Source organism: Anopheles ziemanni, chromosome 2, assembly GCF_943734765.1.
Source record: "Anopheles ziemanni chromosome 2, idAnoZiCoDA_A2_x.2, whole genome shotgun sequence".
NCBI classification, from domain to species: Eukaryota; Metazoa; Arthropoda; class Insecta; order Diptera; family Culicidae; genus Anopheles; species Anopheles ziemanni.
Genome location: NC_080705.1, coordinates 90,053,523 through 90,195,351, shown reverse-complemented (window position 1 = coordinate 90,195,351; position 141,829 = coordinate 90,053,523). Strand labels below are relative to the sequence as shown.

The window sequence follows — 141,829 nt, the reverse complement described above, 5'->3', positions numbered from 1 at the left end:
GTTGTTGAGAGAACATTTATGAATGTCTCAGGCTTCAAAGAACTTCGACCGGTTCGTATGCGAAAACACGTAATCGCACCGTGCAGAGGCGAACGCCAACATCTTCGAACTGGATTCTGCCGATAGATGCACATTTTCTTTCGGGATATTTCAAGAATTCGCAAAGAAATACAAATAAGCCAACCAAACCCACCCAGATAAATGTATCTTGCTCAATTTCACGTGGCCACCTTTTCATCCGCGCCAGGTGGGTGGTAAATGACATTGATTTACGTTCGTACGGTTGGCTTTCGGAGGTTAATTTAATGCTTTCATGTTCGCATGATTCAATGTCGTTTGTTGAAAGAAGAAATGTGCACGCCTTTCCTTTTTCCAGTCAAGTGCTGCTGGTATCTGTGGTCGTTGACAAAAACACCGTCGTTTTTTTTTCTTGTTGTATTCCTTTTCGATTCGGAGACGGTGTTATAAATCGCTACACTTTTCGCCAACCTCCGTTTCGTTACTTTGAACGGACAACCGCTTTACTTTTTTGTAATGGAAAAGGAAGTTCAAATGGTCAGAGAAATTGCACAAAAGAAAGAAGTGTGTTGAACTGGGCTGTCAAAATAAAACCGAACGCCCCACGGGGTCGAATGGAGGAAAGCTCAAAAATACACTTTCACTTCACACTATCGCGGGACAAAAAAAAAATTCGTAGCACACCTACAAGGCACACAATTGCAGTCCTTGCCCGTGAGAAACAAATTTTTCGCCAACGAAAAATGTGGAGCACAATGGCGGACAAGTTTGTTGAACCAACGACTACAGTATATCCTGTCGGTACGGTTTGTTCCTGTGGGTGGTGGACCAGGATCGGAGAGGCGACAGTAGGGCGCACGTGTCTGTGTGTGAGAGAGAGAGAGCATTTCCGCGAGTCTTTTGTACAAACTCCTACATAAATTGGCAGTCATTTTTCCACATATTTTTTCCTCGTTCGGTCGTCCTGAGCCGAGACTGCGATTGCTACAAATGTGGTTCGCTCATTCGAGCACGGTTTCGGGGGCCGGTTCTGGCCGCAAAACAGCATCCCACACCGGCAGACTGTGAGACTCAACTTAATCAAAAAAGTGCAACGACAGCAGCAACGAAAGCCCGCGGAAACTGCTGCACCGCACACAATCCATCGTCCGGGAGTGTTTTTTGGAAGCGATTGGGGAAATGCAGGGGGGAGGAAAAGGGAAGGTAAGGTGGCACTCGTCTGGTAGGGAAGTCTCGTGTCTCGTCCGTCTGGACTGTGTGGTTGATGGAAATAATGAAAAAACGTATAATGTCCTGCTAGATGGTGGCCGGTTTCTGCTGGAAACTTTGCTCGTTGTTCGCTTGCCTTCGGAGCTTCCGAGTGGATATTGTGCCCGGTTGTATGTGTGGCTTTGTGTTCCTGGGAAGCTGCAATCTACTGCTTGTGCTAAGTTAGCTTCGTTTCACTGATGGATCCAAATTTTAGTGGGCACTAAAAACTATTTTTTAACTTGTTTTTGCTTCGGCTAATGAGTACCGGTGAGTGTGAACACGAGCATTGAAAGTCGGCTAGTTGTTTTGCATAAAAAGCACATTATGTTTCATTGTAAAAACAACTAAATTTAAATTATTCTTTTCTTATACTTTCTATCCATTTCTTAATCCTATGTTTACTAAATGAATCGCCATTTGCCTTTCTTAATGATCGAACGGCTTTCTTTTAAGTTCTCGATCAAGCCATTTGCCATTTGAAATTTTCCATCCTTCCACCATTAACACGTTGACTGCCATGTCATCCAAAAGCGGGTGACAGGAGAAATCAGTTCTAAAAAGTTTTTGACTCACAAATAAATGGAAGCGCAACATGAAAATTATAGTGATAATTAATATCAATTCTTTGGGAAACTAAGTTTTTGTTTAGCCTTCAAAAATTGTTAGTTGTTAAATAAATGTTATAAACCAATTTTATTAAAAAAGATTGTACTTAAATAGTGTGCTAAAAACGCTTGACAGTCAACGGCATATGATAATGCACAACTTCATCTCCGGGTGACACTTATGATTTGTTTACGGGTGAACTCTCGCCTACAGTTTACCCCCTTTTTTGTGCAGCTTTTTCTCCAGCCTTCGTCAGGAGGCTGGCCTGCGGTTGGGGAAAAAGAATTGTACTAAAGCGGCAGAAAGGAATACAACATTGGAATCGAACAGCTGCAACTTCGTTAGCCAAAGAAAGGACTGCTTGCTGGTGGTAGCCAAAAGGACGACGAAGGTGGCAATCTTGCTCCGGGGTGACATGAAATCGGCCCTCATTACGGCCGGTTTTTTTTTTTTCAAAACGTGGCGAACCGCCGTCGCCCGCAGTTTAAGCCGAGGACGGAGCAACAACCCCTTCTGCTGTTCTCTTAACCCTTGTCGACAGGATACCCTCCGCCGATGGTGTACACAACGGTGTGTTTGATTATTGCCATCATTTATTTTGGTACGTTCTCGTTTTTCTTTCCCCTACCAACGCCGTGTTGTTTCGCGTTGGTTTATACTCCTTCCAAGAGGATATAAATGTTTACAGTGGAAGGAAAAAGTGCCAACACAACTAGCTCTCCGTGTTTGTGGTCCACTGGAGGGGAAAATCTCGTTGTTACTATCATCATCGTTCTTTTTTGCAACTGTGTCTCGCAGCGAATGTTGTACGCGTTGGCGCCGTCCCCTGCACTTGATGCAATTCCGGTGCATCCGTTTATTTCCTTCGTCGTGCTCACCACTTAAGGCTCGCAGGGTGGAAGGGAGGGAAATCCGGAACACACCCAGCACAGGATGGATCCGTTCTTGGAGTCTTTGAGTTTTCGTTCTGTACTATTCCCTTTTTTTGTTGTACGCCACCGGACGGCGCCGAGGTGTTCCCCCTAAGAGAAGCTGCTGTTAGAAGTAGACTCGGTTTGGACGGTCGGAATCTGGAGTTTCATCCTTCGGTGGGGGCCATTGCGAAAAGGTGCTGGTGCGAAAAAAAAACCGTTACCGAGATAAAGGAGCAAAAGAGAGTACACTTGAACTTGCCGGGCCATATTCGTTAGTATTTCCAGGTCCGCAAGTTGCACTGGAGCGATGTGTTAGTTGAGAACAATTCGTTCGGGTCGGCACCGGTTCTAATGGGGGAAAAAGTCATACGAAGGAAAAGCTTGGCGGATTCTCTCTGCCTGGCTGGGTTTTAACGCCTGTGGCTCCTTAAAGAGTCCGTGCTGCAAAGAGAGATGGTAACCGAGTTGCCGATGTTGATGATGATGATTGGTGAAGCGTCGATGCGGAAGGTAGCGAACATAAAGCGCCGCTTTCATTCCCCCGAAAGAGGCAGTAAAACTCATTCTACTCCAGCCACACGTTGGCTACGTTCGTGTCCTTCAGGAAAATCTGCATTGCAAAGCAGCATTTGCCAGAAGGAAGGAGCGCACACCACCTACACGCCAGCCTCGGGAGAAGATTTCGTAGCGCTTTTCGCAGAGTTCTAGGAGCCATTTGCTGGACGCTTTAGCTCAGATGTTTTATTTTTTCATTATTGTATATCCTTCCCGTGCGAGGACCACCACAAATCTGCTGCCGGTAAATCCAGAAACAAATCGGCCTCCTGTACATACGGACTCGCCGTGCGACATGCTAATGAGAAATGTATCATGCGGCTTCCTGCCAGGCGGACAGTGTTAGGCTCTAGGCTGTAGGCCCTTCGGTCGGTTAGCGTGGTTACCGGAATTTATGGCGGTTTCTCTTTCAATGTTGCTGCGCGCCGGCGAACGGAACGGACCCTGATTCTCTGGGTTGGGTGATGTGCCGTATGCTCTGGTAATTTGCTAGGTTTATGCGTCGCCGACCATGAACTTCTAATGAGCCATTCACTGATATTTTGTTGCCATGAATTTAGTTCACTGTGTGTGTGTATGTTACATCTGCTTGAAGAGAGAAAAATATGTTCCACTTTCTTGCCAACTCAATCTCGCAATCCAAAATAAGAAAAGAATCACTCTTTACTCCTATTTTCAATGTTTGTTTTAAGAACATCTTTCAATTAGCATAATCTCTAGATCAGGGATGTCAAACATGCGGCCCGCGGGCCACATGCGGCCCGCAAGACCATTGGGTGCGGCCCGCGACCCCTTTCCCCGCGTCCACACGGCATCGTAGCGTAGCGATTTTGACACTCCGTCGTAGTGGAAATGTTGGTCGAGAGGCCTTAGCCACGGCCATAAAAAATAATTGAGACTACGACGGAGTGTCAAAATCGCTACGCTACGATGCCGTGTGGACGCGGTCTTTGAAACATTACATCGAAAGTTTGGATCCTTGAGTATTGGCTTATAGCAATTACCAAAATATTTAATGTAAATTTTTTCACGAACTGCGAATTGCAAGAGAACTGAACGAATGTCAATTTAAACTATTTCAATAAGAAAGTGATATGCAACTTTGCAGCAAAGGTTTTACACAGATTTTTCTAGACAAGTGGATAAATAGTGTTTATAGAAAACAAACGTTTCTATACTACAAGACCATTCCAAACAAAATAACAAATGCGGAGCAATAAGTTAGCTATTGTAATTACAATACCTTTACTTTTCTAAAATCATTAACAAAATACACAATAGTGTTGAACTGCAAAATATATTTCAATAAACTTGATTTGAATTCGTTAAAATTTGGAAAATGATTGAGCAACAAACCCTCTCTTTTACTCAAAATTTATAAATTTTATAAGAAGTAATATAATATGAAAAAATGTGAAAATGTAAAACATGATTGACTGTTAAGATAAAACCACATTGATAAGAACATATTTTCATCACTCCAATCAATTATATGGTTTGGCCCGCGAGCCTATTTTGGGAGAAAATGCGGCCCGCGAACCTATTTTGGGAAGAAATGCGGCCCGCAAGGTGAAACGAGTTTGACATCACTGCTCTAGATTGACCAGATAAAAAGAATAAATACATTTGCAGACAACGAAGGCATTTGTTGGCTTTACGGTTGGATAGGGGGCTGGATGTTATGATTAACACCCTCGAGGTGAGAATGCAAGAAAATAACAAACTTGTGCGTGGTCGGTTGGAATCGATGGTAATCTACTTATTAAAGCCTGTTGGTAAAGTATTTTCCATAGCAGATTCATGCTACTTTGAACAGATTAACAACAACGTGTTTGAAAAGCACCTAAAAAACCCGAATTGGAACCGTTCTCGCGCATCGTAAAGGTCCGTAGTAGAAAGAGAAAGCGAACTTCTTTGCCTTTGAAAAGGAAAACTTCTCCTAAGTCGGCAGTAAAATGCGTGCTATTCGCGTGTGCGATCCCCATTTTCGCATGACCGCATGACGAATAATTTGGCAATCGAACGGGGACCAACTGACGAAACCACCCAAGGTCCGAGAGTGAGCGATTACACACGAGCCTCTGCTTTTGGTGTGGCTTGTTATCTCTGGTGCGTTCTGCGGACTATACCACATATTCCAGCCCTTTCCCCCAATGCCAAGCCCATGTGCTCCGTCATGCGTAATTCCCAGCCAGCGATGTTGTGGCGTAGTGTCGCTTTTGCTTCCGCCATTGCTTGCTTCACACATTTCGATTTGAAATGAGATTGTCATCGATCCGGCCGGGAGGGTTCGTCGTGCGCCGTTCTGCCTCATCCGGCGAAATGGAAATGAACCGCGTTTCGTTTACGACCAACTTTTCAGGCAGCGGTTTTTTTTCGAATGCCTTGCCCTGGGAATGGGTTGCTTCGGACTTTTAAAGAACCCATCCGCCAGTACAAGTATTTTACACCATCCGACTTTGATGTTCATGAACGTTTTCGAAGTACACGAATTGGGATTCAAATGGTCAGTTTTATTCTAGCTTAAAGCATTTGTAAAATATTTATTCTCTGTTGAACCTCTTTAAAAAACGTTTCATACCTGTTAAAGATCATTAGTTTAAAAAGAAATATTTATCAAGTACAGTTGACCGCAGTTTCTTAAATTTGAGGTTTCAAGACATATTCGTTTCAACATTCATCTTTTCGTGGTGTGATTAATGTTTTCTCAAATACATACTGTGTCAGTTAGGGCCCTCGTCCTCCTCATGGCGAATGGTATTTTTATGGCAATAAAGATTTTCTCATCCCAAACGAAACTGATGCCAGTTGCCGCCACGTTGCAGATCCCTTCTTCGACAACAATTCGAAACATTTTTATTACTTCCCCACACAGACACAGGCTATATTGTTTCCTCCCTCTCTTGGCCTTTGTTCGTTTTTCTAACTTCGTTTATTTCTGTTACTTTCTTTGCAGGTAAGATTGCCCGTCCAGGAAAGCAGGCGATGAAATTCCGCCGCCAACTCACAAAAGGATGGTGGCGTTTGCCGATATGCGGACGTACTTTTCATGTGCCAAAGTAGAGTGTCCCGAGGAACAAACGAGAGGTGGAAGTTGTTGTGTGTGGAATGCGATTTGGTCATCCCGAAGACGAAGCGTCGCTGCTCAAGCATGATGTATTTATGACGGTATTCCGATGTGAAACTACAGCTCCGACGAAACAATAGGCCCCCCGCGCGCGCCATGTGCCAAATCGGTGACGGATGACGAAAACGACGATGCCTGTGGCAAAATTGTTAACGAATCCCCAACGGGAGGACGGATGGGCCGGCGGAGTGATGAGGCGGAGAAGTTGGGGACCAGCTATTTGCATCAATGTGTGTCCGCGGGAGAAGGAAAAAAAGCGGTACCGGTCAACCGGAACATATGGAGACGCATATTTTGGTGGCCCGTTGCGCGAGGTGATCCTCTCCCGTTTCACTTTTCACGGGTCCCCGCACCCCGGACACTCCTTCCTTGTAGATACTGACGCGTGTCAGTTCAGGGTAGAGCAATGTAATTAACCCAACCACAAGCGCGAAAACCGCAACCAATTATGGTGTTGCGAATTTGGAGTGGAAGCGATCCTTTCTACACTTCTCTGTGAAATTTGTGTCCGCATCCGCGATCCATTGGACTTTCCTTTGTGTGGGGGAAAGACTTTGAGTTTGAGCTTCAAATATCAACGACTCGTGTTTTAATAGTTTAGATAGCCAGAAAAATGGCATTAGCGAGGTTAGGACATATGGATAAGTATTATTTTTTCCCCCACTCAGGCTACATACGTTATGTTGTACTTTTTCTAAAATTTGTCTGTCTGTTACAGCTAGTATTTATGATGATGAAATACCGTGTAGTTCAATTCCACAAAGTGTACCACTTAAACTTTAAGCAGGCTTAGTGTTGATAGCTTTTCTATTTTGAACAACCTATTACTCGTTTTATCATGCATCAAAAATTACAAGAGTTCGAATTATCGATCACCCGCAACGTATGAATAATTTCCGTTTGTATTCATTAGAAGTGTGTTTGCTTTCGATTTTGGGCTCCACTTTTAGAACCGTGTACACGCGCCATTAAACATCCCCAGCTTTATCCACATCGGTGGGTTCGCTCGGTTCCGTTCCGATACGGAGCGTATCAATCAATCAAATAATCATCGATGTATTGATAAGCTCTCAAAGTCCATGATATATGGACGTTACAGACTAATGTGTATGCATGGGGGTTTTTTTCCTGGCTACATTTTTTATTCATTACTTCCGCAGGATCCCCGCCGAAGGGGGCCGAAGATCCATAACATTTATCGATTTTTTAATTGATATCTGTTTTGATGCAGAATAGAGTATTCAGGTGCGAGGCGCGTTCCTGAAGTTGAAGTTTTTCCAAGAAAATACTATGATCCCTTTTTTGGCATTCTATTATTCATTTCTGTATTTGAGAGTAGCACAGAAACGGGATGAATTTCATCAAAGATTATTCAAACTGAATATTTTGTATAGAATTTTCTGTGCTTCTTAGTTCTTCTTCAATCGTAGCATAGCGTCCACTGGCCACTTGACTATCCTAGCCACGGTGAGCCGCGCGTAAAAACCACCGGAAAAATCTTTCTCCATCACACGCGCATGCGTCCGTCTTTTTTTCCTACCCACCCCACACGTTCGGACTGCTCCAGAGTGTATCCATTTCCGATATTTCTGTGTGTTTTATTTTTGTCTTCCTTCACCGGGAGGCGTACAATCCTTTTTACTGCGGGTTTGATTTGAAGATTATCAGTTTCCTTCATGAGTGTGTTCAGTATTGAATTCAGGCGAAAATTGTTCGATTAGCACGTCACTGAAAAACTTCGCCAAGTTAGAACTTTGGGTTTGGAATGTGCGTTAGAATGTTCATAACCTCAAAAAAAAGTATGCAAAAACCCTATCGATTGATGCCGTTTTATGTATTCTTCTAAGAGGGCTCGAGATACGAAGCCTGTTCAATGCAACGTATTTTGGTTTTTGTGTGCAGCTGGTTGGTTAGCGAGCAAGCGAGACGAGTTCAATATGGCCAATAAACTCGAACCGAAAGTGGAGTGCGTTGGAGGACTGTACATGGATGCCGTCGAGGATTAATAAATGGTTTTTAACCCACGGTAGCACCGCACGAATGGAGGAAAACCTTGACGTCGTGCAGGCCTCCAGTGCGTCGCTTATGCTGATTTCCCCCGCTCCATACTGCTTCCACGCAAAAGGACGTGGTAATGGATTAAACTGTAAATTATGAGCCTGGCTTTGGTTGGTTTAACAGGCGGTCCTTGTTGTCTTCCGTACACCACCGGTGGCGCGCATTGTTGTTGGAAGGCTGCCAAGGTGTTTTCGGTATCAGGATGAAATCTCTGTGGATTGAGCATCGGCATGGGAAGAGCTTTATTAAATGGGTAATTTAGCATCTTTCAGGAATTACGAGATTGAAATCGTTGTTCCGGAATTTTATCGAGCGAAAATTACCGCCCTCAAAGTTCAGTAAAACCTTTTGATTGTCGCTTTTATTCGTGGGCTGGAGGTCGGATTTCGGGTTCGTTGAGTGGATTTGAAACAATTTTAACATTTATACCGTATTATACATCTTCCACTTTTAGGGATTCATATTCGTGTGGTATTGAAAAGCAACATTCTTGAAATACTTAGAAAAAGGACGCTAACTCTAGACTGAAGCTGTATCTTTTAACCCCAATTCTATCGCAACCCCTTTCGGAACCCCAGTAATGATAACAGTGTGCCGGTGAATGAATGTCAACCACGATGGACAAAGTTTGTCATTAGCAATTGGCCACTTTTCAGTTGAGACATTATTTATGATGCCACGAATGGCATTCTTGGTCGAGTGACAACAGGACAGAGGAAGGTGTATGAAAGAAAGGAGTGTGGACCTAACGTAGCCGTCTGCTCGTCCAGCTGCTGGTACGCCACACACAGCAGGCTGCGGTTGTTGTCGGCCAAAATCTGGCAAACGAGTGGAGTCATCCAAAGCGATCCATCATCCGTTTCAACCCTTCCCTCTCTCTCTGGCGCAACATCAACGACCCAAATTAGCCTTCCCTTAAACCCGATGCCGTCCATCGTTCGTTCCCGGGCGACGATTTACCAACATTCAACGACTTCACGTGTGGTAACAAATTTCTCATATGAGTATGGAGCACATCATCCTTTTTTCGTGTTCTTGTTTTCGGATTGTTTTACTACCGACGCCTTTAGTTGGGGGCTTGAAATGTTTTAGAAGTTTAGCACGTCACGGAGGATAGAGTCACACATGCAACCCGTTTTTTTTTTTGGGGCGGTGGTTCGGTGAAGGAAAGTTTGTCCAATAACTGTGTGTTGCAAGTGGGCAACTACTGTTCCCAGCCCTTGTGTGCATTCTTCCTGGCCTTCCTGCCCCAGTGCATAACGACCTCGGCGACGTCCCGCTGGTACGCTCATCAAGAGGCCTTTTATCTTATCAGACGCGCAACTGCAATCAACAACATCAAACACCGATCGTTCGGTGCTGCTCTCAATAGTGGCCTGCATATGGCGACTTCCGTTGCGTCGAGCGTCCCTGCAGATACTTACAACCCCCCCTATACATTCGCCTTTGGCCATAGAGTTCCTTCTCTCTTCTCTGTGTCTCTCTGCTATCTTTGCTCGCAATATAGCATAAACAGTATGCAACAATGCGTCCAACACTAAATGATGGACAATTTGGCCAATTTCAGCTTTCCTTTTCTTCTGCTCTACCGAAAGTACTCTCGTCAATCGTGCATGGTCTGCTTACGCTTGAGAGCAACCTCGAGAGGAACGAAGATATTCCCAACAGTAGCGCTGCGTAAACATGCGGAGTATCGGTTAATTAACGTGCCAGAGACATAAAACTACCCTCCAGCCGAAAAAAAACACTAGATCCTCGAACACCGATACTGCCACCAGCCAGTGAAGGTTGTTCTAGGTGGTTATCTGGTTGTTTATGGGCTATGAAACTCTGTTTCTGTCCGAATATCATTGTTTTTAGTGGCACATTCTTTGCAAAGAATTGATTGACAGCTCCTCCACGGTGTTGCCGTATGGACAAGCAAACTGGACAAGAGGCGTAGGATTCGTTACTTCTGCCTTGTACACCTCTAATGAACGATGTTCGTAATTCAACCCATGTCCATCTTGAACTTGTCACGGTAGCAAGGAATCTCATCCATAAATTGCTATTTTTAGTGTGGTATCTTTAAAAACAGGTATCACCTGAAGATGACAAAAGAGAAAAGTGTTGCGTGTTTAGTAGACTGATGATGTATCGTGGTCATTTGTACATGCTTGTCTATGACTGGAATATTCCGTTGTTGACACCTGAAGGTAACCGGAATGGAATGCGCCGCTCTGAATATTGGGACTTGTTTTTGTTTACGACACCAAAACGTCTCAAATGTTACCATCTTTGTAGTAAATTCAATTTTAAATTATGTAAACCATTTTCTCCGAACATCGTTTAAAAAGCGACTCGTACTCTTCAAACATGGCAACATCTCGCCGGGACAAAACTTTGTTGGAGCAAAATAAACGAAATTCCCTTCTCCGTGGCTGGCACTTTTTCGCACGCCCTCTCAAGCCACTTCCGGTTTCCGGGCTGCAGCTGTGTGCGGGGGCGGCGACCTCCTCCGTCGTTTTGTGTCTTGTGTCGCGCAGTGCATTACCATATTTTTGCGGTCCAAAACTTTCCCGACCTCTTAACCACGGTGAAAAGCGAGAGTTGTTGTGAGCCTCTCGGCGAACACAGTTGTCTTTTCCGGGCGTCGCTTTTCGTTGTTTTTGGTGGATCAGTTGCTGTGTTTTTTTTAGAGTCAACAAGTTTTAGAGTAGATGGTTACTTTTGTCCAAGTAAAATTTCGAAGCAGAGTCGATGCTCGACTCTAGTTCCTGAAAGAGAGAGTCTGTTGAAGAGTGGAAACTCTTTTCGTGTAGTTCAATTGAAAGTGAAAGTATTAGGGAAAACCAAGTGAAAGAGCAACTCTTTGGCGAATTTAATTTATTATACCTTCATTATGACATCTTTTTACGTCTATGTAAGCTTTGGACGAGGTTTAGTTTATTTTCTATGCAATGCTGTATTCTCAATGCACATAGTCGTTGACATGCTGCATGTCTACTTCTGCCAGAGCCTTTTCATTCGCTAGAGGACTTACAAGAACTCGCTTCAATTATTACGCTCTGTCATAATCCACTCCCCACACGCCATAACGATAATACTCGCAGCTCCCAGTTGAATCCCTTTTTGTAAGACTATCCTTTAAATGCGCTTAATGGCAAAACCTTGTAATTCCCCCTCAAAGACGAGAGAGCGTCTTTGCCCGCACGACATGAAAAACCACAATCTTGTCGGGATGCGGTTGCATTCACCTTGAGAGAGGTATGATTATCCTTGGATGCGCTTCTTGGTTCAACCTAGCTTTTTCCGTCCCTTTCGCATCATCATGATCCGTCTATCCCATGGGGAGGTTCGCTGCTTGGTGCATATCTTTTAATTTATCCTTACAGACACACAGTTTCGCCTATAGCAGCGTCTTTTCTTTTTCCCTCTCCAATGGAGTTGACATTTTCCACCACTAACATTTGCCTCTGGTATAACGGAAAACGCTAGGCGCCGTCGTCCGGGATTGTCCCGGGGGACTCAACGAAGGACGGTCTCGGTGCAATTAGATAAATATCCTTGACATGTTCCGGAAGGGTGTCCACTTGATCCACTGCAGTTCGTGACGCGTGTGACGTTCAGCTCTGACAATCTCATCAGTTTTATAACCACGGCCTCGTCGAATCCCTGTAGTTTTATCGAGAAATCAGGGTCTTTGTCACCATTGTGCTCTTCACGGTTTCAAATCCCATCCTTCATCCTATTGAAGGTCCTCCGGTTATTGGACAGTAAAGTTGTGGTATGCTGAAACCTACTAGCCAACAACTGCAAGGTCAGCGTTTCTAACACCCAAAATCACACAAGCAACGAAACGTTGAAGCCGCTTTTGATCCTGTCACAAGCCTGTTTTGGATAGTTCACAGCACATTATAGAGTCCTGGCGCGCTGTTATATTTCGCTCGTGCTGACACAGTCTCATTACTCGTGCAAATGTATTCATAGAGAGTTCGCCTCCGGTCCCTGTTCGCTAACGCGTGCTGGAAAAAGCAGGCAACACCCATCCCGAGGGTGTAAACGGCATGTAGAGTGTGTCAACTCTGTGTCCGCAGACTGCAGTTGCAACCCCTGGGAAAGCATGGAATGCAACGAACCGACACGACGATACCCCCTAACTGCAGTAGTGTGTCCTTTCCGGGGCATATATTCCTTCCCATCTACCGTTGCTTGCCTTGCATTTGTTTTGCAAAGAATCATACCCACCATTCTGCCGACGCCGCCGTTACGGACGCGTAGGACAAATTGAAAATTCACTGACAAATGGCAACTCCGTTTATTTCCTGTACGCTTATCATCAGCATCCTTTTTCACAACCTTCTGCTCACTCAAACGAAATATAGCTATCGAACCAGAATTGCGTTCCTATATTCAATTCAAATCGGTTTTTTGTGAGGCCAAGCACACGTACCTGTTTTACATTTTGCAGGAATCAAAAACCTCTGACGAGTCGTGAACACGAAAGGTAGTCTGCAAATTTCGCGATGGCGAAATTCAGTCACGACTGGTTTTGGGCAAAAGGGAAATGGTGTGCATGTTTTCTAATGCATCGCTTTCGGGTACGCCGCGCCATTCCAGACAACCCATTCATCGAAAGCTTGGCAAACAGCCAGTCGTTGGGTAAAGTGGAAACGACGGGGGTGCTGAGCTATATTTTCGATCGTCAAGAGTCATCATTCGGTAAAAGGATTCGATTTCTAACACTTCATAAAGTGTAATCATTTAAGTACTACTTCTTTAAGTGTAACCATTTTTTCCAATCATTATCGTAGAACATTTCAAGTGCGAAAAATGCACACAAAAAGACTCTTCAGTTCAAAGCTATCTTCTGAACTTTTGATTGCGGTTAAGCTGGTAAATGGTAAACGGAATCTCTAGCACTTTCAAAGGTGGGAAAAACTGAAATGGTTTGATTTTATTAGTTGCGTATATGATAGAAGCTTTTCAAGGTTTTATTTATTAGTTGTTGAAACTGACAGGGACAAAATTTTTCACTTCTAAAATAACTTAATTTATATTCAACTAGCAGACAATTAAAAAACTATTTTGAATGTCTTTAGAGTTGTATGTTCCTGATTATCAATATTATCAATAATCCAATTAACAAATTAAAGTACAACACTAAATAATAAAGTTTATCGAACAAAACATAAATAATAATTCCTGGAAAAAATTGCCCGGCCCCAATTAAGCTAAGTAAACTAGCTTATTTCCTGGCATGTGTCCATCCGCCGATGGTCGTAAGTTTTCCCCTTTCTTCGGCTCGAGTTAAAAGGAAGAAATTTAATTAATATTATTTGTGCATCATCGTGCATTCCGTTTTCCCGCCGGGGCAACAGATAGATGCACTGTCTAGCGACGCCTCCACGACGGTGGCAACACACCCGTCGTTGTGTCTGTCTCCTTTTTCGGTTAGTAGGACAACGTACCCACGCGATAATTTTCCTGTGAGGATCTTCCCGAATCCTCCTGTGTCTGCCTGTCGTCGTTTTCTTTCTGTTCGATCGTCTAGCGGTTGGTGCGAGTTGAAGGCGAACAGTTTAAAGTGAAAGTCCCCTCGTCCTGCTGGCAACAGGACGAACGCTTCGTGGCCGGTTTTTAGCTCGCGTGAAGCGACAATAAAAATAATACTCGGTCGCGTGTTTTCATATTATTATATAGTTTATTCTTTGCCAATTGCATTATCGCTACGAAAGAGTGGTTTGGGGATGATGAAAAATTCTTTCACACTTTTCTCAAGTGTCAAGCGAGGCAGCAGAATGTTCGCTGCTGTCGCTGTTCAGTGAAACAAGCACGGTTTCTAGATAATGGAATTATAATCAGCGAACCGTGTCCTTTCGAGAAACACAAAAGTTTACTGAACATGTATGTGTGCTTGCTTGCTCTTGCTGCATTCTGTAGAAAACCCGGTGGCATCTGAAAGGAACGACCGACGAGAAGAGATCTCTCAAGCAAAGGAGGGGGGATAGGGCCCCCCCAAATGAAAAGCGTACAGCTTTTTGCGTTAAACGAAGGAGATCTCCTTCCGGTCGGTGTGGCGGCCACGCTTTGCTGCACGAACGCCAGACGGCCGCCAATACCGAATTCTCGAACCGATGGCGATGGGGTCCTTGTTGTAGTAGCCTCGTTTGGGCCGCAGTAGGCGAACGACAGTCATCATCATCGACTAAAAGCGCTAGGCGAGAGTTGATTCCCCATGGAGAGGAAAATAGAAGCACAACCTTCCGTGGTGTGGATGGCGTTTGAGGAAAGTGGAGATGAGGAGGGTGCTCGTGATACTTTGATGGGGGGTGTGGTGGAGTATGGTATGTGCAAAAGTCCGGTCGCCAGTGGAGTGCTGTCGGTTAGGCACCGGCGCCAATAAGTCGTGCTATGAATTCCGCGTGACCGTGCACGACACAAACACACAGCGCTCCGATGCTTACTACTTCCGAAGGGAAAACCGTTTCTTCCACTCGTGGAAATATTTTTAAAGTCGATTTTAATTTTAGAGTTTGAGAATTTTCTTTCTTACACGTTTGGAATGAAGAGCACAACACAATAGAAAGATTTAACACGTTGACTGCCAAGCGTTTTTAGCACACGTTTTTAGTACAATCTTTTTTAACACGTTGACTGCCATGTCACCCAAAAGTGGGTGACAGCAAAAGTCAGTTCTAAACAGTTTTTGACCCATAAATAAATGAAAATGCAACATAAAAATTATAGTAATATTTTATATCAATTCATTGGGAAGCTTAATTTTTGCTTAGCCTTCAAAAATCGTTGGTTTAATAAATGTTATAAACAAATTTTATTGAAAAATATTGTACTAAAAAAGTGTGCTAAAAACGCTTGGCAGTCAACGTGTTAACACGTGTTACACGTTGCGTACCAAGCGTTTTAGTACAATTTTTTAAATTACAATTTGTTTATAATATTTGTTAAACCGATTGTTTTCGAAGGCTAAGCAAAAACTTAGCTTCCCAAAAAAAATTATATAAAATATTACAATAATTTTTATGTTGCATTTTAATTTATCTATGGGTCAAAAACTTTTTAGAACTGATTTCGACGTGTAAATGTGCTTAGTAGTATTTTAAACTTAAGGAAGAATTTTTGTTTTTAATTTAGAACCTTAACTATCCACTATCTATTATAGTTTCACTTAAATTCCTCTAAAAGTTTCATGGATTAAAAAAGACGTAGACGTATATCGACAATCTAATTTAGGATAATGTCAAATCATATTCAAATTTCACACTATGTTTGTTTAAATTATTTATTCAATAATGTTTCTGCTTGCATTTCTGTGCAAAACGAACCTTTATGTATCATTAATCCGTGGCAAATCGTCGGTTACGAAAAATGCGCCCCTCTTTAAATAAACACCCTTTCTTTCCCGGTCGGTCCGCAAAAGGATAATGATGTTGCGCTTGTTCAAACCACCGTTCCCTCCAACTAAAGGACACCGTACTCTTCTCAATTATGTAGAAGCTTTTTGACGATTGGGCTCTCGAACGCAACCAGCGCTTCAGCCACCCACAAAACGCCGGTTGCGTTCCTATAGTTTGCAATGATTCATTCATGAAAATTCTTGCGTCATGGTGTGTGTCGTCGGAACGGTAAAAGGGGGGCCACGCTGGGGTCCTTTTTCTCCGTCGGTTGCCCTCGTGTTGTTCACTTATTTACCACGTCCAACGATGCGCGAGACCATATGCTTCGTTTGCTGTCACATTGTTACGTTTGCCGTTTGAACATTGGATAAGCAGTGAAGAGGCCGAGGGTTAACCACGAACGCCGCACACACGCGGCATGCTGCACACTTTCGGTGGTATCTTTCACCAGGCTTTTGCTCTCGAAGGGCATCAGCAAATGAAAGTCCCATTTCCCTTTGATTTCCATACGCACTCTCCAGCGCTCATCATCTGGCCTGGCCGCATTCGATGCCGACATCCATCGTCGCGTCTCCCACGATGTCGCTGTGGGTTTTTTTTTCGTTTTCTCTCGAAGAGACTATAAATAAATCTTCCGTTTTTGACAGCTGAGCCCTTTCGAGCGTCGTGTTCCCTCTGGATCGTTTGACAGCTGCACGTGTGCGTGCAAGATGCTGCTGCAACGGCTCCGTACAAAAGCAGATCAAAGTCGTTTAGAGTCGATGTGTGGGCCTCTGAGGAGGGACTTTTTGCCCCACGCCAAACCTCATCCTCGTGGTGTATGGGTGTAACTTCCGTTTACCTTATTCCGTGGGGGCCAGCGTGGTGCGTCCTGTGTGGGAGGCTCGGGAGATATTATCCCACAAATATGCGGGAGTTTCGCTTGTCCAGAAGTGGAACAGAGCTGATGAAAATGTATGGAGTATACTTCTACTTCCTAGTGTCAGTTAACTCACTACTTAGATTAAATGCGATGTAAATACATTCTACAACGTTAGCTAAATAGCTCATCGACTGTTGTCTTTAACTCATCTCATTTTGTGTCTAACTCATCTGACTTTGCCTCTAACGCATCTGGGTTTGTCTCAAACCGAAAACAGGGAATAAACAAAGTAAATATGGTTATGATACTTGTAGAACTCCAAGAACAATAAACATTATTATTTTTGTATTCTTTAAAGCTACCTTATGTATTTTTAAACAAATTCTTATGTATTTTTTAATTTATTATGTATTTTTAAACAATTTTGCGTATGCTTTTCACTCGTGCATGTATACGTATGTCAACTAAGAAGGTTGCATTGTGGTGTTTAACCCAGTGGGATAAACGCACTATCTTAGCTGTCAAGTGACATACATTGATCCAAGCAAGTACGTTTGGATTACTTTGTTTATTCCCTAGTTTTCGGCTTGAGACAAACCCAGATGCATTAGAGAAAAAGTCAGATGAGTTAGAGACAAAATGAGATGAGTTAGAGGCAACAGTCGATGAGCTATTTCAATATCACAAGCTTTAGAGACAACAGTTGATGAGCTATTTCAATATCGGGTTGAAGCTGAACATAGGTGGGAAACCCTGCATTTTGGCACACTTTGGAAACTCCGAGTTCGTGTGACTTCCACTGATGATTTGATGCTGCAATTTCAAAATTAGTACCCAAGGGCTTCATGTAAAATAAATCCTTTATAACAATCACTTCTACTGCTTTTTTGAGTATCTGTTTATTTATTGTTCTCACTGAAAAATCTCGTTGGAAAATTCACATAAATAAAGTGGCTGAAATTAATTTTCCTCAAAAGTTGTAGCCAGAATGCGGTTCGACATCGGACGCTCTCTGAAGCCCAAAATTAATGCAGTATTTAATACCGAAAAAAGCCCTTCGATGGTAACCACTCGGCGGCGGCGGGGAAACGGAGCTGAAAATCGGCCGGAAAAATCTATCGGAAACACACAAAGCGAAGCGAAGGGCGCGAAACAAAATAAACCAGTGGCGGCCCCGCCGCCGTGGTTGATGGTGGTTTGCAGCATAAAAATGGCGATGCATTATTCATCGAGAGGCGGCCGCCTTTCCTTCTTCCCGTCTGGTTGGTGCATTCGGAACGATCCCGCGTCGATGTCGCGTGCATTTTCTTTTTACTACTCCACCATTGCGCGCAGAGTGTTTCGGGGGTGAGCATTGCATTGCATCAGTTTGCCGGGGCGGTCTCTGGTGCGTTCGCTTCGTGCGCAGAATTGATTTCGAGAGTGAAGTTGCACATGGAAATAGAATATTATGGTTGTGTGGAAGGGTTCGTTCGCACAAACAGCAGTTGCGCCGGGACGCCGGTCGCGTGAATCCCCTCAAGAGTCGTCGTATGTGCTGTTCGTCCATCGTATGTTGTTATGATTATTTCTCTCCGTCTGGAGCTGGCTTTTTGTACTTTATAATATCGTTTTTATAAGCTTTTGTGATGGTTCAATCACATTGAAGGAAGGGGAAACTTGGCGTTTATTTTTAAAGTACATTTTCACGCGGTTTATGGCAAGGCCATGATTTCTTTGAAACGCCATTTTTGATTCCTATATGGCGTTGTGTCTTTGGCAGTTTGTGCATCAAGATAACTTGCACCTTATATAGAATTCTTGCTTTTTCTGTTGGGCATTGTTTATCGAACTTTTTTTTTAATCTTCGAAAAGTATTTGTCATCAAAATATGCTACGTTTATTTGTTTTTTCATCCACTTCTCCTGAGTTTATTTCAATCATAACTATTTTTCCGCTAAAATAATATTATTCCATCAACAATTAATAATATCGAAACGAAGAAAATCCTTCACAAAATTTTTTTTGCATTTCTTTCTCCATGCCTCTGGTTGTTTGTTTTTGTTGTGTTCGACTGCTTCAAGAATGGCCTAATCCCAATGATAAAATCGGTGAAGAAAATTCAATAACACGATTTTCATTCTGCTTTGTTTTTGCGCCTTTCCAATATGCCGGAGCCATTTCTCAGCTCGGGACTGCTTTTCGCTTTCCCATCCGCAGCCAGCCGCCTTTCCTACGCAGAGATCACACAGCGTACGTAATTTGATTTACTATTTTTATGCTTCGTTTCACCCAATTTGGCGAGGGGATACATATTTTACTTGGTCGCTACTGGTGTATTTTCCCAGCTTGTTTTTTTTTCTAAAGCGTTTGACTTAAAATGCCAGAATCAGCGAGGGCTTTAGAAAACCCACAAACAAATTCATCTTCCAAAGTGTTTGGGTCTTTATTTTTTTCGTGGCGTGTTTCGCCGTTGTTTTACCTTCTCAACATATTCCTATGGATGGTGATATTCCGGTGCATCCCGTTATCTGTCCGCCATTGGAGGCCTATTACAGGCCTAATTGACCGCCATAGTGTACCGAACGACACAAACACACGCCACTGGCACGAATCGGTGGAAGATGCGAGCAGCGTTTTCTTCAAGAAAAGGCAACATCATCAAAGATGAGGCCCCGAGTGTGGGGGGGGTCTCTGTTTCGCTTTCCTCTCCCGCACTGCGTGCACTTGACATCGAAAAGGAAAAACCGGTTCGATCGTTCCGATGGTGCGGTGTGGCTACCAGACTAGACTGTGCCGGATTTAAACCGGACGACTAGCTCTGGGATACGGTAAAGGTCGAGCATCGAACGAGGAGGAAGGCTGCAGTTGCTTTTCTTTGTCGATGAGAGACGATCGTTCCAACACCTTCCATGGCGAAGAAGAGGCCGAAGGCGTGTTTCCTTTAGCCGGGATTGGAAGAAATTAAATAATTTACCCGTAATTTAGTCAAATGGCGAGGACGGTGGCAAAGATGGGGCTCAAATGGTAACCGATAGTACGTACGTACGTACGAGTAAGTCAGGTTGAAAAGTGACCCACCACCGGGAAACCTGATACCGGAGGTGGGGTCTATTGCTCTGCGGAGTGTTCACAAACGACTTCTGTTCCTTTTGCAGCTGGACTTCAAACGGCCGCAACGCTTTACGGTAGCATGCGGACATCGTTGGGTTTAAGCACCTATTCCCCCTCCCTCCCTCCCGGGTGGCACGGGTCGGGTTTGACCTCAAATGTCGCACTCGGCGGGGAGTGGTGTGGAGTAAAGTGAGCGCGAGGCCGTTCGAAATCTCGGCCTGGGGCCAAAGCGGCACACGCCCAGCGGAACTACAAACGAACGAACGACCGACCGAAGGCATGCCGTCTTCCCGTTGGATCCGGTTTCAAATTCGTCCCACCGTGTATGCTCTTTCCCCCCACCCGGTGAACCCACGGATACATTTCCGTCACTTTTAGTAGACCTCCCCCTTGTCCACACCAACTCTCGTCGGACCGAAAACTCACCGAACCGTTCCTAATGAAGTTACCAAGGGGCCCCCGGTATCTTTATTTCTGGCCCTCCATACCTGCTGTAACTCGCGGTTCTTCCGGTTCTCGTGAAGGGAGTTAGTTAAATACCAGAATGAGAACGGAGAAGCAAAACAGAGACCGCCCCAAGGGTCATTGAACAAGCTGCGGCTAGAAGAAGGGCTTGGGAAAAAAGTCAAAAGTTAATGAGATTAAGGTTTAGAACGGTGGCAGTTGTTCCGCTGAAGAAAGTTCCCTTCAGGTTGGAATGTATTACATCAGATTTAATTTTTCACACAAATTTTCTTCTAATGTGTAACAACTCTGTTGTGATGAAGGAGACCCTGACAATTCCAATTTTTCCCTTCATTTTTGTGTCGTGCCGAATGTCCACATCGGATAAGCAGACAACAAATTTCCATTTTGCGGTACCCGCCGCAATCCCTGTCGCTCATATTGTTCATGTTCATGTGTTCAGACACATCTGGCGGTGACTGTTAGGTATTCGAGGTGTACACCGACACAAGCCTCGTCCTAAACGAAAGCTACCTCTTTGCTCGAACAACAAAATGTCTGTCAACATTGGCCAAAGAAAGGTTCTCCATTGTGATTCACTGAGAAGAGAAACGGGTTCCGTTCCGTCCCTTTTTCCCTAGCCCAAATTGATGTCGTTCATCCCTAGATTTTGGGTTGCTGCTGCGGGTCTCTTGGTGTGTGGTCGTTCGTTGGAGGAGAATCGTTCTGCGAAAAATCTATGTCACTGACGCTTTACGCTTGTTGTAATATGCTGTTCGGAAGGAACGTGCTAAGCGTGCTAAAGTCGAAATACCAACTCTCAACGTACTGGAAACATTTTTCCTAATTACTTGTCAGAAGAATGGAAAACAATGTTTCCTTTTGATTCAATGTTTTTCTTCGAAGTAAACCGATGAAATGCCACTGGAACTTTTTTGTTATCAAATTGCTTCTGTGTTATAAAAGTATTTAAAAGTGTTATGTAAGTATCATTTGCACAACTCCAGGGCGTTTAACACCCACTAATAGTGAACTGAAGGGAGAGCACCATTAGTAAGATGTTTCTTCTGTTCTCAGAAAATCACCCCGGTTCTTCGCTTGGCAACGAGTGCATTTCGGTCGGCAAGCTGCAGCTGCAGCCTTCAACGGGAAATGAGGCCAACGGCTTTTTAAAAACGTTGGAGAAAGGGAGCGTGAAGTGAAAATTCTTAGTCGCAAGGAATAAGAACCCAGTGCCATGGACGAGGATCCTCTTCGCTGCAGGCCGCTCAAGTGGCTTCTCGGGGGAAACTCCGGTAGAGTGGATTGAAAGTAACAGTGCGCCCAAGGATGTATCCGACCCACCCCCCGGGAGAGAGGGCATAAGGTCGGGCGGTCGACGGTTTGCTGCGTTAAAATAGGTCAATAGGACGTGACCTTTCGCCTACGCTGGTGGCACACGGGAGTCCCTCTCGTGGCTGAGAAGGCTTACCGTAATTAACATGAGTGGGATTTGGATGTAAAGCGCGCCGTTGTTATACTGGCGTGTAAAGTATTATCGCCCACAATAGTGTTTGGTTTTGTGTGTCGTTTTATAATTCACAAAGAAGCAAAATGAGTTATTTGCGGCGAAACCCTTGTGCAAAATTTCCGCTTCCTAAGAGGAGACCCCAAGCCGTTTTTTATGCATCCTTTTCCGTTACGGTTTGGAGAATGAAGTACCAAAAAAAGATTACGTTATACCTTTCTAACTGGAACTGAAACACGCTTCTCTCGTCTACGGCCGCCACCGGAGGCCGTTATAATTGAATTTTCCGGCATATTTAACGGCGAAACCAATTATCTGTGGTATAAATTTGTTTTTTGTTTCACCTTTCACCATGGAGATCGCAAAAACGTCTCAGGTACAAGTGTTCGAACTGCTTCTTTCGGAAGCATTTTCTCATTTCTTTTCCACTAACTGGGCCATTTCGCTGGAAAAAAAGCTACCCTGCAGCACCCATAACAAGATTTTACAATTTTCCGATCGAGTTATGATGGGCATTTTTCTCCGTTTATTGGCAATAGAAATTTTTCGATTGTTTGCCCGGTTGTTGCTTTATCCTCTGGCTGATCGATGATTCATCGGGAGCAAAAGGAAACAACAAGTACGATGTCAATGTCCTTTACCGCAACACATCTCTCCGTACCGGCGTGTAGTATTTTCTATTTTTATCCCAAAGAAGTATGATTCATCGCACAGAGGAGTGGTTTTCCATCTGCTTGATTGGTGTTGGAAAAGGGTTCTCCTTACAGCGAATCACAGGAAGAGTCAAAAAGAAAGTAGGGATTTTGAAACAAATTCCACTTCCCCAAAGTCAGAGAACATCATCCATTACATTTCCGCGAGTAGAGAGACTACTCACTATTTTTAGTACATAATTTTTCCATCAGAGTCGCGAGAAGTGGTTGGTGTTTGATGGAAGAAATTAACTTTTGCTGGAATTGCGGCATAAACCCGGTGGGTTCTAGAATGTAGGCAATAGAAACAGAAGTGCAACTGAAAGTAAATTATAAAATGAAGCAAAGTTATCTTGTGCCTTCTTTCGTATCCCTCTTTTCCGTGGAGGTTTGGGGGAGGAACGATCGGGGGTTATTTTATCTCTGAGAGCCTTTTAACTCGGCAGTTCTCGCAGTGTGCAGCAAGAAGTTCCCCCCGGTACCATCAATTCGAAACGCTTTGCTTTCTTCCGTCGTTCAGGGTCGGTCTGGTTTGGGGGAAGATTAATTTTACCGCATTTAGATTAATCATTTCCTATAAATTTAATGGCAGCGGCGAGCGTTGCGAACGGAGGGCGTAAGTCTGAATCCCAGAGACGACAATTTTCTTGCAGCAAAGTTACCGAGAACTTCCTGCAACGCAACGCAAGAACGACGGGTTTAAGTACGAACCATTTACACTGCAGCGGGTTAAATGAAAGCGTATGTCCTAATTATTGTTGCTCGAAGAAAGATTGATAAGTTCTTGGAGTCGCAACGACGAGATGATTAATGTTTTTACTGAAATTGAGGTGAACAAATAGATGGTAAATAGTTTTACGAAAGAACCGCAAGACTAGAAGAATTTTTCATCATTTTTCTTTTAGCTCAGAAAACGGTGGGTTCCAATGAATAATTGTTGCGGAACGGGTTTGAAGCAACCGATCTTTTCCCGCTCCTTGTGTTTCCGCGACATGCTGGAACTCCTTCCCGCCCAAGCTAAGTGTTCTGCGCTGTTAGGAAATGCAAAGAGGCATTAAATCTCAAGTAATGAGTTGTGCAATTATGGCGTCGGCATCACCCAGCGGCACTTGAGAGTAGTATGTAAGGAAAATCATCATCATCCCTGGAACAGTTCGTGCCGATGGAAAACACGGTGCTCTTTTCGTTGTGAATCATACATTGCATCTGATCTAAATACCCTCTTGCCAGTGAGGGAAAGTGTAGATATTCATCACCGCACATGATGTTCGTCTTCTCTAACACTTGAACTGCTTGAAATAAATGGATTATAGAGCGAACGTCCAACAATGTGTTATACTTAATTTTGGTAAGCCTGAAAAATTACTCTTGAACGAATTAGAAGAGTGAGGCTTACAGGGTTTTGATCCATATAATGGATTGTTTCAATAGGTAGAGAGAATATTTTAAAAGCATAGGGGATATTTTCAACCGGTTGGGAGAACTTTACAATCATATAGGGGAATGTGTCAGACAGCTAGGGGAATAGTGCAAACCCACCGGGGAGCTTTGCAACCGATTAGGGGAGCTTGTTGATATCGTTGCTTTTAAAATGTTCTCTCTACCTATTGAAACATTCCATTATATGGATCGAAACCCTGTATTGCCGTTCAACTAAAATTCTTCTTTACGTTCTTTACTAAAATTATGGTTGACTACTGTGATTTCCATATATATTAATCAAACACTACCAACAGTTAAAAGAGTATTCTCTGTTTCTGTGTGATTGCGTTTCTTATTGTTTTGTTTTCTCATTCCAGACCTGATAATTCATCCTGGCATTCTAAATGACAATTAGCATCCCGGGTCACTAGAATGAGCTGCTTCCTTTCCGTTCCGTTCAAATGCACACACACACACACGCGAGCGAACGGAACGGATGCTCAATCGCTTATTCGTTCGGTTGGCGGGTTTGTTTCCGCTTGATGTTTACGTCCAACAACCATAGCATACTTCGACCAGCTCGTTGCGTATTCCGTGCGTGTTTGGTGCATTTTTTTTTCTCGAACCACCCGTCAGCGTCGTACATCAGCGGTTAGAGTTCCCGTTCTGTGCAGAGTCTTGGTTTTTTTGCATCTCCTCTCGTTAACGGACCAAAATGAAACTAGCTACGAGAAAATCCGCTCAACCTCGGTCAGCAGTGGAGGGACATGAGGAGGGGTCTTTTGGCGAAGGGAAAGCCAGTTTCGGTATCGGCGGAATGGTACGGAAGATAAATACTAAATGGGTGGAACATACGGTGCACGGAAGAACTTTTCGCGCTGCCTTTTCGTAAAAAACGAACGAGTTTAAGACAGGAAAAGAAAGATACGGGAGAGACAGAGAGATACCGGACAAAGAGTCGAGAATGATAGGTTTTTAGTATTCCAAATCAATTCATCCAACTTCCTTTCTCGGTGGTCGACGAGCAGCACGACTGTGTTGTCAACGTAATTCCATACGTCCGTTCCACAACAACTCGTCCTGTTTGTGTCAGCCAGTTTGAATGTGTGTGCTTGTGTGAATTGTTTTTATCGGAGTCGGAAGTCGTCTCTGTGTGTTCCTTTAGCTCCTCAAGGGCGGAAACTGTTCAGGACGTCGTTTATGTTGAGGATTTCGCTTTTTACTTTTCCTTTTCATCCTTCTCCGATAGAAGAGCACGAACACAAAATGGTTAATGGTTGATGGACACATCAGTCACATTAGTGTGGAGTATGGGGGGAGCATTTTATTGCTCTCATATCCTTTGTCCCGTAAAGCACGACTGCTTCGAGTTCCTCGCATGTATCGAAGGTTTGTCTGTAACAGCAAGTTTCACCCAAGAATATTTCCAATTTGAGTAGAGTTTTCTAAATATTTAATTGACTATTTGAAATATCTTATGATTCGTTTGTGTTAATTTTCTTTAAATCCGTGATACACCTTTTGACATTTTTAGAGGTTTTAAATCTCTTAAGACGAGGTAGGAGGTTTATATGAGATGAACGTTTCGGGCTCGTGAAATGAAGAACAAAAAAAATGTGCAACCTGGCGAGACGGTACAAATCATGTGGCACGGATTTTCGCTTCTCTAAACCGGTCTGTGTCCACCCAGGTGCTTGCTTCGTGCCGCTTTTCAACGGTTTCGAGTTTTCACCGGCCCGGTGTTCGGGAACATGTGAGGAGGAGCAGAGTATGGCACAATTTACCTACATTTGGCAGCCATAAATATCTTTTAGCATGTTGTTTTCCTGCAAGCTCTGCATACTTTCTTTTTTCCCTCTTCTGCCTACTGCACGATGCAACGACCTCTGAGCCAAAAAGCAATGTGACGAAGAACGGGGGTTCCTAGCATAGTTGTTGCATTTTTGGGGCATAGGAAGATGATTGCGGTCTCGTTATTTATTTGTGCTAACTACCGGCTAGGGGATAAATAAAACATGTGGAAAGGTGTTATTTTTAGGGTGGAGTGTAGGAATTATCCATTTGTTCTCTGAGAAGAATAAGAAACAGATTGTTCTGTTGGAATGGGGACATAAAATGAGGGGCCAAGAAGCGAAAACGCTTTGAAGAAAAGCATTATTTTTCATCTGTGTAGGAGCATCATTTTTTATCAAGCCACGGAGAGTCGTTGATGTAGGTGTGGAAATTCTTATTAAACAGTTCACAATGAGAGAGCATGCTTTTGATATTGAGATTTATATTATCCTTTTCATTATAATAAAAACTCCCATAGAAACTATCATGTTAATCAAACAAATAAATAACTCTGATGCAGCTCAAAAGAACGTGGAATCGTATCACGACGACGACATAAATGCGAACGGTTTAGAGGTTTCGTTTATGGCCATATAAACGTCTGTCAACCGGACGCTTTTGCATACTTATCCATTTCCCGGGATATGCAACCCGAACTCCTCTCGCCGCCTTGTCACCTTGTCGCAATTTGGCACAAAGTATGCGGTTTATCGAATCACTTTCCCATTGTCTTTTGCGCAAGAAAACGTGCCTGATTAGAAGGAGCGGTGGTGGTTAGGAAGGAAACTTTTCGATGATGAATAGTGTCAGGCGTCAAAAACCTACCGGTTGGTGCTTGGGTACCTCTGGTTGAATCCTGAATGTCGGATGTCATTTCAATCGCATTCTGCTGACATCCCTAGGATGATGATAGGCACCTGGCAGCATTTTAGCATCTTCCCGTTCTCAACCCACCGGCGATAGGAGATTTGTGTAATTTTAATCCAATTTTCTTGCCTTTCCGTGCGCGCACGTCAGCAGTTTGCAAGCCACAGAAGACGGTGACTTCTGCCTTGGATCTAAAGTGTGGCTAGTGGAGTGTGGTCTCTTGGTTCATGCCTTTCAAAATCCACGACCGAAAACGCTCCTTCTCCGGTGCAGCGATATCTGAAACACAACAAACTTTCGTGTCGCGTGTGCAGGAAAAGCTACGAGAAGTTTTCCAACCACACACATCAGTGTCGTGTGGAGTTTTCTTAAGGACATTCATGTCGCCGCCGCGTGTGTCATTATCGGTAACAATGGGAATTTAATTAAACTTTCATATAACCATAATCGTACTTGCTCGGGGCTTTGATGTGACAGCGCTTTGTAAACACTTTGTAGCCTTCAGAATTAGACGTTTGGTATAGTCTTGTACGACTTTTATCATTACTATATACTGCACAAGCATTCATGAAACTCATAAAGAAGTTTTTGGCAGTGATTCAAAATGTCGTTGATGCATAGGTTACGGGGTGCAGAAACTAGCTTTTGATGCTCGTTCAATGCCATTAGAATGTCATCGTGTTGTTGAAAAGAAGCTCCTTAACCAAAATGCTTTTCCTCTGAAAATGGTTCGATAAAGGACATCCTAGAATCTTCAATGGAAAATTACTTCCGCACGAAGCTCATCGTCTTCATGAGAGTGTATTGTACATGTATCGTTTTCGATAAGAAGGATTTCATGTTGACTTTATAGAAAGTACACGTTCCTTTGCAAGCAAATAGTTGAAAGGTTACTTGCTCATCCTGAAGTTCTTTCTCGTGGCACTTAAAGACTTTATAGTGTTGCGTCGCTATTTATTGTCGAACTAGATGGGCAAAAACTTTATGTATGAGGACAACTCATCCGTCTTCCTTTTAGAAACGTTACCATACTGAGCCAATTATATTGAGAGAGAAAGAGCTACTCTTTGGAAAGTGGAACAAAGGTTGCCTTTCCTTAAGTAAATTAGACTCCAAGTTGATATCTTTGCAGACACGAACGATTGGTAAATATTTTACCAGATTCACCTGCCTGCCCCCCTTTCCTGCGACCCCCTTCGGATAGATACTTCTTCGTACTTTCTTTTCGAACCAACCTTCCGCAAACCAATAGGTTCATGTACATTGCAAACGGGTAGGGGACGGTGTTTACACCAGTTACTTGACGCTACGTAACGTTATGTTTCCGCCCGGTGTGGGTGAAGGGGGGTTGTTCGGACGGAAAAGCGCCAAATCGCGTTCAACTTCCACCGTCCGGAACCCGTAATGTGGAAAAAGGAAAACACAACACAAAGGTAGAAGAACTTTGGTTCCTCAAATCCACCCCGAAAGGAAACGATGGACGACCGCGCCCCATCGCATGCTTGACACTGGGTCAATAGTACACACATACCCCCATTCCACCTCTCGCAGGTCGTGTCCCCGCAGTCGCAGGTTGGTTGCAAAACGCAAAACGACACCAGGTTGGTAGTGGATGCTTTTGGTGGATGGGGGAAATGTCCGGGGTGGTTCGCCTGGGGATCAATCGGCACGACGGTTCACACGAGCCCCCTCCACCCCGTGCTTGATGTCCACACACCGAGGACGTCATTGGGGCTGCAGGAAGCGGACTGATTGTGTAAAAACAACTCGACGTAAAATCCGTCAAACGCGAATGCCGCCAGCCGGCGTCCCGTGGGAGTCGGAGTCAACTTTCGGAGAAAAACGGCCAAAGGGTGACAGCTTACCTCGTCGAACCCTTTGTGCGTGTGTGTGTGTGTGTGCTCTGGCATAAATTTGACATGCGGTGTCTTGGGCCCGGTTTCCGAAGCGAACAAATAACATGACACATCTTTTGCCACTTTCGAGACACGAGGGAAATTGTGTTACACCCCGGCCGTGGAAAAACATCCATCGCATTTATTAAGTTACCTTTTGCAGAGTGCGATCGTTTTTCCGTTCGATATTATTGTTGAAAGTTAGCTGAGATCGATGAACATATTCTAATCTTTTATTGAATATGTTACCTCAGCTAAAACATGTGCAGCAACAGATTTCCATGTTTTTCCACGTTCACAAATAGTTCGTCGTATAATACGCGCGTCACAAGTGGAGTATAATTTTCTCTTGGGGAAAAATAACATTTCCAACAGGATTACGACACGAAAGTGTTTACCCTGATGGCACTTGTGTCCGCTAGCTTTCATAAAAATATCTACACATAATCACCGGTAAAATTTGTTATGCTCCTCTGGTCTCGCCGAAGCTCGCCAGATGCACACAGCCTCATGAGCGAGGGTGAGGGTGGATGGGGTATATCGTGCCATTCACCCGGTGAAAAACTGACGATGAGAACGTCGGTGGACATATGAAGCGTGTGACGAGAGAGGTGTGAAGCATGAACCTAACGCGTATAAATTGCCCGTGCTTCAGAGTGTCGAACGTTGGCACCTTTCGTTGCACAAAATGATATGACACAGGGCGGCGTTCCACCACACCCTTTGCGTGCCCTCTAGATGGGGGTGGCACGTGCGCGGGGAAGCGGTGAACAGCGCGCGTATGATGCACGCGAACTCTGCAGAAAGACACACGCGCACACGAGTTTTTCCTCTCCAGTGTCATCACGACACGTCGTTCGATAGGAGATTTTGAATTCAAATTGCATAATGGTGTTCATTAAGCGGAGGTCGCGAAGGCTTGTGTGTGTGTTGCCCCGGTTCCCGGTTCCGGTGTGTGGCGTGGTTAAACATTGAATTATGATGCTGCAGTGTACCGCTCGGGAGTGTCAACTTGGGACGTTAATTGGAAGAGAGTGCTAAATGAGGAAAGGGAAAAAACAAACAAACCTCTTGATCAAGAGACACAGGACCGTTTAAATAATCTAAAGCTGCTTATGTCTTAATTTACCACTTAGTTTTGGTGTAGCTTACTATTAACATACTTTTGGGCAAAGCAGAGAATCTCATTTGGAAAATATTTAAATTTAAGGTAGGTTAAGTATTTTGCTATATTTCGTTTACTTTAATGGATATTTCTTTTCTTTTTCGTTTTAGGTAATACTGAAATATGGAATGCTTCCAAAAATATGAACGGTGCAACACAAGTTTAAGCTTAAAATAAAAATTCACTCACGCGATTATGTGGAACAGAGGTTAAGGGATCTGTAAGTAATACAATATTCAACCAAGATAATACCGCTTTTTAATTTTAGTGATGTATATTTGGCGATCTCCGGATTAGAACATTTGCGTAGAAAATGCAATCGAGAGTACCAGACCTTTGAAGGCAGTCTGGTGTAAAACTGGTGTAATGAACACTTTTGCATACCGTTGGAGTTAAACGAAATTTGGGTACACACGAAAAGGAAAGGAATCAGGGGTCCGGTCAAACGGGGTGCAAAGTGTAGTGGTGAGAAGCACATCTCTTACTGTGTGAGGATTTTATGTGAGCAATTACCATTACCGCTTTCCTCTTCGCATTGCGTACAGGATTGAAGCGACACCGGAAGGTATGTGGCAAACGCTACTTGCGCTACTTTTCTTTCCCCCGCTAAGATGATCTGGATGATCTCGAAACCGTGTCCCGAGCGAGCATACTTTAGGCCCGCAAACCGGTTCGATTCATCGGCGTGGTGCTGTCCGGGAAGACCGGGCAAAAAGGGTGTGTAGATTTATTTTTTATCGGAAAAGTGCCGGAGCCAGCCGGTCTGACCGAAACAACGGGAGTCCTAACTAGGTCTCGCCGACGATATCTTCATTCGCTTCTTACACGATCCCGGTGCAACGATCTTACTTTTACGCCCGGTGGTGATCCGGTGTGTTGCGCTCAAGCCCTTCCATCCCGGCTGTGCGTGCTCATTTGTTTATTGATTTGAATTTTTTTTTTGTTTTGGCGAAAGAACCTGGAGCTGTGGCTCGTATATAAGGCCGGGAATGCGGTCGGTTTTCGGAACGATAATGATTTATTGATGCTTCTCGTGTGAAGGTCGAAAGACAGAGCAATGCTCTCTCCAACGCTATCAATTAGGTTATGCTCACAGCGGACCCTGTCTGTTTCGCAACGGAACGCATATTTATTGTTTATCTCACTTCCTCCGCCTGGCCAAAATTGTTGGAAGCAGCGAATCCGGTGAGGATTTTCTAGGTTAGGTGGAGAGATCCACACCGGAAACCGGTCTTTGCTGATGACGGCGAACGGTACACCCCGCATTTCGTGCATAGGATGTGTTTGTTGATCGCGGATGGCGCACGAAAACATCGTCGTGATCCCTCACCCTCGCTCGCTGCGTCCGTCGTCGTTGCTGAGCCGGATAAACAACAAAAACAATAGCCGGACGGCGGACCATCCTGTGTGTGTGTGTGTGTGTGTGTGGCGAGAAGCCGTTCGCCGCGCGCACATATGGTCGTGATCGTGTGTTGTGTTGTGCCGATTCTTCCGCCGTTTCGTGCCGGCTGCCAGCGAAGGAAGTGGTCCGAAACCGACTCGATGTATGCCGGAGGCGGCACGGATGGTTGGAATGATGCGATGCACTCGCAATAGGAAAATGCAGAAACGTTTCCTTCGCAAAAGTACCGCAACGCTCCGTCCCGTTCATTTTTCGTAAGCCAACGGAGGTTTACTTTTTCTCGAGGCACATGCACACGACGGCTAGAGGCCGCCATACATTATCATGGGAAATTAGAACATTTTGAAAAATGCGTTCCATTTGCTGCCTTCGTGCAAGCAAAATTAAATATTACACTTTTATTGTGTTACAAACAATAAATGATGTTTTTGACATCATTATGACATCATTATTGTTTTTTAGAATGTAATGAGTTTGAGCCGCACTTGTAACTGGACAGCATTTATTAAGAAATCACTCTTTCGATTGCATCATTGTTGCCTGCACTGTGATTTAACCTTTTTCCCCGGTCTCGCCGTTGTTTGCTCTTTGCGAGCATCCAGTTTGGTTTCGCGGAAAGGAAACGAAAATGCCCAATGGAAAACAAACCGTTTAAATATCTCATTGCCGACCGTCATATCTCTATTCATCGGAAAACGCGCTGACGTACACCTCTGCTGGGCGCACACACGTACGCGCGCAGGAAAATGCCATTGGCCAGTCGCTAGGTCGTCTTTTGCTTGCCTAACGCTCCGTGATGTATCCGATTGATAGTGCGTGGGGGTTTTCGCGTGTATGTTAAGGAAACTGGTGCTGATTAATGCTAGCCTTTTATGCCGCGCGTATATCGATGCGTGTCTACTATCGAAAAATGGATACAAAGAAAGAGATGTTTATGCTTTGCACTCCACGACGGATGTGTTTGTGGATCTTTCTCTCCCTCCCTGATGTAGGTCATTGATGGAAGCATCGAAGGTAAGCTTCTCGGAATCTCATGCTTCGCTAGCACAAAACACACATTCGAGCCGGGATGGAACAGAGCTTCACCGTTGTGTTGCAGCTGTCGCGCGCGGGTCCTGCGTCCAGTCGCCCGGCAACCGTGGGAGGGCCAGATGTGGCCAGGAACACACTTTCCCAGAATTTCCTACAGCTCTAAAATTTGTTCTTATCTGTGTTCCAATCGGAGGCCTCCCGCAAGGCTTGTGTCTATCCGTTCTCGGTCGGTCAACAGGGAGGTTTGCTAATCGGAAAGGGAAGGTGACGAGAGCCGGCAGCCACACACATCCGTAGCAAATGTTGTAGGCACGACATGGTAAAAAATATATTGGAAAACACACGTCTAGAGACAGATAGGAGGACAACAGTTTCGTCTATGCAGCGAGCAAGATAGCTGGCCACGCAGCACCTTCCTCCAACGGCATGTCTGCTTCGCCGCTTCATCGGGAAAAGGTCTCCTGTCCTTCTCTCGTCTCTCCCTAATCCCCTGTGCCTAGCATGCCAACGGTGTCTCGGCAGCCAAACGCGTCGATGTTAGACCTTCAGCTGAAGCGGGAGGACTTTGGCCGCGCTTGTCCGAAATGCAAATAACTGTTATCAATCGTTATTGCTGCTGCTGCCCGATTGGGACGGGAGGTTTCCGAACCTCCTTGCTGCAAGCGCACGTGTGCACAGTCTCATACTCGATGGTGGCCATAGTCCCAAGGTTTTCTTTTTTGTGGCATGTACCCCCTGGACGGCCGTCAGACGAGGTAAGAGAGTTGGGTTCCAGCTGTGCAGATCGAATTTGTGGTCACAAGGGTAGCCACTATTGGGCGGGCGGCTAGTGGGTGGTATCCATGCCAATATGTGTGGTAACCGTTAAACCGAGAGAATTGCATTATAATTATCTATTTGTGTTTACACGGGATTTCCACTCATCCGTTTGGATATAGATTTAATGTTGGTACTCGGGATGGTAATTATCGCATTATTGCCTCCTCGATCTATCAGTAATCTGGCTATTAAAGATACCGTGTACCCTCAAGGTAAAAATAAACACAAGTTAAATTTTAATCTCTAATCAAATGCACGCACACGCTACATTATATCGTTCTTCCATCTCAAATTAGCATCCCCATCTACATAATTTGTTAAACGCTTCCCATTACCGAAACATTACCAAAAAGACACAATACAGCAGGCACCCACTTCTTGCTTGTGTTTCTTGGCTCCCAGCCGCTAATGGAAGCCGCTACCACGGCGGCAACACTGATCGATTCTGTTTCGGGCCATCATTTGCGATCGATTACTGTTTTCGGGCCACCACCGATAAGTGCCTGCGAGTGCTGCTGCGTGTATGCGGAAGCATGGCTCATTATTATCGGCCTCCCCCAATCAGACATGTTTTATCATTTATTGGCGGGCGAAAGAAGGATAACACGGTCCCACAAAGAAGCAAAAATCATAGGGAAGGCAATGAGCCGCTCGGTACAAAATGTTTGCAAGAGAGGCCGTTTGCCTACATATCGAGAAGTCGAACATGAGTTTTCCACTAGTTTTGCGGGGAGGAACATACATTATGCATTCAAAAACTTGGTCCTTTTCCCAAGAAATGTATCTCCATGTCCAATCGGTGAACGGGAATCAATCAGCAGTTCCGTTCCGTTGTGATTCGCGCCCACAATGTACGCTGGAAGATCATTAGGTCATACATGTCACCGGTTGTTCCGTTTACTTTTCTTTTGCGGGTGCGAGTTAAGTTGCCACTTGAAGTGATCGACTAGCGTTTGGTTTGGAAGCTCTACGGGACCGACGATGCCCTTGTGTCGTCTTTCGGAATCTATCACCATACTGCTTCCCCTCCACAGAGTTGCTCCTCCCGTGTCCATGAAGGGATAAATTTACCATCACAATCAGTCAGCCCAGACGGTTGTTACCACCTTCCCCAGGAGACGGCAGCGACCGGAGCGAAGGATATATGGTGTGGGGTAATGAGATTTTATCGATTCGTCACGAGTCACGGCGGGGTGAGACAAACACACACGGACGGAACACAATCCCCCGATTGACCAACTGGTAAAACATTAGCCTTTCCGCATTGTGGAGGAGGAAGTGGGCAAGTGGGTGGTATTATATGGTGAAAGAGATAGTAAAGAAGATGGGACAGACGAGTTTAGGGGGGGGTAAGCATACGGTGGCCCATGTTCCGCTGTTGTCGATGTGTGATATGGCCGGGAAAGTGTAGTACCTACCCCTAATGTCAAATGATGCGGGTCACGGAAACGATCGCCTGCTTTTTTGTTGCCTTGGTTGGTTGTTGGTTACGAAGGAGAGAGAGAGACCCCGGCGGGGACAGGGCTCTCTAATGGTGTTGATACAAACCACACACATCATACACACATTCACCCCGACGACCGACCGATGCTGATGGATCGCGGACCATCTGCCAAAGTTCACCGCAAGAAATGCCGGGCCGGGAAGAGGAAGCAAAATAACATGAAAATTTGTTCATCAGACCGGATCCGCAGACCGGTGTGAACTTTTACGTCTGACAGACACAGCTGAAGACCTCTTATGACCCCACGATATGTCCATCGGAAGAAAAAACCAGATGCACGTTGCTTGAGCTTAAATTTTTATTTTCTTAAAACAAATCCTTCAATTATGTTCTACAGAAAACTGAACATGGTAAAGAGTTGGACATGGTAAAAATCAAAATACTACAAAGAGCTTGAAAGGACGCACGTCTTAGGGTCACGGGCAAAGGTGAAGAGCAGCACTTTTGACGGCGGTTTACAGACGCAGGCCGCAGAATGTGAACACGTTTAAAGACCCCAAGAATCACCTACGGATTATGTAATTCATTAGCTTGGAATGCCGAGAGGACGTGTGCGTTTCCTTTACACCGGATTTGCTTGCCGCAAGAAAATGTGTCGTGTTTCCTTCGTCGCGGGAATCCCAACCACGGGGTCCGTCGTTGGAGCATTTTAAGCTTGTTTTATTCTGTTTTTGTTTTAACCTTTAATCTGGGGAGGTGGGGACCTCCGAAGGGTGGCCACATAATCCAAGGGAAACAATATTGCCGCCTTAAGGATGCCTTTTTGCCTTCTCTTGGCTCTTGGCCCCCTCAAGACGACAAGAAGGTCGTGGTAAGTGATTTCGGATTTTTCCGGTTTTCCATTCCTAGCGTTTTGTACTTTTTCGTCTGTCCCGCTGCCTTTCCGCTGTTGTTGTGTTGTCTTTGGCAGTTGGAAAAACGATCCATCGAACGGTCGGTCGGTTCTATGGTGAACTTTTCTTCGGTTTGCCGGAAGGACCCGCCCGGGGTCGGGTGGTGGTGGTGGGTCTCGATTGGATTAGCGTCCGCCGTGAAAAGCGCCAACACGAACGATTTGTTCCCGTGTCGTGTTTCTTCTCGGGCTCTGCTAGAGACGATTTGTTGTACGCCTCTCCGAACCGTTTCAGCGCTACGCGTGTATGGGGTTTGTAACGATATTGCCGTTCATTAACGTGATTAACATCGGATGCCCTCGGTGGAACGGCGTGTAATCTACTAAATCTCGACGCAAATTCGTTTCCCGAAAATGTCCCAGAGGCCAGTGGAGAACGATTTACGGTGTTTTGTTTCTTCTTCTTGCGCAAATCCAGAATCCACTTGAAAATCGTTCAGAGTTGGAAAGGGGCCGCTTTTGGGGATCAACTGTGATTTGGTATCGGTTTCTGGATTGTTTCCACTTTTTCAATATAATTTAAACTGTCATTGAAATGACGACGGATAGCTATTGATAAAATTAATTTTAAGCAAAACAAAAGTGGAAAGAAAGCGTTTCTTTGAAATGTTGAGAAGTGGGGTAGGAAGAAAAATCATACAAGAACTTGGGGCGCTCTTCCATTTTGTTGATAATTTAATTCGCCTCAAAGTCAACGATCTTTCCCATATTTTAATTAGCAATCGCTGCCAAGAAGAAACCCCTGAGATGCTCCAGTCTCTGGGGGGAGGGGGAGTAAAAAGTTCGCCTCATTTGGTCTATGTTCTCACCTTCTGCCTTTGCTTAAGAGTTTCGGCCTTTGACGCCCGGCGAACAGAACAGGAGCAACCCCTCGGGTTCCCCTTCATAGAGTTATATTTGCATTAATGGAATTGCTCTCAAAAGTGGCTTGTTACGCTCGGGACCGCCGCCGCCGCACCGTATGTTGTTGCATTAGGAGGTTGCTTGTTTTTCCTCCATTTTCACCTCCCAAGCGATTACCACCCGCCACCGAAAACGGCGCTTCTGCTGTTGCTGCTCTGGTGTCTTTGACCGCACGCACGCACGCACGAGAAACATCTTGCCGTTAAGATAAGAGAGGAGCTTATTTTCTTTGGGTCCACACACCCAAAGTGGCGCACCTTGTGCTTGCCCTCCTCTCTGATGAGTGGACGCGCTGTGCTTTCCAGCCATCAGGCTTTGTTGCTTGTATGCGTTTGACCTGAGGCTCCTTCCAAATTGATCTAGCCACGCAGGTGCCGGTGCTGCTTGCAGGGTCCGATTGCGCCATCTTCCTTCAGCTTTGCTTGTTGCTCGAGCCTGAGCTCCGACACACGCCTTCTCAACTTCACACGACGCCGGCATCTTGCGTGTGCGGCGTCTTGAGAAGGCGGCGTTTGTTTCACCTTTGTTTGCGACCGGCTAAACCCAATGTTTGTGGCAGGCGGAAGCCATACGGATGAATAACCCTTGAATGTAGGCATCAAGATTTCGTTGGTAAGCATCAAAACTTTCCGATGTCCCTCCGATAAAGTAAATTTTATTATGTACTATAAAAGAAAAACACATTTTGGCCGTTTTTTTTGGTTTTTTTTTTGCCGCACAGAGTTCTCATTCGCGTACAAAATGGTTCATGCACCTTTCCACCCCCGATTATGGTATCATCCAGCGTCATCAGCACATCTTCCTCTTCTCTGCACTTTGGTCTGGAGTTAACTGTTAAAACAAAGTACATCAATACCACCCCCGGCCAATGAAAGTGTAATGGTACGTGCGAATGGGTCGATTGATCGGAGATCGGGGTTGAAATGAGGTGTGCGTCATTCGTCGGATCATCATATGGTGCACTTGATAATGAAGTGCTTAGTCGGGTACAAACCATCTGTTACTTGCTTTAGGATACACCGCGTCAGCTGTTACAGTACCTATTTGTTTTGTGAATAGTAATCATTTGTTTTCACAATGAACAGTTTTAATGAAATAAAGAATTATTTTATGTAAGAAAATTAATTATGAAATAAATTAATAATAATACCAAAGATATTCGTAGGTAAATTTCCTACGATATGCAGTTCGTTTCTGCAGTACAAAACAAATATTAAAAAATTAATAGTTTGAACTAAAATCTGCAATAAATATTGTTAATTAAGTAATTTGTCTTGTCTCAAAATCGTTTTCTGGTATTACCATATTCTCATCAAATGCATCGTTGTGAAATCTTATATCAGATTAAATTGCGTGTGAATGTTTTATCGTTAACAATAAACCCCTGTCACTAACCACCTAGCAAACTGTGACATCACCATCGTACCGTCCGCCTCCGGAAAATCCTACTATCATCCACGTGGGAAGAAAGTACTTTCGTCATTAGTGGATACGTAACCTTGAACTTTATTTTCCAGGCCAGCTGTTTGTTGAGCCCAGCGTTGTGTGTGCGGGGGTGTAAAATAACCCGTTAGATCGTTATGAAAATAGGAACGTGACACAACAAAAGGTAAACGACAGTTGGTGAACGCTCCTGACACGTGGCAAGATTGGGTGTTGGTTTCGTCCTTTTGCGTGTGTAAAGCTATGTGTTTGAGGAATCGAGTTGTCAGTGAAGATTTCGATGGCCTTTGTTTGGATGGGGAAATGTATTTTAACTTTCAACGCATGGGTAACGAGTGTTAGCTACTAGAATTTTCCACCCTCCATGTACGTACAGCTAGCTATCTTGCAACAATCTGTATCGCGTGTTGTCGCCACGCCATAATGTCGGCAGGTGTTGTCCAGTCCCTTACTCGGGAAGTACCGATTAGTGGAGGGAGGAGGAGTGCTTGGAATGGGGGTTCTGAAGTGAAAAATTGTTACTTGTCACCAGTGACGGACGGCGGAAAAATTCTCCTACCCCCCCAAACGCTCGATCGATTCATGGCGACATGTAGATATTTCTTCTTCTTGAATTCCCATACCACTCAAACACACTAACCGTGTGACAATCACAGGCCATTTGTGCCGGTAACAAACGACGAAGCATTTGGGATGGAAAAAGGTGAACCTTATGATATCGATACAATTCTCACTCTGCTACCCCCGGGCCAGACTTCTATGACAAATTACCATCACGTCTGGCGAATGGACCATTAAAAGTGGCATTTAGAATATGCAAAAAAGAAAAAAAACGAATCAAATAGAAATCCAAACCCTGAACACTTAACACCCGGCGCCACTTTTTGGTACCCATACAAGGCAAAAAGGTGCCGTGCAGTCGGAGATGGCGAGTGTGTGTGGGAAGGTGATAGGATCATTTTTCTTCCGCCTGTCATAAATTTCCGTGAAGAGGAAGGTATTTTATTTTGTTTTATTTTGCGAAGATTTGTCTTCTCTTGAGAGAATTTTGTTTTAATGATCTTTAAGGAAAAAAAGATCAATGCCGAATGCGAATTAATGTACCATTTGTGTATGCCTCACACTCAATGTCTGCATCCTCGGGTGAGTGTTCTTCAGTAACATATTTTGCTTTAGACAAAATGAAACAAGAAAATATTGATTTGAAAGCTGCTTCCTTCCAGTCTCTTAGACTTCAATGACGAGAGAGAGAGAGAGAGAGAGAGATATCCTTTTCAAAAGGTGGATTTCAATTTAAAATATCTATCAGTTTCATCATTAATATTTGGATTAAACCTGTTTTCTTTCGTTCGATAAAACAAATCAATGGTCCTGCAGAGTCTGGAAAGCGGATAATCGTCTTCTATCCCGTTGAGGGCAAAAAGCTTGGAATAGATTGTAGGTATTTTTATGTTTTTTCTTTCCTTCGTCGATAATCCGCTTAAAAAATCCATCCCGGCTCCAACCATGCACATAGTTACAAAGCACACCACCTCAATATCCTGCAAATACAATCCGGCTTGGCGAGTCGAGAAATACGTATCCCGTTCGATAAACAAGCACCACGCCGCGCGGATTGATGGCCTCCCGATTCGCCATCCGTGGAGTGTAATTTCCGCCATCTGTTGCGCTGCTCGTGGAAAGCGTCCATGTCGGCCCCTTTGCAGGACGAGAAAAAGGAAAGGGCTGGTGAGTGGCGCTCTAAAGGTGATGACGTTCATGCGCGCCACACTTCCGTTCTTGAGCGACATTTATTGACACCTATAATTAGTGGAGTCGAGGTAAAATAAAACTAAAACCGCTTCTCACCCTAGGTGGAGCTGTTGAGGAGGGCGTTGCCGAAGGAGGAGGGAAGGCAAATCAAACGGGTTTCGCCCACTTCCGGGCGCACATCGTCCTGCGAAGCGGTGCTGCCAAGATTTAATGAGGAAGAGGAATGGTTTATGGGGCTTCACTCTAAAGCCAGTCGTTGGTTTTCTTCGCGCGAAATTGGATCGACAAAGCGCGCCTTTGGAATGTGAATCTGGAACGACGAGGTGGGACGACGAGGAGGAGGAGGTGTGCCATCCGTGTTTACCATGTCCTGTTTTGGCACCTGTTGCCGGGCGGAAAGGAGTTGGCACAAGTGTCGTCGGCGCCCTGGCAATGTCAACCACCGGGTCTTATGTCTTGCTAACGACTCGGAAATACGATGGATTGCACGACCCCAACATCAACAGGCCGGAATCAACCAAACAAACACACAAAGCCATCGTTTGGCGTCGTCTTTGCTGGAAGGACGGGGAAGGACATGGCTTGGCTTTCGTATTCGAACGTTCGCCAACTTCCGTTTACATAAATTGTCGATATCCGTTTTTGATATCCGCACCACCATTGAGGGGATGTCTGAAAATATTATGCTAAATATGAGCAGCGGAATCCCATGACAGGGAAGTTAATGATTTGTTTAGGATTATGTAAACCAAGCTTGAAAATGGAGACGCTAAGGAGGGTGCTCGCATTTCGTAATCAATCTTTAGTTTGAAACCATTTTCAGTGTCATCCCAGGACAGGATGACGGGAGTAACGTCTAGGAGAGCAACATTCTGCTGGACGAGAATATCTCACTCGGCGGATGATTCTAGTGCCGCTGCTTCGAGACTTCGAAAGAACGTGTGTACCGGGTTGAATGTGTCTAGTCATGACCAGTTCTTCAGCGAGCTTTGGTGATGATAATCCACTTTTAAAACCAAACCTCTTTCGCCATGAAGAAGATGGATGTGTTTTTTATTGCCAAGAAATTGCACAAATCTGAAGCCGATTTTCGTTCCCTTCGCCAAACTGTGCGGCTATGGAATGAGCCTACAATGCAGCTACGACGCCGTATTGATTGGAAAGACACTGGGCGGGCTGGTCGCGGCGGGAGTCTTGTGCGTGTGCTAATGGTGCAAAAGTTTTCTCTCATCGCCTCAGGATAATTGATTTTGGTCTGCGGTGTGAGTGAGACTAAGATGCCAACGGTGTTTCAATGGGCAGAGTGGGCCGATGGAATGTTTTTGATTGCAAATTATTTATGCCCCGAGCGAATAGTTGATCAATCAGTCATTTCAAATTCTGAATATAAATATTTGTTTTAATCATAAAAGAATATATATGGAACGTTAAAGAACATTGTCTTCTTGTCTATTTAGAAGGAGGTACCTGTGGGCACTCTTCAAATTATTACGGCGTATGATGTGGTGAGGGAGGGGACATTATTTCAACGAACGAACGTTTTCCAACTCTCAAGACGATATGCGTAAAGTATAATTTAATAATTAAGTTACTCACTCAAATGTAAAATATATTTTAACGCAGCTCGCCTCGGGTGCCATCGGCATTAACGACGTTGCCTTGTCCTCCGGTGAAAGGTGTCCTCGGTAAGGAACCGTTGTAACATTTTTTTTTATCTCCTTCCTCGCGCTTCGGTAGCAAGCTGCAGCTTATTGCTGCAGCACTTGAATTTTTCTCATTCAATTATGAAGAGTAATGGAGCATGTCATTCGTAGATTTTACCGTACGGCGGTCCCAATGGGAAAGCTCTTCCACTGTTCGCCATTGCGCCCCCCACAAGGCTTTTCGGGGAGCCAACCAGCTGTGTTTGGAGCTCCTTTAAGCTAGCGGAGTTTGCAATTTTCTTCCAGGAAGCATCCAATACTTACACGCTTGCTTGCTTGCACCACCAACCCGAGGGTTTTCTGTAATTGGAGAACGGTTTGTTAGAGTGTGGTCATTAAAATATGTTCCAAGGGCTTTTTGTAGCCAATACGAAGGATTAGTACCCTCAAATAGCCATGGGGGTGTTATTGCAATCAATCTAAAATGTTGCGCATTAGTAAAAAAGTATATTATGTAAAATTCATCCACAAATCGAATCATTGTAAATTTAAACGAAATGTAATCCAAATTGAAATAAATATCGGAGAAAACCATTTATTCCTCGATCCTCGAAATGTGTTTTTTCCGCCATATTCGTCGTATTCTTCATGTTTGTACTGGAAAGTATTTTCCTGAAAACCTTTATAATGTTACGATCTAAAGAGGAAAAACACAGATCCTTCAATTTAAATATGAGGTACAGAAGAAAACATATGGCTCGCACGTTTTGGGTAAAACCGAAGTATCACATAATTTTATGCGCATACGTTAATTTTACGTCCTAACTGTTTAACAAGGATGCAAGTTCTATGTCTTAATATTCTTATTTTTTCCGTCTTTTGTACAAATTAAATTGATCTTACCTTTAAAGTATTTTTTTTGTATTTCCGATAGACAGATAGATAGGTGTTCAATATAAGTCATTTACAACATTTTACTGTATTTTTATTATCATTTAGCTGTTATTTTACTTCTGCTTGCCCAAACGGTGCTTTAATGTTGATGTGAAAAATTCCCACAATTTACAAACACATAAATTAAATTGGATTGCTGTTTTTTTCATTTGTATGGAAAGAGGTCTTTTCGTGACGTTTGTGTTTGTTGGCATTTTTTTCATTACATTTTCGGTTTATGATCCTGAGTTTTTCCAACCGATTTAGGATTCTTTACCATTACACCATGCCCATGGCTTTAAAACCTGCTCCCCAATGGCGTCAAATAGTACCATTCCGGTGGTCGGTTCTCGCCGCCGTTCTCGGTCGGGGAGCTGCCTTTACTTCTTCTTCGAGGTTTTGAGATTGTTGTTTTAGTTTTACTGCCGTTAGCACATTGGAAGCGGCAAAAATACCGGGGAAGGAGAAAAATGCTTCGCGGCCGAAGCCGCCGACCAAGAACTACCACGCGCGGTTTTTCTTCGTGGTGATATCTGTTTTTTTTTTTTTTTGTACCGGCCTCACGTCGCCACCATCACATCACAATTTCTACACACATTTTTAGTACCGCGCCGCGCGTTCAAAGTCGACACCCTGACCGCACCGGCAACCATTATCCGCCGGGTTTTGGCCGGTTGTTCGCGGCTGCGTCTGCCAGACGTGACTTCATTTTTAAAGGGGGCGTTTTGGCAGCCCCGAGTTACCGCCCGGGGCCCGTCTTATATATTGCATTAATGGTATACTGGTTGTGCATTAGAGAATTTTAGCTCGCGCAAAATAACTCGTTGGTGGATTTTTTAACGGGCGAATAAATTATCAAATCGCCGAATTGTAAATAACCAATAAATATTGTTCATTTATCTGATCCCACATAACTATGCATGTCTATCTCGACAACTATTTCCTGATAACAATTTGATAACAACTTCCTAACACACCACATCTTGCCCTCCGTTTCCTTTTCAGATCACCTTACATCATATCGACGTCGCAGTCCCTCCCGCCGGTCCACATGTCGTAGCGCATCGGAAAAGTTCCCTAAGGAAACACTATGATTGCACCGGACTCATCGAAGCGAACACCACGACCACCGCCACCTCCTCCGGCCAAGAATCAGTGCAATTTGTCGTACGGAAATTTGCATACTTGTAGCATAAACTTTCCCTAGAACTGCGCGCTTTGCGGCAAACGACGACCGACGACCTTCCGCGCCACGGTCGGGAAAGGGCCACAAGGGTTTCGAAAAGTTTCTCTCGCGACTCTTGTCGAAAGCCTCCAAAAACATCAAGCCAGCGGAAGAAATTCTCGAACCAATAGAGAACGGGAGCGAGGAAATTCTGGTGAATGTTGTTTCACAAAGTTTCGATGTAAAGCAGCAGCAAACTCGGGTGTTGTGTTGTCCTGGGTGGTTAATGAAAAAAGTTTCCCCGAGTGCACGCTCAGAATCATCCGTGCCGTTGAGTCCGTGGAAGGACATGCTGTAGATAAATGCGTCAGAACGGCGCCTCTGTTCCGGAAACGGCGGAAAGATGTAATACCAATTAATAACGGAGTGGTACAAGCGCGCGAAAGGGAAGCGAAGAAATTCTCGTAAGATAGAAGCTACGGCGCAACGATAAGAGTCTCTTGTCCATTAGCAGCGCAGCGCTAGGGAAGTAGGAACACCCACGGGCGCACTTGCTCCATCACATCTCTTCCCGGCAGCATCCTTCGGGTCTCGGGTGGCCGGCCCTGGTAAAGATCGATTACACACCGCCCCTCTCCAAATGAGGATTCCTTCAACGATCATCATCATCATCGCTCGTTCATGTTTGTTGTCATCGTCATCCCGGGCTGTTAGTAGTGTGGGGCCATCGCAGTTGCTTTCTTCTTGTTCCTCTCGCTCCTCCACCTGCTGCCCCGTTACATCATTCGTGCGTCGCGAGACGGTTCCGGGCCTTCTCCTCCCGTGGCTGCACGCCGATAGCCGCACGTGAAAGCAAGCCACTTTCAGAGGCGTCGACAGCTGATATACTAGAACCGTTCACTCCCAGTTCTCCCGGCGGTGAGAGCGGGTGAAACGCGAAGCGATAAGGGAGTAGATCGCACTATCATATTCGCGCATCAAGTGACATCAGTAGTAAGCAACCGCATACTTCCGTGGTTTTACTAGTCGGTTGGTGCATTGGTACTACTTGATCTTTGTGCCGACGACCGCTGACGCCGCCTAACGATGGGCAACAAATGCTGCAGCAAGCGACAGGACCAGGAACTAGCGCTTACGTACCCCGGCGGCTACAAGAAGGGTGAGAACAGCTTCAACTCGAACCTGTCCGGGCCGAAGCACAACAATGGTGGCTCGATCGATTCCCGCTACACACCGGATCCGAACCGGGGCCAGCTGATAAAGCACCCGAAGGGCGGTGTGGACATCATCAGACCTCGCACGACACCACGTAAGTAGGGAAGACATGGAAGAACGGCGGGTAGTTTAAGAACTGAGCCTTAGAACTGGTGGTAGCCGATTTTTGCTCCTAATTCTCGCTATCAACCAAATCGTATTATCTCCGACGCCACCGTTAAAGTTTAAGTATTCCATGACTGTATTAGCTTGCCGGCGGGGGGGTTCGTCCCAGCGGGTAATGTGGTATCAACAACTTGCATCTACCGAACGGCCTTCTAATCGGCCGACTGCGGCCATAATGAGCTTCTAGTCTTCCTTCGCCACGGAGCCGAGAGCCGCCCAGGGATCGTAAATTGTTGCTCACGAAACCGAAACGCGTTCGTAAATAGACAGGGGGCCGTACTTCACGTTCCTTCGTGCCGCACGCGCTGCTGTCGCGCGCGCGCGCTCTGGTGATGCCTCTTTCCCGCTAGTGGCCGTTGTTTTCAAGTGGAATTTCTAGAGCGTTAACGCTACTTTATTTCACCCGCGCCCTCCTGGCAGCTCCCTACCACACATATTGCGTGACCGGAGTTACTAGCAACCAGCGGGCGGGTCCCGTGGTCTTATCTATCCGTCGGACGGTCGGCGGCCTGTGTCTGTGCCTATGCCTTCTTCCTGTCATGCCACGAAAAGAAAGCAACGCAACGCAGCTCATGCCAATGGTGGATGGCAATGCTGATGCGTTGATGATTACAAACTGTCTAAATCCCTTCCCCATCCTCCCAGGCTAAGGGTGGTTTCAGAAACCAGCTTCTCGCTCCCATCTTCTGAAGCTGTTATCTCGTGCAAAGTGCAGAGGTCAACTATAGATGCGTTACGGGTGCCGATCTGCACATTATTGTTTGCTATACAAAATTGATGATAACGACATTCTCAGGGCTTTTCCGATAAGAAATGTTTTTATAAAAATTGCTTACAGCGTTTTACATCTCATCTACCAACTCCGGCAGAACATCAAACAATGCTAGCCTACTGTTAAGTATTTGATGTTGAATCGTCAAACCTCCAGATGCCAACACAAACGGGTCAAGTAGACTATTCGTCTTTTTCTAGGATCTACCGTAATGATAGCTAGCGGTTGAATGTTTGTAGTAGACACGACCAGTCGAGGGGTACAGGATAAGGTAGGCTATGGAAAACGATTTTCCCCTACTTTTACCTGCGCCCCTCGACTGGTAGTGTCTACTACAAACACATCCATGCGACAACTATCATTGCGGTGGATCCTAGAAAGCGACGAATTGTCTACTTGATATTTTACAGTAGGCTATCGTTGTTTGATGTTCTACATAAACTGCCGGGTTTGCTAGCTGAGATGTAATGTTACTAAATAAACAGCTTAAACTTAAACGCAGGATCCTCGGTCGCTCGACATCTAAAGTCCTTTTTTCTTTTCTAGTTTTGCCTGGCCACAACACGCGTCGAATAGTGGTCGCACTGTACAACTACAATGCACGAGAGGAAACGGACGTCAGCTTCGTCAAGGGTGACCGCATGGAGGTCCTGGACGATACCGAGTCGGACTGGTGGCGTGTGGTGCATCTCAAGACCCGCCAGGAAGGGTTGATCCCGTGGAATTTCGTAGCTGAAGATCGCAGCGTCAACAGTGAAGAGTAAGCATTTGCACCTTTCCCCAATCGCCGTTTGTCGTGTTCTACTTCCACTTTATCCTTACAGCTGGTTCTTCGAGAATGTGTCACGAAAGGAAGCGGATAAACTGCTGCTGGCGAACGAAAACCCTCGTGGCACGTTCCTCGTCCGACCATCCGAACACAATCCGAATGGGTTCTCGCTTTCGGTGAAGGATTGGGAGGAGAGCCGTGGTTATCACGTGAAGCACTATAAGATAAAACCATTAGACAATGGGGGTTATTACATTGCGACAAATCAGACGTTCCCGTCGTTACCCGCGCTGGTGATGGCGTACTCAAGTAAGTGTATCCTTTTGGTTTTTTATAAACATTTTCTGGGTTTGTTAACTTATGTTATACGATTTCCTTCGACAGAGAATGCCCTCGGACTATGTCATGTTCTGTCCAGCCCGTGCCCAAAACCACAGCCCCAGGTGTGGGACCTCGGGCCAGAACTGCGTGACAAGTGGGAAATCAATCGCAACGAGATCCAATTGATCCGCAAACTCGGCCACGGAAACTTCGGTGAAGTGTACTACGGTAAATGGCGAAATAACATCGAGGTGGCGGTGAAGACGCTACGCGAAGGCACCATGTCGACGCAGGCATTCCTACAGGAGGCTGCCATCATGAAGAAGTTCCGCCACAGCCGGCTGGTTGCGCTGTATGCCGTCTGCTCGAAGGAGGAACCGATCTACATTGTGCAGGAGTACATGTCCAAGGGTTCGCTGCTCGACTTCCTGCGCACCGGCGACGGACAGTTCCTGCAGTTCGAGGACCTGATCTACATCGCGGCCCAAGTAGCGTCCGGCATGGAGTACCTCGAGCTGAAGCAGCTGATCCATCGTGATCTGGCCGCGCGGAACGTGCTGATCGGCGAAAACAACGTGGCTAAGATCTGTGATTTCGGGTTGGCGCGCGTGATAGCGGACGACGAGTACTGTCCGAAGCAAGGCTCCCGGTTCCCAGTCAAGTGGACCGCCCCGGAGGCGATCGTGTACGGTAAATTTTCGATCAAGTCGGACGTCTGGTCGTACGGCATTCTGCTGATGGAGCTGTTCACGTACGGCCAGGTGCCGTATCCGGGCATGCACAGCCGCGAGGTGATCGAGCAGATCGAACGAGGGTACCGCATGCCGAAGCCTACCAACCACCACCTGCCGGACGACATCTACAGCCTGATGCTGAAGTGTTGGGACGCAATACCGGACAAGCGACCGACGTTCGAGTTTTTGAACCACTATTTCCAGAACTTTACCATCACCTCCGAGGTGCCGTACCGAGAGGTGCAGGATTAAGCCCATTCCCGGCGCCGCCAAACTGACTCGGGATTGTACTTCACCACAGAACAAAAACCAATAACCATCAGATCATCTATCCGTCTCTCTCCCATTCCAGTCCATCGTGAAAGGACGCCTGCGAATCGTGGTTTAGGGATGGAAATGGATTAATCAAGTTTTTCTCACGAAGAAAATCTGTTACCAATGAAGACTACGGTATGGTCAATAATGTAGGCACACATTTTTCGTAAACTCTCTTCCTACGATTCGTTTTCATACTACACTTAGTTCGAAGTACTATGAACGGACAATTATGAACTCAAGGTTGTCCAACGTAAACGAAATTCTATTTTTCCAACAAATCATTCATTTTACTTTAATTTTGAAATGTGAACTAATTTATCCAAAATTATCTCTCATTGTTCTCTCCCCATGTTGCCAATCTATTTTAATACCGATGTCATGATGAAACTCTAGGGTTGGTTGAAAATAATGCATCTAGAAAAAAAAATCCAAGTCTCAGTTAGTTTTAGAACTGGCTAGAGAAAATCAAATAGATTGAACGTAAAATAATTTTTAAAACTTTTAATAAACGCAATGGATTAAAAGGAGGTTTGCTGGCGTGCTTTTACGGGCTCTGGTGAGAGAGATGAGAATTAGAAGAGTGGTACAGACTTTTCCTGAACGTTACTAGTTTTAATTATCGTAAAGCTTAAGGACATTAGCGATTAATGACACTTGGGGATTTTTTCCCCCAGGAAACTTGGCTAGCGAGTAGAGGACGACGACTTGAGGAGAGAGAGAGTGAAAACAATGAGAAGGATACGAGAAATCTACAAGGACAAAGAATCGGTACATCCTATCGATTGGGAGTCGACTTATCCTTTACTCTTCACCAGTTTCCCGATTTTTCTCAATTTCCGCCCGTCCTATCGTGTCTGGTGAAAGAGCGCATCCGTAATGTGCGACGTGGAGTAAGAAATAAATAAATAAAAAAACAAGAAAGAGATACAGCGAAGGTGAAGCGAAAAAGGAAAAAAAACCAAAGTTCAAATGTTATTCTTCTAATTCTAAACTTGTGTAATCGTAGGTTTTGAGATTTATTTTAAATGAAACAAAAAAAGCAAGTGTATAAGCGTGTAATAGTTGGAAAACGATAATCCGCGTCCGTTGCGTGCTAATAAGGACTAGTTGTGGTAGTAGAAGTGTTTGTGTAATATCTTAGATTTTTTCTCTACGTTCTCGCGTTCGCTCTATCAGTACACTCCTTTTTCTATTATTCCTATGATGTGTAATTGTGAACTTAATCCACGTGGGGATGTGAAGGAAGAGCACAATACAGCTTACGACTTAAAGAACGTAAGCGTCGAACGATGCCAGAAACTAGATAATCATCAGACCGTGTTCCGCCAGAGGTTCGACCTTTCTAAGGTCTTAGTTTTTCTGTTGTTCTACGGTTTACTAAATTGCACAAAAAAGACGTTTCCACCATAGTGATACAGGAAGGGAAGAGTAAATCGACAACAACATGCAACTGAAAAGTAATTTATTGCGAGCTTGGCAGGAGAGCATAATAAGGTAATCCTCTAAATAAGGTGGGATGTCTTCTTTCAAGCGACTTTATTTTCTTTTTTCCTAGTTATCTAACTCCTCTGTCCAGTGGAAGTGGAGTGGCGTAACATGTATCAAACGTGTCTTCAAACTGCCATAACAGTAGAGTATGCGTAATGCACAATTTCCGCCACTTCAATCAGTTAGTTTATGCGTTGAAATGCAGATCGTTTTTAGTAATCCAACTTAGAAGGAGTCCCCAAAACCATACGAAAAATGAAAACTAAAATAATATCGGATATAAACCACAACAAACACAACAAACGAAACAATATTTCTTTGCTCGGATATACAAACAAAACTCACAACCAGATACAATAATGAACATGTGCATTTCGACAGGTTTCGAGACACCATCCACAAAATAACATCATCATCAGAATCACCCTCATCGAAAAGTCCCATCCGCGGAGAGACGCATTTTCTGAGTTTCTCTTCGCGATGCGATTCTTATTCTATGATCCTCAATTTTATCGGAAAACGAAACAAAATAGGCAAAGCGCTAGGCGCAAAAGATCGACAGAAAAAGACACGAGAAAGTGCACAACAAAAATCATCGCATACACAACTACGTTTACGGAATAGGAAGAATAAACTGGTATGCGAAACGAAACCCATTAAACTATAATCTAAATTAAATTAGATATTCAAGCATAAGCATAATGAAGGGAAGCGGTGTGGCGATGATAAGAAGCGGGAATGTTTGGGAGGTTTAAAAAAAAGGCGAAAGGAAATAAACAACGCATACATCAAACCAATGCTACTTGTGGTCATGTCAACACTTACGACTCTTATTGTATTTCTATACCGGCATCAGGACGAACGAAGCGGTGTAGTTGCGATCACATCCGTTAATGCCGGGAAAGCATACCATACAAAATTCTTCGTAGTTCTATTACTGGGAGCCTGGAGGGACAGCTAGTTTGTACAAGGTAAAGCATATAAAAACTATCGATTTCAACGAACACATATTTCTCTCCCAACAACATACAAACGTCGGAGATGCGGTGATGAGGAGTCATTTTGGGACATTTTTTCGCTGGACTTGAATTGGGTCAGTCGCTGAGAAATTTTACAATGTACCTCCTACTGTACGCGTGCGTGCGTGTGTGTGTGCCCGTGTGTGTGAGCGTACGTGTGTGTGTGTGTGTATGTGTGCGTACCTCTACAATTGAAGGACAATGCTTTATGCGTGCGTGTTTTTTGACCCGTTTAGCTGAAACGTCCTTTTCCGCTCATAGAACCAGAAGAGGGGACGGGGAGGAAACCATTTATTATACCAACCAATCAAAACCAGCGCATAGGCGGAATCCGTCTAGTTGGAGCTTTTAGGGCAGGGATGCGCAGGAAAGGATACAGTTTTATATTAGCAAAAAATGGAAAAGAAATGCATGGAGCTATTAGCCAGCTAGCACAAACTTGGCCTGATACACAGGAGGGAGTACTGTTTTTTGTTAGATCCTTTTTCAATACACGCGACACACTCCTTACAACAAACAAAAACTATTCCGACCAAGGGGAAAAGAAAAAGCAAACATAAAGAAGAAAGAATAGAGAAGAACAAAACTAAAGGTATTTCATAATGAAACTTTTCCAATCAATAAACCAGCCAATCTTAGCACCTAAAGAGATGCAAACAAGTGAGGCAATCTGCAGCACTGCACATTAAACTATAGTCGAACGCAAAAAGGATAAGAATACAAAACAAATATTACCATTACTTACCACACCTTTACCTACTTTTACTCATCTGCAAACTACAAATAAACCAACAGAAAACATGTTAGAGAACAGCTGCAAGAACAAATCTTACACTAAACTGCAACTATCGGCATCGGGCGCAAAGTGGATAGTTTGGGGTGGAAAGTGGTTCCTTTTAACAGAGAGTCGATAATGAAGCAACCGCATTCAATGGGCAACTGAGATGGTTCGGGTAGGCTCGCGATGCCGCCAATTCATAAATTTAAAAAGAAACATAATTTGTAGCGTGTATAGAAATAGAACCCGCGGCCGAGGAAAGCTCCTCCGAGAAGGAGTGAGAAGTTTTTTTTACAACACAGGTATAAAACAGAAAAGCTGTGCAGCAGAGCATTTTATAAAGAACACACTAAACAAATGGTTGCCAGATGGAAATCGAAGCAAACGGTTAACGCAAGCAAAGTCGCACGCATTATTAAGCATCTATCAGTATCAAAAACACACACATGGTACACACTCTCTCTAGTCCGTTAGCTGGCGAAAGATTTCTACCATTCCGTAAAGCCGGAGAGCAGCACCCACATTCACCTACTCGTTAAAGCCAATACCATTAATTAACTTTCAAGCATTTATTGCGACGATCCTTGTTTGACGTGCATTAATCAGTGATAGAGAGACAAGCTAGAACACACCGACGTTCAGTCAAACGTTATTTGAGTGTCAGATCGAAAGCATCAGTATAGTAGCGGTAGTAGCGTCATAGTATGTACCTAACCTTTTGTGGGTCGTCGAAAGGAGTCGGAAGACATCCTTTCCTGTCGGAGATCCTTTGGACGTTCAGTTTAACACCACCACAGACACTATCCCCTTGTGGATGCGCTAGTGTGTCAAGAACAGCAAACCTTGTGTATAAAAAAAACTGCAATCCTCCCCATCCAAGTAGTCCGTACTAGGGGAAGTGCGATGCAGACAGAGTCAGAGTCCGGTGGTAGTCTAGAAATTAAAAAAAATCAATGTTTTAGTGGTTGTACGATAAAAATGCTACCCGATAAGAATGAAACAGAAACGAAGACAAAAATTAAAGCTTTCCGACACTTGATAACACAAAACTTAAAAGCCAGGTGTATGAGACTGCTACCAAGGCAACAGAGGAACGATGTGAACAACAAAGAATCAGATCGAATAAGAAACCAACGCCGACCCAAATCGAATCAAGTAGGCGCAAATTGTGATTTGGGCAACGATGAACAAGAGATGGACACATGAAGCGTCGAGGATGGGTAATAAAACTGAAATTGAAATGAAAACCGATGAAAAATATACACTAGAACTACTAGTTTTATTGCTTTGCTAAGGCATCCGAATTATTTACGTGAGCAACTTTTTCCATAATTTGTATCTGAGGAGGAGTTTGGCGAATGACCTGACCACATTCACGACACTGTCATCGTATAGATAAAACCAAAATTCGAAGTCTATAGTTAACTTGTTCTATATGATATTACATTCAGTTGATAATCCTTCATTTAAGAGCGATTGAATGCGTATGTTTGTCTACATTAGAGCACCTTTGTTGAATGTTTGGGTTAATGTAAGAGCTCCGTTACGGAGGCAGAATCACACTTGTAGTAGCGATTTTTTGGTTCCATCCTTGGTCGGCAGTCGTAAAATTCGTCGATACAATGTGGTTCCCATTCGGGCCAGATCGGCAAAGGTAAGTTTGCTACGTTTGCTGTACACGTTCAGATAGATGCCAAACACGACGATCAAACCGGACCACAGATACCTAAAAACGAGTAGAATGTTTTCGTTAGTTACTGAACTCTTTTAAAATAGTGATGTTAACTTACTGAATAGTGAAGGGTTTGCTGAAGAACACAAATGAGAGAGCAATCGTGACCGCTTTACGAGCCGTTGTGACGGTGGCTGCAAGAGGAGCGCCACAAGTTCGTACCAGCGTCAGCACGATCTGTATTCCCAGATAACCGGTCAGACTAAAAAGAAACGCATATCCGTACGTTTCCACCGGGTGTTGGGCGCAGAAAACGATTCCCTTTACAAGATGTCCTGATACCATCATGATCACGGCTAAATACACGAATCCGATGCCGTAGGAAAAGATGACGACTTCATTATTCGGTGCCCGGTATTCCCGCATTGCCTTCTCCTGCACATTGCCGATGGCAGCGTCGCACAGCAGTGCCATCGAGATCAGGAACACTCCGAATGTGTCAAAGTCGGGCTGGACCTGCGAATCGGCCAGCGTGAACAATATCAACCCGAGACACATGGCGAACGCGGCGAAGAAGTCCATCGGTCCGTGCCGTTTGCCTTGAATCAGTACGCTTCCGATCAGCACCGGGATCAGCTTGCAGCACTTGAATATGACCTGTGTGGGGTAGTTGAGGTAACCCACGCTCGAGTTGGATAGGCCCATCGTGCCGAGAGTGAGGAACGCCAGCAGAGCATAGGTCCGCATCGGGATACATCTCGGAACGGTCGTTCGCTCGACCGATCGCTCAATGTAACCGAACGCAGTGTAGTAAGCGAACTGGACGAGTGTCAGGAACCATCCGTACGGTCGAAATCCGTCGAGCGTGAAGATCAGTTCCTGCATATAGCCATACACCAGATAGAGGACGAACACTCCAGCGCAGCAGAGCAAAAACTGAGTCGTTTGGTTGTAGTGCGTTAGGTCGAAGAAAAGGATTTTTATTTGCCGCTCCGTCGTTTCATCGTTACTACGCGTATTACGGTTACGGTTCAGGTCCTTATCGCCGATGTAAATAACTTCATTTTTGCCGATGGCCATGATGTTAATTGTTTTTCACAAGCAAATTATCACAGTCTACAATCGTATACGCATTGTGGTAAGGATAACTTCGGTTAGTACTGTAAAACGTTTGTTATTTTGCACTTAAAAATACATTGTAGCGAAATGTTCACACGTTGATACGCGGTTCGATCTAAAAATCGATAGAACGATGTAAACAAACCGGTCGCCCCAAGAACAGGCCTTTAGTACACAGGAGGTGTCCTCAAGGAGGTTTGACAAACACTACGTTGACAATAGCGACGAAACGACTTTGCCATAAATTTTCCTTCTAAATACAATTAGAAAATACCGAAGAATACCGCCCATATTTACAAAGTAAAATGAAAAATAAAATGGCTGTATGTTTGCTTAACCTAGATCCATGGATCTGCTTTACGGTACTGCGTTATTAACAATTAAAATATTATGCAAATTAGTTCAATAATGAAACGTATACCTATGGACCTTGTTGTTGCATATACCGTGACTACTTGATGTGGCAGATACTCAACCAAGGCATATGCGTTGACCATCAGGTGCAGATATTGGGGGGTGTTTGTTCCGAAATGGCATAATGGCGGTAATATCGTAAGTGTGACCTGACCACTATGACAAAACGCCTACATCGAATGATAAATGATACATTATGCAATGTACTTGCAATATTACGTGAAGGTTTTGTTGTTTTCATAGAAAGTATATTGCGTTCCAACATCAAAAAGATAGCAACACATTTTCCTGAAAGGTTATCAGGCTGTGACTGAAACAAAGTTGGATTTCCATGCCTTTGCAAATTGTAGAGGTTTTTCTTGCAACGCATTTTGTGTATCATGAATTCTGCAAGTCAGTAAATTTGGTTTGTAAACTGTAATCCTCCAAATTCGTGTAGTACAGCATAAAATTATCAGCCATTTACGTAGTGTCAAAATTTGTATCCAGATTTTTCTGCATACCCGATGTCAAAATGAGGTAGATTTCTCTACCTTTTGCAGTGCTCTATCTATCTTGCGTGTGCCGCTTTTTTGTGTGACAGCGAAACATTTTCGCGCGCTCGAAAGATCGTAATGGAGCGAAGATACAAGGGGTGTTTGACCAAAAGAAGTCCTCCGATTCCTTCCCAATCATAAGTTCTAACTGAAGTTGTATCCAGAGACCACGAAAACAGCTAGCCCAAGTGTGTGACGATCGGTCCGTTTGTGAAAATCGACCTTGAAACTATCTCAGCAAGTGAAGTAAACAGTGACGGCGGCCGCGTCAGACGCGCAATTCACCGCCGCCCCTAGACTCTGTGTGTGAATGAGGTCCCTTCAAACCTCCTAGAAGTTCCCTTCTTGGAGGGTATTGTCGATGGATTCGGTTCAGTTGTGCAGCAGCATCGACAGCAGCAACAACGGAAGCAATAGAACATTACCGAGGCCTAGTTGTGCCTAGCTGCAGCGTATACACCGGTGTGCATAGATATCCCCCTCCACCCCTCGCAGGGGGCCGATATTGCTGGTGTGTCCAATTGGATTCGGTTCTTCAGCCACTTCGCATCTCCGGTGCAATAAGAACGCAGTCGGATCCCACTGTGGATGCACTTTCTGTGCGTGTAAAAAAACGATCAACAGTTTCACGAACTTGTGGTGTCCGTGTCCGACCAAAAGTGCCGTTGCAATTTCCCCGTTGCATCATCTGACGAACAAGAAAAACATTCATTGACGAATCGAAGGATAACAAATATTGGAAACATTTTGCTGTTTGCATCGAACGTGTGCTTGTTGTGTTTGGGGTGCATTTGACACAGCGGGGAAGCTGTCCCGTAATCGTGCGTGCGTATGTGTGTGTGCACGTTTTGTGCATTAAAAGCCACCTTCTACTACTAGCGGAGAAAAGAGTAAAATTTTTAAACACCAGAAACGAACGTTTGGCACTGCCTGGCGACTGATAAAAGAAGACACAGTTCGTCTTCTCTAAAAGGGCTTTATTGAAGGACACAGACTCACAGTCTGTAATCCTTTCAATTTCGACTTCTTCACACAAGCTGAAGATCACACGAAGATCGTTTAAAACCATCACTGGACGAACTACTCGTGGTCGATCGAAGTTCGTTACATCACCCAGATTTCTCGGATTGAAGAAGCCTGCTGCACAACGCCAACCGGCTTGACCAAGATGACTACCGCCGAAGAACCTGCCAGCAGCCCGCTAACTGCGCAGCGTGCAGTGCACCGGGAAATCTGTCGTACGCTCAATATCGACGACGACACGGAGATGCGCTCGTGGCGGACGTACGAGGTAACCCGCAGCCAGTACGAGCTTACGGTAAGTTTGCCGCAAGGGAAAACGGGAGGGGCTGGATTTTATCGGTTTAAATTTAATTTCCCTTTCCCATCCGGTCGGTTCAGCGCCCGCTGGAGAAGTAAATCGAATGGCAGATGATATTTAAAGATTGAAGCACGAATGAAAATTATCTGCTAAAAGCGTTTTTCAGCCGATCGAAATGCAATCGAGGGGTTTTCTTCATTTTTGCCGGTTGGTTCGACCTATCGAGTTTTTAAGTGGCTGCGATCTTTGGTTGCAACGCAGAAACCCTTTTCTTAAAATGTACATAGCACGTGTTGTTCCGTTCAGTAGCTAAATCCATTTTTCCCAAATACGCTACAATAGCCCAATGAACAGCCATGGGCACTGCACTTGATTGCGTAACTCTAGCCAGTGGTAAACTATTGTCCCTGATATATTCGTTGGTATTAGCCTCCATTACCATTTGGTAAAGTACATAACTAGTTCGGTTTGATAGTTTTTGGAAGGATATGCAAAAAAATGCATAATATAGCCAACAAGACAAAGGGGTGCGTACCATGCTTGCGTTACGTAATGCCCTGGAAGAAGATTCATGAAACCACATTAACCCACTCGCACGTTGGGCTTGTTGTTTTCCTAACGTGCGCCACAGATTTAAGCACACAACAGCAAAGCAACAGAGGGCATTTGGAAAATTTCGAGCTCACTTCGGACCCTCGTGAGTTGCTTGCCTTTGTGTGGAAAGGAAGAAACTCCTGGAAACAGCAGTTGGTTCGTTTGTGCTTTTCGGCTGCCACGTTGTCGTTGGTTGTATCCGACCGGAAGTTAAGAAAACCACGTCACCTAAGTGTTGCTCCGTTGTCCATTTATTCTAAAAAAAGATCAGCAACCTAGCAACAGTGGGGAGCATAGGAAAATTCCATGCAGACGACATGCCCCCAGCGAGGCGCCTACTTCGCCTTATATGGTCAAGAGAGTACGCCATGGTAACAACGTAAAATTGCTAGTTCTTCCCGAGTGTGAGGTCCCCGTTCTTGTGTGCGTTCCTGCTACCCATGATGCACTTATACGCATTTTTGGATTGATATCGATCGTCCATTGTGGTTGTACCATTAGAGCCTGACCTCATTAGCTTTCGTTGCATCCAAGTACACAGTGATTTGTGATGATCCACTTCAAGTTCTTCCAGTAGTGTTTCGTCGATTCGCGTGTGTCTTTTGGCTGCGTCGTTTTCGTTCGTTCAATCGAACCGGAAGTAGATGACGATAACGATAAAAATAAAGAAGATGATGAGTTTGGTTTGATAATAATTTAGTTGGTTGGAGTGCATTAAAGCAATGCAAATATCATACTGCGCATTAGAGCCAACTAGACAAGGGCTGCACTCCTCAGTCACGTAATCCTCTGGAGGAAGAATCGAGAACCTACACGTTGTGGTGAAGTTTTGCTATCGTGCGCCTTCGGTTCACCTGGCGCGACAGATTTTTGCAACAACCTAGCAACAGTGAACAGCAAACGAACATTCCCAGCAGACGGCATACCGCCGTAAGGCGCCTACTTCGCCTTTAAGAAAGTACGGCATGGCAACAACGTACCATTTTTCCCAAGTGTGAGCTGACCGTTCTTGTGTGCGTTCGTGTTACCGATGATGCACGTACACGCATTTTTGGATTAATATCGACCGTCCATTGTGGCCATATCATTCGAGCCAGTGCTCATTACCTTTCGTTGCATCCAAGTACACAATGATTGCAGTTTGGACAACGACTCTATCACACGTCATCGCATCACATTCTGATGATTGGTGCGTCGTGAAATTTCGCGACCCAACATGACCTATCTCTCCCCGCTCCCTTCAATGGTTACGCTTCCCGCACGTTACCGGTGAGATTATCTTCCGACCGTAAGCAAACGCAGTCATACGGCGATGCAGTTAATTGTGATACACTTTGGGTGTGGTGACGGTTTTCGGTTTTCGGAGTCGTAGGTTTTTTTTTCTGTCTCATAGTCCTTCCTCTACCTTTCAAGTAGAGCAAGCGCGTGAGTGTGCTTGAGTGAGTTAAATGATTTCGTCTGTCAATTTTTAAATACCAACCTTCCCTTGGGTCAGACGATGAGGCTGCGTTATTCATAATTGCTCAGGTTTTCGTGCGCGCTTTTTGGAATAAAACCACCGGGAGGAATTTGGAATTCCACGCTTCCGACAATGGCCGACCCCTTCGCTGCTGGGTTGGAGAAGCGCGCTCAACCACGACTGCTGAGACAGTCGGATGCGCTAAGCTGGGTGTGTTGGTTGGCAATTTTAAGAAAATTAGCCGGATGGAAGGTGGGGTTTTGCTTCTTCCTTGATCCCATGGCGCATCATTACCGTGAAACCGCCCCGTCCAGTGGCCCCTGAAAGTGACCGTATTGTGGAAATGGCGTATAGTTGTCTAGTGTTGTTCAAACCTTATCTGTCTATAACCTGGATGATGATTAACACGGTCCGTTCTGTTTACTGACACTTTTATCAATTGATCGCAGCTGCTTGACTAAATAGCAAATACAAAAACTTGTCCAAAACCACGTGCAATGGACGGGCACATATGATGATCTATTGTTGGAAAACTGTGTTTTTTTTTTAAATCTCCTCTCCGGATTACGGAAGGTAGGAAACTCGGTGTTGCTAAAAAGACAAGAGAACAGGCATAGCCTACTCTATTGCACCTTTTCTTCTTTTCGCCGGCATCAGGTCCCCTTTCGAAGGAAGACAGGGATTACGATTTCCTTACAGGTCGAGGTCAAGGGCGCAACGAAAAGTAGTAAGGTGTGGTGCCGTAGCCAAGCACCTTGCAGTGCATGCTGCACTTTTTTGTCCTTTTGTGCACAACGACCGTTTCCCTTCCCTTTTCTCGCTCTCACCGTTCGCTTTTACATTCTATCGGCCAAATTTTACATCGACTCGTTCGATTCCCTTCGATGGTCGTCCATTTTGACGATCCGCGTGCGCACGTAACCGTGCACTTTTAATGCAATGCAAGGGGCAGTGTAGTGCAGGGAACGGCAAACGCACATTGTCTCTGTGTCGTTTCAAGAGGCTACAAAAAAAAACGGAAGGAAAAAAACATATTCGCGCCACACTTCGCCGTATCTCGCGGCGTGCGCGTTGTTGGTCAGATCTCCTCTCTACACGCGCTAGTGTATACCACCACACCAACACGGTGAAAGTGTTAGTCATTGGGTCATTTCATCCCCAACCCTCGCCCCTCTATCCCAGACACGTTTTCAGCGCCGAGGTCGCGTATTTCTAATTGTCGCGGCGTGTTCTCTGCCTGCCGGCTCTGCCCAGTACGTTTTGCGCGCCCATTTCTTCTTCCGAAACGGTGAACGGTTGTGGACGATCGTGTGGATTTTTTTCCATTTCGTCACTACTGATTTAAAAGAGGGTTTTCTGGTAACACACACCGCAACAACAGCTGTTAATGAAGCCCCCAAGGGGTAGAAGGACGACTACGATGGCGAGAAGGAATATCCCTTACATCCGTGGAAGGGATGGTGTTACGCAAAAGATAAACGGCAATGGGAAAATGTGTTCGCACATGTGTATGTGTAGGTCTTTCACTTTTTCATTTATTTGTTGTCACGTTTTTCCTACACCACGCTTTCTTCGTGTTTCTTGCGCCTTGTCCTTCGCGCTGCGTATTGCTGCTAACAGCTGTTTCCGGAAGCATTCCCTTTAAAAATGTGTCCCGCGCCGGTGGAATAAGAAAACAGCAGGTAGTAAAAAAGGGCGAAACGGGTCATGTTGTTTTCAGGTCCAAAGGTTACTCTTTGGAACAAGAATTTAAGTTTGCGGTTTCATAAATGTTTCCACTAGGAATATATATTGTGACACTTGAATTTGATATCCTTCGTCCAATATCGGCCTATGAACACCCTCGAGCTCCGATGTCCAGTCGCGTGTCCGACTATGCGACCATGTGGAACGCTGATGAATATTTACTAAACAGTCGCTCGCGTTCTCATGTTTTACAGCATGGAGAAAAGACAAACTCTGACAGGGAGTGAGAGGAAGGGAGCGGGGAGTCGTTGTTGCACTTGACGATGCAACTACATTCGCGGCAGGCACAAGTACTTGATTCATATGAAGGCAAATAAACATAAACGTTTTGCTCCCCTGTAAGCGGATTTATGTTTTTCTCGGTGTTCCTTCGTATGCGGGTGATGATGAGAGAATTTCATTGAGCAATTGCCCACACAAATGAGCCACATCAATTTTTTTCGAGCGGAAAGAGCATCAATTTTTTCGATTTTTTATATTTCCTTTTTTTTATTCCTTTCGCACAGGGTGAACCGCCACATTGGATGTGCTGTTCTCTGTATGTGGCCTGTCTCCAAGAGTTGCCGTCCGTGGGTTGTACGGACCACTACATCCGTGGGAATGGTGTGAACATCACTAATTTGCTTCGGTCGTGCAATATAAGGTAGGTAAAGAGATTTTAGGTACAAAGTACCGCAACTAATAAATTATTCTTGTTTGTAGGATTCAAGAGTTTTTCAATAAAATGACTGACTGGTGCGCGGTGACATCGCTACCGACCCGGCTGCGTCAGTGTTTCGAGAATCTGCGCCACGAGTTCGACGTCTCGATGAGGGCGTACAACAGCTTCGGCAATGATTTTCCGCGCGTATTGAACGAGGCCAACATCACGCCGGACGAGCCGAAGCGCAACAAAAAGGCCAAACCGAGCCCCTGCTCGTACAATCGGCTGCGCGAATTCGCCTGGGTGTTGTTCCTGTGCGTGAAGGAGCAGCATCAGGAGCAGCGGCGTGATCTGACCACCGCCATGAACCTGAGCGTGTGCGTGATCGATCTGATCTATAAGAATGTGGTCGCTGAGGGCAGGATGGATCTGATCAACCCGTCCGTCCTGCATCCGGGCATTAACGGTTCGACCGACGCGGTTAACAATGGGGTGGATGGTACGGCTGCGGCCATCGCTGCCGGTCGAGAGTTGAACGTGATGGTATTGCTCTGCAACGGCTGTTCAACCACGCGCGAGAGTGTCGAGGAGACGAACCGAACCATTTTCCTACCAACGCTGAGCGGAATGATTGACAGTGGGGAATTGAAGGGCACGCGTGGTGATGAATCATCACCGGACGGTCGGTTTGTGGGACTGGTATCGGTAGCTAACTTTGAGGATAACTTCAAAGCTCTGCAGCGTCGCTACGAGAGCCGCATTCTGCGGTGCGTAATGTTGGACGAGCGGATCGCACTGAGTCTGACGCGTCAGCCCAACACGAGTGGTGGAACGCAGCGGTGGGTTAGCAACGGGGCTGGCTATCCGCTTACACCCCTGAGCGTGAAATCGCGCGGACCGGGTGGCAGTAGAACGCTGAGCGGTGCTCCCGATCCCAGTGCCATCGGTGGGTTTATGCTGCGTGGCACGCTGACGCAGCTGATGAAGAAAATCCAGGGCCATGAACCGGGCAAACCACGCGAATCGTTCCTTAATCTGATGAAAAACTGCCCCACGAGCCCACTGAAGACTGTGCAGGATCGGCTGGATCGGCTGCGGGATCGTTTCGTGCAGAAGCTGACCGCTAACGGCTGGAATTCGAGCACGTTGCAGGCGCGCTTCGACAGCATCGAAGCGCTATACTATCTACTGATGGAAAACATCATCCCGTGGGAGATTCGTAAGCGACCGTCGATCCCTTTGTCGAAGGTGATTTACGATATGTGCACCGCCTCCGAGATGTTTAACTCGGCCGTTTGTGTATGCGCGGCAGAGATTATCTTTTTCCTGCGTGAAGAGCAGAACAACTTCCCTTGGATACTGCAGGTGTTCGATATGCAGCCGTACAATTTCTTACTCATCATCGAGGTGACGGTGTCGTCGAACAGTGACATCCTTACGCCGGACATAGTAAACCATCTACGCCGGGTATGTATGGCCGTGTTTGTGTATTAGCGAAAGAGATTGGACATGGTTAGCTCATTTATTAAACCATAATTATAGAGTAGAAAATGTATCGAATCACAGTAACCTATGATTGCTAGGTGTCAATATCAACCGGCAGACTAGCTTACTGTGTTTCACTTGCTGTGTAAAATATGTTCATTAGGATAGGATTTGTTACTTCATTTATTTTCCGATTGAGCATCTTAAGAATTCATTCTGTTGTGGTCGAGTAAATAAACGTTAAATTGTTTCGTTCCAGATCGAAGAGCAGTCGGTTGATTCACTCTGCTGGAAGAGCTCGTCGATGCTGTGGGAAAGGATGGAGAAGGAAAACTTTGAAATCCCCTCGAACAAGGACGTCGAGCAGAGGGCTGAGATTTCCGGAATAACTCCGCTGAAAGGAGATTCGACCAGAAACACACCGAACGGTGCCACGAGGGGTAGGTTTCGGGGAGTGTGCAGACATTAAGTTTGGTTTGATTTGATTTGCGAGAACGATAGCTACCGCCAGGCGGAAATATTCATCACAGAAATGGGTTTTGCTCAAATAAGAAGGGAACGAGAAGGAACACACCTTCGACTTACTAGCCTTTTCCCGCTCTGTTCTCTATCTAGACGGCTTTTCAGCTGGCCCACCGACCACCCCCGCGCAGCTCAGTGCGACTGGGCGCCAGGTCCCCCATCCCGATTCGGCCAAGAAAAAACTGTTCGCCGATCCTCCGTCGACGGTGGCGGCCACGAAATACGTGGTAGCACAAATAGCAGCCGCGGTTGCATCAACGTCTTCAGGGAGACCTTCGTCGTCCACTGCTGCTGCAGCTGGATCGGTGCCGGTCTCCCAATCACCTTCCAAGGCGACTACGGAGATGACGAATGCGCCAGGTTTGTTCACGCGCGCACCTTCTTCGATCATTCCATGCATTCTGACCGGACATTCCCAACCCATCGGTTCCATTTCCACCCATTACCCCCCTACAGCTTTGAGTGGTTGAATGCTTTTCCGCTTGCATTAATAAACACATCCGCTGGTTCACCTTTCATACTGGAGTGTCTTTAAAATGCATTACTATCCCAAACTGGTACGACAGATATGCTCCTTTCTGCCATCTCCATCGCTTAGTCTCTAGTATGAGAGCCTAACTTAATCAACTAACAACCCGCAGTAGGAGCTGTCCTGTAATGGAACTAACTCAATACTCTTGTGTTCTACCGCCGTTACTAACATTCAAACATGTTGTACATTTCAGGGGCCATAGCATTAATCATACCCGCTTTCTTAAATATGTTACATTTTCAGGGGAGAATATTAACTAGAAATATATTAAATATTGTGTACACTTCTATGACGAATAAACTACAACAAATGTTTTATTCTTGTATTTTAGGTAATGTTGTGAACGGTAACAAGGATTCATCGTTGATCTCATCCTTCTGCTCGCCTCAGCGAGGAAACAATGCTCAGTCTTCGACTTCGTTAAATCTGTTCTTCCGTAAGGTTAGTTTTAAAGGGACGTTTGTTATTGCCATAGTACATGAAAAGAGAGGGAATATTGGAACAAATCAGATTACGTTGTAGTGAAACAAACATTGGTCGAAGAAGAAAGCTTTGGAGTTGCAAATGAGTCGTTTGTAACCGCCTGAATCTAACTTTCTACTCACAGATGTATCACGTGGCGTACGTCCGGTTGACCAACCTTTGCCAGAATCTCGGGCTCGAGTCGGAGATCACATCGGATCAACCGTCACTCATCTGGACGATCTTCGAGTTTACGATCACCAAGTGCGCACGGCAATTGATGCGCGATCGCCACCTCGATCAGCTGCTGATGTGTGCCATCTTCGTGACAATACGTATCAAGAAGTTGCAGAAAACATTCAAGGAGATTATGCACTGCTACCACAACCAGCCACAGGCGACCAGTGCCATCTATCGGAGTGTGTTCATCCGACGTGCCCCCGCAGAAGGGCAACCGGCGGCCAATGGGGTTACCGATGCCGTAGCGTCGACTTCGACGACAACGACAACTAATGGTCAGAATGAAAGACGCTGCCCAGTTGATGAAATGGCGGCCACCTCGGTGCAGTACGATCGCGATGAGTACGGTGATATCATCAAGTTCTACAACGAGATTTACGTGCAGATTGTTCACTCGTTCACAAGCAAGTTTTGTAATAACGACATGGTAAGCAGCCATCCTTAGATCGTTCGTTCTCGTGACTTCTTTACCGTTCCCGATGCTCTATTATAATCGAGGATTTCTTCGGTTTTTTCAGACACATGAGTCACTGTTCCTTTCGCCCACGCCGAAATCGCAGCCGCGCAACCTCCAGAAGTCCCCGCGACAGATCAGCGACAACATTAACCTGTACGTATCCACCACCGACAGAAGCACCGGCAGTGGAGTGCTGGATTCGCCCAACATTCGTACCTACACGTTCCCGGCGAGTCCCGGCCAGCCAAGTTCAATGGTATGTTTAATTGTTCCCCTGTTAGCCTCGCCATATCACAATTACCCAGACTGATGGCACCTTTTCGTGGCGTCTCTCCTTTTAGGTCGACCGTACCATGCCTTCGGCGAGCCGCAGAAAGGGAGAAACGTGCGTTCGCAGCCTCACGGAACCGTGTGCCTTCGATCAATCACCCAAGGGGAAAGTGCGGCGGCTTGATAAGATTCACCAGGAGCGACGATACCAGAAGCAGGACGATGACAATGGATCCTAAATTCGGGGGCGATTTCCTTACTGTTTTTTTTTATTTTTTTTCCCCCTTCCTCCCCATACTTTACTTCACACTCACATTCTCATCCACACAGTGACACACTGGATGATTATTAGGACGATTAAGCGAGCGATTCTTGGCGGGAAGCGAAGGGAGGGAGATGATATTCATCGTGCATTAGTTAGCTTCGTGTATAGTATCTAGTTTTCGTTTAGTATAGTATATAGGTACGTTTTACACGTACACACTCTTTATTGGCTGAAAGTTTTCCAGGAGACGGTGACGTATTGTCCTCTAGTTGGCCAAAAAGGAAGGGGTGCATATTGTGTAGTGCGTTCCTTTTTCAGCACTTGGAGTACTTTTCCTTCCGCTAATCATTCATATTGATTATTAGGAGAGAAAACTTCACACGGCGGAGCCTAGCGATTAGTTTTAAACGAATGGAACGATTCTTTCGTGCACGATTATTTTACTTAGTGTAAAAGATAATACTTAACGTAATTGAGGCAATTTCTGTTCTCGTGGTAAAGCTAGAGTTTTTAACACTTCTAGTTTTTAGGTTTGTGGTTTTTATGTTGACTTTTCAAGTAAAAAGCATTCTCCTTTTATAATTGCCCCCTATTCGATTAGCCAAACAGAAGTAGACGAGAAGTGATTTTTGTTGTTTACTAGAAATGGGATATTACGATGCTCCGTACCGAAGGCAAGTGAATGAAAATGTCCCCAAAGACGTTCCCAATCGTGACTGCCGTATTCCATCCGACAAGTTTTGGATGCCGTTCTTATCTCTTTTTTCCTATGGCGACAAGTTTTGGTGGATCTCAAAAGTTCGGTGTCTTTCATTGAACCGTTTCCGGTCGATCGAGCTATGAGTGTAGGTGTGTGTTTGGCGGATACACCGTCGACTGCATGCCCCTGTGACGATACGGAACGGTTTTATTGTGATGTTTTTCATTAAATGTGTTTTATTTTGTTTTGTTCTTTTCACACAACTCATCACGCAACCGTGTTTAATATGAACACGTCTATGTGTGCTTGTGTGTATCGACGGTAAAGTTCAGGCAATCGGTTTAACACTACCGACCTGCCCACGAACATCTTACTGTAGCAAATATTAGTACACTTTAAACAAAACAAACAACCATCTCGTTAGTGTAGTGCCTTACGTTTATTTATTATTTATAAAATAAAATCCATGTTTGCCGCCGGTGTACCGCTTTCGTGCGCGGTCCCCTTGAACATGGTCCATGCACCGTTCGGTGGAGGATGGGTTGTCCCTCGCTCGAGAAAAGGACATTTGGCTGGAAATTCCACCGGTAGATTGTAGTTAAATCGGTGAATGGAAGACCCGCGCTTGTACAAAGACAACATCGCAGTTTGGCGGATGTTGGCGTAGGAGGATGCCTTAAACTCTCTCTGCCTCTCTCTTTCTCTCTCTTTCGGGTCCTCCCATCGATTTCCCCCATTCCTAGGAGAATAGTAGTTAATAAATAAAAAAGACTGCGTTAATCTGCCCTCCGCATCTATCTATCGTTTCCATAACGGTTCTAACATGGATTCAAATTTCCACCGGAAAGGAACTCACTCTCTTTCACACATACTTTTGGTAAATTTTTCGGAATTTAAAAAAATCCTTCGATTGACTCGAAGTTAAAATTACATCATTGAACAGAAAACAAATTTAAAATAGACAATGAGATGTGAACGGTTGAAGAAATAGATTGTCACAATCAGTCACCGGGAACCAACGAGGATTATTTTTTTTACGTAGCCAAAAGTACTGGAGCTCCTGTAATAACGAGATTCCTTAGTTCTACGGCGATTCTTTTCTACCAGCCGATGCAAGCGGTGGGCTTGTCATGTCAATTGAATGGCACCGAACCGTAAAATCTTTGCCCTATTTGGAAAATTTACAGACACAAATGTAATAAACTAGGAAAGTGATCGGCTGGATCGGGTTAAACATATCGACGTTTCCTTGTGCACATGCTAAAGTTACCAGTAAAGGAATGTGTGCGCCGGGTCTTGCTCTCGGCAACAACACCCAGTTTGGTTTGGATGAGTTAGCAAAAACCCAGGCAAAAAAGAGAACCCTTTGCGGCACCCTGATCTCAATGTTGGGTTTCGTTTAGTTCGCTGTTTTGAACATGGAAGAGAGCCTTTTTTGAAATCGTATTGCAACCAGAGTTAGAACGCACAAAGGAAACAAGAGTGTTGGAAAGAGTTAACAAATTGGCCCTGTTGTCCCCGGATTAACCTTTCTGCTCTTTTAGAGTTTATTTTGTCACTCTGCCATTGTATAATATTCAGCTGATTCGAATTGTCGAGTAGACGCGGCAACATTGGAGTATGGGATAAAGTCTTCAATGTGTCGTCTACTGTACGTCATGCATCAACGCCTTGCATAAGCTCGTGCTACAGTTTTTTTTTTTGGTTCATTTCTTGCCCTACGCTCGGTGGAATGGTTACATGCACACGCAAAACTGGACGCCGGCTATAATCAAATAATAATGTTAAAAACGAAGCATAAGATTACGCTGCTTTATTCATTATTTTTAACCTTACGTTTAACACCGCAATAAAATCATCTAACCATACTCACACATGAAAACCGACCATCGACCCGCTTATCGTCGCACCATAAATTTTATCATCGGGGAAATTGTATGTTTCGTACTATGGTTTTTTTTTTATTTTAATCAAGCGCTAATTGTGATTTAAAACTTGTTTTTACGTTTACTTTTTAATCATCTAAACTAAATCATCATCCCTATTTACAACCCTCCCTCGAGGCAACGTTCTTTTCTTCCCTTTTTTTTCTATATAAAATAATATATATTATGTATACAAATAAATGGTGTATAGTGTAATACGAACGCATCTACAACGGTAGAGTTTTCTTTGCCGTGCTGAGTTGAAAGAATTTGATGTTGATGAATATGCAATCGGAAAGTTTCGTAGGACAAATATTAGGAACATTTAATTTTATTATCGTTCGAGAGTGTCAAGTATCAAGAAGCTGAACAGATGAAACAAGCATATTGATTGTAGTGTTTCTCACGGATGAATATTACTGCAGCTGCTGATTTTCGTCAACATGTTTGCTCTCAATGCAAAGAACCCCACTAAATGTACCAGGAATTATGTTGACCAAAGCGCATAGCTGTGTAAACATTACGGGGCAAGCTCTTTATGCTGACTTTTATAGAGTTTTTCCCTTTTTTTTTGCTAGCCACATTTCACTTGTGTTTTACGGACACACGTGCCAATGTGGAATCGTGGCGATTAGGCGATCCGCACACCAAAGAAGTTTATTGTGGGCAAATGTTTATAAAATAACAAACGAACACGAGAAGCCGAACGGCCATACAAACCAACCAACTAACCAAACAAACAAACAAACAAACAAACATACAAACAGTGACTCGTTTGCCTAAGGGCTTCGGTCGCCCGGGGGGTTGAAGTTTTACATTATTGTTTTATGATGATCCGGGCCCGACTTTCGGGCCGACGATCCGGTGCTGTGCGTGGCGGGAGGGAGGGAGCGAAGAGAGTGTTTGTCGTTTTGCGAGCAGCAGATTTATGGTATTAAGCGCTGTGTCCCATCGTTTTCTAATCGCCCGGTCGGAGCCATCGAGGCAGCAGGCCCGAGGACGACCCGTTCTGCATAATTAAGTGGCGACCAATCGGTGAGTCAGAGCGTTCGCCCGGCCTCTGGAAGCGGCAATTGTTGCAGCGTGCACCCGGCGAGACGTCTGCAATTGCAACGCATTTTGGTCCGGGTGGGGTGGGCAGGGGTTGAGGATGGTGCGCATATAGTAGATCTACCCCGTTTGCTGAGGGTGGGGACACTAATGGGACGCTCGGTTCAAAGGGTGGCCAGAGACGGTGATGATGAATTACAGTACATTTCCCACCCCCAAACACCCTTTTGCGAACGCTGGTTCCGGATAGGAAAAGGGAACCGCCGGAAGGAATATTGCATCATCTTATTGAAATGCATTCGCCACTGGGCTGGGAATCTAATGGGAACAAATAAAGACGTTGGTTGTTTTTTTTTCGTCTTCTCCAACCGAAGAATTCCTTAAGTACAAAATCATGTTCCGGTTGTGTTGACTTTTTGTCCCACTTTTTACCCGAACTCAACGGACCATGGGACTTCGTTTGGGTTTCCTTTCACGCATACAGAATACCGGATTTACAACGCTTGGTGCAGACATCGCGGACATTTCCGGGTTGGTGCCCATTTTCCCGACCGTCCGTACCTACACCGAGTACCACACAAGCAAACCAAAAGGACAGCATGTTTTGGGTTGGCCGGAGAAAGATAAAGGAAAAAGGAAAACAATGTTTGCAGAATGCATATATTGAAATACCAAGCGCATAGTTGAGGTTTCCCTTCTTCCGGTTCGATTGTGTTTTTCCACCGGAAGCGGACTTTACTGTTCATTATGGAAATGTTATCGATAATCAAAAAATAAAAAAAAATGCTAGCACGTGACAAGTCCAAACATACGACAGAATGTACAAATATGTCGCATTCCGGGTGGTCAAACTTGAACGAACCGGATATTATCATCTTCCTTTTATTATTAACTAGGAATTGTGTTTTAAAAAAGCACCAACTCACCCACCCTAAAAGCTTGATTCTCATGAATGTTTATGGGACGATTTGAATTGGTAAAAATAGACATAGATAAACCAACACTTGGACCCGGACATGCCTCTCGAGTAGACGGCAGATTCCCTTCGCGAGAACACACCCGTGATGTGGTACCCAATTTTTATCAATTTCCGGTTCGATAACTATGCTAACCGGAATGTGTCCCATTTCCATGTTGCTGTCGCTTTTTTTTACTCTCTTAATTTGTCTCTCGTCAGATCGGAAATTTCGACAGCCCGTGTCGGGGTGATGAAGTGACCAAAAAGGGCAAGCAATAAAGTGTGTGTCCATCAAAACACCGAACCAGACCGAGACCGGAAAGGATCAACCATGGGATTCATCACTTTTCAAATTTTCTTCTTCTTGCAAAACCCCGCAAAAGGGCCATCGACACGTGCCCAAAAGGTGTTCTATTTGATATTTACTGCACTATAAACTATTTGATTTTTCAATCCAATAAATTGTTCACTATTTATAAACAGGTTCTTTTATTTTCAAGGAAACTTCTGTGACCAAAAATAGCATACAATATGCTTTCGGAAAGACCAATAAACAGCACCATATTGCATGATGATTCGTTAAGGTGGAAGTGCACCCCGTCCTTCCTTATCCTTCCCCGGTTCCCGGCAGCATCCAAAACCCGCAAAAACGGATCCTTATCTCGCAATCTCCGCTTCCATATGGTACGGAGTGAAGCTTAACAAGTTGTTGCTGTTTGGCTTATCGATTATCTGCCACAGGGCCAGAAACTGATTCATGTACGGTTGCCATTATCTCTGCTCTCTGGCAAAATGCTCTGGGCACCCGGAGAAGTACCGCTGAGTCACAGACACCAGCACATACACACACACACGGGTTTGGAAAAGTTGCCACGTGGTAAACATTCCGTTGACTCATCATCAAAGAAAAGCCATTTGATGACACAAACCCAAAGATGAGTTAGAAGAAAGAAAGGTCCATTGAAAAGGGGGAGAATTTCATCCACCCAAGACTCGTTATCTTGTGGGGCAAAAGTAAGTCAAAGTCACTGGCAGGATAAATATGGCAAGCGTCGATCAAATTACCGCTTCTCTGCGCCATCAGCAGGATTCACAATTCATCTTCAGCCGAAAACAAAAACCGGAAGCCGGAAGGGCACAATCAACAAATGGTCATATGTCACGGCGAATGTGGAAGCGAAAAAGGCGAATAAAATGCCCGGCGTAGTCATTGTGCCACGGCCGAAGTACATGTTGCTTCGACTGGCTGGCCGAATGGTATTTGCCGGAAAATCGATAGATGGAAATTCAGCCGGCTTGTTGCTGCGTCGCTTGGTGTGATTGTTTTAGGTGCCGCCAATGTTATCCAACGCACAGACACACGCATACGGGAGAAGATACACAAATACTTGTATAAAATTGCAATAAAATCAAGGAGCAGGAGGGGATAATTCCGTTCCCACTGACCCCAGCGGAAGTGGCCCAGGTTGGAGGCCTGACGTTTATGCGATTTCTTTTCCCATCTCATCAGCACGGCGGTGCACTTCCCTATTTTTCCCCTTTGCAGTCGTGCAAAGCGGTTAGAGTTTTCCCGGCGTCTCGCACGGGTGCTCTTTTCGCAAGCCAACGATTTTTCCTTACCGACGACCACACCCAGCGTGCGGTGTGCGATTCAACAGTGTTCCCTTCCCCACATATGGCCCACGGTCCTTTTCTCCCACCCGGCCGGTTCTGCGCCAAGGTGGGAAAACGGTGGAAAATTTTCTGCGTGGACTAGGTGAAGAGACATGGACACTGAGTGATGAATAATTCATAGGCGCACGGTAATATTGTAGGGCACCCGGCACCTCACGTTGGCAGGAGGTTCGAGTTTTCATACATTAAAGCATGAAAAAAGAAATGGAATAAAATAAATGAAGATGAAATGATGGAGGAAAAACTTTTCCTTTTCTCGGCGAAGTTTTCGGTGTTATTTGAGTGTGTTTTCTTCCTGCAAACGATGGTGTATTCATTCGTCCCCAAATCACTGGCATCGAGTTAGGTTAGGCCTCCAATGAGGCGACCAGCCGTGTCCCACGAGGGCCCACCAAAGTGTCGTCATCAAATTTTCCATGCCCTTTCATCGTGGGGTGATGGTACTGGAAGGAATTGCAAGCGGACACTGGAGCCGGGAAGGGGCAGCACTAAACCACGAGGTTCGGGTGCGGTCTGTTTCGTCTTCCACCTACCAGTTTTCCCGTCTTCGTCGTTTTCTCTGTCTGCCTGCCGGAAAAAAGGATACAATCCGTGGAAAAACGGAGGGAAGAAAACAAACCGGCAAACTTTTATGGTCGCCGGTTTTCGTGCTGCCGGTGGCGTTCGGGTTTTTCTCCCTCGATTTGCGCAAACTCGCGCCCTTTCGGACGGGACGAACCCCCCGCGGAAACGTGTACCCCCTTTGACCCGCTGGATTTTCACCACTTTTTGCCCCACACGTTTGGGATGCGTTTCAGTGACGTGTCTGGACGATCGACCCCGAAGATAAGCGTCCCCACGCGGAATGCGACGTTGGAGACCGGTGGCGTGGTAGTCGGTCGAGTGGGGGAAACGGTTCGTTCTTACACTCCCGTCTATCGTCGCGCTTCTTGGCTGTCTGTCTGTCTGGCAGTGTCTGGACTGTCTGCTACTGGGTGGGGAAAAGCGTTTCATTCTCCAGTTTAGGTGTGAATTTTGCAGCACGAACGAGCACACTTCCGTATCCTTTTGTATGGCAGGGTGCGTATTGAATTCGGTAAAACTAGTTTCGTTTACCATTTATCTCTTATCGAACAATTTACTCGTTATTTAGATTCATCATCAATAACGAAACTTACAGCCTAATGAAGTCTTCAGTTATGATATCAAAGTGATGTAATAGTAGGAATTATTAAATTTTTAACGGCAGTAAACGTTTTGAAAGCGCGTACTTTGTACCGGTTGAACCGGTTGACTCTTAAACTAGTGTTGGCCGAATCGGGATTCGGAAGATTCGAAAATTCAATCCCTAAACAGATTCTAATCTTAAGGATTTGATTCGATTGGAATTGGAAAAAAATTCACTGTGTCCGGTTTTCGTTTCGAAGAACGTTTCCATACGTTAGTTGATTTTCAAGATCAACAGAATTACTTACAGCGTTGAACATCACATCCGAAATGTGTGGCATGTTTTTATTACGGAAAAAGCAACTTATCAGTTGTGATTTGGAGGGGATCCAGATTAAGATAAACGATTTCCAAATCGGTATTGATTGGTTACAATTACTTGCGATTATTCTGTGGATTGGGATTCGGATTTGGTGATTCGTTTTACCCACCACTAGAACGAAGCTGCAGCTCACCAGCAAACTTCAAAAACCTTGGTCAGAACTTGAAATTCTGACTGATTTGTTAATAATTTATCAGTGCCTCAGCCTCAATTTTAGCAACAAACCCCTCAAATGAAAGGTGTTTTAAATGCAAGCAACTTTATACGTCAAATATTCTTCCGTAATTCTTAGTTTATAAAATAAATAATTGAATGAGGCGTAGGTACAGAAACCTTGGTTGGTATTCTCTGCAGGAATAACAAATTTGTTAATTACTGTATGAATACTGCACCAATTTGTACATTTGACCCCTCAAATGAAATGTCTGCTCAAGACACACAACTTTGTGCTGAAAAAGATCTTTCCTTTTTTCTAGTTTTTGTGAAAATTAATTGTGTGTAAAAGAGACGGCACTTTACCGGTTCGGATGGAACAAGATGGAACTCGCTCTTCGTTTGAACCGGTCAAGTGACATTCGCCGAACGCGTCTCATGTTCGAGTAGAGGTCATTAGAACGGTTGTAGCGATATCTGAAGCGCTGAAACCGATGGTTTTCCGTTGCAGCAATCATTTCACTTTGAATTTCCGTAGCGTTCAGTTGTGCGTCCCTCCAGTCTCTGGTTAGTCTAGCGTGCGTACGACACTTTCGGCAAAATCATCTCAATCCATTCCGGGCACCGTAGAGAAAGGTGAAACATCCTTCGGATCCCAATAATAACTACCAACCTTCGGCCGTATCGCAGTGAGTTTCATTGTTTCTACGAAACCACGAGTAAAACGACGAGGTGAAGCCCTTTTTGCAGCATCCTACGACGGGGTAGCGAAAGTGTGGGCAAATTGCATCCGTTCAGTGTGCATCTTCAGCAGGCGGTGCAGTGTTCTCCGAGGTGTAGCGGAATTTCAGTACGATTCAATACAGGCAGTGCATTTGTGAATTGTGTTCGTGAATATTGTTGCCCGCAGTGTAGCGAAATAGTGTGGCATTTTGTGTACTGAATATTTTAGCAAATCAACAAAAAAAAAAAGCAATCGCCCAGCGGCCCAGTGATCATCCACAGCAAAATCCAGCCGCATCGTCTGTCTGTGCATCTGTATTGCTACGACCGGTGTCCATCTTAGTTTGATTGGCCATCTTGCAGGATAACGCATTTGGAAGAGGTAGGTAAAGACCATTTTTTCGGACGAACGCTCTACTTCGGTTGGCCCTCTGTTTCGCTTCCTTTTCCAGCTTGCCGGTCCAAACAGAAGAAATGTTTTCTGCAAATGTTGATTTCTAATAATGCCTAGGGCACTCAACCGTATTTCAAGTGTGTGCGGCAAAATGTCCCTCGGTTGGTATGCAATATGGACCCGAAATGCCGTGCTTCATCTCACTCAGAGGCAATGAGGGTATGATGCACGATAAAACGCAGTATCGATCGATCTTTCATCGAATTTCATCAAACGATCGAGCATATACGAAACTGGTGATTTAAACAATAAGAGACCTTCCCGGCATGATACGACAAAGAGCCTGGTCGTCCGGTGTCGCATAAAATGCTGCTGCCATTTAGCTGACGCTCGATCTCGCCGTCACAACTTTACTCATTTATCTCGGGCTTCGGACAATTAATGGACGCAGACTCCCGCTTCATTCCTTTGCACGCGTATTCTGCTCCTTCCATTTGCTTTGCGCCCACATTCTCAGGATACCACGGGAGGAGAGTACATCTTGAGGCCCGGACGAGACCGTTCTTTAACGTAAAGTCAGTGCGTTTTCATATCAATTCGGCTTTACTCTTCTCCGTCGTTCCGGGTGTGTGCCATGATGATGATGATGATGATGGTGATGGCGTCGGCTCAAATCGTATTCGACCGATCGTCCATCCAACGCAACTTTAACCCTTTCGCCTGTCAACCCCGCGCGAAGGAAGCCTGCGGGGCGGCGGCCTCTACGAAAGTTGCTGGCCACACATGGGTTGCTGGCATAGCATGTATTCCTCGCGGCCACCTTCCCTGTCCCTAGCCGTTCGTAACGGACGACGCGAACGAACAGGCGGATAGATGGAGAACTCGAAAAAGGGATCGAGAAGGAATGGTTTCTTGCGTTCTTTTTCGCTGTTCCGCGGGGTTCCTGTTGGGAAAGAAAGACAAAACTAAAAATCCATCCTTTGGACAGAGAAAGAGGGAGACGGTGGTAACCCTTCGATGGGCAGGAAATGTTATGTTTATGGCGTGTTGTTTTTTAATTGTTAGAAAATTTCCTAAACATCACCATCTAATGCCACCTACTGCAGTGGTATTGGTTTTTCCTCCCGGAAAGCGGGAATCGAATGCATTCAATTTCCCCTTTGTCCTTGTTGGCACCATTTTAACCCTTTAACTCTGGCGGCTTCGAACCCTTCGAAATCACCCACAAACGCAGTGCACGCGCTCAAAGCGTGTGTGTGTGTGTGTGTTGATTGCGTACACGCACGCCATCCTGAAGGGCGCACGGTTAACGGAAGGCTTTGGAAAAAGCAATTGGAAAACAGGCTACAAGCTCTCCTTTTCCAGCGAGAGAGTTTACCGTTGGTGAGTCATAATCGCTTGCGCCCATCCACGCACCCAGTGCTTTCCCTCCCCGTGGCCCACAACATTTGTCTTCAGTCATCTCTTACGGATTGTTTTCCCGACTTTTCCAGAAGATTCCTCTTTAAAAAGAGATTGCGGTGAGATTTCTTGTAGTGCACAATAATCACTAATTTCTATGTCGAAAAATATGCCTAATTTACATAAACCTATTTTTAATTTGTTCTCAAACTGCTTCAAAAAGCCTATCACCAAACACAAAAAAAAATGTGTATAGTTGAGGAAAAAACGTTTGCGATCTCATCTGCAAGTTTGTCGTTTTATCAGTAAAACGTAAGAGCGCTGGCATATTGCTGGGGTGTTTTTTAAAGTTTGTTTGTTTTTTGTACTCCCTCGATTTCGTTCCACCCGCTTGCCACAGTAAACAGGGCACAATAATCATCAGAACTGTGTTCGCAAACATTCACAAGAAAAAAAAAATCAACAATTTCGTTTCCAACCTTCTTTGTGTTTCAGTTCTGTCTGTCTGTGTGTGCAAAGTGCAGAATGCACCTGTGCTGGTCGATTTGCTCCCAATTTGCATCCATCCCCCGCCCCTCCCTTGACTTGACAGTGGTGCATTCTTATCAAACCACGAAGGAGAATTGTGCATCTTTGGTGCCGGCGGATTTTCTTCAGCAATTGCCTTCACTGACACACACCGTCAGGTGCCATTAGTTGTTGTTTGATTTAAGAAAACTGGTAAATGGGAACGGATGGATCATGCGCGCTGTTCAGCCCGGGTGGAGTTGGGTTGGTTGGATGATTTTTTTGGTGCATTATTTGCCTCTGCATTTGCACAAACAATGCGGTGAGGGCAAACGGTCGCGCTTATCGAAGGCAAACTGTGCCATTTTCGGTGTTGTTTTTCGAGCGATACAGTCAGCGGAAGTGAAAACAAGCGTTTCTGCGTAACATTATTTAACGTTTTATTCATAGACTTTTTCAATTTGAATAAAAGTAATAGTGAACAACAACACCAATTTGTATCAAGCGGAAGCTACTTTGATCGATGTTTATTAATTTCGCCTACTTCGATCGGTTGGTGTTTATTGAATTATCTTTCCGGAATACACAACTTAGTGTATTATACCCAGACGCTGGCTACCTTCTTCTTCTTCTTCTTCTTGACATTTGTTAGAACACAATTTTTCCCGTCTCTGGAATCCGGAAAACAAACAATTCTATTTCAAACCATTCAACTGCCGATGGTGATTTATTTGCAAAAACAAGTTGCGCGCGCTTGATCGTCTAATCAGAATGCGAGACCGCGGCTTCGGGCGGAAGACACACGGCACGGCGGAACTGCGTTTGTTGCCGCCGTTCGTGCCGGAAACCGTCAATCGAACAATCCGATCCGCGGGCCGCAAACGCGTTTTGACAGCCGGCCGCCGTACGATTGTGTGCACGCTGTCCAACTGCGTGCAATTAGGCCACCCGATGGCATTTGTTTGATTAGGCCACACAAATTGTTGTGACGATTAGGTTCAACAGTAGGTGAGATTCTCAACCGGAAGAAATTCCGGGCGTCCCTCCGTACGCAAAACGTTCTCGCTCATCACTTTCTTTCGCTCGAAAGAAACCCAACTTGGTGAAACCCAACACTTCCCCTAACCCCATCCGTCGTTGGTGTTCCAGCCTTTCCTCGGTGTGTTCCGCCGACACTTTCCCCACCGCGGAATAGATAACTTCCGGGCATTAGTTTTAATGTCTATACCGCTTTGTCCCGCGGTAGAATCCCTGTTGGGTTCTGCATGTGTGTGTATGTGCCCTGTTGGCTCCAATGGGTCCCCCCGGAACCCTCAAGCCGGTGGATCCCGTTCGCGTTTCGCCGATTCGCTTCTTTTATTATTTATTTCGCCATTTGTCTTACCTCCTCCCTCTGTTGGCGATGGTGCGATGTTATTCTTCACCCTTTCGTTTGCTCGTTTCGTTTCTTTATTTATTTAAAACTCTTATGTTCTATGCTTATGCTCTCTTCGCCTCCTCACCGCGAAGCAAACCGGGCGGTTTAAATGTGCGCACGGCAGTGGAAAGTTCCGTGCCCCGCGGTATATTTTTACTTGAGTACCGGATGCGAGAATGTGTTCGCCCCGTGTAGCTGCAGATGGTGGCGTCTTTGCACTGGCGACTACTACTCGTCCGGAATTTCGAATAAATGTGTTCGATGGCGCCCCCACAAAGCGTTGGGCTTTGTGTTCTCCTTGAATATTCCTTGGAGGATAAACTTTGAGCTCCAAGAAGCAAAATGAAGCTTCTCACTTGGCGGAGCATCTAGCTCTTAATTGGTCGATTTTTCCGACCACGATCATTCGAGCCCATGTTCGCATGACAATCACACTCGACACTTCCGCTCCGTCCTCTTTTTGTGCAGAAAAGGAGCTGGCACACGGAAAACATTCTATCAGATTTCTTTCCATGGTGTGTTAACTTCTGGATACCTTACGAGTTGCAAGTTTAAATCTCCCTTTGTTTGTCGGGTTTGTTGTAGACTCAACAGCTGGATTGAACCAAAAACCTGTAAGTCCTCAAATAATATTGACCTTCAGATTGAAATACTCAATACGAAAAAATAAAACTTATTAGATCCAAGATGGATATCACTGATTATTCCTTTTATGAATAAATTGTATTTTCGCCTGCTGCGATTTACTCTTAGTACACCATATGTTACACCTTGAGCTGCTCCGGAAGTGTATCTTCCAATACTCTCCATACAATATGTTAGGCTTGACTTGAAATGGCGTGCCCAACATCGAAGTGTGTTCCACGTTTCTAATTTTGGATCATGTACTGAGGGTTTTCCTGGAACCACAGGCACCATGTAATAAAACCCCCATGCAGAATCCTTACTGCACTACTGGATGCAAAATGCAGAAATTTGCTCATGCGTTTTCTTGTCATCCTGGTAGCATTTGTGTCCGCATAAATCATACGTGTGCGCTTGTGTTTGTGACGTGGTTGTCGTCGTTGTTGCAAGTGTATGATGATTGCTGATGTTTGTTTGGTAGTAAGTTGCAGGATGTTCCTCTCAACAGTTGGTGGAAGCCGGAGTGCGCATTTGTGTGGGAGTTTATTTCTATCCTGTCTCGTAGAGGATTATAGGGAGACCTTTTACTCGGTGGAGACAGAATCGAGGAAGTATATTTGTGCGGACGAAAGCTTCTTCCCGTACTTCGAGAGTAGAGGGATGGTTTCATATGGCAATTTAACCGAAATAACGTTGCCATATTGAAGGAAAATTATGTGCCGTGCTTTACACAGGGAATGTAAAGAAGGGAATCCTGACACACAGCGCTATACCATGGATACATAGTGCCTCGATGGTCAATTCCGGATCAATTACGCCCACGCCAATCACGGGAGTTGTTGTGTTCCCCCCGTCAATGTAGTTGTAGGCCAATGGCGCCAATCGAGCATCGGGAAATCGGGAATATCCTCCGATGGAGAGGACTTTGCTTCCATCTTCATGGCTTCACCCTGCCATATGGTCTGTCAGTAGCTAATGCAGTGGAGTGAAGTGAAGTGGAATGGGGTAGGACACACATCCTCATCCCGGTGCGAATTGCGATGCCGGTCCGCACTGCGGCTGCGCTGCGAATCGAGTCCGGCCCCGGGAAGCTGGATGCTGCTGGAGGTGGGTCTTTTTTTATCGCCCACACGGCCGTCCAACCCGTCTGTCCTGGCCTCGGAACACGCACTGGCCCCCCTATTTTCCGCGAACGATGACAGGCAACGGGAGGGCAAGGCAGTTCGCAACCACGTCCCACGCAAAACACGTTTCCATTACCGCAAGGACCACGTTCCACGCTGGTTCCTCTGCTGCGTGCGAACCTTGCATTTGCCCTTGAACGCCATGGCGGCGAGAGATTGATTGGGCAAAACGGACGAAACATGGTTTTGATAATTATTATCCACCGAGTGCTGGCCGGAAGCGCGGGGTGCGTGCCAGCATTAGCAAAATGGTAGCCATTATAATTTACATCGTTACGGTTACATGTGGCTGTGATTTTCCTTTGTTGCTTATAGCCCACTACAGGACAAGAAACCCAATCTCCTTGATCCAACTGGCATTCCCCAACTTTGGAAAATAAGCTAGCCTAATTTAAATTACAACTACATCGTATCTATTTTCATTCGGAAAATAGTATTTGCAGTAAATTATTAGTAAATTATGGGTTTGAAACAATTGTTTTTATGATATTCAGAACCTTAATTATCTTCCGAGTGTCATGTAATAAATTGACGCTTGGCAATCGCTGCTCGGAAAACTAATTGACGCGCAAATGAAAAGGGAACGCAATATTTAAAGGCATCGGTCAAACGTGTAACCCCCCTACAATCGGTGTGCATTGATGGCCTTTGGAAGATGTTTCTTCTGGTGTTCTGTGTCTTCAGTGTCCGTGGGACATCATCCTCTTCGAGCACTTCTTTGGATGTCAAAGAACTGGGTCACTTGTGTCATTAAAGTAGAAAAAAAAGCGGTTGATACATTCCCGCCCATTCGGGTTTCGTTTTCCTTCTTGTCGTTGTTTGGTGGTGTGGCAGAATCTCTTAAGACACAGAGAGAGGAGCACACGATATCCCCTTCGTGGAAAGGGGGGGAGTCAATGTATTGTCCACTTCTTTCGCACCCTTAAGTCGTCTGGGACGTGAATGTTGTCGGTTAGAAGGCTGGAGAAAGCATACAGGGCACGCTGTTGGAGGGGTTTCGGATGATTGAAATTAATATATCGTCCAGACGCACCAAACGGACGCATCTTGTATGATGATTTTGCTCGATTTTTGTTGTTTGGTGGAGTAATCCCGAAACAAGCGAAGCGTCTGTGTCCGTCCCGGGCAGCCGTTTTGAGCGCTTTTCTTTTTCCAGCCACAATTGCTGTGACCCTTTCTCCCTCTCCTGCTTCCGTCTAGGACTGCCGGGCTCTTTTCTCATTTTAATGACTGCCATAAATTGTATTATATTGCTTTTTATCATAAGTTGGCACACGGACTCTGGACCGGCGGGCGAATTGCTGGACATTGCTCGAAACCAAGCTCCCGCCATAGCAGAAGAGTGAAAGTAGTGCAGAAGAAGTGTTCAGTTCGCTCAAGTGCGTCGAGAATCGTCGCTTCTGTGGGCGAGACAGCTTCAAAATGGTTTATTGCGGCTGTAACCGGATTATGGTGACATATTCACACGTTGTGGAGGAATGCAACAGTTGCCTTCGAAAGAGTCTGTGCACTCCTTTCTGTGCAGATTGAACACTTCTTCTTTGTTTGCCTATTGCAGAGCCACCCAGAGTCCGCAGCGAGAGTGGGTGTCTGATAGATATTAAAAATAAACTTTAATTTTAAAACTTTACTTTGCTGTAAGATCGATGCTTACATTACTTCAATCGTTTGTAGAACTTGAACTCTTACATATCGGGTTTGATGGCCTAAAAATAAGATGAAGTTGCTTAAAGAAACATCGTCGAAATGATAGTGAATGGGCGCGAAAAAACAACCCATCCAAACGTGAATGGTGAAGGCGCGAAGGTACTTGTTGCATCCGTTTCACACTCCTCGAGAACTCCTTTCCCAGTGCATTCTGCGTAGCAAAGAAAACAAAAAACCATCGGAGAATGAAATTGAGCAAACAGCAACAGTGCACAGTGTTTGATGATGCGGTACAAATGATGCGTTTCCTGTTCACTTCCAGCAATGTGTGTTGGTACATCTTTTTTCGCACAGTCTTTCGTTACAGTGTACTTCTTTCATTTTTATTTTTTCATTCTTGAGGGGGTAATACTTTGTTGTTGTTTCTATTATTTTTTAGATGGCTAAAAGTCAAATAGTAGAATTGATTTTAGAAAGTTCATCGTTCTGATATTTTTTTGAAGTTACGCACATGCGTATGATAAAATATTAATGGTTTTTTTGGTGCGTAGTTGCACTTATTTTTTAGGCGACTTCAAATAATTAAATGTTTGTGGATAAATGTGTGTTGGAAAGATTTTGAACAGAATTGATCCGAAAAGCTGAGCTGCCCTGCACTTATCATAATCGTCTGCGTTTATTCCGTTAGCCGAAAGTCTTCCTTGCTCGCAAATGTACTTTAAATCAGTTATCGCTATTAGCTCTGCAAAGTGCAAGGTTGGTTCCGGCGAGAAAAGAGAAGGTGGAAAAGGGTACGGCACACGATTTTCCTACCTTCCGTTCCACAGCCTGCGATAATAGAGATCATCGAGCTGGGCACATGTCGAAGGATTAAGGAGTGAATATCCAGGGGAGAGGCGGGCGTGAGGTAATTGATGGTAAATCCCCCCACCTTCCAAGTGCCCCTTCCGTTCTTTCTTCGACCGCTCAGCAAGCAACAACCGGCAGTAGATCGATTAAAAAGATCCCCCCCCCCCCCCCCCGAACAAAAATAAAGAAATTTTGCAATAAAAGTCAGCAATTACCATCGCTTTTCGCTGTAAAACACATTTGTGTGCACATTGCAGCGCCGTGCCGCTGCCTACTACACCCTCATCTTGTCCCAGCTGCACATTTGTTTCCGTTGCATCCGCGCTACGAAGATCGCGATCACGAACCCCGAGGTTTCCCGCTGGAAGCCACGTTCCGAACCCGGTCGAGTAGAGAAATCCATTTCATGTTGTTTGTCCTTTGTTCAATCGCTTTCGCGCTCCGTTGTCTTTGTGTCGTTGCCGGGATTGGCGGTAAATGAGTGGACAGATTTAGTCGCTACAGAAGAAACACAACAGTGATGCCAAGTGCAGCTGTGGAGGAAATCTTCTAAGGAAGCAACTGACTCTTGCCAAAATCGTATGAGTACTTTTTTCATTTGCTCTTATGCTTTTTAGCGAGTGGTGTCAACTTGCTGATCTCAAATTTCGGTATCATATGGATGTAGAGCAGGGATGTCAAACATGCGGCCCGCGGGCCACATGCGGCCCGCAAGAACATTGGGTGCGGCCCGCGACCCCTTTGAAACAATACATCGAAAGTTTGGATCCTTGAGTATTGGCTTTCCTTTCAATAGCAAAATATTTAATGTAAATCGTTTCACGAACTGCGAATTGCAAGTGAACTGAACGATTGTCAATTTAAACAATTTCAATAAGAAAGTGATATGCAACTTTGATCCACATCACGCCGACATATAGCGGTTGACAACAGCAAAGGTTTTACGCAGATTTTTCTAGACAAGTGGAGAAATAGTGTTTATAGAAAACAAACGTAATGAACTACAAGACCATTCCAAACAAAATAACATATGTGGAGCAATAAGTTAGCTATTGTAATTATATACCTTTACTTTTCTAAAATCTTTGCCGAAATACACAATAGTGTTGAACTGCAACATATATTTCAATAAACTTGATTTGAATCCATTAAAATTTGGAAAACGATTGAGCGACAAACCCTCTCTTTTACTCAAAATTAGTAGATTTTATAAGAAGTAATTTAATTTGAAAAAATGTGAAAATGTAAAACATGATTGTCTGTTAAGATAAAACCACATTGATAAGAACATATTTTTATCAATCCAATCAATTATATGGTTTGGCCCGCGAACCTATTTTGGGAGGAAATGCGGCCCGCGAATCTATTTTGGGAGGAAATGCGGCCCGCGAGGAGAAACGAGTTTGACATCACTGATGTAGAGGATCGTTCAACTTAGTCTTTTATTACATGCTCGATTTGAAGGATTTTTCTACCCAACACCCGTACCTTATTGGCACTGATGCTTTATGGGAGTTAAGCGTTTGTTTGCAATCCAAGCGAGCGGGACATAAAATGCAAATAAATTATACAACTGTCAGAACAGGGAATGATACACCGAGCCCTCAAGTATGGTGCGGGAAAACGACGGGAGACGGTCTGGTAAACCGGGGGGAGTGGGGAGGTATAAATAAATTGGTCCTTAATGAATCATTCGTTTTCACCAAATGACGTTTAATGGATCGCTTGTTCAGAATGATTTAAGGACGTATAATGGTAGCATTCTTTGCGTCGGTGTCGTATCGATGCCAAATAGAAGAACTTGTTTGATTACTTGTACGATTGGTCTTTATTTAAATAGAAGTTTATTACCACAAGCGGCCTTTGCGTGGGTTTAAAAGTACTGCATTTTGCAGAAGCATCTTTACCGAAATCCCTAACAAAAAGTGAAGAAAAGAGCATGCAACAACAAAAGAAATCTCTCTACTATTTTTCGTACTGTTTACTGCCTTTCGCTCTGCTTTGCTTTTAGCTCTCACGCAGTGGAAACGATGTTGCGATTTGATAATTGCACGTTTGAGTTTTTCTTTCTTATAATGTGCAGATCTGTATGATCTCGCGCGCGCACCGAAACTGGAGAGCGAAAGAAGGAAGCAAAAGCGCAACCCGATGTGCCGTCGTGAAAATCCCACTAAATTTTAAAAGCGGAATCGGCGGCCAATATTGATATGTGAAAGTTTTTCCTTCTACCATCGCTCCGAGGCTCGCTCTCTTTTTTCTCTCTGTTTGTCTTATCGTTTCCGCGAGCTGACCTTTTCTTCGTAATCGGTCTTTAGCATCTTTTTCTGCGGTTTTTTACTTCTTTTTCAGTTGCCCTCCGATACTTTTTCCGTTAGCACTTTCCTTCGCTTCACTTCACTTTGACTATTCGCTTCCACCGACGAATGCTGTATTTTTGCACCATTTTTGCAATGTTTGCGTTCGGCTGGGACGTGGAATGGAAAGAAAAAGAAAATCGCTCCAAGTCGGCAAACTTTTCCCCTTGCTTGCAAACGTTACTGCTGGAAGTAATCCATCATCAGAAGAGGTGTACGGGAAAAAGCATGTTGTTTTGCTTTCGAACCGCCCGATTTGTTCGCTGTTCGTAGGCATCGTTGTTTTTTGGCAAATTTAAATTGCCTTCACCCATCATCTTTCCCATCACCGTACCGCGGGTTTGTTCGTATTCGTGAGCATTTAATAATTTTTCCTCGCCAAATTAGCAAAACCAGCGACTCGGTTTTTTTGGTTTTTGGTTTTGTTGAATTCGTCTTGATTTTGACAAGGTTTTTTCCGCGACCAAACTAACGGGTTAACCCGCGTTGGTTTTCCATGAATGTGCATGACTTTTGCTAGTTTTTTTTTTGTGTGTATTATATTTGATTTTATGCTCCCATGAGGTTTTTGTTTCTGTTTTAACCCCCCGATAATGCTGTTACCCTCCCCCCGCACCACACAAGGAGTTTGGCGAATGGGATGGTGGGATTAATTTTCAGTTTGATCATGGTGCGTTGGTTTTCAGGCTGACCTTCGTGTGTGTGTTAGCTTCCTTTCCTCCGCTCACTCTGCCCTACCGCACGCTAAACATAATTATAATGATAAAGCCGGGCGCGATGGCTGTTTTCGGGCAATGGGTTGGGTGTTGAGCCGTAATTTTACGATCGCCCTCTCGGATCGTGTGAGAATTCTTGTGTTTCCCCCCGCATCCCAGGGAAGCTGACCAGCAACAGGATGGGGTTTGTGGTTAGCGTGCTTCTTTTTCGTTTGGGTTTTTTTCCTCCCTGGTTTCCTCTCTCATACCTTAGGAAATTCAATTCGCCACCAGATTGACATAAACTAGGGAAAATTGTGCTGCGTGTCGCAACTCGGCACTCGAGGGATTCTTCTATTGTTTCTATCATCAAACTGATCAAATAAAGCTCACGCTGTCGTGTGGAAGTTCATGAGCAAACGGTGAAATAAATATCCCTGGGAAAATTTCATCTCAAATTTGTTTGCTTATCATTTTTGGGCGAAATTATCCGATGGTCAAATTTCTTCCTTCTGTGAAACTGAGAGTAGCCCTCTAAATAAATATGAAGTTTTGACTGCTCATGACTCATGAACTCTCTTCACCATGACGGAACAAATCAAGAGGAAAAAACCGTATGGAAACCCGTTTATAATGGCTTAATTATGTCGACCATATTTTATATCAATCATCATCCGTGTTCCTTCTGGCTTTCGAGCTCTGGTTGTGCGGTTTTTCGGACCCTTGTTTTTACATCATGTTTCGCCACCATCATCATCATCTAACCAGCCATCGTCACTGGTAGCATTGGTTCAACTTAAACTTTTTTCTTTGCTGATGAGAAGTGGATTGAAACGTTAGTTTTTTTTTCTTCTTTCAACTTAGCAATAAAAAAACCTCAAAATCGTCACCCCGATCGAAATTTGTTTGAACTCAACACTTGTTTTTAACACATACGCCAAATGTAATTGCATGCGATGAAATTCGCTCCCTTGGGCACTTGCTACAAACATTCGTTAATTGAAAAGCTCGTTAGCGAAAATTGTAAACGAGTTTTCCACCACCCCGCCCCCAACCCCAACCTTTAGTCTTTGTCAGGGGGGAATCCCTTCCAACGGCGGTCAGCTCTGGCAAACCTATTAGACCTTGTTTTTCTTTTCTGTTTCTGTTTTCCTATTACCGGTTTTCTTCTCCGCCAGCGTCGGATTTGATTTGGAGGAAAAATTGGAAATCTTTTGATTTGGCCTCTCCTGTTGTTTCAGCTGATAACTGTGAACCTGAATTTAGGGAAGATAATTTTGTTCGCTTAATTCCTCATCTTAATAAAACGGAACGCGTTTGAAGTTTAAAGGAGCAACCGTTTTCGCTTGGGCAATTTGCCAATGCTTTGTAATGCTTTTTGCTCTTGATATATTCACCTGATCCGTTACACCATCAGATTTCACTGACCTTATGGAAGATCAAAGGATTTCGTCTACGAGATGCGATCGGGGTTTAAAATAATGTGTGTGAAACAAAACCGAACCGACCTTGCGAACAGTCGCTTTGTACCGATAAAAGTTTTTGGGGGTTCGAAAACTTTTGATTGTATAAATTATTTTCCAAAGCCCGATGCGATGCGTGGTGTGCTGGCTGGTGGACCTTCCGCCGATGGTAGCCGGGTTCGTTTCTGTTTGTGTTTGACACCCTCCACCCTCAGTCCGTCCCATTTTCCTTCCGCCCCGTAGCCCGTTAGTTGTTTTTCGTTTTTCCACAGCCTTTTCCACCGTTTTGTTTTTTGCTCTCCTCCTCCTCCCCCATTGCCCTCATTTACTTACGATTGGACAGGTTTTCCTGCTCCAGCAGCGTTTACACGGGCGTCGTTACACTTGACGAACTGTCAGTTCAAGCGTGAAGAACGCACGTATCTGTGTGTGTGTGGGGGTGTGCAGTTGTGGAACGCTTTAGTTTTTGGTGGAAAACAAAAACACAAACCCCCGTTGTACACATCATGACGCTTATCGGCATTGACTTTGAAAACGAAAACAACGCTGAACGCGACCGTTGTTTGGAGCGAGGGAATGAATGGGTGGGGGTGGTGCCTTGGAGGCGGGTAGATGCTGTTACACCGCGCAGCTCATTTTCACCGAGTAGCACCACCACCACACACTGTTGCTCTGTCGATATCCATCAGCGCACTTTCGCATAACCTCACGCAAGGTGCTATCCTGTCTTTTTTCGTTGTGTTTCCCTTCGCTTGTCTCCGCTTTTCTCTCCGGTCAGGCATGCTGGAAAGCTGTCCATCAATTTCCAATACTTTGCCGACGGTTCAACTGGGATGCTGTCGTTGCTTTTCAGGATGTCCAAAATGGCTTCAGATGAAACTACCAAAGTGGTTTCAAGAGTCTCCAAAACATCATCCACCAATACCATTCGAGCTGGGGGTGACATTTTCAAGTGAAAATTGCTGCTACATCACATTGTTGTGCTCTGTTTGCCAGCGTATTCGTAAAATACGTCAAAGAGCGGTCATGTTATATTGAGATCGCCATCGGAAACGGTTTGGTTGATAGATGATAGGTTGATTTATCAATTAGGTCATGTTCTCGACATGCTCTGACAGGTACTTTAACACGTTTTGTTCAAAGCGGTTTATTTTTTTTCTCTTTTTTTACGAATGTTAGTCTAATTTATTTACATACTACTGATAAAAGCAATGCTTCAAGCGTAAATATAGTTTTCACGCGATAAATTGTTTGTTTGTAACTTTATTTATGTAACGAAATTATTCGTCTTCGTTTGTTTCGACTGTTCTGTCTTTCATTTTTTATGGGGGTATTTATTTGTTTTACTATTAGTACATTTTTAGTTGTTTTACTTTTAATTTAAGCGGTTTTTTTAAATTTTAAGTGATCCAAAACAGTAAACTCAATTGGACAAATCTTTCATCAAAAAGGCAGCGCATTGGCCGAAAACCACATATCCGAGGGTCGCGAACTTTGTCAACCTGGCATTATCGGCGGTTCCCCTGTCCCTAAAAGCAGAGTTCGATAATTGAATTCGTTTTATCATTAGGTTTCAACTCATCTCACTCTCTCGTTTCGTTTTGCGCACGGCAAAAGCAAAACGAAGTGAAATAAGTAAAGTCAATTTGCATAATTTGCGTCTGGGCAAATTGTGCTTTAACACTCTGACGGCCGGCTACATCTATAGATGTAATGGCTCCGTTTCATTTTGCATCCGATCACATCATTTTGGTGTGCTGTCAACGCTGTCACCAGACACGCACCACAGACTTCTGAATGTAAACAAATATCAAATGGAAAGTAAACAAATTCCACAGGGTGCGTTGCTCGTTCGTTCGTAAAATCTAATAAAGATTGAAAAAGAATGATCAAACAGGGCGGCCAGAAACGGAGGAACTAGTGCAAACGCGCCGGTCGCAAAGCGTTGTGACACCGTGAATTGTGCGGCCGTCAAAGTGTTAATAATAACGTCATCGAAGTGCACAGCTTTTACTCCGTGCTCCATGTGTGCGTGTGTGTTGGTGTTCCGCTCGTCCTTCCAGCGGGAAACGGTTTATCAAAGCGCGTACTTCACCGATCGGTTCTACAACGGTACAATTACGTCCAAATTACGTTCCATTTTGTTGGCGGGAAATGCTGCGTTTAACGTAGCTCGGTGGAAAATGTCGCCCTTGTGTCGACCACTCCGAGTAAAACCTCGGCCTGCCTCACCTCTTGTTTCCATTTAAGGTTTTCTAGGCTGGAAGACTTGGTTGGGAATGGAAAATACGGGAAGCTGTAGGTTAATTTTTGACGATGGAAGAATGCTGTCAACCTGTCTCCCGTTTCGCTGCTTCTGGAGGACGACCAAAACCAAAAGTGAGAAAGCGTCTTGCCTAAACATAAGGCCGGTAATGACCGGGTTGTCGCAGTTTAAATTATGCCGTCGGACAAACACCTTCCACTGGAGACGGTATGCTACGGCGTGTTCGAGGTTGTGGGATGTTCTTGTGCAAACTCAATTACAGTACAATGTAGCATTTTTTGCTATCCTCCCTCGATGTACTTTCCGTTGGACCAACATTCCGGAGCGTTCAAAAATCTTCCCAAATCGATCCAATTTTGTCACTTTGCCGAAGATCATGGACACTTTTCTGATGCGACAAGCAGAGGAGCACTCAACATCTCCAACGCTCATCTTTCCATCAGAAACCGGTGAAGCACAAGAAGTGAACGTAATGAAACAGAAAGGCAATAGTGATCGCTTGTTGACCGGTTATTGATGAGGCGGAAAGATGCGATCCCCCTCGGAAGGAGAATTTCGGACCGACCGAGCCTCACAGTGCCATCCATTAAAGGATCGATGGTGGTTTCAGGCACTTAGCTTCCCGCTTTGTTTCGGTGGGGCTTCTTCCCAGCAGGTTGGTAGGAAAATGTGTGTGTGTGTGTCTGCGTTCTGGCTTCTCATGTTCTTCCTAAGTGAGTCCATTTTCGTCGAGGTTTCGATGCTCTGATTTAAGGCCCTCCTTCTTCCTTTCTAAAAAAGATACATCATACTACACGCCGCATCCGTCGTCATGCTTCGGGTCTGGCTGGGAAGATGCCCTTCCCCTCCACCCATACCCGCTGCAGGCAATCGCGCCTCCGGTGTCAACGCGTATTTGAGAGATTCGGTAAAAGAAGCTCATTTTTAATGAGCTGCCATTTTGCCTCCTTTTTTTCGCCACCGCACGAACCGTTCCACCATCTTGTTTCAACGCACAGCCGGGTGGAAAAAGAAGAAAGGAATAAGCGTGAAAACTGGTCCTTCGGTCGTCGACGTTTTCGCTTTTCCGTCCACCGAAGTTTGAGGTTCTGGGGTGTTCCTTCCCGCGAGAGATGCACGGGAGCGCAGGATATAATGCATCTTAACGTTCTTCGTCGTCCCAAAGGGAAGGAAAGTTTGGCCCCGGGCGCAGGTGCCACCTCCAAACCACACACAACTCCCCCCACCCTCGCCCCAACGATGCAGGCGCAGGGCGAGGTCTTTGTCGTGTCTTGTCGTTTATAAATATTTACATCTCTTCTCCCCCTCACGAAATGGACGGACGGGCGAGACACCAGAGGGGGGGGAGGTTCTGGAGGCATCCTTCCATTTGGTATCTTTGGTTCCAGCTGCTGTGTGTTGCTGTTGCTACTGGAATCTGTTCTGCTGGCACCGGGAAATGCGCTGTTATTTTCTTCTTCTCGGAAGTGTCTCGGGGAAATGTTATTTTCCATGTTCTTCCCTCAACTTGGGATTCTTTTCTTCGATAGAAGCAGGACAAGGGATATAGCGCGATTTTTAAATGATTTTCTCCCGGAGACGGCGGCATTCGCTTTGTCTTGGCCTTTGCTGGGACAGTACATTGATTAATAGATATTAATTAAAATGGCTACCTAACGCTGGTCTCTGTTTTCCATTCTCTCTTCCAGACTTATCAATCCTAAAGGGTGCCATCTACACACTCTCTCTCCTACACACAAACACACTAGCGTCAAGATGACTGAAACCACCGAAGCCCCAGTCGTTGCGCCGACCGCCGAAACCAAGACACCGTCGCCCACGACCGAGACGGCCGTCGTCACGCCGGCGGAGAACGGGCACGCCGAGGGCGGCGACGCGAAGGTGGCCGCTGGCGAGACCGCCACCGGCGACGAACAGTCCGCGGCCGCCACCAACGGCGGCACGACGCCGGACGAGAAGGCCAAGGCCGAGGAGAAGAAGGAGGACCCACCGAAGGAGATGCGCGCCGTCGTGCTGACCGGGTTCGGGGGCTTCAAGAACGTGAAGATCCTGAAGAAGCCCGAACCGGCGCCCCAGGCCGGCGAGGTGCTGATCCGCGTCAAGGCATGGTAAGTCACCGCCACGAGATGGACCTTCGTTAATTAAGGATCCTTTGTCGGCGGCTATCTCCTCGGGCATCGGTTTTCGGGATGTGGAAGATTTTTCTCCATCGGGCGAGAGAAAGAATAATGTGCGACACTTCGCTGCCGGTTTCTACTCCGAAGGTCTGGGACTCACCTTATCGTCTTCCATCGATCTACATCGCGCAAAGCGTGAAGTTGATGACTTCGTTTTGTAGTCGTTTTTTTGGCGGGCTTCGCCTTGAAAAGAGCCAGGAGTTTTCGATCGTCGAACGATCGAGATAATTGGTCGCCCCGTAGGCGTGGTTCGATCGATCCGATGTTGAGGTATCGTTCGATCGACTTTCCAGAACATCCAAAGTCGGGTTTTCGGTTGTCGTCCGGTTCCTGGAACCATTATAAGAGTGTTGAACATAAATTGAATTTAGTAGCGATCTCTCAACTAGCGAGTGATGATGCTCAAGTCTGCTCAATCTCATCGAGTATTTGGTTTTTCTCCTCCAATTCTTCGAAGCTAAGCAATTTTTTATTATTTTCGGAACGAAGCAGAACCCATAACCGTAAATCATGTTTTTTAATCACCTGCCGAGCCAGAGCGCTCCTTTGGTGACATTATGCGAACTCTGCGTCTTGAGAGAACCTCTCGTTGCGGCTCGTAAAACCCCGAACTCTTGAAAAAGGCAAAGATCTTTCGTGGCAGCAATGGTGGTGGAATGTGGCCTGGGTAATGCGCTCGAATTTTTACGATGCTCTTTTATGCGTAACGCACATTTATGATTCATGTGGTACGCAGGAAAAGAGCGGTGATAACCCTCCAAACGGCGACCGGGAGTGGGAATTCTGAAGGCGGAAGTTGTATGTATTCTTGTCGGGCGGCTCTAGATTTGGGTAGTTGCTGATTGAGCCCGAAGCCAAAACGTCACTCTCTATCTCTCTCCCTTACACACGACGCATCATACGCCTGATTGGAAAGGATTCTGCATCGGAGCCCTGCCTCGAGAAACCCCGAACAGGATGTGGTGAGATGCGCGCTGGTTTCATACGAAAAGAACGACGTAAAGACGCACGCTAAAGATATGGGTTGACGTGCCAGGGAGTGGAAAGGCATAAGAGGTTCAGGCCGCGGGCGAGGCCGGTATGTTCCCCATTCGCCACATGCAGAACAACATGCAGACCGTGGCAGCAACACGTGTAGTGCACATGTGTGGCGAACGGTTGGTTCTCTTTGCCTGCTTCGGGCGCAGAATTTCGTTTTCGAGCTGTGTGAGAATATAGAATATTCGTGTTTTTCTTTCCCTCCTCCTTCGGCTGCCATGTACCATGTATGGCTTGGGTATGCGCGCCAGTACCACAGCAAATTGTTGCCCGCTGTTGAAAGTCAAAAGACGCCAGAAACTGGATCTGCTGGCGCTGCTCTGGTGACCGTTGAAGTTAACGACTTTTTCGTCCGCTTTCAAACTGCGGTCCCACAAGGATGTTTTCCGGGCGACTTTTTGGAGCAAATCGACGCTCTGTGCATGGGCTGATATTTGATAAGATACAAATAAAATTGGAAAATAAATATAACCTCGCACTCATTATCAAATTAACGCTTCCCGACGAGCGCACGCAACCCCGACGTGTGGCGGGTAAATCAATCCACCGATCGCGATATCGAATGATTTATGCCATTCCGCTTTTCGAGAACTCATCGACAGATTCCTTGACATGCAAAAGAAGAGCGCAAGTGATCGGTAATCGATCGTTCGAGAGGAGTGTTATTTCTCGTGGTTGGTTTTGACGTTCTCCGGGGGATCGAGAAGCGGTGACTCCCAAGGGCCGATAAGAAGCAAAGTTGGTTGGGGAAAGAATGCACTCAGTTTATTCGCATTTCTTGAACTTTTTTTAGTCACCAGTGTTCATCCCTTGCTCGCCTTGTGCCCCATAATGATAGGCTTGTATGATCAGGCTGCGCTTTGGAAGTGACAGAGTCTGTCAGAAGAGGCATGTCGACGAGCATATGGGCGACGTCGGAACCGGGAGGATTTCTGTTTTCTTTTGACAGATGGAACGAAATGCGAACCGAAATGCGAAGAATTATGTTTCCGAAAGTGATCTTCGACCCGCCCTCATCATACGGAGCTTGAAGAGAAGGTGATGTGTGCGATGATAATAGTGCAGCGGGCATGCATATTTTTAAACCTTTCTGTTTTCGTTCCTTTTTCTTGCTTCTTTTACCCTTTCTTTTCGCGTGTTCTGAATTTTTGGCGGAATCTTTTCCTCTTTCGTCGCCGGAAAACATCCGAAGACCGACGACACAAGATGCCGAGGGATAAGATTAGAGTCGCTCCGCCTCATGCGGCTGAAGTTGTCAGGATTGTCGTCCATCATGGAACAGATTGATTTCCACCCCATACTTTTGGTCCGTCACGTGGCTCTCGATGGTTGACGACCGAAATTGTTTCCACCGAACCACACGAACCTCTTCTGTCAAGTGCGTGGAATTGATATTGGAAGATTTTGACAAACGTAACTTTATTGGCTTACAAGCGTGTGGCGTAACTCGCAGGGCTTCTACTGATACCTTACCTTGAGAAGTGGTTGAAATTCAAATACCAGTTACTTAGTTAAATTTTCCTCTACTCACTTCACGCTTCACGACTATTTACGATGATACTCACTTTATTACCCCTTAAGAGAATGGGGTTGTTCTCGCTTTTCAAACGAAAATGTATCAAACATTGTTTCCTCCACTGCTTGTTTACACACTTTCGAGTACGCCTGAAAGTGAAAGTGAAAAAAGCGATTCGTTATGGCATTTGGAAAAGCCCGATCGGCACAAGTGCGGTGACGTATGTGATTTTGGGATTTTTCTTTATTATTCCTAAGCTACGATAGCGTGTACAACAAACGTGATCGTGCTCCTTATATGGACATTTTGAAATTATTGCCGCGGCGTCGTCGATGCGGCAATGTTGCTTCATGATTCACGTCCACCGCCCGGCGTTTCCGATGATAAACTTCACCGTAGGCCGACGGTTAGAGGTTCACATGTTGAAAGAAAATAAAAATATATAACTCAGTCAGCGTTGAACCCAATTTCGTTTATCTCTCCTTCCGGCGAATGCAACCCTCTGGCCCGTGCGGTTGTGATTTTCGACGGAATTGTATGCCTCACCCGTGCACCGAATGCTTCTTCTTCGTCGAGGGGGTTGTGAATCATTGATTAGACACCGATTAGTGACAACACCTAGAGAGGAGGGGGAGGGAAAGCGATCGATAGGCATTTTTTTGTAGGCAAAACACTCCACCAGACGGCGACGGCCACTTGCACTTGCACTTGCTGTTGTTAGTGCAGGCTGGTGTATTACTAAGGCTAAATTCCGGGAAGCGTCAGACACGCGAGTAGTCTGCAGTTGCAGCTGCGTACAACTGCGCCATTGTGCATTGTTGATGGCTGGCACCGATGATACTAGACAAACATGCACACACACAGCCCCGCTAGAACTTCCCCAGCAAATGTTGAATCGACGTCCTTCTTCCCACTCCGCACCGTCATCTGAGTAATCCATCAAGATGATGTACGAATTTGTCTTGGACTCGAAATAAATCACTGCAAAGAGGGGCTGGATACAAGAAGGAAGCCATCGTCAAGTGGGGCGGTGTTATTGTGTTGTTGTGCAACAGTGATTAGAAGTCGCCAGTACTCGACCCTCGTCCCGCCTATGTTTGACGACATAAGCATGAAGTGAATGAAGCACCACTTGCACAGTCGAAGGACGGTTAGTCAGCGCTAGTTATTAATATTCCGTGCAGCTGTGCCTCCGACTCCGCAGGCTGTATGATATGATGACGGGTTCGCTTAAACGCGTTTGGCCGTGACTTTGGAATGGTAGGAATGCGGCATATCTCCTTTTCGCGATTCTTTGTTTTGAAGTCGAAGAATTGCGACTATTTTTGGGGAAGCTGTTTATAACCACGAAACGATATCATTCGCTGGCTGAGGAGTGGGTGTAGAAACTCATTGCTATATCTTCAGCGGGACCTCAAACGAATAATTCTCGTCGGGGAACTATAGAGTTTCGTTGGCGTTGTCCAGAACGACCTCACATATGTCCATGGACTTGATGTAGGAGCTGAAGTTCCTGCAGACTTATGTCCATTAGTTAATCCTTTGCATCAAACGCATCTCGGATCTGGCAGACAGCTTGAGCTTGTGCTCTCGTTTGGAGTTCTTTATTCAGTAACAAATGCGGCCAGCTTGCTTGCCAGGTCCGGATAAACCTACCGGCATATCCACCGGAGGCGAGAGACATTAACCTTCGTCCCCTATCCCCCTAGGATCCCGCAGCTACAGAGGGCGCAAACCGTTTCTTTCACACAACTCGGTGCTGCGGGATGGTGTAATTGAATCAAATCAATCAATTATCTCCCGACTGGCTCTAATAGAGGAGCCAGATTGGATTACCATCAACAGCTTGAGAAGTGAGCAAGATTATAAGCTCGCCTTTGCCATCCGTGTGTGTGCGTCACTGTGGAAGCTATGTGGAGGCTTAGTGTCGCCTCTCTTTGATACAGTGCTTCGTCGAGACCGCCATTCGGAACGCCTATCAGCAGCCCTCCTTCACATTGGGTTGTTGTTTTTTTAGACTCACTAGATTCATCTGGAAAGCGAATAGTGGTGCTGGCGATGGTGGTGGCTCTGCATCCATTCACACAGCCTCTTGCGCAGTGCGCGATGCAGTTTTTGTTGTTCCGTCTGCGGCCATTCCGCCGGACGATAGAGGAAGGCGGCGTTCATAATCAGCGACGGATTTCGTCACACTTCGGAGGCAATAGACTTTCCTAGCTGGCTACCATTTGGTGATTCACCAAGTCTATGATAAGGCGGCAGTGATTTTTTCTTGGAAGGTCGGTGGTGGTGGGGTATGAGGTATGCGGAGGGATGAGGGAACTGATAAGTAAATGCTGCTTTGCACTATGAAGCTCACTCCACGGAGGAAAGAGTGTATTGCGACGTGGAGTTTTAAATAGATTTAAATCGGCTAAACAGTGATGAAGCCGTTAAAAAGCGTATGAGTGTGTTCTAGCACCTAATCATTTCCATTGCCTATGGAATACTCTGAAAACACTACAAAATAGTATTTTTACGTACCTTGTTTGTACTTCTCAGCCAATTGATGTATTTTTCTAGCGTAAATTTATCTTTCAGACTGCGCTATTAAGTATTGAGGAAGCTGAAATTGTTATCGAAACAGGAAAAGAGACTTGAAATAACGGTTCAAAGATTTATGGTAGTTGGTAGCGAAGGGTTTTTTCCTTCTTCTGTTTGTTTTTCAAACGATCTCCCGTGGATCCTGCTTGGTGGTGCCTAGGACTCCTAGGACTTGGGACCCTTCATTTCGGCCAGTTAAGCCTGTACTTCCTGACAACCCAAGATGGCTCCGTTGCCCTTTGTGTGGCCTTTTATTACCCACACCCAGGGCAGGGGAAGGCGCAGAGTGTCGAGTGTGATATTTGAGACCTAGCTTCGTGGCTGCATGGTGGTGTAGCATTTGTTTTTCAACTCCATGGAGATGGAGAGAGGGACCGTCATCGGCGAACATGATGTATTGTTCCTTCCTAGCCATGGTAGGCTACAAAGATCCGGTACGGTTTCGGTATGACATCCCAGAGCAATACGACTCCTCCTCCGGTGGGACTAAGCGAAACACATTTGGGAATGTGTCCACGAAGAGGAGCCGCTTATGTGGGTTTGATTTGATTAATTATTTATCGTGCAATTGATGATAAACCATGCGGTGTTGCGGTTCGGTTTTCGGTTGGAGGGGAGGGTAAAGGGAAAGAAAAAAACGATCACCCGTCGAAAGGGAAGGAAAGCCACAAATTTATTATAAGGCAAATCGTCGTATCCCATATCTCCTTTCTTTAGTTGTGGCAGTGGTGACAATCTATACAGGGCAGGAAAAAAAACCCTCCTAGTACCAACCTCTTCTATTTTCCACCGTTGCAAGTTTTTCTCTGCTGGGTTAACTCCAGGGCGAGACCATGCAACGAACTTCTCTAACACATCCAATGCGGCGTCAAAGTCATTAACGGATCCTTGGCCCTAGACGGAACCCCGGCCCATTAGCCGGTCGGAAGAAGTCGTATCACGTTCTTCGAGAAGGATTTGTTTCTTTTTCCTCCTCCTTTCGTCACATTGCCTCTTCTAATGGGTACGGGTTGGAAGCAACAGGGCATTTGTCGCGGCATTTCTTCACACGGTGGTGTGGTGATAATGCTGATCCGATGAGGATGATAATAAATAATAATAATGATCGGTACGCCCGGGCGGTGAATGTTTGATACCACCGGAATCCGATTTCATCCTTTTGCCATTAATCCTTCCTGTGCTGCGGGGCGTGATTGTGACTTTCTGTTCCAGCTTCCTATCGTGTGGGGTACCCGAGTATATATTGCTTGTTGAAACATTTGGTTTAATTTGACTCGGGTAGGCGCTTTAATGGGGGTTCATGAAAAAACGACCACGAGCGTAAACTAAACAATTATTGGGTTTATTTTTATTTTTAGAAATAAATTTGTTATTTCTTTTGTTGTACCAGAGTGCAGAGTGGTCAAGAAGAGCATGAAAGGAATATTTGAAATGTGATTGTACCAATCACGAGTTGATTGCTGGTGCTTAGTGTTTCTGTTTTTTATACGAAGATTTGGCAATGAGTTAGATTGCGAAAGGAAATGAACTTTTTTTTCACTCTGCCAACGGGTTCGATAAATCATAAGGGTGCTTAGCCTTATCTAAGTTTTTAATGTTTTTTGTGTGTGTCTTCCGTTAGCTATTGCTAGCTATAGCTACTGCTGTGTGACTGATAGAATGTGGTTATCGCATCATTTGTATAATACGGCGAATTTCAAGTTCGTTTGCAATGGGCTAGATTTTAATTTATACACTTTCAATTTTTTGTTCTGGTGTCTTTTTAAGGTTTCCAATCTTTTACAAACCCTTTTGCTTCAGGGGGGTTACAGAAAATAACTCAACAGTAACAGTGTTATCTTAAAAAAAAAGAAAAAAAAACGGATGTAGGCGTTTGGGTTCATGTTCGCTTGCTATTTTTGCCCGCAAGGGATCATAAAACTCGGTTAAATGAGGTTAAACCGAGGATGGGTTACCATTTTACGCTGTTCTGTTTCTATTGCTTCGCCGGAGTTCGGGTTAGGTCAAACGATCCAAACGCGCATTGTTTGGCGCGGAAAAGCCCGCAAGGAAAATCGGAAAGGCCAGCATAAAAAGTAATCGCTAGACGGGAGGGCAGCAACATCATTGTGTCCGGTTTTCTTGGTCCTTTTTTTGGGCACCCCCCCTCTCCTACCTCGGGTTTCCCCATGGTTGCGTCTGCCGGTGGTAATTTAATTATATCGATCTCTGGGGAGGCGACGACGCCCCGTTTGGGAGGGGTTTTCCCGAAAGGGTGTGAATCGGGTGTGTGCGATGGCATGCCGGCTAAATTTCGTCTAGTCTATGTCCAACACATAACGGTTGATTGCAACATTGTGTTTGTGTGCTCGCTTCTCCCCCGGGGCACTCGTATGGCTTTTTGGAAGAAATCTAAGGGTCGGGGGGGGAAATTATTAGATTCTCCTCCAGACATAACACGGACACAGCAGAACTTTGTTGGGCTGAGGAAAGGAAGGAAGCATTTTCCGTCGGCCCCCCCCAACCCTGCTGTCCCGCGGAGAAGGACATTGAGGTCAGGTTCAAGGCCAGTACGTCTCGGTCTGCATCTGATAGGGAATGTAAATTTGTGTCGTCCCGATGGAGAAAAGGTAGCGTCATGGTCTAAGGCAACGTTTTTTTTTACTTAATTTAGTCATGCTACACATATGATCTTCTTTTTCATAATTTCGTCGAAACTCTTCCAATTGTTTGTGCACAAGAAATTACAGAAGCCATTTTCCACGCCATTCCAGAACGCGTACATTTATATTTAGACGCCGGCAAACATTGCCTTACATTCAATGCCCGGATTAGGGTGGGTTTGGCGCATGTCGGCATCAATGATGTAGAACAATTTATTTGTCTCGTTTCGTTTGCCAGTACGTGCGGTTCTGGCATCGTCTTCCGGCTGAACGGTCCGGTGACCAGGAGAGAACACGGGATATATCCTTACCATCACGGATGCCGGAACACCACGGCATCAAAGGAGGAGATCATTCGAAAGGAAGACACATTTTCTAACACATTCGTACACGGAATGTATAATTTTCTCCGAGCGCTTGGAAATGGATTACTCCCATCGAGGCGCTCCGGCGGAAATGGCCTACCATGAGACCAGGACAGAGTCCGTTGTCAGTTGTGTTCGTGTCTTTGTGAAAAAGGATTCGTTTCTGTGCACACGTGCAGACGGACGGATATTTGCGAAGAGTTGCTTTCCTTTCGCTGACTTGGGTTGTCGGGTTGGGGTGGGGTTATTGGCAAATAATTCGACTTTCCATTTCATTTCCCCATGGACGCGTTGGAGCGTATCCGAAATATACATTTTGAAGCGAGTTTTCAAGAACCGATAGTTTTTCAGTCTTGCGACAACTTCTTCTTGAAGGATGATTATTTTCATTCTGTGAAATATGATAGTGGATTGGAAGAAGGCTTTTCTAAAATTATTTCTATGTATGATGCAATTGCTGAAATCGTCATTACAAATGTACCTTCTTCGGTAGAGAAAATACCGATCGTTAATGCTTCGTCATTGCTTTAATTTGATGATTTATTGGACTCATCACATAACCTCCCGTTTGTGATTGATGTTTTTGGGTGCTGTTTGTTTCAAATACACTTTCCCGTCGGCTCTCTGCTTCTTTTCCTTAATTTCTTCCACTGTTTCCGGACCCTGACCTCGCCCGCGGCGGAACAATTTTCCATCGTTAACGAAGCGGTTACGCACGGGCCTTCGTCGTCGTGTCGCCCGCGAGCGAGCAGAAGAAGGTAACCCGCACACGCAGGAGGTTGGCCAGTCAGCCGCGATGCGCCGTGCCTGCCGAAAGAGGCTGAGGAAAGCGTTGTATATACGATGGTGGAGAAATTTTCCGACCAACAGCAATAACAAGGCACGCTTCTGCCCGCTAACGGTATTGTTTGCAGGCGGCGGGTGAGTTTTCACTTTCCATCGGCGGCCAAAATGTGCGCGCACACAGACACACACACGCTTGCTCGCCCCGCATCCGAATGCGCGAGGAGGTGTTGACGATCGTACGGGGAGAAAAGATGTGAAAATCATCCTCCATTCTTCTGCTGCTCTCTCCGCGGGAGTTCCTAGAGGCCCGAAGAGTAGCATAACATTTTTCACGCTCCGCTGTGCAACAACTTTTCCGTTTCCAACTTCGACACAACTAGGCTAGAGGAGAGGAAAGCAAACAAAAAAAAAAAAATCAGTTAGCAGTTCGTTTTCAAATTTTCTTCGCGAAAACTACGCGCGCTTGCACTGGAAAATTAAACCTCGCTACATTCCGGTACGGCAGCCAACGTCAAGCAAACCAGTCTTCGTCTACAATGTTGCCGGCGAGTTTTCCGTTTTTCAGTCGGAATATAGGCAACAAATGTGAGTGGTACACTTACTTCCATCTCTTGCTTCAGGTTCTAGCAATGTTTCAATTCGTACCGAGGACTTGCTGGCTGCGCTGTTGAAGGTTGCCTAAGGACATCGCCAACAAGCAGAGCGCCTCCATTTGCTTCTTCTACCTCTTCTGTAGCATTTAGGTAGATCCACTAAAAAGGCATTCCCAGCTGCGGCTCTTTGGAAGACTGTAGGCAGCATGAGCATGTTTGCAGTCATGAATTATGAATTTCTATGTTGCGTTTCACAAATTACCATTTGCCACCGACGGGGAATGCTGTTTTGAAGATTTGCGCAAAACTATGTTTTTCTTAAAACAAGTTGGAGTAGTGTTGGCAGTTGAACAAGCTAGGATTATATTGTAGAAATGTACTTTTGTCTTCTGAATTGTTGATGTTAATTATATTTCGATTTATATTTTGAATATCTTCCTGAACCTAAGAAATAAGTAATTAAGAACCTGTTTTTAACAGGTTCAATTTAATGAAAATGTTTCGCTCGTTTGTCATTCCTTGAAATGACTGCTGGTGACGTCGATGAATAAAACCTGATATGAAAGTTGAATATCACTATTTTCGGTACGGAAAACATTTACATTCTTTATAAACCATAAAGCACACTTTAATAAAAGATCGCTGAATACCATTTTCCCAGTCATAACGCCTCGCCATAATTAGACACCGGTTGACCGGACTGATAACTGAATTAGCCCATCATTAGCGAAACGTGGTTCTGATAATTGGCGCCTCGAGTGGCAAAAATTAAGTGTAACTAAATTATGCATTCCATCGGAGCTTATTTATCGAGTTACCACGATCGGTGGGTGGAGTGGATGGGGATCTCCGCAAAGAGATCTCCTCCAACACCGAGCAGTGGAGAGTTGACTTCGATTCCGAAGAGCAATCAACTTAGCACTTGACCGAGAGTTTTATGAATCACAAATTCGGTTTTAATAAAACGGAAGGAAGTCCACCGCATAAGTGGGAGGATGATTTCAACAATGCAACAATTTAAGTACCACTTCCACTGGCAACGTTTGGCTCCCCGTTGTTTATTCATTCGGCGCACGTATGAGAAGGCAAGTGGAAGATGAAAAGAATTCATTGAGTCACCTTTGTCATGTTGACTCGGGCGTCAGAAATTCTCCATTTGTTCTCTTCCTGTGATGAAATCGTATCATATCAATTTTCTTCGTATTAATTTATGTGTCACCTTATGGGAAAGATAGTTAGTCATTGATATATGGTGGTGTGTCATAAGATTAGCGAATTTCTTATCACGTTAGACTGTTGGTGAATCGTTTGAATGATGTTATCCGATTGCATCGTATCAAAGTCATAATTGTTTTTTCCTGCCATGACGGTGAACCTTTGTCTAGGTAACACATTTTGATATATCACCTTTCTCTCACTTTTGGGAAAAACAGGCTCGCCTCTTGAGTGACCGGGAAAAGCGATGAATAACCTTCTTATCTATTTCGTGCTGCTTTCTTTTCACGAACATCCATACTGCACTAATGAAACGTTGTGCCTTACGACCTGGGACCTGTCTAGTTCTGGTTGGACCGTGCGATATCGTGTATCGTTGACGAGTTGAGATAAGCTTGATTTCTTGCACGACGTGAAACTATCTGTCTTTTAGCGGTACCGATAGCGTTTGGTCTTTTTGTTTCGTTTCGAGTTTCCTTCCAGCCTGCCGACTCTGATGGAATTTCTCTTTGTGCAGATTAGAACACGGCCCTAACTTCTGAGTGTTTCAAGAGGAATGAAGGCCGTAGCAGCACGCACGGTATGTGGGAAAAGTTTTTCCACCGCTCCGCTAATTTCTCTCGTGGAAATGTTGGAAAAAGGGCGCCCCAGACCTGAGACCCCTACGCCAGGTTTTCGTAATTGGTTCGCCACGGTAATAAAGTTAATGTGCTGCTGGCAGGAAGGGCACGCGCACGACGATGGTCGTGCAAGGATAACGGGTAGTAGACCAAAGTCATTTTGGGAAAAGAAAGAGCAAAGTGGAAGGAATGAAACATAACCTTTTTTGGTATTTAACTTTCGGCAGCGGAAAGAAACGTCTCGATGTCGTGGTTTTGTTTCGACTTTTTCTCTTGCTTCACATGTCGGCACGCTATGGAATACAGACTTACGAAGAGTTTAGTTGCAGAATTTTCTCATTTTCTTGCTACCACACCTGGTGGTGTTTCATTGTGTCTGGTACAGGATTTTGATTTGAGAAAGGAAATACTCAAATTATTCGCTCTTCCGGTTGTTGGTTCCAATGCTGCAGTATAAATTAAACTGTGGTTATAATTTGCATTTCTGTGAATAGAAAGGCTTGGGAGGTGTTTATACCTTTTATGATGATGAAATACATCACGTCGATTGTTATTTGGTTTCTCAATTTCAAACAAAGATTATATTCCTTAACTCCTCAATCGTTCAAGATTATAGCCCTTTTTGAATACTTGGAATCTTTCAAATATTGCTTCCTCTCGTCTATAACCTTCCCGGAGCCTATCATTGTCCCTCAAAATTAAATGAAAATCTTTTTAGGAAGCGGCTGCATAGGAAATGAGTATGAATGATTGAGACTGAATGCCCAAACCGGAAATCTTTCATCTCTTAGATTAAGAACTGTGAACTGTTGTGCGATATCATCGGTGACCGGAAACGATGTCAAACCCGTGGGAGGTCTCGAAAAATTTGATAAGATACATGGGCAAGGGCATTGTGGAAAAATAAAACCAACCGGAATATGTAAAGAAGACGACCAGTCCATTCCCCCTGGGTATGTGGTAGCACTTCCTTTAGGAAAGGGAGGACGCGGCGAAGGGAGGATCCTATTACGCCAGATTACACTCTTCCACGGCTTTCAGATCCCGAGTCCTGTGGGACGAACACAGAGGTCTCTAGAGAGGGATACTGCTCTTTTGCGATACTTCCGGACCACACCACCAACCCTTGGTCATTCCGGGGCAGAGAGATTTCTTTCTTTCCGTTTTCATTTGGCCAAGTTTTTTTAGTTACCGAGTCTTCAGAAGACAGCATGTTTGTGGCGTCTCAAGAGTGCCACGGATGTAATGGAAGACCACGTCTCACGTTCGATAGCGAGAGGAAATAATTGAATTAAATTGATTTCTTTCTCTCATTTCCTTTCTGTCAACTGCCGGCTTCCAGTGCTCCTTATCCCTGGCACTAGCAGCCTTATATACGACGGGGTTTGTATGCACATAACTGGGATTCGTGTTGTTTGTCGGCTTATTGTCGTCCGCCCGATAGTGGGCACATTGTGTTGTGTTTGCATTGGCCGCCTTCTTTCTTTCCCATCTTCCGCTCGCCGATCAACGCTGAGTCCTGCCGAATGATAAAAGGCTTCTGCACCTCCAAATGGACCGGGGTATGGAATTCTGGTGGAAGGCAAGGTAGATCGGAAAGTCCTCTCAGCTCGCGGAAACTCTGTCGGCGCTCGTGAACTAATAAATCTCAAGATTATAACATCCTCGAGTGCCGAGTTCCCGAGTCGAGCGCAGGCGTCGTATTCAACATTGGGGAGCTATATGGTCGAAAGCAGACATCCAGCAGCTGGACCACGCGGGAAAGCAAGTGCTCTGAAGAGTGTGCATAAATGCATCGTTTCAGGTCCAATATTGCTTCCTTGCTTCAGATAAACCGTACAAAAACAACCCCTTGGTGGAGAATGGCGTTCTTCGCCATAGTGACATTGGTTGCAGCTGCCGCACATAAACAGCTCTTGAGGTCTTCCGCAGTACAACGATTATTTTCTGCTTTTGTCGCTCTCGGGCAGCACACTGTGGTAGCGTCAAGCCGGAAATATAATTTTCGAGATTTATTCAATTAGCGCGGGATGCTTCGGGAGGGGTTTAACGGTGAAACCAAACGACATACAGTTTACGGACGCAGCTCTATGATTGTGGTGGGAAAAGAACTCCTACGAATCAAAGATGCTTTCAAATTAAAGAAAAGGATTTGCAGAAACAAATATCAATTGGCCTAAACAGATTGGATTTTCCAGGAAATAGTTTTCGTGTTATTGTCCTACTGCTCCTCCGTGCAGCAGGTAGTCGATAAACCCGTTCAGGACACCATATCGTCGTATTGGTTCATGCAAACCACCACCACGTCATTGCTAATCAAGCATATAATTTATGTTACTTTTTTGAGACTTCGAAAAGACCAACGGTTTCCTGTCCCGAAATCGATTATTTGGATTTGATAGAAGAGAAAAAAGATTCGATAATCGATAAATAATTGACCCCCGCACACATTCCAGCGAAAGGTAGAAAATAAAGGATCGTTTCACCTTTAATACGAATACATTTTTTGGTCCCGAACCCGAGGGCGAATGAAAAAAGCAGGATCTACGTTATCGATCCCTAAAATCAGCCTTGTCTACCTCCTACCATTTTAGTTTTTCGGGTCGATGGGGAGGGAGTTTGCAGCACGGAGTGGTAACATCCTCACCTACGAAGGACCCGAAAGTTGTGTTGCGTGTTGAGTCCTGTTTAGCGTTTGTGTAGCAAAGGTGAAGGTTAAATCCGTTTGTTTGTGCCCCGGAACGCGCCCGGCGACACCTACGAAACCTTACGGCCCGATATCAGCCCGGCTAATCGTCCGATCGTGATCGAAAGCTGCCGACAGACAAACAACGTCGGTGTTGGATAGGAGGATCGCGCTCGCGAGTTGGAAAGGGACTGTGAAATCCCTTTCCTAATTCTTTTTCGTGTCTTCCTTTCACATGACATGAAATATATTCGGCAAAGTAAGTTGGCTTGATGGAATGAAACGGAGCGTAAAACGAGAAGAGGACACAATCTAATCTTCAACCCTTAATCCTCTTGACGGCTTCCCGCCGATCCCCGAGAACGAGAAGCCAACGTTTTTTTTTGGGTTGAATGTGGCCTCGTTGGGTTTTTTCATGTGCCATCGTCTGCACATCTTCTTCGTGCCAATTGATCCTTTTTTTTCCACCATTGCGTGGGTTTCCCTTTGTCATGTTTTTCGCTCGAAAGAAAAAAAAAGAAGATCCGTTTGCAAAAAGGCTTTAACCACGGTGGGCTTATTCTGGGGCAGGCTCCTAGCAACAAGTAGATGTCCGTGGCCAACGACAGCAATGCGGAGGATACTGCGACGACGTGGGATTATAATGCTCACTTCCAAATCGTGCCCGAATCGGAATAGAGATGTACGGTATCTGCTCTGGTTTCCTAACGCTCATTCAAGACTAAGCCCTGCTAAGGTCGTACATGACCATCATGAAATATCTCTTCGCCCACCGAGAGTAAGTCTTCGCAATGTAAAGCGTTACGGTGAAGCGAGGATATATGGATACCGAAAAAAGCAACATTTGCTTGATTCATATTCCTATTTCTGAAAGGACCAGACTGGTTGATCCATCGTCCTCGGTTCCTTATGATTCTGTTTACTTTTCGCAGCGAAGCGATATGTTTAGAACTGTAAAAAGAACGAGGAAAGACATCTAGCCAACCAATTTCTTCAATATCCGATCTTGTTTTGCCTACACATGTCTCTACAAACTCACATTTTTTGGTAGAACTATTTACAAAAAGTGGCAAATAGATGCGATAAGCCGATTTCCAGGTATCCACTGGAATAAACGTACGGTGCGAAAGATAAATTGAGGCCCTGAAAGAGGGACCATTGTAGGAAGGATCCATCTAAGTTGGAGCTTGCGATTTGGAAATATATCCACGACAATAAAAAGCTTTGTTGCGGTTCGTTTGAGTGATGATTATGCTCCAATGGATCCAATATTCGATGGATTTCGGGTAAATATTTTACGAGTCGCATCGGATTTCGATGCTGACTGATGATGATTTATGTTGTTTTTATATTTATCGGGAACAACGGATGAATTGTTGCGTTGCGGTTTTAATATTTTTTTATTTTCCTTTTCTGAGGCTTCACTTTACAGTCTATGCTAACCATTCAAAGCAATGGAATAGCCACAGTTCCATCGAAGGATTTTTCACTCACAACATATCCAAACATTTTATTACTCCATCAAGGGGGAATGTGTTTCTCTTTCCATCGCAAATGTGCTACCGAAGCGTGATTGCATATAATATTTCTCTGTAACAAATTGGCTAAAGCCTCCACATTATGGCCTTTTATTGCGTGTAACATTTGTTCCAAACCCCTTTTTTAACGTTTGCGTCTCCCGTACACTTCGGTGCGTGCTTGGGAATCTCTTAGGTAAGGTTTTTTTTTATGTGGCTAGGGTTCGGGGTCGTCCTTTCGAGTCCTTTCACCTTTCTCTGTGGGATTTAAATTAATTTCAGCACCTCCGGTGCTCTAGACGGTTGAAATTGTGTGTTTCTGGCTGCCTGTCAAGGACCTTTCGATGTTTGTCTAACTAAATGGTTCGGTTTTTTTTTCGACATTGTTCATGAATTCTTGTGTGCCAATTTGATTGGCATTACGTAGTGCGCGAAATTGTTGACCTTGTTACGTTTATTAGAAAATAGTCTTGCAATGCCGTTTTCATCGGTTTAACGAACATTGGAAAACATACGCCAACCGAGAGACTCTGACGGGGATGTTGGAATTTCAATAGCAAATTCCTTCCCAGGAGAGATCGTTAGCTCTGGTGCTGTGTACCCCACCTGACGGCATCAAGTGGTGTGATGTAGATGGAAGATAATGTCTTTGAGTATTACCATACGTGCCTGTAAGGACACGCGCTCGCAAGAAATATGTGCGTGCTGATGAGATGCTGCTGGTGAGGAGCAAAAATCGCTATAAATCATAATAATAACGATGATGATGCTGATGATGATGGTTCCGATGCTGGTGTACCACGGTGTTATGCGTGTTGTATTGGGAAGCAAACTCCGTCACCCGGTCGACAGATTGATAATGCCAAACTTGCCTCATCTTATTTTGCGTAGCCGATTGTCGTTGGAAATGAGCAAAAAGTAGGGGGAGAAAAAACCTCAAGCACGTTCATCGAAAACGTGACAAATCGAGCGAACCGTGAAATGGCGATAAAAGAAAAGATGTTAGTTGATGGAAGGGCGCGACGCAGTGTACTCGGAAAACTCATCGTTTTCACGTGCCCTTCTGTCCTTCCCCCGGCGTAGGCGTTTGCAATCCCGTCTTCGGCTCCTGGTAAGGCCAAAGACGGGTTTTCCGCCTCGGTATGCGGTTGCGCCACTTCCGCCGCCAAACCGTTGGGCTATGAATATTGTCATACGTAATCGATTTTTTCCTCCCCGATCCTCCGCCGAGATCATCCCACAAACCATCGCTTTATCTGCAAAATGGTTCGATGAAGGGTGTGCAGTATTCGGTTATCATCTGCCTGAAACAACCCGCTGTCAATGTTTAACAAGCATAGATCGTCGTCCAACGGAGTGTGTGGCGTTTTTCATTTCCATTGAATTTTCCCATTCTTGCCTTATCTATTATGTTCCAACCCCATTGTGCTCGTGGTGAAGCATGGCGGTATCTTTAAAATCAATATTTGATCGCTCATCTGATTTGTCAATATTTACGAAAGCCTTGCATTGGACCGATGCACGTGGTAGTTTCTCTCATAAAAAGAAAGTCCAGTTGGTATTAGAAAATGTAAGCTTTTCGTTGTCACATCATGATGTCGATGTAACTAGCTACTGAATTTAATACAATTTGGAACATTCATTATGCACTGTTAAACACCCAACGCTTGACAAAGGCATTCCACTGAACGCCTGACGAAAAACGATATTTTTCCCTTAAGGCGCAAACTGGTTTCATTTTTTTTTGTATGTCGTAAGAATTTGATATGAATTTTTGTGTTCCTATTATACTAACACGTTTTCTATGTTCTCTCTTTACAGGTGAGTTTTGCAGCACATTTTTACACGCGACACGACGCACCAACCGGTTCGAAACGTGAAACGAAAGGACTAGACGGATGAAAAAGGACCCTTCAAGCACATTACGGAATAGAGAAAGAGGGAAAGAGATATGTTTTTGGAGGTCAACACGGTGGTCGTAAGAGGGAACGCGGGTGAGCGTACGGATGTGGTGGAAGCTCCCTGTCCCCATCTGTAACGTGAACCGTTTCAGCTGTCAAAGGGTCATTGCCCTTCGCGAGTCTGGCACACGACCGACCGACCGGCGGAAGGAATAGTTTCCTTCTCTTTTGCAGCTGTGTACGGGCGTGTGTGTGTGTGCTTATGACGGTGGCCAAAGACCAAGGACCGGCTTTTCCATAATACGATGTTTGCGTTTCAAATGGGAATCTAAATGGAAAAGGACATGCCCTGACGCCTGCTGCTGCTCGTGCTGGTCGTGTTGGGGTCCACTGTCGTGTGACTGCAGTGTGAACCCCTAGCGAGGGATAATGGATTGGGGTGTGGAGTACGTTGCTTTGGGATAACTAAAACCATGGGACACGAGTGAAATCGATACAAAAATTTCACTCGTTTTCATTTGAGCAGCTGGACGTGTCGGTATATTGAAGGAGTTTGAAAATTTGGAGTTCTCAGCATTTGTTTTCAACACACAAGTGTAGGAGCAAAAGTTGAAAATTTTATTCTTGGTAAATTTGTTTCTTCGAAAGACTAATACCTTGTTTTTGTTCCAATCGTCCGTTTGTCAACACCGATTTTTCCATTGTCCGTCCACGGTAAACCATTATCTGACATCGGCGAAGATTTTATACCGTTTGGCTGAACTCGAGAAGTAATTTCTCTCCGTTAGCCCAGGCGCATAGCGTGAAAGTTCGTAGATCCTTGCGACATTCCGCCCAATGGGTACGACAGAGTTTTTTCCTCTTCTTTTAAGCCCCGTCATTTCCACGCAGAGCTGAAGTGCCTGAAAATCCTTTTGCAAACGATGAGGTAGAGTCGAAAAACCGAACTGCACCGGACACAAGACGTCTGTGGTTAACAGAGTCCACGACGATGGCCATGGTTAGCTGTTCCGCTTGTTAAACGAAAGAGTTACTGAAACCGAAATGGAAAATGAATGTGGCCCTCCGGTCACAGGATCAGATCGCGGAGTGCAGACAACGACTTTAAAAAATGTTACTCTACGTTCCGATGGATAATGCTCTATGGCATTGAACTACACGAGGGATGTACACCAATATCCATTTTTTATATTTTCAAAGCATTAAAGTAGTCTAAGAAAAGATGGCTTTCGGGAAAAACGAAACGCTGGATCGATTGAAAAACATTTTCTTGTTCAATTTTGCTTCGTTTCCAAGACCGATTCAATGGATGGCAGTTCCAAGTTGTGTCGCTTGTGGAAAATTTTACAGCTACAACAAGTTCTTCAATGAAATATTGACTGTAAAGGAAATTCAAAAAGATCAGCGATAAAATCATTTTCTGCGAACAGTAAAGTGGAAGAGCGCTGCTTACAGTCTCCGTCCGTCGAATGGTGTGTGAGTTTCGAAATCTTGCCAGAAAATGTCTGCCTGGGATTATACACAACTTCAGTACCGGCCTTCGGTAACGCTTTCCATCATCCACTTCCGGTGACGCTTCCCGTAACGCAGCAGTTGTCTGTGGTTTCCTTAGCACACCCTGCCCCACGCTCCAGACGACGCCGGTTCGGAAAGACTTCAGAAGGGCTCCCGGAGAGAAAACAGCTGGACCAAGCCGTTTGTGTGCGAGTTTCGCAACACTGTTGTACAATGTAATTTAACGGCACTAAAAATGGACACCGAGGATCGGCTCCGACGCTGGGGAGAGCATGTACTCGCAGGCTACTACCACACTTCAAAGCAACGCTCAGACAAGAAACCCCCTACTGGGGGGTGGGTATTCACTACTTTCTGTTCACATGCTGTTTCATTTCCTGATTACGCTCCGAGTTGGAGAGTCTGCTTCAGCTCCAGGCTGCATCTGGGTGTATTGTGCTAGTCGGGAAACTCTGCTCGGTTGCGTCGTCGGGCGGACATTAATGGTGTTTACTTGGTAATTTTAAAGCACTTCTATTAGTTGCGCAAAGCAACTCTCTCGTCTTCATCGGAAACAGGAAAAGCGGATGTAGATGGGAAAATGTCACGCTGGGAAGTATTATTTCACCGTCATGTCCTGTCGTTCGGAGTGTGTTTCACATTCCAACGATGTCGCGTTTCTGATTTTAAATCGCTTTAAGTTTGTCGAGACCATCCGCCCCAAGGGCCAAGGGGTGGTTTCGCCAGGGAAACGATTATGATGTTGATTTTTCCTAATCCCCAGCTGCGACGCGTATCCCAGTCGCGGCTATGTTTGGACAGAGACTGGATTGAATGTGTGCTTAGCGAATCTGCTTTTTTTGTGGACATTTCGTCAAAATTGCAGAAACCTTTGCTAGTGTTGCGCATTTTCCCGAGCTCTACAAGGCAGCTGTTTGTTCAGAAAGATTAATCAATTTTTCGGGTGTACAGCTGCTAGGGCTTTATAGGTTTAAATTGTCAAGCGTGGACATTTTACAGGCATTTTCCATGCGTTATCACAAAGTATCACCTATTCGCTGAGTGCATTAAATTACAGAATACTTTTTTCAGTTTAGATGACATCGTTTATACATCGTTGAAGGTCAAACCTTTTTAGATGGTGCGGTAAATGTTGATTTTTTGGAGAAACAACATTAAGACGACGGGAAACTCGAGGAGAAAAGTTCAAATACGATGATACATCACCCGGACCCAAAAAGGTGCCTCGTGTATATTTAATTTACGACCACGCCACCCTCCCTCCTCATACACTTCCTCCTCCTCCAGAGACCGGGTAACGGTTCGTGCAAGATGTGTGCATCCTGCGTAACGGATATGCTAGATCCCGAAAGCAGTGGCGGCCCATCATCCAGCGGGAAAGATTTAATGGGTACTTCCTCGCGATTCTCGGTATCCTCCGTGTAAAGCTTGGTTGGAGGAGCAAAATTGACTTTCGTCTGCGAAAAATAAAATAAAAACCCACAACACCAAAAGAGAATCCCCAGGCAAACCGGCAAACCGAAGGTGGATGGGAAAACCGACAAGCAGAATTTTCTGTCCCGCGCGTTCTTCGGCGTCGTTAAGACAGGAGTTCTCCGAGGGTCTTGCCTTTTTGCTTCACGTTCAAGGCGTGCAAGGATATGCGTTGAAAACCCGGCACGAGTCATGGTGGTTGACAATAAAAGTCAATTCCAGCGAACCATGGTTGAAGAATTTTATTTGTATCCTCTTTCTCTCGACCTGACCCGCGCTCCACCTGACACCTACGCAGCACAGTGTTGCTAAGCGATTTTTTGGTACATTTATTTACGTACATCTGCAGCGGGATTAGGCCGGCCGACCGACCGACATTGATGGCGTGCGTACGGGGTGGGATGTGGGCTCTGGTGTTATCTCCAGTGTTGGTCCTGCTGCTGAACCGATTCCCTTCATCCTCCTCCGTTGGGTGATATTTGGTAATGAATTTGTAAGCAGCATTTTAGTGCAAACCGTTCGGTGCTGGTGTGGGTGGGGGGCAGGACTGGGGATTTGATGCCGTAAAGCATTTAGCATGCTTCGTTGGACGAGAAGCAGAGAGGAAGTGGGAAAGGTGAATCGGCTGGGCAAACAGGCATAGTGCCATTGGCGGGGAAAGGTGTTGGAAAAATTAATGAGACCATTTGAGCGGAGGTCGCTCGTCGAATTGAAAGCCGAAAAGCATAAAATGTGGAAAGGACATAAAAACCGAATCGTCATAAAATACGGTAGCGCCGTATTTTTGGCGGAGCTTAAGCCAAAGTCAAACCCCGGCGGGTGTCTCGAGCCGTTAGACAGCCAACCAACCAGCTCTTCGTCTGCGCCAGCGACCTTTGACGTCGATAGCGCACGCTCCTATGGACACTTAAACATTTTCCGCTGCCTAAGTGAACCATTTGTTGTGGCCGGTCTGGTCGGAAGATAGAGCAGTTTTATTTTCTGCTGTTGAAACATTTTCTAATTAATTGTTGGCTAGCTTCCGGAATTCATCCGTGAAAAGGGCACGTCAAAACTCGCCGTCGCTGACGTCAAGCATAACCCGTTGGACTTAAGGATTTGTGTTTTGTTTTGCCTTCCACAGCAAGTTCATGGTAGAAAATAACATGAATATCGCAAGGGAAATTAACAGCAAAATATTGAGGCTTGTTAAATTGTGTAAAATGAAATCGGTCATGTGAAAAGAATTTTCTAGCTTTCACATCGCAAACTGCAAGGACACAAAACCCTTGTGACCCTATGCTCGAAGTGAAATACAACATCCATTCGCGATCATAAATTATCCAATGAAAAAATGTAAACGTTTTGCAAAACTGACGGGGAAAAGGCATCTGAAGGATGGATGGTCGTTAGATTGCTCGGTGTGTTTGTCGAGCAGCAAAAGAATAATAGAAAAAACCCAACCAGCCGGCATGTGACGATGAGCAAATGGAGGTTTGCCAGCACAAAACAAACAAACGGCGTACAGTTGGAAAATTGTTTCTTTTAACTCATTGTTCATCGGGCCGCACACCGCTGCGCACAGTTTTTATTTGAAAAATGAAATATCCCAGCGGATGGGGATAAGCTTCGATGGGGTGGTTTAAAGGTGATACGGTTAGATGCTGGATGATTGAAACCGGGTATCCGGACAAGCGCTGCTCTCTCACGAGCTCTGGTGATCGAGAAAGATAGTTTCTACCTCTAGAGTTCTTTTCTACTCCCGTGCGACGTCAGATAGAAGGAATTGACAGTGGAAAAATAGCGAATCTCTTTGCCCCGCCAGGGCAGCAGGAGTATTCAGAAAGGTCGTCCAGGTTTACAAGCGGAATGCGCACTGGCCCCGAGAAATAATTGAGTATCCTGGCAAATGGAAGGAAGGATGGAAGTAAGGACGCCCGATCGGTTGTGCTTTGGGGCTTGCTAACTCGGGTTGGCGTAGGTTGGAGAACGATGGTTCGCAAGTGCATTTCCCTGCTCACCGGGAAACGGTTCGTTCTGGGAGTTTCCGGTCGGTCCTTTCTGAACGTGGGTTTGCACAGAGAAGACAAGATATAGATATAAGCTCTAGAGGTATCGACGAGTGCACAATAATGTGTTCTTCCATATCCTTGCCTTCTTCTATCCATCACCGAACACTTAAGGCATCCTCGGCATGAGCATTCTATGCAGCTTTAAACCATAATCCTTTATTGCAAAACTCTTTCGCATTTCAGTCGGACCAATGGATAAGAACAAGTCAAAGAATGGCGACATCATATTGACGGTTTGCTATACATAACGATGCTATTCGCGAGGTGCTATGCAAACGATGATTATCTCTCACCTATACGGATAACTTTTTGATGAAATCACCATTTGTGTATGCAAGTGGATTGAATTAACATTAGAGGAATGCTTTGGAACATTCTGTCGGTAACAAAATGGAGTTTCTATCATCATCGAAAAATTTGAATTGAAGTAGAACTTTTTCTTAAAGAAGAATACAATGTCCAATTAACAGGTTCTCCGCCAAAATTTAAGTCATCATTTCAATAAAAAAACAATATAATTTTTGCTCGCATCCCTTGTTACGTTCTTATATCCCATCCCGCTTGTTACGAATTTGAAAACATCTCATAAACCAACGGGGAATTGAAGAGGTCCGTTGCCTTGTTAGACACTCATTCAGCTCCGGTTAAAGTCATCAGCACTGAAGCGCACGGTTGATTGAAGAGTTGTCAAATGTTCCTACCAAAGGCCATCTTCCATTCGATCCGTCTTTTCCGGGGCATTCCAGGTCCTTGGTGGTGTGCTATTCTTCTTGCCTTATTCTTTGTTTTTTCTTGTTTACTAACATTGAACCGAGACGGTTTCGAGAGGATTAGTTGAAAAGGTCTTGCTGAGAGGAGCCGACTCCCGAGGGATAAACCCTTTTCGCATCCAGCAGAATTGGTATTATGGCTGTCTATATAGATCGATGACATGGTGCTTTTGGGAAAGTGCGACTTTAAGAATAGAAAGATAACCGTAGAGAAAAGGCTAGAGAAATCACCTAGATGCTGGAAAAGATCGTGCTACGAAAAATCAGACTTTTCGCGGGCGTGTTATTTTTATAGTTTGAGTTTTCCTTCATTAGAATACAACAAAACTGACTGCACAACTTCGTATCCTGATCGTATCCTATCGGAAGTACGTGTCTTTGTGGTAATTGTCTTTGGATACCTGTTCTCCATATATTTGTCACGAATGTTTCTTCCATTAATATTGCTTGGAACGTTGGAATCAGAAAACAACCTCCGGAGTTTTCCATTGCGCTGGAGATCAGTTTAATTTTATCTCCTTCTCTAGTATTTTTAGCCCAGACAATGCAGAATTGTTGGACAAGGGAACGATACAAAAACAAAATAACGCTTCCTGATGATGCTGCTCCCCGGGAATTTGCCTAGCGCTAATTAACAGCGGCTATGTGTTTTGTGCGCGTTTATAGGCGAAAGAAAATTAATTAAAATTCCCCGAAGCTGTTGCAACGCGTCCTTCCTGCCAGCACGGAAGCACAGCCGGCTTCAGCCTTCATTGATCGCCATGACAAAATGTTCCATCATTAGATTTTCTTACCCTACGAAACGAAATGTTGCTGGAAAGTTCATTAAACGGCCAAGTATGGAAACTAAGTGGGAGAGTGAAAGTTTTCCTTCTGCATGCCGTCTGTTCAGCCCACCGAATAATGACCGAACTAATATCGCCGTTTGTGCGTGAGCTTGAGGACGTGCTCCTGGTTTGATGCGATTTTATGACACACTTTTATGGCATGGTTTTCCACTATATATAGCGCCCCGTCCACAACCGGGAGTCGTCTAGGCCCGCCCGCCCTTAGCTTCCTCCCATGGATCCCGCCGGACTATTATCACCCGAAATTCGTTATCGAATAATCCGCTTCCGGCATCCATCCACCATTTGGGGGCGGCACGCACGGAACATTCCCTCACCGACCACCTGTAGTTACTGCGCCGAAATGTTAGCCCGCACGCCCTCACAGTCGATTCCGTGGAGAGTGTTTTATGTTAACAACTTTTCCAATTGTGTCATAAAAATCGCTGGTTTTTCATGGCACCATGGAGGGTAGAGATAAAGTGATGCTTTCTGGAAAAACAAAACGCGTCGCCTGCAGCTATCTTCTTTTTCTTTCGCGTCGAGCATCAATTGGGGATAGACAATGAGAACATCTTCGTACGGTCGGACCGTTTTAACAAGACATGTCGTTACTATTGATGAGATATGTTTCCCCCGTAGGGGGATTTGTGTACTACGGGGAATCGAAATCGATTATGTTTGCCTCTGGCGGGCGTGAAGGAGTGAGGAAAAGTTATCCATTGAAAATAGATATCGTCGCAAGGTAGATTTTAAAGATCGTTGTTCAGTTGATTTTTCCGGATTAGAATAATAATCGTTTACTTCAATTTTCCTGCTTCCACATCAATTTTGTTGTTGTTATTAGATATAATTTTAGCGATTGATATTTTTAAATTTGTTCTCCAACCGGTTTTCGCAGTTCATCATCTCTTTTTTCGATCATTCGATTTAAGCCTGGTTGTTCAAACTCAAATATTATCTAACTCTCTATTTCTCTCGCTTATATCCCTCGAAAAGGCCGCTTGCTTGTTGATGCACGCAATTTTGATCGCCGGTGTTAGAAAATAGAAAAGGCTTCAGTTCCGCCTACTCACTAAAATTTGTGTCCAACAACTCAACTCCGAAAGGAAAAACCAGTCGGTTCCACGACAGGCCCAACGAACCGTGGTTTCTTAAAACACTCGACCCTTTTCTCGTCCGGAAGATTGCCGCTGCTTGTGTTTTTTCCCCCAAAAAATTGGTTGTTTGCCAGCGGCTTGAAGCCCAAGACAAACTGTCACTTGCCTTACGCACCAAGGGGCATAATAGTATGCAACGTCGCAACAATTTAATTAACACACCAAGGAACTGTTGAATGCATAATTTTGTCATTTTCATCCGACGTCCCTCGCCGAACACCACCACCGCTTCGATTTCCTGTTGGTTTGCCTGGAAAAAGGACCCTAAAGGTTTCCACTTTCCACCACTCCGGCGAGACACATCCGTTCTAGTAGTAAAACAACAGCTCCATCAAGCTCCTTCCGTCCTCCCCAATCGTCGAAGAAAATTTCCTCCATCGTGACTGTAATCCCTTAAGTAAACGTAATTTCATTCATTCCCGCGTCTCGTCCAACAACGCTATCGTCGATGAAATTTGGCAAAATATGTAAACGTCTTATTGCTTCGCATTCGCCTTGCCTTGCCGTCGGTTCTGGGCCGGGTTCATACCACTTGTTCTTTAAGTATAGTGCCAAGTGGAGGAGGGGTCGGTTGTCCACAGGAGCAGAACTCAAGTTCCGGTTCGAGGAGAAGAGTGTGGGTTCGTGGTTTCATTGTAATGCCTTGTGGGTGGAAAGGGCGGACAATTAATGAGAAAAGCGGCCTATCCTGTTCCGATACCGTACTTCCGCCTTTCTTCCCTTTCAAGTCCTCCGGTGGGGGGACATATTTCCGTTAGAATGCATGCGGTTCTGGAAAAAAGGGAGGTTGGACTTTGGAATTTGTCGAGCTCCTCCATCAAATACTGGGGAGCGGTATTGTGTAAGTGTGGTTGGTTCCATCCATTGTTCAGTATGACACCCTTAACGTCCCCTTTGGTTTTGGTTCTTCCAGTCAATTGCCTACGGTATTGAAGCGAAAAAGTTCGATCACAAAAATGGACCTTCTTCTCGGCTATATCATCGTTCAAAGTGTGTCACCAACTTTGTGCGGAAACGGAAGTGGAAATTTTCCCAGTGAATGACACATACATTCATTTTCCAGGCTTCCGGCTGTCTCGTGGGGCTGTGAAGAAAGGGAGCAATATTTGCCAGAGCCCTGAAGCGTTTATTGAGGTTAAGATATTTTAATACCATGAACCGGGGGTTATTCCTAGTGCGTTTGGTAGTGTTAAACAGTGATTATACGGAAGGTCTGACACACAGGTCAAAAGCACTTAATGTATAAAAGAAAATAGCAAGAAAAAACACAAACAAAGTAAAGCTAACATAAACGTTCTCCCTGGGGTTATTTTTTTTTTTGCTGGGTAAACCTCACTGAATGCTCACTGAATTTGCTCGGAATGAACGGAATGTAAATTCATTTTTCTACTACCGAACCAATCAAGATTTTGATGAACTATCTGAGCTGGGGTGTGTTTGTGTGCTTGAAATTTTCCGATGGTCGATGATACAAAACCATTCCTTGGTGGAAGGGTGAGTTTTTTTACGATGAGCCAACACAGAAAAGGATTGCATCGGCGGTTGGAAAATAGGGTTTTGAATTGTGGTAGTCCGTTGATGGGGAAGCAGGTTGATTAAAGTATTGTCGTTCCGTGCCGTTGCTGTTAAATTTCATGGTTGGAACTAATTTTACCTTTTTTTTTAACATTTTTATGTGTGTTTATTTGATGGGAAATATTTGTCTTGAATAACGGCTGAGGTTCTATCCGCTAGGATTTTCCAACCTATCGAGGGGTATATGAATCCCTCCACCCGGCATGTAATTTTCATGTTATACAAGTCTATTATTGGAGCGTAATGAAGAGAGGAATTTTATTAATTGGTCTTATAAAATCCTCTGCGCTCCGCCAGTAAAAACATCTACTCATGGTGGGGACGTTGACGTGGCAATGGGAAGACGAAGGACACGATAAACAATTGTCAGCGACTAGCGGAGGACATTACACCAACCAACCAGTCCCCCAACTAGCAACAATACGCCACAGACGACGATTCCAGGAAAACGATAATTGAGCGACATTTTTCATTCTCCCGAAAGCTCTTCCTCGCACGAGATCCACCACCGGCATGATGTTTTCCCGTCTGGCCGTTCTCGGTCGGGAAAACGGTCCTCCTGCTGTCTTCTGCACGCCTAGAGCTCTGGTGGTAGTACCGTGATAAATGTCCCATCGTCGCCGGTTCGTCAGCGGGAAAGTAGTTCAGCCGGTGTTTAAACGTCCGTTCTACTCCGGCAGAACTCGCACTACAAGCCGATGCCGCTGGCCCTTAATGGAATTGAAACGGAAAATTAATGAGAGTAATATAGATAACATTTAAGGAGTGTGCATGAAACAATGTAGGATGCCACCGGTTGAAACTTTTATGCTTAAAACAATTGTTTTGTTAATAACAAGAGCAGCCAATGGATGTCATTTAAATCCCTCAGGCAAATGTTTAGGATTGACAGACAAATTTGCGTGTTCGGTGGGGAAGGGAAATTTCATAAATTCACTTTAATTCCCACTAATCTCGTTTATGAGGTTCGAAATGCGGGCGGAATGATCATGTTTTCTAACCTAACTCACCATAATACCCTACTCTCTGCATTCTTCTAAAGCCCCCTCCTGTCTTGATAGCAAGAGAGAAGACAATATTTTACCACAAAATGTGGCAATTTGAATAAAACAAATGCCTATTAAACCGATGACAACAGGGTCTCTTTCTCGCATTACAAGCTCCTCCATCCCAACACTAATCACACATAATTACGTGCCTATATTTTACCGCCTGTTGTGAAGTGACTACCTTATCAGAACACTAGACACAATCTCAATCCCGAACAACAGCGAGAAAGGGTTTTTTTTTCTGTCCGGAAAATGGAACATCATTCACATAGCGTCTCGATAATGCCTTTTCTACGCGGGTGTAGGATGACAGAGTGTCGTCTTCTACGTCTGGTACGTGTCAGACTTTTCCTTACACGATGGAACCGTTTTTCGGAAGACGACAGACAGATGCCGCCGCTGCCATTCGTTTGATGTGGGGGATTTGAGTTTCCAGGACAGCGGGAGGGGGAAAACTTTTGGAGACAACTATTTTAAATTTAGTGCTGAATGAGTGCTGGGAAAACATGCGCTTCGGGTTTACTAATGAACATAGAATTCAGCTCAAGTGTGATGTTACGTGTTTGTCGCCATGCTTAATTCGTCAAGTGTTTCAAAACATAGGGCCGGGCACCTTTGGGACATGTTTTAAATATTCTTTTTTTGGTCTTCATAACATCCATCCACAGTGCAGGCTGGGAAATCGTTCTTAATTGAGTACATCTTCTCGCTCTCCGGAGTATTCACTTCCAAAACTGAGTCCCTCGAGCCCCTATATCCCTCTTTTGAAGGTGGCATGTGGTTTAGAATACCTTCACCAGAAAACACCAAAACGCTCATCAACATTCTCACATGCCCAGAAGGGGGGAAGCGAAGGTCATTGTCGTCGGTATTCGAAAACTCGACTCAGCGAGTTAGGAATTCGTCCGTCTCCCGATATGAAAATAATGGCCCTCTTTTACCACCGTACAGAATCACTTGAGTTGCAATGCACTAGTCAAGTGTAATTTTCACAGTTCATCGAAACGAAGCCACCGAAAGGGGCCAACAAGAGTCTTTCAGTCGCCATTAGAGCGTTGACTCTCGCTCGTTTCAATTTGTGTGCGACCCGAAAATTTTATTGGATATGATTTTTGTCAGTTGCAGCCGTCGACTGAACCCCGGCGAAGATTTGGAAACGGTGGAAAATTTCTTCCCGTCACCCATAATCCTTCTGGAGTGTGGAGGGTCACAGACGGTGCTCACTTCAAGCAAAGCGAGGTGCAACGAGCCAGAAATATTCCAATAAACAAATTTCTGGGGACTTTGGGACGCTTCGGGACTTTGGAAGATTGCATGCCGTTGCGGCGAGTGCAACACTGCATCCGTCCACCGAATGGTTCAAGTGGTTCTCGGTGAGAAACGACGACGAGGGTTTACTCCTCTTGGGAGTCAAAATGGTTGAAGACGTTGTTGACGTTCCACAGACGATCGAACGGAGCTGAAACGTGTGTCGTGACAAGGAAAAGTTTTTCCCGCTGATGTTCTAGAAAAGGTGGGGGTGAATGGACACCCAAATCTAGCTAACCTGTACTCGCCAGAGACATGGGAACATTCAAACAACAAGAAACTTCAACTGGCAGTTCTCAAGTGCCATCCCCAAGCCTTTTTTAAGCAAAAGATGAGAATGACACAAGACATAGTGGAACAACGTTTTCAGATACTTGATTTAGTTTACTAAACAAAAAGTGGTGACTTAAAGGGAAGCGGTTTTAATTAAGCAAATGTTAATTTTCTACAAGCGATGAAATTAAAATAAACTCAACGATACACGACCTATCCTCTATGTATCTCTTATCTATAACTTACCGAACACTTTTTCTTTTCTCTTCAGCGGATTGAATTTCCAGGACTTGATGGTCCGACTGGGGGCAATCGATTCCCCACCGAAGACTCCCACCATCCTCGGATTCGAATGCGCCGGTGAAATCGAAGCTGTCGGTGAGGAAGTGGAAGGATTTAAGGTAAGTTGGTCCTTCTTAGCCGAACTTAGTGTACTTTTTTGTTGTCACGAAGAAGAATATTCTCTACTCTCTATCCGGAAGAATGTTTCAAACTTGAAGGACTTTCCAACTTGTGAAAGTTGAAATAATCCCTGCAGTACAAAACGATGCATTTATCTTAGGATTCTTTTCTTTCACCAATTTTAAAATCTAATTGATTGTAAAATAAAGTGCTCGGTTTCGTTTGGAAAGAACTAGGATAGAAGAATTCAATCCTCTTTCTGTTTAAATTTGGGAAGATTCATAACAAAGGATTCTTATTTTATAAATTTGAAACCATTCTTCAGCGTTTTTGGTAAAGTCTCTAGCTGTCGTTAGTTGTTTAAGACCAAAACCCCCCAACTCCTAGGCTAGACCGATGGTGAAGCTTTCTTTTAAATCCTCTGGACCAGATCTAACCAGTTCAGGTCCGAGACTCAGCATCATATCTTTCCGTGAAGAGGTCCGCATGAGACGCAAGGAAATCCAAACCTATGATTATCCTGCTTCTACAACTTGCCGTTTTTTTCCCGTCGTGTGTCGGTCGTTAAATCAACTACCCCGTTTTCCCCCGGTGTGGACGTGAAAAATAGACAAGAAACGATTTTTCTTCTTCTGAAAGGTTTTTTGAGGTATACAGATGCTTTTATTTAACAGTGAAGGTGCTCGTTGAAGAAGTAGAGGAAGTGTATCAGTAAAGGGGGGAAAGTGAATCCGCTGATTACGAATTACGATCACGTTCGCATTCGAAGAAAACGACTTGCTCACATCCCATAAGGGCGAGTGTCCATCATCATCATCTAAGGAAGAGGAAGCCTCAGAGAGCATCCTCGTAATCATCATCATGTAGACTCGGGAAAAGGTGGCAGTAGTAGAAATATCATTATAATCAACATCCTGAATCTCAACCGTGCTCCGGCGGAGCACTGGAAAGTTTGCCTGAGAGAGAGATAGGTGCAAAACTCCAAATCATCAGCCTGAGCCGGATGAAACTAGAGACACTTGAATATGTTTCCCATCGATATTGTTTTTTCTTTCTTTGCCAAGATGGTAAGCTTGGTTCAAAACTTTCTTTGCGGTCTCTTTTAGACTCGCCTTATTTTCGCCCATGTTATATGGTTAGTCGAATTGAATTTCGATTGTTTTGGAAAACTTTGTGGAAAATTAATTCCTATCTCAGATTGACGCTGATGAGGGGCTCTGTTCTAAGTTATCCAGAGGCGAGTGTTTCTTCAAAGTATTGTGGGCAAAGCATTCCTCGCCAGTGGCATCGTTGGCGAGTTCGTTCATTTCCAAATTCACCTTCACCAACACTTTTTTAAATTTTCCAGACCCTCGAGGTGGTCGTTTTTGACGAACCAACGTGAGGTTTCAATGAACTTTGAAACTCACAGCTCGAGTTATCGATCTGCTTGCATTGCACGCGAACTTTTCTTGTCTGGTTATCTTTCCTGCTTGGATGTAACTGATATTTTCCAATTGATTGCTTCCGGTCGAAGGGATTGGAGGGTTTTTTTTACGGCAGGGAACGAGCAGCTCCTTCTATTTTAAGACAGGAAAAGCACTTCATCAAGTAACAGACCCTGCACTTCCTTCCGATTCTGACGGGGAAAGTTGGCAGCCGGTTTCGGTCAGCCAATCAATAATACATCTACTTACTATGCTTGTTGAAAACCTTGCGAAAAGCTCAGGACGAATGCTTTTTACAGGTTCGGCAAACTGCGCTGAAAGGAGGACGCGCTGTGGAAGGAAAAAACCCTACCGGAAACTTTTCTCGAAAGCAGCAAAAGTTCTTCGTTGGCAAAAATAATGATCGATTCAACTTCAGTTCCTATCATATCATAACAGCAGGGCGCATTCCCAACGTACTCTGCATCAGTTGTTCGAACAAAATCCCTAAAGCTTATGCATATTTCTTACTTCCCGTTTTTTGTATTCACCCCTTCTAGGTTGGAGATCGCGTGGTGGCCCTGCCGGAATTCCGGGCCTGGTCCGAGCTGGTGGCCGTCCCTACCAAGTACGTCTACCACATTCCGGAGGAGATGACATTCCAGGACGCGGCCGCCATCGTGATGAACTATCTGGTTGCCTACATTCTCATCTTCGATCTCGTATCGCTTCGTGAGGGCAAGTCCTTGCTGCTGCATTCCGTCGGCGGTGGAGTGGTAAGTAGCAGTACCGGGGCCCTTTCCTCCGCACAAAAGGAGAAAGCAACGGCTTGAAAGAGGACGCAGGATCGCTATTTTCTTAAGCTGGGTATTTAAGGTTTATGTTGGAGGAGACTTTTCCCTTCCGTGGGAGGTTTCTGTCGGCTTTGACTTTCTATTTCTGGATCGTTTTTATAGGTATTGTGGTATTACGCCTGTGTGTGAGTGTACATTAGCGGATAGAAATGAAAATAACTATTCGGTATTGTTAATCAGCAGGTCCGGAAAAGACGCACAACGGGAGCTGGAGGATGCACTGGTCAGACGGATTTATAGTGTTCCGGTTGGTCAGCACAATGTTCTCCCCAAGACCGCCGGTGTATTTTGTGGCTTTCGTTTGGCCACCACGCATATTAAACAAACGAAACGTGCCCGGAACCGCAACGATTCGGATCAGGATCAGCATCGGTAAAACCGGCGAAAATGCTCGAGAATTGATTGTGGGAAGTAAACATTCAAACGGTAGCCCGGCCGACCGGTGTCCGCCGCAGGGATATGGGCATTCGTTTCTCAAGGACACTGCTTGCTTCGTCCTGCCTTGCTTTCCGTTGGCAGCCGACCGGTGGGTAAATAATTGGGTGTGAAGTGATCCTTGTACCGTGGAACAATATTTCTTTTGCCTTTTCTCCCATTCCGTTGGTGGTTTTTCTTTGGATAACGTAATGATGGTACATAAAAAGGATGCCTTCCGAAGGAAGTTACGGTTCCCATCCAGTGAATGATTGCTCTCGACATTTATGTACTTCGGGGGCATAAATAAAGGGAAAAGTAGTTATTGTTTCCTTTTATTATTGTAACCTGTTATATCAAGGTATAAATAAACATCTTCTACTCTTTTTAGTACAACAATATCATATTAGTTCGGAAAAATCGGTTTATGGTAAACTGTAGTGTAATTTTTTAAAACAATCAATTGCGAGGAAACAAGCTAAAGGAAAGTACCACGCATCGAATGTTTCGAAAAGTAGATCAAGGATTTTACATGGAATTAGAGCACCATAGGCCGGTGATTAACATGTCCTCGTTTCCTGGCGAACATCGGAAGTTAAGTGTTCCCGACCCGCCACTGGTGGTGATGAAAGCATTAGCCCGATTGCAAACGTTGCATGCGTTTTTCACGTCAGGGACGAAACGAACCGGACGGAATGGCGCCACATTGTCGTCCTTTATCCCGATTGCTTCCTCTTGCTGTGTTGTCGGTGTGAGCTTTGCGGGAGAAGTAATTACATACCGATCGACGACCCGGCATTGGTGTAAATCGCACCCCTCCGGTAACGGTGCCAATAATGCATAGTAGAACTATGTCAAGAACAACGCAGACATGCTATTTCAGGACCACGATTCAGTTGGCGCCACGGTTTCCCGGCCAGCTAATGGAAACGGAATGGTGGAACGGGACGGTTTTGCTATTTATCATATAACCCTTGAGGGAGCCTCCTGTTACCTGTGAATCGTGCAAATATTATTGCCCTCTGTTGCAACTGCCTTGTATAGGACAAAAACTATCCGAGCGGGAAAGTCCCAATCTGGTTCGAAAATCTCTTTCTTCTGATAATGGGTAGGTTATTTTGCTATATACTAACTTCACTTCACTTTGTCGCCTAGAGAGGGTGGTTTCTGTAAACATTCCACGGACGGGTCTCGCCGTAAAACTTTCTCTAAAGGGGGCTGATTGAAAATTGGAGCTTCGTATACGGAAGTTTCGTTGCGGAAGGTCCTGGTTTTCCAACTCCATCTCAGCTAAATCGAGCGTGGATTGTTGGAATTATGTCGAGCTACCGCCGGGGTAGCAAATAAACAACATCAACTTGTGGTGGTGGAGGGGGGGGGGGGGGGCGGCACGTAGCATTGCCAGGCCGTAATTACCATTACGTTGCCATTACTACGCGCTTGCATTGGCGGGAGCCACCAGAAAGAAAGAAAGGGTTTCTCTACGTCAGACGGTGTCGGACGAAACATATATTTATTATTGAGCAAGAAATCGATCGTCTGGGGTTTCGCTTGCAGTGAGTTCTATGCGCGCAATTCACGGCAAGGTAGCAAATGGTGCTTTTATACCCGACAAAGCGCTCCTGGGACCTCTTTCACCCACTGCAGAAAGGAGAAACTTTTCTCTCTCATATTTTTCCCAAACGTGGAAATGGTTTCCGTTACAGACCGATATCCATTAGTAATATATATATTCCGGGTATGAATGTTACCCCACGGTGCAGGTCTCGCTTGAAGTTGTCTACGGTCTGGGACAGTGGACCGCGATGATGGAACCAGCCGCGAACCGTAGTGAAGGTAAGGGTCCGTTCTCGCGGTCGCCCGGTAATTGGTCGAGACAGACAGTCGGGCGCCCGTACCGTAGCCGGATATAAATATCCATCGGCAGGGCAACAAAGCCAACGAGCGGCAGTGACATAGACATTGCAGTGTGCAGTCGCATTTTCGGCCTGCAGTCGCTGATGGATGTTATTTGGTTACAAAATATAATTAACGCTTGTTGCTTCACTCATCCATTAATCATTTTCTTGCCAGTTGTACGATACTGGAAGAGAAATGGCACAGATTATGCCGTATTCGATATCTTAGTGAAACACAACTTTCGGAGCGGTCGATCGATTCGGAGCCTACCTACCCTAGCTTTCCTTGTCATCCTCTGTAGGGTGATATAATTTTTTCACCTCGTACACCCTAAGCTATTAGCCCTAATGGTAGCCGTAAGTCTCATTTTGCCCTAACATACGCCATTGATTGATTTCGGGTGAATGCACACATTAAACCCCTTACCCCCTTGACGCTGCATCGCGTTTGCGGGGTCGCATATCATCATTCACCGGCAAACCTTATCTCCCGAAGGAATCGTCGTGACTGTCGGAAGGTTGTTTGATTATTTGGATAAGCCAACCGTGTGTCACAAATGAGGAGTGTCACCACCAACACCGTACCTATGATAGTAAAGGGTTTGCCGTTTATAATGAATTGTGCCGAAAAACCGCAACACGAACCTATTCGGATAGGCCCCCGATGTACGTCACAACTGCCTTCTAAGTATTTTTAGCTGTTATTCTGCACTGAACCTGATATAGGCGCGCTGCTAGATTTGACTGATTTATTCGTGGCACCCGTTATCATTAAGCAAAATGGTAAACACACTTGCTGCAACCCTCCACCGCAGTGTGCAAATTATGCAGATATTCTCTGATGCCCATCTTCCATTGGCTTCGAAAGAAGCTTCTGGATTGCAGAAGCTTGAAAACAATGTTGCAACGGTAATGCGATAATAGCCCACCTTTCGCATCACCCCGGACCCTAATGGACGTTGCCATATCGTTCCGGCGTACCCGGAGGACAATAATCCCGTGACAGTAAAAGCTGTATCTCTTTACTCTCACTTTTGCTTGCTTGGTCATGCCCCGTCGGAAGTTTGTTCCATCAAATGCACATCGCCGTTGTTGTAACATCAACCGACAGACGCTGCCCGACAAGTGTGTATCAAGCTGGTTGTATAGGTTTAGTGGGGGGACTTTGTCCCGGTGGACACATTATGATAAACTAGTCTTACTCGGTAATAATATCCAGCATAAAATATATCCACAAGCAATGTTCACATGCAATTATGTTTACTGTTTAAATCGTATGAATTCGTTTACATCAACCGGGGTAGAATAATGAAAGTTATCTAAAATTGTCAAATTTATTGCACGTTGATGATTTTTAATCATATTTTCCACTGACACCTTTAAAATTGCTTCGTTTTAAAATAGTTCTTGCTCAAGAATGAAATGATTCGATCACATTTCACAGTGTAAATAATAAAAAAAAACACGTTAAAACCTCTCCCTTGAGATAACGTCCTCGTCTTTGCTGTTACTCCTTACCTTGCTACTCAAATAGAACGCTACCTAATCGCACCTTTTACCTATTCCTTCTCAGGGTCAAGCCATCGTGCAGCTGGCTCGCACCGTGCCGAATGTGACCATCTTCGGCGTTTGCTCCAAATCAAAGCATGAAGCCCTGGCCGCTACTGGCCTTATCGATCATCTAATCGATCGCACCGACTATGTCAACGAAGTGCGGAAGTAAGTTGCGTTTGTTTGCTCTAACGCTATTTTGGGTGAAAAAGATACACAAACTTTCACCTTTCGGTCAAACGGTGATGGGGGGATGATGGATTTGCCGAACAGTTGGTTAAAACATGTATTTCCCTCACGTTTGTAGGGTTACGACGGAAGGTGTTGACATCGTTATGGATTGCCTGTGCGGAGAGGAATGCAACCGTGGCTATGGACTGCTGAAGCCGATGGGCAAATACATCCTGTATGGTTCCTCGAACGTTGTCACTGGGGAGACGAAGAGTTTCTTCAGTGTTGCCCGTTCGGTAAGTGTCGGAGGAGTTTTAGCGTGTGTGACCAACGTAAAGGTAGATGACATTCCCCTTAATCTTATCGTGTTGTTTTCCATATCCAGTGGTGGCAGGTGGACAAAGTTTCGCCGATCAAGCTATTCGACGAAAACAAGAGTCTGGCCGGATTCAATCTGCGCCATCTGCTGTATCAGCAGGACGGTGCCGAGTATGTCCGCTCGACGGTGGACAAGATCTTCGGCCTGTGGAAGGACGGCAAAGTGAAGCCGGTGGTTGACTCGGCCTGGGCGCTGGAGGATGTAGCGGAGGCGATGCAGAAGATGCACGACCGCAAGAACATCGGTAAGCTGGTGCTGGATCCGTCGATGGAACCGAAGCCAAAACCGGCCACCCCGGCCAAGAGCAAATCGAAGAAGCAGGCCAGCGAAGACAAGGGTGCCAAGAAGGACAAGGACGATGACAAGAAGGCGGTCGAGAATGGTGGCGGTGACGAGAAGAAGGAAGGCGATGCCGCCGAGGAAGCGAAGGCCAACGGTGATGCGGAAGAAGCCACCCCGGCCCAGGTGAACGGTGATGGGGCAGAGAAGAAGGACGAACCAGCTGCTGCCGCCACGAACGGTGACGCAACCGAGAGTGGTAGGTTTTTGAAACGCACAGCTTTGCAAACTTATCACTGTTGAAATGTATTATTTTCTAAAAAAATTGTTTTTCATTTACAGAAAAAAAGGAATCGAGTTGAACAGCTAGTGACGGTTAAACTTCACACTAGCACGCGCAGCCAAGCACAACAAACATCAAACACTCCACCTTCCCCACAAAACATCAGTGAACTATTTTACTACTTTTACTTCCATCACACACCATACCAACCCTCTCTCCCCAGTCCCATCGTACCGACGCGGCATATACGGTGGCGTAATATCCAGCATGGAGCCACGCGATAGAGAGGAATGATTTAGAAATATTTTATTGCATCGCTGCAGCAAATCTTCATCAAAATTCTTGTACTACATGTTACACGGGGGCTGAATCCTTCTTAGAGGACCACAAACCACGAGCATACACTATCATACGCAACGCCTATCGCAACTATCGCCTCTCATTACTCTGCTATCTGTCGTTACGTATGCTAGGCAGGAGAAGAAGATAACACAAGCATGTAAACAGCAAAATTACAGTGGAAGCATAGTAGAACGAGAACATATAACAGAACATAATCAACATACGAAAGGCACTACACTAGTGACAACAGGGACGTCGAATGCGCGCCACAAAGAAAGAGGAGAAATAAGATATTTAGCAGTTTTCATTCGTCGTCGGAGCTTGTATGTTTACTTTCGTTGCCTCAAAGCATATACATATATAAATATATATACATAGCACCTAGCGGATACGGAAGGAATATTCTGAGGCAAGGACAGGGAAGAATTCAATAAGTCCAACTGTCTCTGTCGACATCCTGAACACAGACAACAGAAGAGAAGGAACCGCGCGCAAAGTGAGTGTCAAATAAGGGGGGCATACCTGGCCACCAACATATTGATACCAGATCGACACAGAACACATCGACCGTTATATGCCTCCGTGTAGAGACACATTTCGTTGCAGGGCAGAATTTGATCTCACGCGCCATCCTTTCCGGTTTTGCTTCGCTCCAAAGTTTCATTATGTTCAAGTTAAGCGAAACAAATAAGATTTCAACGAAACGCAGTGTACGCGGTAAAGGGGAGTGTCGATCGAAGATCCCACTGTCCACCACATGCACGGCCCTCATTAGTCCAAAAGCTACGAGTTCATGGAACACAAATATGTAGTAGATCTTTCGAGATGATTGCCGGGGGTCTCTACTCTATCTGTTTGAAATATCTCCCGATTTATACCCCCAAGCGGAAAAGGCATGCACCCACAAAAACGCGCAAAATAGGATAAAACAATCAATTGGATATTTCTTCCCTTTTTTAATATGTGTCATTTTTTATGTAATATTTAATGCTAATTGTAATATTTCATATATATGTTTTCTTTTTGTTTCCGCAAACCCATACTGTGTTGTCGATATGATGAAAGTTTTAGGGAAATGACGTGTGGAACCTAGTATAACAACATCGTGGCCGGCTGTTCCAGTTCAAAGTCGAACGGCAATAGAGTTGTAGTGTTGTATGTTCATGCCTAAGCAAACATATACGCCGAGTGGATTCACAAACTGTTTACGAACGGACGCGCGTTTCTTTTTATAACATTAATTACTGTAGAAAGCGAACGGCGGTATCCGTGTTAAGACACACGGGAGAGGAAGCGTGCAAAAGCAAACGAGCGCAAAGTATCCAAAATTGTCCAAAAAAAGAATATGTAATGTTAGATTATTCCATTTTGTTCAAAATTTTTCATTTCACGATTCGTTTATAATTTGATAGGTTAAATATGGGACGCGCGAACACCGGGGTTGTTGTTTATGGCAAAGTGTGTTAAAACACGGATGACGCGTGTCAAACGTACTGATAGTGTTGTGTAGGGCGTCCCTTATCGATTTGTATAAATTAATGAAGAGAGGAAATAATTATTTTTACATCATAAACTCACCCCCCTCCGTCATGGTTTGCGCGAAAGGGATGATAAATGGATAATTATTGTAAAGCTAACAACTAGTGCCGTGTGTGTTTTATTTTCGTTTTTATTATTAGTTTTTTGTTTTATTCCGAATATAGTTTCTTTACCCTGATTTTCCCTATCACCCATTCGGTAGTTAATTTCAACGATACCCCTAGGACGAAACCCTCAGAAACTTTCTCCTTCTTATAGCTCCAACAGTTGCGTATAACATGACTACCCAAATAGGCTCTCGCAGGAGCAGGTGAACGCTTCTTTTACATTTTTCGTTAGCCCAACGATGGGCTCTGTTGGCACTGTTTTCTTTTGAGCTTCAGCAGAATCATTAGCGCCACGAAGTGGTGGTTAGTGAGCTACAAATAACAATACAGCACCGGGCATCGGACACCAGAAAAGGTATCTAGAGATGTAGCTAGTGCTGCCTGCGTAAGGCTTGTTTGTTAGAGGCCGCTAAAGTACAGCTTTATTACTGGGTTGGTCGGTCGACAATTTATTGATGTGTTAAAGCCTAAATTATCTGCTCACAGCAGGTGAACGTAGTTAAGAAACATTAAATTGTAACATTGTACCGTAAATACCACTGCAGCGTAGCGCCAGTGACTGTAATCCGTATTGAAAAGAAATCAATCAGAAACCATATGATTATTATAAACCATATACAATCTAGCTTTTCGAACAAGTTTATTTTTCATTTGAAAATCGTACGAAGTAACAAGCGGCTAGGCTAGGTAAAGGTTCAAAGAAACAAGTTTCTTGAGCTCCGCACTGAATGCTATTCCGTGGCGAATTCGAATTCCATCTGGTAGTTGCTAGAACCACTTAGTATGCAGAGGATTTTATCTACGATTGAGATGTTTGTTCATCTTGAATCCACCGAAAACGAGGCAAATGGGATGTGGCCGGTGCAGCCCGTTATAACTCTTCAGGAAGATAGCATTGAGAACGGGATGCGCCTTTTTTTTAAATAAAATTATAATTCTCCGAGTAATTTGTAAACTCACTGCCATTCAACATTCCAGTGGGTGTAAAGACCCAAGTTGTGGAGGGGTAGTTACAGAGGCAGTTTTAATGGATGTGTTTCTAATTGCGTGTACAGTTTTCCTAAAACGAGGAATAACACTTTTTCTCCTTAGAGGTTTCAAATACAAACACAACAAATGTAATACAACCATTGAAATGCACTAGAATGTTTTTTATCACTTCTAGCGTTTATAGATTTCAAATTGATAGCTACTGCTGCAGATAGTGCAGAGTAAAACCAAGCTTGAGACTGGTAGGATACTCTAAAGACCATTAGAAAAAAGGGAAGGCTTCTCCTTTTAGATCCTATTGCAACAAACATATTCGAACGGGGTGTATTTATGGAACCCCAAGGATGATGACTCGCACGCGAGACTGGTAAAGCATTGGGTAATTTTTTCAAACCTCTCAACATATCAAGCTTCGCCAAAAACCACGACTGCACGAATGACGTACAATCGGTTCAGCAAGGACATTGTTGTGTCCTTTTAAATTAAAAAAAAAAAACTTCGCCACTTTAAGGCACCTTTGCCTACGCTTTGATAAGATGTATTCTATTGCACAAGCATTTGAAACAGTTTCTAGTGCCATTGGGAAAATCTCTGTTCGACATCAAGAGAGAAAAGCTTTTGCTTTTGCTTGCCTTTCTCATAGAAGAGGGAAGTGGGGAGGGGAAGGCTTAGTTTGAAAAACGGTACGTTTTGATAATGTTTTATCTATACACAAAGTTTTCGTCAAAGTGGGCTGGCCAAAGGAAGACATCCTGATAGGCGACCTGTGGCATATCCTTTTTATTGCTTTTTTGCAACAACTTTACTAAGCAGCTAGCGTATTATACAAGACTAATCTTAATCCCCATTTAAGGAGTGTACTATGTTACCGAACAAAATGAATCCCTTTCTGCACATATACACACACACACACAAACCCAATTTCTTACGAATATAGGCGGAAGGAAAAGGGATCAAGAATACAGCAGCATGCCTAAGTGGAAGGATATAGATATTTAAAAATAATAAAAAAAAAACAGTGGAATGTAAAGTGTCATCAAGGATGGTAAGGGAGCGGGTGAAAAGAAAACAAATCAAAATATACTAACGAAAACCCTTGGTCTACTATGTAATGGGGAAACAAATAATGTATATTCTTATAAAAACTGTTCAAGAGGAAGGAATCGCCGACGATGTGGACAACCCCGTCGAGGATGACGATCATCCAGTGGAGAGCTGAACTTTTGTAGGAAACCTCAAACAATGCAGATGATAATGACGATAATGTTTGATAATATCCTCAATACTATATGGAAGAACACTACACGCATATTTATATATTTACCAGCGAACTAGGGTGTGGTGAACGGGACACGTGGCGGCTTACAACAAGTGCAACATCAGGAAATGATTCTCTGGATTCAAGAAGGCCGTGAAGCACAGTCTACTGTTGAACGTAGCAGGAAGCAGTAGTGCTGTAGGGCAATTTATTGTTTCATGCACACGTTCACACAAATGCACGATGCATAATGCACAGAGCCGATCAGTCGGCAGAATGTTTTGTGCATGCGAATTTCTGAGAATGGGTTCCGACGTATTTGCTTTGGTTTGGGAAGGTTGTGGGAAGATTCGGACCTAGAGGAAAAAAGGAGAGTTCAGGCAAAACGTAGAACGAGTACTCGAAACGAGTAGACGAGCAACGTCGGCGGAGGGCATTATTTAAGCTGAATGTGATTTGTGCGCATAATAATCGACCATCATCCACGGAAATGTAGCGATGACGGACCTCTATAATGTACGATGGCTGAAGAATCAATAAAACGAAGGAACTGTATGTTGTGAAGCTTTTTATTCTTTGAGAATGTTATCAATTTACAAGGAACATTCAGTCTCTTTTATCAAGCACTAATTTTTCACCGAGTTTTTCTAAATTCCTTCAACACGTTCTACTTCGCAATCCGATGTATCGATTTAGCTTGCATGTCTTTTTTCTTCGAAATCTACGCAGATGGATTATGTGCTTTTATGGAGTTCGAACCGTCGATTATTCGGAATCCGATGTGGATTGGTCGCTTGTCACCGGAGATGAAATTGATTTCGTTTTCTTCGATTTTCCGTTTGGAAATAGTAATTCTCTGGCAGTATTCGGTAATTCGGTCCCCTCTGGAGCGGCCCGGCGAAGGATTACCAATAGCATATCTAAAGCCTTTGGAGCCATCTTGGATTTAGTAGCTAAATTACGAAGGCATTCGTTAAGGTCATCTCCTTCGGGAACATATCTTTCATCCTCCAAGTCACTGCTGGAATCGTCGGCAGACCATTCGTCACTTGGTGTCTCTTCTCTGTAGCGTTGTTCATTATTTTTACTTCCCGATCCTGACGCCTTCGATGCCATTTTATAAGCTTTGCTAACAGTAGTTAGTCCTCAACGAAATACAATGATACAAGCACGTTCTGAAACGAAACACTGCATAAAATTCGGAATGGCCGTTTCGAAGAAATAGTGCGCGTTTTATTCGCTCTCCGAATGGTTATACCACTTCGTTCGCCGCTTCAATCTGGGTTGAATACTATGTGAGAACATGAGAAAGTTGAATGGAATTAATGCCCACCCAATCCAGTTTGAATTCTTGCAAGTGCAGTTGTATACAAGTTGCAAATCAAGGTTGTTTTACTTTTTCGCCCAAAGGGCGAACTCGTTCCCACCTGGTTTTTTTTATCAAAAACAAGAAACGATGGTGAAATTTACGTTCAACAAAGTTGCATGTCTTGAAAAGACCTTTCATTTAAGGGGTCAATTGCGAAAATCGGTTGAAATGATCATTCGTTGTTAATAAATTGGCAAATTTTTGCCTTTTAGTAATCGAGGTTTATCTACCTTGTTCCTTTTCTGTTCTGTTGCTTCAACACAATTAATTTCGATAAAAACTAGAAAAGACGGAAAGATCGTTTGTTACACAAAGTTGTGTTTATTGAAAAGACTTTTCATTTGACGGGTCACATGCTCAAATCGGTTCAGCGATCATAAAGTTATTACAAAATTTGTTATTTCTGCAGGAATACCAACCAAGGTTTCTGTACCAACGTCCCATTCAAATATTTATTTCAAAAGCTATGAATTGAGGAAGGATCTTTGTTGTGTAGAATTGTTTGCCTTCAAAAGACCTTTAATTTAAGGGGTCTATTGATAAAATTGTCCAAGGCAAAATAAAGTTATTAACAAATTAGCTATTTCAGCTAGTATTTCATGTGCGGTACACACACACCATCGCTCGCGGAGGTTAAACAGAAAACTGTCGAAAACTTCAAAACAGTTCATCACGAGCATTCGGCGTGGTCGGTAGTAGGTTGCTGTTTTGTGAACGCGGTGCTTGCAAGGCAAGTTTGTGCTCCATCCCTCGCAGCATAGTTTATTCTTTTCCTCCAACAAACCGGTGCCCAGTTTCAGTTCTTTGCAATATTGTAGAAAAGTTCATTCTACTTTAGTTTGGTGTGTGACTCTTCGAGAGGTGGAATGCAAAGTCTCGTGAGATTGTCCCACGTCTTGCAGACGGTGTTCTGTGTGTTTATAATTGTTCTCACCCATGGGCCAGCGGGTCAATGAGCCCCCCTCCGCTTAGGAAAATCAGGTGTACAGAGTTGTGATGTTGAATGAACCTGTTCTACTATTGCTTAACAACATACGATAGACAAAAACGTTGTTGCAAGGTTCGGAGGTAGCACGGCAGCGTGCTCAGAAAGGGAGTCTAATGCCGCGCCGTACATAGTGTTTCGCGAAGTTCGTGTTTTTTCTCTGCCCGCAGGCCTGGTTGGCAATGCTGTAATGTTGTTACCGTTCAGTTGATTATGCTTGGTCGACCTCATTACTCATACGTTTCGATAACTGTGCTAACGCAACAATGTTGCAAAGAATATGCACCCGAAAATCAAATGGTAACATTTTGGATGATTGGCGGACGATACCAAGGAAAAAAAACAGCCCCTTACACTAAGGGTAATTGAATAATTGGCTCAAGGAGGGATGGCCTTACCTCTCCACCGACCGGGAAGTTCACTGTTCATCACCGCCGGAATATGCACAGTTACGCAGAGGAATTCCGCAATGAAAAGTTGACCTAAAAGCTGTTTACAGTTGCCTACCTTCGACTGCTTTTCTGAAAAATCGATGAAGAATGCTGCAAGCAACCATATTTTCCTAGGGAAATGCAGTACGCAACGGCAGATGCAGCGCTGTGGTGCTCGGAAATGGGACCAAGACCAATGGAACCATCATCGCTCTAGAAGGATTAAGCAGCTGCTGGCAGGAAGTTTGTTTTGTTTTTGTTGACATGTGGACTTCTGACAGATGCCCCTAGAAAGGACCTGCTGCTTGAGCATGCAAAACGCAGGATGCTTAAGAATATCTCAATAGGAACAGTTGATAACGGAAAAACTTGGCCTGACAAAGAAATTTAGTCGCTTTGAACAACTTTAACAGTTTATGAATTCAACAAGGTCGTTTTTTACACGGCGGAACCAATTCCCTGTGTATCACGAACCGAAGAATAGCTTAAATTGGACACGATTATGAATGTTATCAATATCTGAATCTAAGGAAAAATTCTACTATTACCATTAAAATGAAACTGATCGTCCGTTATCAACGGTTTCACGGCACGTATGTCCTGTTTGCCACCTGTCGCACACTATCGTGCCGGACCGGCTGTTCCGTGCGATAATCCCATTTCCAAACTCGCGTCGTAACGCTATTTTTATCTAGACGACCACCGATTTCCGAACCCGCCGTGTTTATACGAAGACAATGTGGAGCCAAGAAGAATTCTTGTTTTCCCTTTATTCGTAACCGCCTTGACGGACGAACGGAAAGCGCCGAATTGATTGATTGGATTTGCTTACACTTGGTTGGCAGGGGATAAATTTCGCAAACATATCCTGGTGGCAACATTTTAGTCCGATTTGTGAAGCAACAAACATGCCTAACCCTTCATTATCGTCGCCCCCGCGCTAGTCCGGCCACGTGTGAAGGAGGTAAAGGTATTTTTAAATGAGTCAACCTTCCGTTGTTCGTTGTCGGCACCATCATGGGTAACTAGACCATGTGTTTAAGCTGGTGAGAAGGCCTACTTATGCTTTGCTGCTCCGGTGCTAAAGAATCTTTTTCGCACCATCTGTTGGAGATGTTTTTACTTTTTTTTGCTCACAATCACGTGCGAGAGAAAAAGCTGGTAGTTGGGAAAGATTGCTTTATCGGAAACGTTGGCCTAAAAATAAACACCGCACGAAGATGTGCGTTGGGTACATTTAAACCGGTTGGATCACTTCTAGCTAGCAGAAAAAGGATAAAATATTGCAGGGGCGCAAATAACGGCAGCAGTTAAAGGTTTTGAAACATCTCTAGAAGGTTTGGTTTTATCGTTTTTTTGTTGTGTCACCAACGGAAGATATGCGAAAATGCCTCAAAGTACAAGACGGCCGGTAATTGGCCTAATTAGATTTGAATGTCAACTCAGCGAAATGTGTTGCAACGAGGCTAGAAATAAGTTGACCTTTAATTTTGGCTTCAGTCAAATGTACGAAAAAACACTGCACAGGACACATTAGAAAAAAGAAACAATAATTCCTTTTAAAATGGCTCCCTATTTTAAATAAGTTTTTATTCATAACTTCCCTTACATTCGGAGCCGGTTTTGTGAACATCTAATATGCGTAGGTTTTTGTTAGCTTAGAGGTGTTTTTTTTGTCTCGCAATGTACGTTAATGAGTTTGTAATTACATTAAGGATGCCCTGAAGCCGGATTCTGTGCGTCATCTGCTGTTAATCAGTACGCGAAGTGACGCGGTTCGAGTGTTGAGCATCGTTACGGGTCACTTGAAGTTCATAAATTTTTGCGTGTCCGCACCACCCGGCCACGCTTTCCACTGCCAAGGAAGGTAGATCCGGCTCAAGCTAAATTTTTGTGTGCTTGTGTAACGCCTGGCTCGGGACGGAAGGATGCCAGATAACATATCAGCTTCGCTGTACAAATGCCGCTAAAGCAGAGATTTATTTGAGATCGAACCAACGAACTCACAGTTAATCTCAAAAGCATTTGTACGTGCGTGCAGAGTTTGGGTCTAATGTACAAAGTAGGCTAGCACGAACACTTTGTGGAGGAACTGTAGCATCGCCTATCATCAGGCGGAACACGCTCGCCGTATCGGGCATTTTATTTTTTGTTTGTAAACAAACGCGAGTTGTTTATCACGCTTTGTGGGAACGGCGCGGAAATCGAAGAGCGTCTCGTGCACGCCATGTGTTTAAAGCGAGTTCCACCATGCGATCGAGACTTGCTTATCTTGACCTTTGCCTTTCGCGTCATAACACTACACACAGAAACCTCTCCTATCTTCCCGAGAGAACGGAAATCGCTTTTCGACTCGCTGTTTAGTTCTTTTTCGCACCGTTCCTATGCCGATGTCTGTTGGCTAATTTAGGTTCGCATCACCAAGCGGCTTGCTTAGAAGCTTTGCTAAATTCAGCCGCACACTACGATGTTACTATTTCTGAATCAACACAAGCCCCCACCCCCCCCCCCCCCCCCCCCCCCCCCCCAGCGTTTACAAACATTTTAAACGGTTGTTGAACTGACTCTTACTTTTTTGTTGTTGTTTAAATTTTATTCACGTGGCAGCAATGAGGCGTACGATGCGTTATAAAACCTCAGCGTGAATGTATTTCATTATTCAAATATCTTGTTTTAGATCGTGCACCGACAAGCGGAACAGAAACGGGCACGACAAAATGCAAGATGGACTCATATCCCGCGCGGGGGCCTCGATCTGCAACGATCCGTTCGCCGACAAAGGTACGGCAAAGTACAGCACCATGAATGGAACGGGGACGTCGACGACGACCATGGCAACACCATCGGCCAAGCAATACTCACCGACCAAATCCTGCCAGCACCATCAACCCCGACAACCGCCCTCACCCACACATCATACCGCGGGCGCCGAATTTAAACTTTGCGGTTATGATTGTGGCCCAATGATGGCGGGCCAAACGACCGACGATGGTAGCCCGCATTCCCCTGGCGGTCCGAAGGCGGACATGTTCGGTGTGCTGGAGTTTTGGATCAAGCTGAGGCACGATCTAAGGACGCTACCGTGGGAACAGTTGAAGTCGGTTAAGCTGAAGAACCCTCGTGCCGCACCCGGCTGTGCCTACATTCCGACCCAGGTAATTTACTCTTTATCACCGCGGAGCGTAAACAAATGTTGATAAGTAGAGAAAATCGGACCCATGATAGGAGATCCTTCGTGAAGCTATTTTAGGACAGACGGAAATCTAAAAAAACAGAAATAAAATATTGTGTTTTCCAGGTGGAACATATCGCCAACGTATTAACGCACGGGTTTTGGATACTACCGGCGATATACGGTGGGTCCAATCTCTACTGGCGCAGCTACACACCGGCCCAAACCCTCGCCGCCATCATCTACGGAGTCGCCCTGACGATGCTGTTCTTCGTTTCGACGTGCTTCCACTGCGTTTGCTACTGCAGTCGCAATCGACCACTGAAGGATGCCCTGCACCGGTGCGACCGTGCCATGATCTACATATTTATCGCCGGTTCGTACTATCCGTGGCTCAGTCTCGGCCACACGACCCACCCGCAGATTGTGTCCGTCGTCAAGTGGTGCGTTTGGGTGATGGCTGTGCTCGGTATAATCTATCAGCAGGTAAGCGATTTCAAAGAAAGTCTGTCCAAAAGAACCAATACCAATGCGACCTCCGTTACTCTTCATTTGCAGATGTACCACGAACGGTACAAGTGCCTGGAGACGTTCTTCTACGTTGTGATCGGTCTCGGGCCGTCGGTTGTGATCGTTCTCTGGGGCCACGAGTTCACCGGCATGTCAGAGCTCAAGTTCGGTGGCCTCCTTTACATCGTCGGTATAGTGTTCTTCAAGGCGGACGGACTCTTTCCGTTTGCGCACGCTATTTGGCATCTTTTTGTTGTGTTTGCCGCGTGCGTACACTACTTCGCCATCCTGACACACTTGTTCCCTGTGCCGACGTCTGCTGGCGTCGCCGGGGCTTCAATTTAAGGCCCTGGTGAAATCCGACACTGCTAGCTAGAATTCGCTCTTTCATTCGATGAATGGCGTAGCGCGTGTATATTTCCGTTGTTGCTGGTCAAAAACGAAGGGAAGCTATAAGAATTCATATTGTCCGATAATGGTACTAGAGCGAAGATTTAGCGAAGAGTTGATTCCTATCCGTTTTGTAAATCCTTGTGTTCATCCGTGTTTAGATTACGTTTTGTTGGACTTTTTTTACGACATTATCTGTTTATGTAAGTGATAAAGTAAAGCAACACGAAGGGATGGATCCAGTGAAAGGAAACATTTAGTTAAAGCTAGTTGGAAACATCCAACATCCATCCATACTACTATACATACTTTATTACTATTTACTTTGCTTTGCTTTACTACATATACTTTATACTATTATGTTCAAAGCTTTGCTCAACTTCTATACTCAGTTTGTGTGGTTGTCCATATGTAATCGCATATGTGATACACCTAAAGGTACAACGTTCTTATCATTAGCCCTGCAATATACTCTTATCCATCCCTCGTATACTTGGACGGTTGTGTTCAGTTTCGGTTCCTCTTTGTGGAATTCACACTCGCATTGATATCAAAATATCCCTGACTTTTACTCCAGGCCTTTTTTCTAAATGCTTTTTCTAAACAATATAATCTCAATGAAAGGGTAACCGTGGACGAACGCAAATTTATTTACTGCTCTTCTTGTGATACGTTAAACGTTTAAGAAATATAAAAATATTAGTATTGTTTCATTATCATTAGTGACAGGTTAGTTCAACGGGATACAACACATTTCATTGGTTTTTAGTTCGTTTTCCCTGCACTTCCCATAATGATTCAGTAATGGACTTAGGTAAGAAAGCAACAATATATCGAAGATGGAATTTACTCCTGTTTGAACTCCTGTTTCTATACCTTAGGGCTCATTGCCGTTCGAGGTGACAGGGTTACTTTGTCGAATGCGTTACACATGTTAACAAGCTATATGGAATAACGAAAAACGGTTATATTGTAACGGAAACCACCTTAGAGTTGTAAGACAATGCGAGGCCCCAACGGTCTGGCGGTTGGAGTTATTCATCGTAACAAAGTGAATGTCAAAACGAAGTTAGAGAAATATTTAACAAAATCGAATCGATTCGAGTTGTTTGATTCCTGTGTACACTATTTGAGGCTATTTTAACTAAATGGACTGCAGCGAAGATGTCGGCAAGATTGATCTTTGATTCAGCAGGGGACATTATTGTGTCTGTTAAAGGGCGGTTGTAAACCGGTTGGGTTCACATCCAGTGAAGAAAGTGACAAGTCTGAGTACCGATAATTGTATGCATATAACATTGAATTTCATATGCTCGAATGCTGTGTAAAGGAACAGGGAAGAAGATATATGCAAAAACAATTGAGCCAAAACATAAGTAGCGGTAGTGTACCGAATTACATAAAAAAAATGATAAAATATCAACTTTGAAATGACAAAGTAAAAAAAAAGTCCCAAAGTTATAAACCCACCTAGTAAACCAAAACTATTTGCTCAGTTCTTTTTCTGGAATTAAAAAAAAACTACAATACTCTATCTTCCATACTCAACACCGAAATGAAAAGATGTTGCACCTCATGAATAGTAAGGCTTGTAACCAAAGTATTTCACAAAATTGTGAGTAATCATTACGGAACGAGGGTAAACAATTGCCCATAACAACAATTAGTCCCATCGATTCTGAAAACCTGTAATACATTTTAAAACTAAAAACAATTGAAATTCCCAAACAACCGCCAAATGCCACAAAAAGCAATTACATATTGTAGACAGACTAGCAAAACATGACACACGTATTTACTGGCACTCCAAATAAATGGTACGAAAAAAAAATACAATTATGCTACATATTATAATGCAATAGAAATTTAGTGACAACAAATTGCAACCAGTTTAATCTTCAACCACATTTGACAGGAATCCTAAAAATAAAAATATACCGTAATAAAGAAACTCACCACCCAAACCTTGGTTTCGAGTATAAATTAAAACACAAAGCATAGCTAGAGGAAATAGTATTTAATTCTTTTTACTGTATTTTTTAGTCATCCGTTAAGGCGCCTTTACGCTTGCTACTGTTGTTGTCGTTAATTTAAGATGAACTACAACTTTTTTAACCAACTGCTTTCAGTGAACAGGAGCCTTCATAATTTCATGCAAACGGCGCGTTTGACGTTCCGGATGTCGAAAAAAAGTATCCAGCACCCATTCTATCTCTTTGCGCGTATGCAATGGTGGCCAGAGTGTCGTTATGGCGAAATGTCTGCAAAGCAGGGAAGGTACACATTATTGGGCACGATAAAGGAGATTTTTTATTTACACAAACCTGTGAAAACGCATCGAATCGTATGCTGAGTTTTGCATCAGCTCGAGCATCTTTAGCTCATGGTTGAACTGCTTTTCGTACATGCACTTGTTTGCGTGGTACCGCTGGCGACACACGGTCGAACTGTAAGGGCAAATGTTTTCCGCAAGATGGTATGAAATTATCGCGACTTGAGAATGGTTTAGATAGAATGCTTACTACGGTGGTTGCAAATTCGTGTAGCTCGGGTGCAAGCTTTCGTCCGATCTGTTCGATTTGGGTGGCTTCTTCCTTTCGGAGTTTCGTTTCGCTTCACCACGTCGTTTGCGCTGCTGCGGCATGCTCCAGTCCGTATTGGGTGTCGGATTTAGGATAAGGTTAGAACAGGCACAAAGAATACCACAATTTACTCACATCGACTGATTATTTGAACAGCCAAGAAAGCTACTATTTTTCCGAAAATGGTTGACCAACTAGTGATTTCAATTGCAGCTCTTCAACTTCACCATGCTCCGTGGGACGATCAAATAACAGCTAAGCTTTTCAACCAGCTTGCTCCCATGGTAACGATGACGAAATACCGTCGGAGTCGATAGAGTTTGTTTGGTTAATGTAGGTCAGCGAGGGAAATCCGCGCTTGCAGGAGTGAAACTTGTGCCAAAAACATGCATGATTGACGTGTGGCTGCTACTGAAAACGTGGGGAACCGCTCGGTTCCTTTCATTTTCGTGCCATCGTTTTCGTTGGTTTTATGGCGAAGGTCTTTTGGGCTTAGGCCGATTATCGATTACATGGGTTAGCACTAAAAGTGTCAGCCTACTAGCGATGCATTGGTTTGGGAAAATTGCATTTCAGTTTCTGCATCATTTTTGGTATTTAAAATCATCAAATACGTTTTTTTAAAGCTCCAGCATTATCCAACAATATGCTCTAGGTAAGTAAGTGTTAAGGATTTATAGATTATACAGAAGTTTTTGAATATCCAATTCCATGAATTACAATTGCAGCATTTTTTTTTACCATTCAATTCGCATACAACATTGTTCAACTGTTTCATCCTAGTTGCCTTGATATTAAATCTAGGTTTAGCCGTCAATTTTAATTTGTTTCAGTTCGCGTCGTAGGAATGTTTCG

At 44.7% G+C, this 141,829-nt stretch overlaps 6 protein-coding genes across 6 annotated transcripts in view; 5 read left to right on the top strand and 1 right to left on the bottom strand.

Moving 5' to 3' along the window:
* Positions 1 to 43,321: 43,321 nt before the first annotated feature.
* LOC131282154 (tyrosine-protein kinase Src64B) lies at positions 43,322 to 48,573 on the top strand. The gene is made up of 4 exons (XM_058311555.1): positions 43,322 to 44,503; positions 45,893 to 46,106; positions 46,171 to 46,424; positions 46,500 to 48,573. Exons 1-4 carry the CDS (start codon positions 44,281 to 44,283, stop codon positions 47,420 to 47,422), a joined length of 1,614 nt encoding a protein of 537 aa, XP_058167538.1. The 5' UTR covers positions 43,322 to 44,280; the 3' UTR covers positions 47,423 to 48,573.
* Positions 48,574 to 52,099: 3,526 nt separating this feature from the next.
* Positions 52,100 to 53,670, bottom strand: LOC131291065 (adenosine 3'-phospho 5'-phosphosulfate transporter 2). Its single transcript, XM_058320257.1, has 2 exons — positions 52,564 to 53,670; positions 52,100 to 52,499 (listed from the first exon to the last, which is right to left on the bottom strand). Exons 1-2 carry the CDS (start codon positions 53,523 to 53,525, stop codon positions 52,331 to 52,333), a joined length of 1,131 nt encoding a protein of 376 aa, XP_058176240.1. The 5' UTR covers positions 53,526 to 53,670; the 3' UTR covers positions 52,100 to 52,330.
* Positions 53,671 to 55,603: 1,933 nt separating this feature from the next.
* On the top strand, positions 55,604 to 64,517 carry LOC131294704 (retinoblastoma family protein-like). Its single transcript, XM_058322749.1, has 9 exons — positions 55,604 to 55,832; positions 60,141 to 60,277; positions 60,337 to 61,744; positions 62,022 to 62,220; positions 62,378 to 62,644; positions 63,148 to 63,257; positions 63,424 to 63,945; positions 64,037 to 64,231; positions 64,317 to 64,517. The coding sequence occupies exons 1-9, from the start codon at positions 55,683 to 55,685 to the stop codon at positions 64,482 to 64,484; spliced, it is 3,156 nt and encodes a 1,051-aa protein (XP_058178732.1). The 5' UTR covers positions 55,604 to 55,682; the 3' UTR covers positions 64,485 to 64,517.
* An 8,972-nt stretch (positions 64,518 to 73,489) lies between these two features.
* LOC131282637 (synaptic vesicle membrane protein VAT-1 homolog-like) lies at positions 73,490 to 129,275 on the top strand. The gene is made up of 8 exons (XM_058312157.1): positions 73,490 to 73,603; positions 89,711 to 90,130; positions 119,934 to 120,063; positions 122,031 to 122,246; positions 126,210 to 126,355; positions 126,495 to 126,654; positions 126,744 to 127,275; positions 127,359 to 129,275. Exons 2-8 carry the CDS (start codon positions 89,778 to 89,780, stop codon positions 127,376 to 127,378), a joined length of 1,557 nt encoding a protein of 518 aa, XP_058168140.1. The 5' UTR covers positions 73,490 to 73,603; positions 89,711 to 89,777; the 3' UTR covers positions 127,379 to 129,275.
* Positions 129,276 to 133,693: 4,418 nt separating this feature from the next.
* LOC131284608 (monocyte to macrophage differentiation factor) lies at positions 133,694 to 138,715 on the top strand. The gene is made up of 4 exons (XM_058313474.1): positions 133,694 to 133,746; positions 136,998 to 137,475; positions 137,619 to 137,978; positions 138,051 to 138,715. Exons 2-4 carry the CDS (start codon positions 137,038 to 137,040, stop codon positions 138,345 to 138,347), a joined length of 1,095 nt encoding a protein of 364 aa, XP_058169457.1. The 5' UTR covers positions 133,694 to 133,746; positions 136,998 to 137,037; the 3' UTR covers positions 138,348 to 138,715.
* A 3,106-nt stretch (positions 138,716 to 141,821) lies between these two features.
* Positions 141,822 to 141,829, top strand: part of LOC131294703 (cilia- and flagella-associated protein 20-like) — a 947-nt gene continuing 939 nt past the window's right edge. The window contains exon 1 of the mRNA XM_058322748.1: positions 141,822 to 141,829. This exon is cut by the window's right edge and continues 268 nt beyond it. Within this exon, the coding sequence (XP_058178731.1) occupies positions 141,822 to 141,829 (8 nt within the window).

Bases quoted from the DNA above. Each gene is read 5' to 3' on its own strand.
- LOC131291065 (XM_058320257.1), bottom strand. From the start codon at position 53,525: ATGGCCATCGGCAAAAATGAAGTTATTTACATCGGCGATAAGGACCTG. The intron at 52,500-52,563 runs GTAAGTTAACAT...ACTCGTTTTTAG, and splicing joins AGCAAACCCTTCACTATTCA to GTATCTGTGGTCCGGTTTGA.
- LOC131294704 (XM_058322749.1), top strand. From the start codon at position 55,683: ATGACTACCGCCGAAGAACCTGCCAGCAGCCCGCTAACTGCGCAGCGT. The intron at 61,745-62,021 runs GTATGTATGGCC...GTTTCGTTCCAG, and splicing joins TAGTAAACCATCTACGCCGG to ATCGAAGAGCAGTCGGTTGA. The intron at 63,946-64,036 runs GTAAGCAGCCAT...CGGTTTTTTCAG, and splicing joins AGTTTTGTAATAACGACATG to ACACATGAGTCACTGTTCCT.
- LOC131282637 (XM_058312157.1), top strand. From the start codon at position 89,778: ATGACTGAAACCACCGAAGCCCCAGTCGTTGCGCCGACCGCCGAAACC. The intron at 120,064-122,030 runs GTAAGTTGGTCC...CACCCCTTCTAG, and splicing joins AGGAAGTGGAAGGATTTAAG to GTTGGAGATCGCGTGGTGGC. The intron at 122,247-126,209 runs GTAAGTAGCAGT...ATTCCTTCTCAG, and splicing joins ATTCCGTCGGCGGTGGAGTG to GGTCAAGCCATCGTGCAGCT.
- LOC131284608 (XM_058313474.1), top strand. From the start codon at position 137,038: ATGCAAGATGGACTCATATCCCGCGCGGGGGCCTCGATCTGCAACGAT. The intron at 137,476-137,618 runs GTAATTTACTCT...TGTGTTTTCCAG, and splicing joins GTGCCTACATTCCGACCCAG to GTGGAACATATCGCCAACGT. The intron at 137,979-138,050 runs GTAAGCGATTTC...CTTCATTTGCAG, and splicing joins TCGGTATAATCTATCAGCAG to ATGTACCACGAACGGTACAA.
- LOC131282154 (XM_058311555.1), top strand. From the start codon at position 44,281: ATGGGCAACAAATGCTGCAGCAAGCGACAGGACCAGGAACTAGCGCTT. The intron at 44,504-45,892 runs GTAAGTAGGGAA...TTTCTTTTCTAG, and splicing joins CAGACCTCGCACGACACCAC to TTTTGCCTGGCCACAACACG. The intron at 46,425-46,499 runs GTAAGTGTATCC...TTCCTTCGACAG, and splicing joins GCTGGTGATGGCGTACTCAA to AGAATGCCCTCGGACTATGT.